A 107,065-nucleotide genomic window follows, 5' to 3' on the forward strand; every position below is an offset into this window, starting at 1 on the left:
AATAATCGTAATCGATTGACAGCCCTAATATATATATATATTTCAATGTGCATCTTCCATAGATTTGATATTGCACATGCTGAAATTCAATATGATCAACATCACTGGAGGAAGAACAGGGAAACACTGCATAATCACAGCTGGATAGCAGAATCTCAGATGGTATGGATCCTCCTGGCCTAAGTCCAGCAGTATATGGGTGTGATCACAACCCATCAGTGTGAAGATCACAAGTGATGTCAGTGACATCATATAAATCACAGAACATATGCATCTGCTGTGGGCACTTGCTGAGCAAACTCAAGCAGTCTTTTAGATAACATGCATTAACATTTCATGTTACACTTATGAACAGGTTACTTTCCGTCAATGACAGTAAAAGTTGGATTCAGCATTATATGTTGCATTTTAGCCTATATCTAAAATATGCATAGTCTTGCAATTTGCTATTTGCAAGTGGACACATCTTAAACTTAAGTGGATATCAAATGGCAATTAGAGGAAGACAATGAACAGTATTGGTCACCTTGTGTGGCATTGCTGACTTATAAAAAGGGCATATACCCCATCTAGTGGTCAGTCTGTATTTGACCCACAAGACCCTCTATGAAAACCAGCCAGTTTAAAGTCATACCCTACTTATTATTATTATTATTATTTTTTTTTTGCCAACTAGGCTTTATCATCCAACTTTACTCCAAAACAGATGCAGCTGCAAAATATCAAAAACAACCCCAATATATAACCTCATACACATAATTTTTACATGGGCACATACACTAATCAGCCACAACATTAAAACCACCTACCTAATATTGTGTAGGTCCCCAAAGTTACCACCAACAGTGCCAACCCACATCGCAGAATAGCATTCTGAAATACTATTCTTCTCACCACAAATGTACAGAGCAGTTATCTGAGTTACTGTAGACTTTGTCAGTTCAAACCAGTTTGGCCATTCTCTGTTGACCTCTCTCATCAAAAAGGTGTTTCCGTCTTCAGAACTGCCGCTCACTGGATGTTTTTTGTTTTTGGCACCATTTGGAGTAAATTTTAGAGATTGTTTTGTTTGAAAATTCCAGGAGATCAGCAGTTACAGAAATACTCAAACCAGCCCATCTGGCACCAACAATCATCCATGCAATTATCTAATCGGCCAATCGTGTGGCAACAGTGCAATGTATAAAATCACACAGATATGGGTCAGAAGCTTTGGTTAATGTTCAAATCAACCATCAAAATGGGGAAAAAAATGTGATCTCCGTGATTTGAACCGTGTCATGTTTGTTGGTGCCAGACAGGCTGGTTTGAGTATTTCTGTAACTACTGCTCTCCTGGGATTTTTACACACAGCAATTGGCCATTACTTTATAAAAACTAAAAACAAAATCAACTTAAGAATTATGTCACCCTAGGGCCCTTGGAGATAATTGGCCCCAGGGCTTTTGCAAGTCATAATCCGTCCATGCTGAAAACATTGGTTTATGAAAATTACTGGTTTATATTTACCTTGTAATTTAATTGGCCCTATGATGATTTTTACCTCTTACAGCCACTTAAATACACTCTCCATATAAACAGTCAGGAAGTACTCAGGAATCAATATCTGATATCTGCCTACACATCCATAATTTGTTACATAATAAATAAAACGTTGAAATTTATTAATTTTACAATAAACTGTTTGTGCAGGCCATTGTGCAGATGTTTGCTCAGGCTATTAGAGTAATATGTGAATAAGCCACAAAAAAAAAAAAAAAAAAAAAAAAAAATATATATATATATATATATATATATATATATATATATATATATATATATATATATATATATATATATATATATATATATATATATTTCTTAATGTGAAAATTCGATCAAATGGACAGATATGCTGTCCCACACCAAAGTCTTGAATGGGTTTTTAATCAATTATGCCACATGTAAATATGTCAGTCTTAGTCAAAAGGGAAAGACGAACCAAGCAGTTTAGGAAACAGTTCCTAAGTTTAGTAGAATACTAAATAATTGTATGTATTTTTTTTTAATAATGACTGTTGTTTTCACCTTTGGCAGTGTTTTTACAACTGTTCTAAGTAGGCTATACATGTTCCAAAGGATATGTGAGTCAATTATGAATAATATGCTCTATATGTAGAATGTTAAATTGATATGATGGTATAGGTTTCTTAAAAAAAATTAAAAAATCAAAGCCCTGACGTTGGGACAACACGCCCTCAAGTCCACAAGGGGGAAGTGTTCATACACAGTGTCTAAACTGTTATAGCACTTCGGACATTTTTAGTTCTGCAAGTACACACTGAAATACAAAGTATACACTTTATACTGTACACTCTGATTTGCAATTCTAACAATTGAAAAATCTTGAATGCATTCTTTATAAAAGAACTTCCTTTTTTATTAAGGAACTTATGGAAGATTATATGAAGGAATTTTAAGTTGCATAGGACAACCAAATGAAAATATTATTAAGTGATGAATTATTAAATAATTATTCAGCTAAAAATAAAAATGGTGTAGGCCTAATCATCGAGGACTGGTTGGGCACAACCGCTTTTGCAACAAAGTTCTCTTTCAATGATTGGCTGGTTGTATCTGGTGATAATGCCTCTATTGCGCGCAGAGAGGTTTAAATAGAAGCCATCACAACACACTGTAGTGCAAACGTTTTTTTGCTATTAATGCTGTTCTCGATCAATTCTATATACCTATACCTATGCTGTAGCATTTTGACCAATTCGAAGGGGCCTAAAAGCAGGCCTGAAACGGAGTTATACAATTCTTCACATTCTTGTGAAAACAATAGGCTACCGAAATGCTGACATCGGAAACAGATTTGATCTTGTTTTATAGGCTCATGTTTTCTTCCGTTTTTTTTATTATTTTTTTTTTTTTGCCAAGCCAAAAATAATTTACTCATATTCTTTCCCAAATATCTATAGGACTAAAGCCAATGTCCAAAAATAATAATTGTGAATCGCTTTTAATAAAATGTCTTAAAATGTTTATGGTCTATAAAACACATTTAAACGATGGGGATCCTTACGCATATAGAGATGTTTGAATACTGAATTGTACTATTCCAGCCTGTAGTAGCTTCTGTACATATTTTAGCGCTTTCTGCTTTTGTGTCCCCAACTCTCCTCGTGCAGATGGCAGGTTTAAATAACACTTTTTTTGTCTCTTATTTTATCAGGAGGGAAATGCATACGGATAAGCGAAGGTCAATGTTTTGAGCTTACTTATGCATTTGCCAGATGGCAGTCATGGCACCTTGCAAGGAAAAAAAGAATCGAATAATTCAACACAGATCTCTCTGGGGTCCAGGTAGCAGAGCGTCGCTGAGTGGGTCGGGCAATGCCCTGCGACCTGTCCGTGAACTCTCTTTAATGGGCTCAGAGTGACTTAAACAGATCGGACATTAAGGCAAAATCTTAAGAGTGTTTTAGTATAAAAATACTTAATCTGTCAATTTCATAGGCTACATGCCAACATAAATGGTACTTCTGTTGGCAGATGTTCTGTTGCCAATGTTTGTTGAAATCATGTTTTGACCTATTCATCTGCGAATCTCACTTTGATTTTGCCCATGTACTGCAATTTTATTTCACAATAAGGCCTAAACTAAAACACTATCAATTTGTAAGAACTGCGTTACAATTTGTAAGAATTTCTATTGAAAACTTTCTGAATACGTATTATGTTGTGTTATTATGTTTCTATTATATTTTATTATATAACCGCAGGTGGTTATTAGAGTACTCTTATAAATAAATAAATAAATACAGCATGCTTAAAGGAATATTCCGGGTTCAATATTAAGCTCGATCAACAGCATTTGTGGCATAATATTTATAACCACAAAAATCACTTTTGATTCGTCCCTCCTTTCTGTAAAAATATATAAATAAATAAATAAATAAAAAACAAAAATCGGGGTTGAGGCACTTATACTTTTCAAAAGTATAGCCACAAGTCATAAACAATATGTAAACATGATTTTAGTGTGATACAATCACTTACAAACCTTTTCTGTGTAAAGTTATAGACAATTTTACAACTTTGTTGCCATGATGATGTAGTCACCAAACCCTAAATCTCTAAATGACTGTAAAAATGACAATTTTAAAAACGTTACAGCTCAAAATTTACACAAGTTTTAACAGAGGAATTAATGTAAGTGCTTTTATAAAATTATACGCATCAAATTTATGCCTTTAAACCCTCCAAAAATTGGCCCCATTCACTTCCTTAGTGCCTTCATGTAGCCTTCAATTTAGTTTTTTGAGGGTTAGGGTCGAATTCACATTCACTTTATTGCATAACTTTCATTAATCTCTACGATGGAGCATCAGTACATCTGAAACTCCATCTTAATAAAGCCATAATTATTTCTTTAATTAAATTCTGTAATTGTTAATACATTTCGGCACCTCACAAGGTTACAAACCACTTTCATGTTTGTTAGTATTTCCACATTATTTTTATTTTGAGAAGACAAACTCCTTGACATATATTGGCCAGTGATCAGCATCAATTTGGTGTGGACAGCTTCCGTAAGGAAACACTTAAGTTCAAATTTATAACAAGCAATCTAATGTGCTGGTTTGGGAACAGGTGTTACTCCATTGTAAAATAATGAGCAACGTTAGTTAAGATGATCATAAAAGCTTAAATTGCAATGTTATCGGGGAACCCAGCCCTTGTCGATTGAGCTTAACTTGTATTGAACCTGGAATAATCCTTTAAGAAAAAAATAGACTACTAAAGAGTTCATTTGGACCACAGCTTACAACAGGGGAGTAAACTGGAGGTCTAGACTGGTGGCAGTCTGTTGACTTCGTAATACAAGCGCCAGTCCAGAGGAGGGCTTCTCTTGCTATCCGCCAGGTGCGAAGGCACTGTTGGATAAAGGCATGTGCAGACAGGATCGGAGCGTCAGTTTCTTGAGCAGGGAACAGAGAGGGCTCTGGAAAGGCAATAGGCCCATAGACAAAGACAGAGAGGAATTGTGGGCATACTCGAACCAGTTCAAATAAGAGCTCCAAGAAGATGGATTACAGGAAGCGACACAATGCAGCTGTAGGCAGAATTCTGCACAAAAAACAAACTGGGGTCCCCTGTCAGAAACCACATCAACCAGGAGGGCATGAATGTAGAAGACGTGATTAATGACTTCAACCGCTGTCTCCCTCACTGAAGGTAATTTGGGGAGGGGAACAATATGGGCCGCCTTTGAAAAATTGTCCACCACAGTCATGATGACCATGTCGCCATGGTATGGGGGAGACTTGTGACAAAGTCCATGGCAATGTGGGACCAGGGTCCCGAAGGGACTGACAGCAGTTGGAGGAGCCCAACCGGAGGCTGACAGGAAGTCATGTTAGAGGCACAGTGAGAGCAAGCGGACATGTAATGGCAAACATCCTGCGCTAGCCACAGCCACCAGTCTAATGAGCACCTGAGTACAAGCAGCCCCTGGATGACAAGCGACATTGGACGAGTGACCCCACCGGAGAATGTGTGTCCGGACTGACCGAGGGACAAATAATAGACCCATATGGCCTTTGGCGGGTGAAGTGGTGTGACGCAGCACAGAATGGACTTTAGTCTCCTCTTTCCAGGACACCATGCCCACCACCCGGGAGGCAGGGACGATGCTATCCAGAGGGGTGGTGGAGGTCCCAACTTCAAAACAACGGGATAGAGCATCGGGCTTGGTGTTTTTGGTGCCTGGACTGTATGATCAAATAAAATAAAAACAGGTGAAATAAAGTCTGTCTGGAGTTAAGATGTTTAGCTCTGCAGATATACTCCAAATTCTTGTGGTCAGTCCAGACCACGAAATGTACCTCTGAACCCTCTAACCAGTGATGCCACTCTCCCAAGTCCAACCTGACAGCCAACCAATCCCTATTACTGATGTTGTAATTCCATTCAGCTGGGGACAGGTGGTGCGGAAAAAAAAGCTACATGAATGCTTTTCCCATCCAAGGAAGAGTGCTATGATAGGACAGCACTGACCCCGACTTCTGACGCATCCACCTCCACCATGAACTGACGTGAAAGGAAAGGAGTACTAAGAATGGGAGCAGTAGTAAACTTCTCTTTCAATTTAGAAAACGCAGCCTCTGCCTGTGAGGACCAACACAATTTTGTATGGGTGGAGGTGAGTTCCATCAGGGGCGCAGTGAGCTGACTGAAGTTTCTAACGAAACGTCAGTAAAAATTAGCAAACGGTCTAAGCGAGCCGTCCATCTTCTCCACGAAAAGAACCCCGCCCCTGCAGGGGAAGAAGAAGAGTAGATGAGACCGGCTGCCAGAGAACCAGTGAAATACTCATTCATGGCCTCCCTCTCTGGAGCAGAGAGCGAATACAACCGACATTGCGCAATCATATGGGCGATGAGGAAGGGTTGTGGCACGGGACTGACTGAACAATGACCCCTAATCATGGTATGCCACAGGTATACCAGACAAATCTGCTGGTTCATCCTGAAAAGACACACAAGACTGGACAGGAGAGACAGCAGAGTTAAGACAATGGGAAAAACAATTAGGACTCCAGGCAAGAACAGAATTGGTTGACCAGTCAAAGTGTGGATTGTGTGTTACCAACCATAAATACCCTAGTACGACCGGTGCCGAGGGAGAGCGGACCAGCTCTAAAGAAAGTTTTTCAGAGTGGTTACCCATGATGAGGGTGAGCGGCTCCATAGAGTGGGAGATGATGGTCAGGTGTGAGCCGCTAAGAGAGTGCGCAGTAATGGGTTTGGCCAACTTTACCACCGGAATCTTCCACCAGCCGTGGCAGCATCATGGAAGTTTCCCACCACTCTGGAGTCCAACAGGGCAGAAACAGAATGACTGGTTGTTCCAAGCTGCAGCTGGACTGGGAGAACAGGTTGTTGTACTGGGTTTTTGCTCAGAGGAGTTGCTCTCGCCAGTAACCCCTAGTCTACCGCTGAGCGGGGGCTTTTACTGGGCAGTTGGCAATGGTGTGACCAGGACCAGCACAGTAGAGACAGAGACCCTTGGACATGCAGCACCGCCTCTCTTCTCATGATAAGCATGTCCTCCCAATCTACATGGGTTCCGGGTAGCAGCACTGAAACCCCAGCCACAGGTTGGTAATGGTCAGCCAGCTTGGGAGGTCAGGAGCGAAATCGGCTGCATAGGAGTGCAATGCGCTGGTCAAACCTAATGGTCAGAGCAACTAGGTCGTTAAAACGGGAAGGCAAATCCAGAGAGTAAACTTCATCGTGGATCGTGTCTGACCAGCCATCCAGGAACCGACTCCAATAGAAAATGGCGAGAGTGCAGAATTTGATACCATAGTCTGTAACAGAGTTGTTACCCTAAGTCAACCTGGACAGAATCCTTGAAGCTTCTTGTCCATGTACAGATCCATCTCTTGGAACGACAAGTTTTTGATCCAGTGGGTCCCTACATTTTGACTATGTTAAATAGATGTTTTGAAACTAATACTGTACCTGATGTGTTAAAACATGCTACAGTTTCTCCCTTGCTTAAGAGACCGAACTTAGACCCTACTGTTTTAGCAACTTTTTGACCTATTTCTAATCTGTCTTTTATTACAAAGATATTAGAGAAAATTGTTTTACAACAACTGCAGAGTTTTCTTGATGAAAATAAGATCTTTAAGGTTTTTCAAACACCACTTGACAGAGACTTTTGTAGATTTTAAATAATATTTTATAAACTGGCAATGCTGAGAACTTTGCTGTGCTTGTGCTCCTAGACTTGAGTGCTGCTTTCGATACAATGGACCATGCTGTCCTACTTGCTCCCTTGGAGCACTGTGCTGGTTTAAAAGGAAGTGCTCTTGAATCATATCTTTCTAATAGAAAGATTTTAAAGTTAACATTGGTGAACATTCATCTGAGGCAGCTCCTCTTTTTTGTAGTGTGCCCCAAAGTTCTATCTTAGGTCCCATTCTTTTTTAATAATATATGCTTCCATTGGGTTCTATCTTTAGGAAGCACTTGTGTCGCTCCATTGCTATACAGATGATACTCAAATCTATCTGCCCTTAAAAAAAGAGTTCTGATGGCTTGTAAGCACTTATGACATGTTTGTCTAATGTGAAGGCTCGGTTGTCTTTAAATTGTCTTAATTTGAATGAGAATATAACAGAAATAATAGTGTTTGGTCCATCATACTTTCAGTACGACCAAAATAAATCTTGGTGATTTATCATTTTCTGTGAAGCCTTGGGTTAAAAATCTGGGTGTGGTTTTTGACGATGGTTTGAAATTTGACAAACAGATAAATACAGTGGTCAAATCAAGTTTCTTTCAGCTTTGCCTACTAGCAAAACTTTTAACTAGTACAAAAAAACGAGATCACATTGCACCGGTTTTACGTTCTTTGCATTGGTTTCTTGTGCGATTTCGAGTAAATTTCAAAATTCTTCTTTTAGTGTTTAAATCTTTAAATGGTTTGGCTCCTCCTTATCTTTCAGATTTACTGACTGAACATCATCTAGTTTTGTCTCTCCGGTCATCCAACCAGAGATTGTTGTGCATCCCGAAGTCGAAGCTGAAATTTAGGGGTGACTGCGCCTTTTCGGTAGCTGCAACCAGATTGTGGAATGCTCTGCCCCTCTGTATTGATCTGCACCATCACTATCTGTTTTTAAATCTAAGCTAAAAACCTATCTCTTTGATTTGGCATATAATCAATGAGGAAGTTTTATTGCACTGTATTTTAGTAATGATACTGTATTGTCTAAGTGTTCTGAGTTTTTATTGTACAGCACATTGGTCAAACCTGGTTGTGTTTAATGGGGCTATATAAATACAATTGACATTGACATACAGCAGTTCCCCACTGGCCAGCCCTCCCGGTCAGGCGTGCCTCCATGGAGTATTTTGAGGGCTGCAGCGAGGAACAGAGTGAACACTGCATGAGGAATGTGTGACAGGACCCTGTCTCACCCGAATATGGAGGTGGAGGAATTACATGGGGCTCTGAGCGCGGTGCTCTGAGCGCGGTGCTCAGAACCTCTGAAGAAACCTCAGCAGCTGAGTCGGAGTCAGGAGACTGATGGAGTTGTGGGAGTCATTGAACCAGTGATGTGAGTTCCGTTGGCCACCATTTCAATGGCGACACCACCATTTCAATGGCGCGGTTGAAAGTGGAGATCTGGTCCTGCTGGTGACCCAAATCAAGTGTAACATAGATCCTTGAGGAATCCTCTGTAGAGAAGTATGTTCGTAGTCTTGTGTGCGTAATGATCGTATTCAGAGCAGATCCAGTGCAGTGCAGTATTGCTGAGGGGAACTCAGTAAAGGTGTCATGAGAGGCGAGGCAACAGACTTGAAGGTAACCACAATCCTGGCGCACAGCACAGACTGGCAACCAATACAGAGAACATAATACAGGATATACTAGTGCAGAGGGAGAAAGTGGTAAGTAACAGGACTCAAACAATAATTGAGCAATGAACACAAAACTGAGTGAGGTAGACATAACCAGGGCATTAATGGTGATTAAGTGCCGCTAGCAAGATGGAATGATCAGCCTTACCACAGAAACGATCAAGAATCCCATAGCAACACTGATTATGCGAGCCAGCGACACCTGAATCAATTGAGAGAACATGTAACCACAAACTGAAACAAACCAGCGGACTCACCCATGACAATGCCTGTATATTTTCAAAGTGGGATATCCAATATGAAGTGGAGTCGTCAGTAGGCCATACTCTGAAATGTAGAAGCAGAAATTAACCTTAAACAATTCAAAGACTTCTGAAATAAAATTACATTTATTAACATTTTAGCTCAAACTCAATATTTTTTTCCTGGTAGGAACTTTCTTTTGAATCACTTGGATCATATTAACTTTGCAGATTAACTGTTTTAAAGTACACATTTAGAACAGTTAAAACAATTGTCTGTTTGAACATAAAACCATGCAAATCAGATAGACAAAACATTATTGCACTCGTTTGCATTACCAGAATAACAAACTCCATTCTAATGTTATACAACACCAAAACTTTTTAATGAATGGCAAGGATTTCTTTTTTTCATTGAGCCCTTGTGGTCGTATTAATTGGATGAAACACAAACTGAAGAAAAAATCTATTGTTGTTCATTCAGATGACACCTGGCAAAGATTGAAAACATGAGCGGCACTGAAAGCATTAATCAGGGCATCAGGCGGTGCATCTGGCGGCTTAAGGACTAGAGAAGACGTGCTAATTAGGTAGAAATGGCCCTTTTCCCCCCGTGACCCAGAGGGACCCTTGGCAAGCTGGTTAACATTATTAGTTAAAAAACAATAAAATAGGGACCGCACACTGCTGATCATGCTCTCACAGAAGTTTAATAAGTACAACGTTTCGACCACTTAGGTCTTCATCAGGTAAACATTATTATGTAACATTATTAGTTAAGCAATTAAAACGTGTGAATGCAAATGCAGCTTTTCATAAAAGCTGTGACCGCAGCATGAAAAAAAAAAAGACATTTCGTGTTTATTATGATCCACATGATGCAAGCCACAAATGAGGTCACAGAATGACACCACAACAAAAATGTAAACAGGACAGTAACTACAGGACTTCATGGAACACAAAGCAACAAGTGGTTGAGCGTGAGCTGGATGAATTTTCATTCATGTCCGCGCTATAAATTGATAAAGATTGATAAAATATTAAAATTACTAGCCAGAGCTTTAGGAAAATGAAAGGAATCAAAATTTAGTGACAGCATAGCTTTGAGCTCAAAGAGGTTGAAATGAGAAATGGGAGAAACAAAATAGAAAGAAAATGGAACTGGGAGTGTCTGACCCACTGGCAGTCACATGTCTTTGACAATGTGGATGTTTCAAGCTCTAAAGCACTTGAAAAGACTGGACTCCTTTACAGGGCCCAGCGGACCCAAAAACAGACACAATGTGTATTTAAACAGGTTGTTTATATCCACAGCTTAGGACGGACATAAAGTTTCTCTTTGTTTGGTGACTGTCTCCATAGGCTTTTTATTTTTATATAATATTCTCTCTTATAGATGCAGTTGATAATGTAAAGCTGGAGATATGGGCTTGGTATGTCTATCACATTGGTTACTTTGGCAACCACTTTCGAGTTGTTCTAATGGGAGTGTCTATGGATGTGTCTTCTCCAACATGTAAGTGATTAAAACATTCTTAATCAAATGAAAGTAGATAGATTAAAGTAGCCTACCTCAAATGCTATTTTATAGATCATTATATCATTTTAAAACTCGATACATTATTAATTTAGCCTAATAAGTCACATGTTTCGTTGGAAATATTGTTAGGCTATAGATACATTTGCGTAATTGTATACCATAGGCTACATTCTCAAATGTTACCGACAATATAGATATATAAACAAACAACATACATAATGCATTGTATCGACGCCGTTTACGTAAGAAAGCATAAGACGAAAATAGCCTATGTAGAGTAAATATAGCCATTGGGAAAAGATTACATTTATACAGGTTGAAGTTGAGAGTGTGCAGACGTGCCGGCTGGTGGCGACAATAACATGCTGGCTTGCGCACATGAACAGCGAGTTGATCGCAATACATGAATATGATCAAGGATCTGCTTCATGTGATGTTCTTTGTAAATGCATTTGAAACGTATTTATGCCCAGAAAGCCATCATTTAATTTATAATTTGAAAATACAGAGCAGGTGTTTTTTTTTCCATTTGCGTGTCATTGGAGAACGTATCGCCTAGACTGGAGCCGAATGCGTTTTTGTGTTTATTTTCTTGCTGAAATGTTCTCTGTTTTGGGATGAGTTGTTGAAATGAGTTGAAATGTTCTCATTGTTTAGACCTACATGTGCATAATATCAATACTCGTTTCCGCAGTAAAATCGCACTGATTTGGCTCCACGCCTAAATATAGCCTCAGTTCGTCTTTCAGCAAGCAGATTTTATTGTGTCAGATATTATGTGTCTGCCCTGTCTGCGCGACAGGCCAAACGCTGGAAAAAGCCAATGAACGCGCTCTAGTCTGTGACGTAAGTCTGGGACTGGTGCCCTCTCGGTGACTTCCTGTCCTGGAGCGACTGACCTCCGCATGAACCTGAATCCATACTCGAGCAGAAGCGCGTGCCGCACAGTCACAGCTTTTAATCTGAAATCCGAAGAACCAGATTTTTGTACTCTACTCCATATTTGACCCATATAAACCGTATTCTCATTGCAATTAGACAGTAGCCTATGATTAAGCCATGATGTGAGATGAGACTTCTTAAATAATTAAATGTATAAGATATATGCTTCTGCATGTAAAAAAAATGAAAATCATTTCCTATTGCTTTGGAACAAGACGTTCTTTTCCGTTCCGAACACATAATTTGACGCAGAAAACGACCTTGTTTTAACCAACGAACATACTGCTAAACATAAGTTTAATTATACAATCAACGTGAATTAAATATGTGGATTTAAATACAAAAATATATATTCATAAAAACACAAATGAAAGAAAATTAAGAGGCACATTTCATATAAACAATAAACCTGATTTGGATATTGCATATCATTGTCCTGTCAGAAAGTAGTCTATACACAAAAACAAAGAATTGAGAAATATACGCCTATATAGGCTTTATATAGGCTAGGTATTGAATGCATATATAAATATTTGGTTAGTTCAAGAATACCAAATCTACACTTTAAACCCACCGTACGGGCCAAGTGCGCGAGAGCTCACTTCTGTTCTGACCGCTGCGTGACCCATGCATGCAATGTCGCGTGAATTCGTTTTGTCCGTCTCACAATAACCTATTTATTTGCAAAAATACGACTACTATAATGCAAATTTATATTTGTGCCCTCAGTATTCAGTGAGAGAGGCCTAAATATAACTCTGCATTACATTGGACGCATTTATTTATTTATTGTTAGAGGCAAAATGCTAAAAAAAAAATAAACGTCATGGTAGAACACTTTTGTCCACAGCGTTTGCCGATGAGTTCAGGATTCTCTATAGGCACTGTTGGAATTTAGTTTTGATCCTAACACAGCGATAAATTATTTCACAGATTTGATGTGTCTGAGCAGGTGTAACTTAGTCTCAATGAACATACAGTAAATAACAGCATTTATGGATTTAGTGAATGGATGAAAATCTGGATTATTATATCCTGCTGCATAGGTTTAAAAAGAGTCAGGAGTTCACGGCATATACCTCTGAGTGAGCAGGCTCACAAACCCAAATTCAATTATTTGTAAACAGGGAGAACACATGGACAGTAGAGAATGCAGAATAACAGAATAAGAAACTATACTAGAAACTATAGTTTGTTACTATCGTACAAGGAGCAAGGACAAGTTGAATTGCTGAAATATATTATATTCTTTATAACTAAAGAAATAATTTGGGCCTGTTTCTTACGTTTTTTAAACACTTAAATCAAAACATCAGCGTTACTTCACGTTAGACTAAAATAAATAAGTCTAATTAGTTTAATTAATAATAATGTACACAATTTGTACTATTGGAAAACAGGATAGGCTACATATAGGTTACTATGACATCATTATAAAGAGCCCACGCACCCTCGACAATGAACGGAAAGTATAGCCTAAGTAATAAATGTCATGTAGAATTTGTAGAATGCAAGATTAAAAATGTAAATTCATAAAGAAACCCAAAGAGAATATATGAAAATTAAATGTAATATTATACTACAAAATGTTATTTATTTTTTATAACAAATCACATAGGTTTCGCGAGGCTTTCCTGTTTAAAAAACAAAACAATGAATGGCTCTGTTGCAAGGGTTTTATTTACTTCGGTCGTCAAATGTTTTAATGTGTGTATTTAATAATCTAGTTCTTCAAGTGACTGAATTTAAAAAATAATAATAACCTAAAGCACAGTGACACATTTCAGCTACCTCTTAACTTGTGTGAAATATTGCACTAAACAAAATAGTACAAAACATTTAAATTAAATTGAAATTAACTTAACTCTGTTTACGTTATGCAATTTATATGCGCGGTGACAATTTACAAATAAAGGCTATTTAATGGCTTGTAACAAATAAATAAGCAAAACAACCTGGCTTTAATGCTGCAGAGCATATCACAAGAAATCCTCACATAAACTTCTTAAGACTCTGTTACATCAAAGTAAACCTTGGTTAACATTAAAGTGGAAACTGGCGAATTGGCATAGACCTCTTTATTGCATATAAAATTAACTACAAATTAAATAACTATATTGATATCGAAAAATTCTAGAACGTGGCAGAATAATTTATGTGGACTAATGCAATTGTTAATTTTGTGTGCGAATCAACACATTAATAGCCTACGAGTCTTAGTTTGTTAATGTTCTGCAGACAGCCGCAAGCGCGACAGAATCACCCTTTATTACGGTAGTATAAACATTTAATAATGATTTTAACAATATAAACACTTAACAATATAATAATAATAATAATAATAATAATAATAATAATAATAATAATAATAATAATAATGATGATGATGATTATATTTTTAAACAATAGTTAATGTATTTTTAATCTGCAGTCAGTCGTTTTCTTTACTAGCTAGGCTACATTTTTCTATCAGATCGAAAATTTTAATATATTGTATTTCACTCCCTTTGTAATTCCTAAATATAGCCTATATTTTTGCATTTCACAGTGTGTTTTAGTTCATTTATTGTTACCGATCAGTCTACCTTTGACAACATTTAAGAAGACAACAGGTTTTTAAATTGAACACATTGTCCCTGCAATAATCATTTCTAATGCTCATGTTATCGACATCCGACGTCACATGGGACGATAAATAATTCAATTCATCCTCCGTTTCAGTAATGATGACCTCTCAACAGATAGTCTGACAACCATGAGAAATATTTTGATTAGTACGCCTATGTTGAAGAAGGTTAGTCTATGTTTATTGTTTTTTTTTTAAATGCTCAAATGCCTAAATAAATACATACACAAAGAAACAATTTATAATGACGAATAGCCATATCTTATCTAACTTCCTCTTTGCGGTGTTTGATAGGGCATGTAGCCTAAAGATTTTTGATAAGCTATTTTATAATGCGTCATCATTAATTAAATAATTAAATAATTTAACCTAAATTAATTTAAGGCTTGTGGAGTTTAGGTAGCCTATTAGAGGCAAATATATTTATTGTAAAGAGTAAAGCTAGGCCTACTATTTAAGACAATATTTATATATTAGCATAATATTACATATAAGTCTTACCAAATATTATTAGGTATAGGCCTATATTTAACTTCAAGAGTTTCCACTTGAACGGAGACCACATTTGATTGTAAGAAATCTTTGCGCCAAACCTGTCATGGAACTTAAAATGAAATGTGTCGGCAACGCGAGAAATTACATCTCAAAATCTCGCGGTGTTACATTTGACGTTGCCATGCAACGACAGTTAATCAACAAAGCCTGCGAGGACGCGCGCATACTGTAAACGAATGAAAAACCGTCGCCCATCAAAGAGCTATGTTGTATAAAGGTTTCTTGAGCTGCAATAGCAGAGTTTCAAAAGAGTACCAGGAGTTTTAAGACTTAAAATACAAAGCCGCAGAGTTGTACAGGTCTAACGAGAACCGCAGAGGATCGAAGACGTCTTGAACGAAATGTTTCTTCAGAAGCCGGATGACATCTGGTTATCTGGGACCCGTAGACACACTTATGCACTATTACTTTTTAGAGTTCACACCAAGTTTAAAGTACCTACAAATCTTTTATTTATACATTTTATAATGCCAGACTGAAGTCAGCATTGAAGTTGTTCATAGCTTGATCAGATCCCCCTTTCACACCAACACAATGAACGGAAATCAATAACACTCATTGCTCTTTTTCAGGCAAACTGTTTTTCCCAGTTTTCTTATAATCCTGTAATAAGTAAGATCACTGGATGTGAGGTGTTTGATGGAAGACTGACAACAGTTCAAATAGACATGTATCATCAGAAATGAGGAAAAGATATTCTGACATCATAAAATATTTTTAAAATAAAAATTAACATTTCAGGTGACTATGTTTTTTTATCAATTTTCAGGGCAGCTACCACTTTGTCAGTTGGGCATCAAGTGTATTACATTGAGCAGGCCTAATATAATGAAATTAACTCCAATCAAATGTTTTGTTTTGTGGACAATATGGCGTATAAAAGATCTATGTGGGTCTGTTTTGTCAGTTATAAAGAACAAGTAGCTGGTTGGTCTGTGACCTTTCACCTTGTGCCATTCTCACCATGCTGTACAGTGAACAGGAGAAATGTATAATGACACAATGCTGAATTTAGGTCACAGTGAGCCCATTCACACATTCATGCACAGAGCAATTAAGGAGAGTGTGTGCATTTGTACTGTGATGCTACTTGCCTCTGTAACTAACTACTATGTGTGACCATCAGATCATTCTCTCTCTCTCTCTCTGTCTGTTTAGTTTCCTTTCTGTTTGTATTTGTGAAGTAAGCACTGTGCCTTCTGGCACGGTAGACATATTGCAGGGCAGTGGCTGTTTTGGCATGGTACATTTACAGCTTATGACAGTAATGCTGAAGGACAGGGAACAGCCCAGCTGTAGGCAGGAGTTAGGGGGAGGAAAGGAGAAGAGGAGTGGAGAGGTGGAAAAAAGGGGGGGGGGGGGGGCACACCACATAAAGAGTAGTGTGTGTAACGAAATGGGAAAACGAAGAGAGGGAGGAAAGAGAAAGAGTATATAATGATAGAGAAGGATAGGCATTCCTCTCCACTGCACACACTGCCTAAGATCAATTAGAATGTTCTGGGAGAGTTAGGAATGTGATGTCACACTTTTCTTCTCCCTCTCGTTTAAAAATAACTTTCCGACCTCTGGTCTTGGGTCACTATCTTTTGGATGAACTAACTCTTTAACATCAACTAAACACACTCATCTTTGGCTGACTGGGGCAGTGGACTTACCATTCCACAAAATGGGTACAGTCACTCAGTCAGAACCCATCATCTGTAAGATCATCTATAGCAGGGATGGGGCACCTCAAGCCTCAGGTCCGTATAAGGCATGTGAGACCAATATTTCTGGCCTGATGAGGCCATTTGAGAAATAATTTGAAAAGCAACAAATGGCCTTTATTCCTTTAACTGTAAACAATAAATACAATGTAAATATTACTTAAAATTATTTCAAATAATAACAAGGACCTTTTAAATTTTTCTTGGAACATGAGCATGTAGCGGAATGTGTACATCACTTTCAACCAAAGTCTTTCTAGCAAGTCAGTCCACTGTCGGCCATCTTTGTGTGTTCTAGCATCTGATTTCCAGTCATGCCAGTGCAGCTCCTATCTACTTGAATGGAGAAAGACCAAAATTTCAAAGACGGTAGGCCAAGATTACGATTAAAGAACATATTTCAAATCAGCAATACATTCTGACAATACTGGTATCATAAATTGTGATTCTTTACCTCATATTACGCTAAAAACATGATTTTCCCAGCTTGTATAGCTAATGCACATGCGCATTCTCAAGTTGATTGACAGATGACGTCTGTATCTAAAAGGTGATTTGCTCTTATCTATAAGGTGGGACTTCCTCTCTACATCTGTTGACCATTGGGGGCTCAGAGCTCCTTGGTTGAGCGTTCCAATTTCCACCATTCATTTTAATAGAAGTGGCCTATCTCTGCTAATAATTCCCGTTTCAACTCACAATCAGAAATGGCAAGCAATTATATGGCCAGCAAATAATTTTGTAAATACTCAAATTGTCCTTAATGGGAAAATGGTTCCTCACTCCTGATCTACATCTCTGTTTGCTATAGCTGGCAGTGAGTGTTATTAGGAATGAACCAGACATATCCATATCCCATCACCTATCCAAGTTCTGTATATTTGCTGCTGTTTATGGCAAGAAACACATTGCTTTCATTGACTGAAATAACATATTTTATTAAGGCCTGGAATGGATTTTACTGACTTTTTTTTTACTGTCTAAGGGCATTTTTTTCCTTTCACAAGGGCACATTTTGTCACCATTTTATGTCAAATATACCTACTTTAGTCAGTTTATTAAATATGAATAATTAGAATAATTATCTAGGCCTAAAAAAAATACATACATATATATACACTCACCTAAAGGATTATTAGGAACACCTGTTCAATTTCTCATTAATGCAATTATCTAATCAACCAATCACATGGCAGTTGCTTCAATGCATTTAGGGGTGTGGTCCTGGTCAAGACAATCTCCTGAACTCCAAACTGAATGTCAGAATGGGAAAGAAAGGTGATTTAAGCAATTTTGAGCGTGGCATGGTTGTTGGTGCCAGACGGGCCGGTCTGAGTATTTCACAATCTGCTCAGTTACTGGGATTTTCACGCACAACCATTTCTAGGGTTTACAAAGAATGGTGTGAAAAGGGAAAAACATCCAGTATGCGGCAGTCCTGTGGGTGAAAATGCCTTGTTGATGCTAGAGGTCAGAGGAGAATGGGCTGACTGATTCAAGCTGATAGAAGAGCAACTTTGCCTGAAATAACCACTCGTTACAACCGAGGTATGCAGCAAAGCATTTGTGAAGCCACAACACGCACAACCTTGAGGCGGATGGGCTACAACAGCAGAAGACCCCACCGGGTACCACTCATCTCCACTACAAATAGGAAAAAGAGGCTACAATTTGCAAGAGCTCACCAAAATTGGACAGTTGAAGATTGGAAAAATGTTGCCTGGTCTGATGAGTCTCGATTTCTGTTGAGACATTCAGATGGTAGAGTCAGAATTTGGCGTAAACAGAATGAGAACATGGATCCATCATGCCTTGTTACCACTGTGCAGGCTGGTGGTGTAATGGTGTGGGGGATGTTTTCTTGGCACACTTTAGGCCCCTTAGTGCCAATTGGGCATTGTTTAAATGCCACGGCCTACCTGAGCATTGTTTCTGACCATGTCCATCCCTTTATGGCCACCATGTACCCATCCTCTGATGGCTATTTCCAGCAGGATAATGCACCATGTCACAAAGCTCGAATCATTTCAAAATGGGTTTCTTGAACATGACAATAAGTTCACTGTACTAAAATGGCCCCCACAGTCACCAGATCTCAACCCAATAGAGCATCTTTGGGATGTGGTGGAACGGGAGCTTCGTGCCCTGGATGTGCATCCCACAAATCTCCATCAACTACAAGATGCTATCCTATCAATATGGGTCAACATTTCTAAAGAATGCTGTCAGCACCTTGTTGAATCAATGCCACGTAGAATTAAGACAGTTCTGAAGGCGAAAGGGGGTCAAACACAGTATTAGTATGTGTTCCTAATAATCCTTTAGGTGAGTGTATATATATATATATATATTACAAATAAAACACAAAAAACAGGCAAATTCATTACAGGGACATTTTGTGCCCTCACATTTATGGTTAAAAATGACTTAAATATTGATCTGTTTCACACCACACCTATTAAACTACTTCTGTAGATATGGATTTAACCACTGGGGTGGAATTTATTGCTTTTATGTTGCATTTATTAGTTTTTTGGCTCTTCCAAGCTCTGTAAACCATTCACTTGCATTGAATGGACTAACATAGAAGAGAAATGTGTGACAAAAAAAAAAACTGTATCTTCATTTGTGTTCAGCATAAGAAAAAAAAAGTCATACACATCTGGGATGGCATGAGGGTGAGTAAATTACATTTATTACATTTATGCATTTGGCAGACGCTTTTATTCAAAGCGACTTACAGTGCACTTATTACAGGGACAATCCCCCCAGAGCAACCTGGAGTTAAGTGCCTTGCTCAAGGGCCCAACAGTGGCATCTTGGTGGTGCTGGGGCTTGAAGCCCCAACCTTCTGGTCAGTAACCCTGAGCCTCAACCACTGAGCCACCACTGCCCCAGTAAATGACGAGAACATTTTCCTTTTTGGGTGAACTGTTCTGTGCAATGCAACCAAATGTCCTTTAACAGTACATTTGGTTGCATTGCACAGAACAGCTCTGATGCCACAGATTTTTTGAGTTCACAAAGTTAATATATTAGAATATGAGATGGATATCAGGGCCGTGATCTAGCGTTAATGAACATGCTCTGACACTGGGAGAGGTGGTGCTCATGTCCAGCTCGTTACATTTCCCCATTCCATTACCCCATCATTTCCTTTCATCTTTTGACTATCTGTACCATTTAAAATTATCAATAAGGCAAGAAAAAAAAAAAGAACAGTAGAGGGATCAAAGCCAGGTTAAAATTGTGTCTGGGGGGTTCAGAAGAAGACAACAAGCCTGACATATTGTTTTAGTGCAGTAGATCATGCCAGAGGGAATAAAAGACGAGAGGTTGAACAAGGGTCTAGCTAACCTCTAGCGCTCTGCTCTCATCTTACTTATTTGGGACCTGTTGTAAGAGTATTCCACATTGCTCTGTTTCAAAGAAACCCTACTGGGGCATGCTCCCAGCTACATTAGCAGATTGTACTGAAAAAGATAATCCCTGTGTATCCTTCCATCTGACAGCGGTGACTCTAGTTTAACCTTTCACAAATCCAACTTGTGCAGGTTTCTTGAAATCACAGACATTTCAGGATTTAAAGATTATATACAAGCTTAACCCTAAAAGAGTCAAGCATGTAAAGGTACTATACCTCTGAAAATTAATTAATTGCTATTTTACTACCCATTAGGGCCCACATTATATCTGTGTTTTCTTTTCTAAAATAATGCTTTTATTAAAAACTTTATAGCCTGCAGAAATCATGAAAATAACATTGAAAAGATATGTTTGCCATGAGGTCAGAGTGTTTGCCACGAGGTCAGCTGCCTTCTTAAAAAATGCTGCCTTTGTATATAAAGTCTGATGCCAGACTTTATATACAAAGTCACATGTTCTCAATATGTTTTCACAAAAAGTTGACCGACTCACTCATTGCTCTTCTCCCAAGCCTCTTAAAGGTTTGTATCCACCAGTATACAAACACCTTTTTTAGGGTTGATATGCAGAGTTTGTTTGTACAACCACTTAAAGATGGGTGAAATTGTCTGAAATCTGTTTGAAAACAGTGATTATTTTGTGATCAATTCAGTTTGATGATGCTAGTGCTGCAGAAATTACATACTTCATTTTTAAAGGTGCATGAAACTTTTTCAGCTGTTAAAATTGTGTTATCCCAAAAAAGGAAGTTTAAACTGATTAAAATGCAATGAAGGCTCTAGTCATATTTGTGACCTTGAAAAGGCTGTGTTATTCTACTTGGGGCAGGTTGCCTCCTCGTGGGGCCTGCCCTGATGAGATAACACGACCAGCCAAATACTTCTCAATTTATCTTGGGAACAAAGAACATTTAGATATAGTTCCAGTGTTCCACACTCACTTTTGTGTGATTTTGCATCCTCCCAGAAACGTGTCAGTAGTGAGTCATATCACCCAGTGAAACAAACAAAAAATACTTTGTTTCCCTTAAGATACGGGTGAATTAAGATCACAGAAGGGTGAACTCACTGCACTTCAAAATGCACATCCAAACAATTTCTCTTTCCCCTGCACTTTCTCTCGCTGTCACTATGTCTCGGCTCTCCTGGTAAAAAAGGAAACAGCATGGAGAAGCCCCTCCCTCCTGCAGAGCCCCCAGTGCCTAGGCTGCCAGGGGCCATAGCAGTGGATGTTGTTTCACTGGCTGTGGCTAAAACCGCTTCCAGACTTATAGAATTAGGCTTATACAGACATTTCACATCATTAAGAGACCATCAGGTAAACAAGCATCAATGAATGCACACAAACACACATAGATATCAAACAAACGTGTCCATGGTAAAACGTATTAAGATTGAGAAATAAAATCATTGTAAAGATAAATTTCATATGTGCCTGTGATAAAAATAGCATTTTATCCCAAATATCGGTCACATGCTGACACGGTGATGACCCCTACACACCATAGTACTGAAATGCATCCTGCACCATCAGGCAGACACAGATACACACAAACATGTGGATGTGTGAGATTACAGGGGTGTGTATTCGAGAAGCAAGCTGAACTGGGCATGTCCTGATATACACATTATACAGAAATGTGAAGCACATATACAAACTCAAAAGGTCACACAGAGATTAGTGCATTCAAAGACTGACCATCAGGAGGACAAGGATACTGATGTTAACCTTATCTCCTTTATGTTCTCTCCACTTTTTCTTTAGGCTCAGAATGAGATTCACTTGCCTGTACCCATGATGACAATACTAAGCTGTGAAAAAAAGTCAACCTACTGGAGGTCATCTTAATGGCAGATAAGTCAGATAAGTATGCCTTATACACCTTTTCACACCAAAACACAAACAAACACTCTCTATTATCAAAGTAGGACACAGTAATCCTAATTTTTTAAACAACATTTTACACAGTGTGTAATGCTGTGCTGAGTCTCTCGCTAGAGCTTGCAATGTCCATACTGCTCAAGTGTGTTTGTGTGTGTGTTGGCCTTGCAGATCTGCAGGTGAGCTGCGGTGTGAAATGTGAAAGGGTTCTGAATGGATCCACGTGTAAAGCCGGGGTATGGATGCTCTCATGGGGCTTGACTCTTTGACAAAAGCACATAATGCTTCATGCTCAGGCTCACACAAAAGCATCAAGCAGCACACACATTATGTGTGGATTTTTTGGATGCTTTGATGGGATAATTATCTGTACATCAACATCTGAATGAACTAAACAGGCCTCAATCACATGCTGGGCTGTTGAAAGCAGATTGAACCACTTAACAGCATGTCACACCATATATATATATTTATGTTTAGATGGGAGGCAATTATGGGTGCATTGTACATTGTGGCAACCTCACTACATTAATGCTATAGTTTCTATAGTCTCTAAAGACCTTCATAACATTATTGGGAATAGGGGTGCTGAAATGTTTGGAATAGAATACTACCCTACTAGTCTCATTATTTCTGCACTGTGCAACATGCAAATTTTCTGTATGCATGAAATACGTACAGTACAGTAAATTACACACTACATTTGCCAAAATGTGCAGTATACAACAAAGCAACTTTTTCACACCCATAATGGAATGTGCTCGACCTGACATTGCATTTCAATTGTGATGAATGACTTTAAGCAATTTTTGACATCTCCAACTTGACTCATTATTAAATTAAACAGCCAAGATTGAAGACAGTGATTTTTACAAAATTGGATTGCAACTTGATTGGATCCAAAATAACAGTTTTTAAATCCAACTCGCTGAAGTAATATGATGAGGTTATGTGACAATGGGTTAATGACGTCTTGTGTGGTGTAAAATTTTTTGAAAGATTCACCATTAAATTTACTGCTTTCAAGTGCAGCTGTGAAGCTCCAATACGTCTGAGTTGGGCATTTTATTTATCGACATGTCACGCATTGGAGTCACAAGCAAAATACGGAAGAAGCCAAACTAAAATAAATTAGTAAAACCAATATAAAAAAATAGAACGATGACAAAAGCTCTTTTCTGTTGTACAAGTGGATACGCATAAATGTATACTCCTGCAGCACTTTTACACAATCTATATGTTTTAGTAATGCTTGGCACATTAATTGATAATATACTGTATATAAGATCGGTCACCATCTTTCATGTTGACATGCCCTTTCCAACGTCACAATTGCGGAACGTTTGGAGCGGAACATGATGCTATGACAAAGCGCTACACAGATGCATTTAGCTGTTGCACACAGTCTACGTGTTTACATCGGCTTGATTGTTTTGCTTGCTAGGGCCCCTAGTGGCCTGGCCCCCTGGGAACATGCACATAAAACCCACTGGATGATCCAACCCTGGTGATAACGCAGAGTGAATGTGGGATTTTTATGAAAAGTTAGTCCTGTTGTTCATTTACAGGTACATTGTGTTTAACAACGTGCCATTTCACAATAAATTGATGCAGTTTTAAAAATGTCACATCGGTTGAAACTAGAGACTTTACTCTTTTGACTCAAACAGGTTTTAATATGAAATCTTAAACTGGTTTCCTACCAGAATAGTTTTGTTGCCGTTTCGCCGAAAGACAAACTCGGCTGAGATAGGAACCATATTGTTTTGTCACATGACTCGGTGTGCTGAAAGTTGACTGACAAGGTTACAGTATGGCATTTACAATGGAAGTGAATGGGGATGATTTTTGGAGGGTTTTAAAAAGGTAGAAATGTGAAACTTTTAATTTTATAAAAGCACTTGCATTAATTTTTCAGTTAAAACTCTATTATTATTATTATTATTATAGTGAATTAATCACACTCAAATCATGTTACCACGCATATTGTTTACATCTTGTGGCTATACTTTTGAAACCGAGTACTTTAACGTTTACGATTGGCCCCATTCACTTCCATTGCAAGTTCCACATTGGAACCCAGATTTTTACATTTTTTAAAAAAAGAAAAAGGAGGGAAAGACAACATTTTTTTTTTTTTTTGGCTATCAACACTATGCCACAAATGCTGTCGGTTGAGCTTAACTTGTATTTAACCCAGACTATTCCTTTAATGTGCTCATGAAATTTAAAAAAATACAAGTCTAAATATATTGAATAATAAGCACTTAACTCCTCTCTATTAATATGCACTGAGATACAGAGACGATGTTGGATGCAGGAAGTGGAGAAACTGGTGAATCATCAGTCGTTGACCTGGTGGGTTAATATTTCTTGATTTATTTTTGTATAGAAATGTTTGTATCTGGGTGGTATGTATATGCCTATACACTACCAAAAGTGTAGACACACCTACTTATCCTTTATTATTACTATTTTTCCATATTTTATGTGATTTGAATAAAAAAAGAAATAAAATCATGCAGTTTATAGATATGTGCGAATATACTAAACCAGTAAATCAATGATGTGGTTTATTTTCATGGAGTTCTCATAAAGGGGAATGTGTTGGTCAACAACCCAAATGTATGCATGTGATTGAAGGCTGTAGGGCTGGGCGTATTCATCAAACTGGGTGGGTTGAGAAGAGGGGAGCAAATGGACAAATACAATGTCTGATAGCAAGAGAGAAAGAACTGGAGCAAGAGGGGATTCTATGTACAGCTCTCTCTTTCACACATTCTCACACTCACAAATAATGGCAAAAGAGAACCACCAATGGAGCACAATTCAGCCTATATCTGGTGATTTTTAATGTGTGGTCGTTTTGTGTCCCCGCTGGTGCCAATAAAACTGCCTCTATTAAATGACATCAGTCCTGGTGAGACTTCATCTGCAGTTGGTGTAACATTATTCTAGTGGAATATGCCTGAGCTGCTTGTATGACATAAAAAAAATTACAATACTAATACCTTATTGATGGTTTATGGTTTTTACAAATTGAGAAAGTTGACTGGATTTTAAAATGATTATATAAAAAACCCACCCACACTATTGTTGAAATATTTTAATATTTTTCACAGTGTCACAGATTCAAATAGTTTAAGAGTAACTATATTACACCACATAATTATTGTTTGTACATGAAATGGGGTGATTTTGGCCATACACTTCATTAAAACATCAGCCAAATGTGTTAATATGTAAGATCACAATTTTCTTTCCTTCCACCTTTTCCAATCCTTGTGCTCCAGATTTCCCTACAAAATAAAAAATGACCAAAATTATTATATGCAAAATAATATTGTATAATTATATTCTGGGACACATTCTAATAATTCTCAGATTTTCATCACTAAATAATTTGTAAACACTATCCCTTTCCCACAAGTGAAATCTAACTTTAAACAATAACTATATAACTTATAGCACTTTGGATTAAAAAACTGAATTTATGCATTAAAATTAATAATTGTTTTAAAATATAATTATAAATAGTTTTATATAATGTTACTTATTACACATATTGGGTTTCTACTTTTACTAGTATAGCTTTTTTTTATTTTTATAAAATGTATTGGGTTTTAAAATAAATCTTCCTGTTTCCAACATACAACCACCTAGACAGGCTTTAGAGAATTCAAAGCTGTTCTTAAAATGAGGCATTAAACAACACATCACTTCTTTTTCCACATCCTCTGCTAGCTACACAGACACACACAGACAGACGGACGTGCACGCACACGCACACACACACACACACACACACACACACACACACACTGAATGAGGCCAATTATCCAGCCTGTTCAAAAGGGCAACAGTGTCCGCTTCATACAAGTGTTAGTGTGCATTTGAGTGTTGTGTGAGTGTTTGAAAGAGGGAATGGACTGTTTTGTAGTAACAGTGAGAAAAAACCCAAACTCACAGCTGTACTACCAAACTACAAACCACAAGTAGTTCCGCTACCAAAAAAATTAGCAACATGTTTGTTAAAACTGTGCTTTGTTTGATAACATCCAAGTTAACTGGTTTTATTCAATTAAAAAATATTACTTAATATGATTAACTCAACCTGACTGAATTAGGTAATAATAAGAAAAGAGTAAGGAGTCAGGACAAGTGTAAATAAAATGACGCAGAGCAAACTGCATTTTAATAGGTGAGATCTGTGAAAATAAAATTACTATTTCACTGCGGGTGTGTGTGGAGGTGCTAGGGGCATATAGACAGAGATTTGAGACCAGCAGTACAAGTTACTGTGACTCCCCACCAGCCAATCATTCTGCTTGAAAAATTAACAAACAGGCAAAAAAAAAAACAATCAAGTATTTATTAAGTATTTTACACACACAAGCTGTTATTTGTGTGGCAATTAAAACATGTTCTCAATGTGACAGCTTTTCTGAAAGCGTATCATTCTAATTTAATTGAATTAAAATCTATTGTAGCAATAACAAAGAGAGCAAAGCTACTCCTGGTCTTCTTATTTTGTGAACAGTTTGTCATACACAGCCTGGTTGGTTGTGCATATGCTCCGACACATTGCAAAATAAAACGCAATAATTCAAGTCATTTCCGGATGCCACCTCCACCTCTTCTTGTCTTTAAATGTCACCTCTCTACTGTCCTTTAGGAAAAGAAACCAATTCAAGGTTAAATCCAAATGTTCAAAAATTAATTCATCCTAGCATTCACTAAACTATCTCTGATTTTGTCTCTCTCTGTCTAACTTGTATAGGCAGTAGCAAAGTCTGTCCACTACAAAACTGATCATCAGGGTCATAATGTGAACATGCCAAGTTTAGGATCGCTACGAGATACGGTCTCTGACACCCACACATTGCGTCCCTAATTATGCATTCCAGAGCTTTGCAGAAGTACATTTCCGAAAATCAAAAACTATATATGATTTGCATTTACTGAAGTGTCAATTTAGTCACTTATTCTTAATATTAATGTATTTCTGGACTCTCTGAAATCCTAATAATAACATAACTGACTTTATGTGAATAAATAAATTCCTGCTTCGCTAGTGTTCGGACGCATCTGCATCTGCTACTGCTCCACGCTTTGCTCCCTTGCTTTCACATTTTAATCTCTAATTTTCATATCAGAAGTTCAGCACAGCGCTTGAAACAAAACTACTTGCAGTATTGCCAACCTTGAAGGAATACACAGGATAGTGTCACCGTGGACTCCCTCAGCCTACAGCCGGTGAGTCCTGTGAATCAAACGTTCCTCGGCAGGCTATACTTAAGAGCTTAACCCAGCAAAACAGATGGCAAAAGTGGGAGCAAAAACCAATGGCATAAATGGAGCTAGACCCAAAGGTACTCGACATATCAGTCACAATCATCTCATATTACAGCATTGGCATCTTCCACTCCAGTTATGACTCGACTAACCAATACTGGCATTCTTCCACCCCAAATACGTCTTGAAAATAGAATTGAACTATTAATGAATGAGGAGGAAACCCCAAACGTGATCTGGTTTAGATCACAACAGCCAGCAGCTAACACTACATCTGGCAGGTGCTCAAGGTTGAGCAGGCAGCAGCATTCAGCTGAGATAACAACCGAGCCCAAAACTCTGATAGTGGGGGACTCCATTATCAGAAACTTTGGTAGCAGGGCTACTATCACTTGGTGCATTTCTCGAGCAACCGATTCTGAGGTAAATAAAGAACTTATAAACATTCTGATGAACTATAAGACTGTGAATCTAGTTATTTTACATGTGAGGGAAAATGATATTAAGAAAGAGCAGTCAGAACTCTAAGTTCAATGAACTCTTTGAAACACTTTGGAGATTGAAAGTTCAGTCATTCATTAGTGGACCACTCCCAGCCAAGGAACAAATATGTGTTCTCAGTTGTTAAGTCTGAACACTTGGCTGCACAAAACCTGCAACATGAGAGGACAGAACTACATTGATAATTTCAATCTTTTCTGAGTCAAGAGAACTGTTTAAATCAGATTGCCTTCACCCAAACAAACATGGTGCAAAAGGACAATATCTACTTCTCCCTCCATCCATCTGCAACGTACACAAATCCACTCAATCTGGATGGCACACAAACACCACCGCAGTGTCTGGATGACCATAGGATCGACAAATCCCTCAATAACTTAGTGAAGACACAACTACATGGGGCTGAGCCCCAAACACAAAGCATACTAATGTCAGACTGTGCCGACATAAAACTGGGAGCCAAGATAACAACAACAACATACATCAGCCTCCAGAAACACCAGAGTAACAGTCTGTCACCACACATCTTCTCCCTCTCGTCAACATCCCCACTTCTGAGCTTCTCTGAGAAATTGGAGGAACTTGTGTATGCTGGTAGAAAGCTCTCCCATTCCATTGCTGCGAGCCCCCAGATACAAACCAAAAATGGCAGGCCCCTCTACCACCAAAGCCTGCAGGACAAGCTCACCCTCTGAGAGTTATCCAGTCACTGCCACAATGCAAGGGTACATCTCGTCATTCAGTCTGCTCTCGATGAACAACAAATAACTGATAACGGCTCTAATTGATGCGTATCGGGTCCACGCTACAGTAGCAATGTTTACAGGCCAAGTGGGAACCCACTGTACCAGTAGCTTTTTCAATATCTGTTATGTTAAGTGACAGGAAGTCTAAGGCTCTCTTAATACGCATGGCAAACCAATCTAATCTGTTGCATATTAGACATAAATCCAACATTACTGTGGGGCCAAAAACGGATACTGTCAAGCTAGCACTTTTAAACATCTGCTCACAAAAGAACAAGTCATTTCTAGTCAATGACCTCACCACCACAAACAACCTGGACTTTGTTTCTAAATGAGACTTGGTTAGATAATGGCTGCAATGAAACAGTCCTCAATGAATCAGCCCCTCCAAACTTTACTTTCATGAGTGTCTGCAGAGACGTTAGGAGAGGTGGAGATTTAGCAGCAACATATAAAGATGTCTTTCAATGCAAGCAAGTGTCACTTGGTGATTACTTGACATTTGAATATCTAAGTATTGTACTAAAAGGTGCTACACACATTCTAATTATAATTATTTATAGGTCTCCAAAATACTCTCCTGGCTTTGTTGATGATTTTACAGAACTGCCATCAACAACTTCCTCTGAATTTGACTTTTGTTATTGATTTCAACATTCATATGGATAATACTGAACACAACACTGCCAAAGAACTCCAAACAGATTTAACACTTTTGATCTGACTCAACATGTACAGTAGATGGACCCACACACAATCGCGGACACACTCTTGATCTGCTCATTAGCAAGGGTCTGAACATTTCGTCTAATATTTTTAAGGATTTTGTGCTATCTGACCATTTCTATATATTCTTTGAAATATTGATTTCTCCTGCCACTGAAATTAGACCTGTCTCTGTCAAAAAGAGGTACATAAATGAGAACACTAGTGTGCAATTTATCAAGGTTATATCTTTGAAACCGAGTATATCCCCAGACTGTGCTGATGATCTCCTCGATAACTTTTGAGTTAAAGTTAAATATGCTATTGATGGCATTGTACCTGTAAAGGTCTGGACGATCACTGGCAGACATAAAGCACCTTGAAAAAAACACAACAGCAGTGAAAAACATGGAAAGGAAATGCAGTAAAGCCGAACTAATGTGGTGGAAAACACAACTTGAAGTCCATTATAATATTTATAAAGACAGCCTTCATGCTTTCAGTTTGGAATTGGGCACAGCTAGGCAGACCTTCTTCTCAAACATTATTAACAGCAATATAAAAAAAACACCCACACTCTTTTTGCTACTGTAGAGAGACTAACAAACCCCCCAACACAGGTTGCCTGTGAAATGCTCTCTGACAGAAAATGCAACAAGTTTGCATTTTTTTTTTCCAAGAAGATAAATGATATTAGAATGCAGATCAGCTCATCCTCATGTTGCAGGTCAGACAGCACCCACCACAAAAACTTCAGAAATTAGTCACCATGTCTGGTGGAAAAGTACAATATCTTAAAACTTCAACCTGCTGTCTTGACACACTCCCCACAACATTTTTCAAAAACATGTTTAACTCTCTGGAAAAAGATCTGTTAGAAATAGTAAACGCATCACTCCTTTCAGGCACATTTCCGAAGTCCCTGAAAAATGCAGTTGTCAAACCCCTTCTTAAAAAGAACAATCTAGATAACTCAATATTGAACAACTAAGGACCAATTTCAAATCTTCCTTTCATTGGCAAAATCATTGAAAAGTTTGTTTTCAATCAGCTGAACAAATTCTTAATCTCGAATGGTTTCTTGGACGATTTACAGTCTGGTTTCCGACCACATCATAGCACAGAGACGGCGCTCATAAAGATCCTAAATTATATATCCTAAATACAAAATCTCAGTGCTGCTTTTGACACTGTTGACTACAACATTCTCCTAGACAGATTGGATAACTGGATAGGGCTCCCTGGGACAGTCCTCAGCTGGTTCAGGTCATATCTAGAAGGTAGGGGTTACTAATGTGAACATAGACAACTATGAATCTGAGTGGACATCCATGATGCGAAGAGTCCCACAAGGCTCAATTCTTGCACCCCTCCTGTTCAACCTGCATGCTCCCACTAATCCAAATTATGAAAAAGAACCAAACTGCATACCATATCTATGCAGACAATTCCCAGAACTATCTAGCCCTATCGCCCAATGACTACATCCCATAGACATAACCACATTTAAATCCAGACTGAAAACACATCTGTAAAGCGGTGCATTTTCTGACTGAGCATTGTGCTGCACTTATTGATTTCAATGAATCATTTTGCTTGTCTTTCATTTTAATTATTCTATTTTGATACAACTTCTTCCTCACTATGTGTGTGCAAACAATTTGTTTATCCTCTGTTTGATCAGGGAAGGTTAACAACAATTGAAGTGTGCATCAATGTTTGGTTATCCTCTGTTTAATCAGTGAATTTTATCAACAGTTATGGATGGTGTTAACAATTTATTATTCTTTCTCACTTTAATCATTTAAAAAAAATTTTTTATTTTAATCATGTATTTTTTTTTAAAAAATATTGAAAATAATGATTTATTTTTTGGCCTAGAAAATCTAGCTGATCCAGATTTTGATTTCGACCATTGCACATAAGTTAAATGAAAAAAAAATAAACAAATAAAATTCATATGGAACCACACTAAGAGACCCATATCTCTGGGATTTAACCACACAGGGCCTTACAAATGAAGATACCAGGAGGCGAGTTTATCCTGAACCAGAATCTAAAAGGATATTAAGATATATTTAATACTTCTGGAGTTACAGGCACTCTAACGTTGAAAAACAAACAAAACAAAAACAAATTTTGTTCTAGAAGTTTCAGAAATTTGGTTGATTTTACATGGAATTTCTTATCAGTGATCCTGCAACTCAACTGGTAGAGCATGGTGCAGCACCAAAGTCATGGGTTTGATTCACAGGGAATAAATACTGATAAGATGGTGTGCGGCTGTGGCTCAGGTGGTAGAGCATGTTAGTGGTTGGATTCCTGGCCCACACGACTCCACATGCCAAAGTGTCCTTGGGCAAGACACTCAACCTCAAGTTGCTCCCAATGGCAGGCTAGCGACTTGCATGGCAGCTCTGCCGTCATTGGTGCGTGAGTGTGTTTGTGAATGGTGAATGAGTCAGTGTAAAGCACTTAGAAAACCCCTATGTTTAAAAAAAGTGCTATGTAGGTGCAGACCATTTACCATAAGATGATAAGTTTGGACCAAAAAAATTAAATAAAATAATTTTTACAATGCCATGACTAATTTGAGTTGAACCAACATATAACATCCCCATGTTTTGTAATGAGTCCAAAAGACTTTAAATCTAAAATAGCACAACAACATCTCACAAAGCTCTTACAAAAATTCTAAAAGATGACCCACGCATTTTTAAAACCGTTCTTGAACTGGAGTGTCCAGTGTGTTATTCTCTGTTGCAGGCCAGGGTCAGAGTAGGAACAGAGTAAAAAGGAGAGAAATGTGAAGAGAGAGCGAACTAGAAACAGAAGGAGGGGGATAGAGTTTCATCTTGCATCCGGGAAGATTTAACCCCATGAAGAGCTCTAAGCAGCACTGGAAATTGTGCCCAAGTGTATGAAGGCGTCACTGAGCCCTGGCGCAGACGGATGGACGGACACACACACCTCCTGTTTCACAGCACAACACATCACAGCAGCTGCAGCTCACCAGAGGAAATGAAATCCTGTTGTGTAACAAAGCGTGACAAACATCACTCCATTGTGAAAATCTGATCTGGTGTGCAATTCTGGCAAAATGTAACACTTCCCAATAGAATGTACATGGATAATAACGATACAAAGTTTTAGAAATTCAATTCACAGTACTGTGAATTGGGCACTGTAAAACCTAGAAATTAAAGATGAGGTTTATCCAATACTGATGAAAAGACCAAAAATGAAAATTATATCATCATTTACTCAACCGCATGTGGTTCCAAACCTGTATGACTTTCTTCTGTGAAACACTCTGCCAAAATGTCTGCCATTTTGCCAAACATCTCCTTTTGTGTTCCACGGAAGATAGAAAATCAACTGGAAGATTTAACACTGACCTCAAACAAATAGCATGCCCTTGAGTCTGCAGAGATGCTTTAAATCTGTCTTGAATGATTTCACAACCTTGCAACCTGCTACTGTATAAGTTAGACAGCCTTTAGATCTCATCTTCTACTTTTATAGTACATTCATATCTACGGTTATATCTTTGTCTGCAAATTAAGAGATACCTTATATATTACATTTTTTTTGATTTGCAGATTTAGTGGCTAAAGCACAGGGCTGTTAATCAGAAGGTTGCAGGTTCTAACCCCACGGCCACCACCATTGTGTCCTTGAGCAAGGCACTTAACTCCAGGTTGCTCCGGGGGGATTGTCCCTGAAATAATTGCACTGTAAGTCGCTTTGGATAAAAGCGTCTGCCAAATGCATAAAAAAAAATAAATAAAATGCATTTGCCTTTAAAATGCACTCCAGTACTACTATATGAAAAAATAGTGAAAACACTTTTGAATGCGCCACCACTCGATTTAACAACACAAAACTCTAGAACTTCAAATGTAACATTGAAAAGGAAAATCAGAACTAGCTTCTTCTATTAACATTTAAAAAAAAAAAGTGCCTGGAAGTCAATGTGACAGCAGCAGGTATGTGCACAGCTCCAGAAAAGAGGTTCATTCCTACCTAAGCCAAGGAATTCTGCTGTATACATGCACCTCACGAAAGTCTAACCACCATTACTGAAGTATATAGGGTGGCACAGATATCAACCTGCTCTCACAATATCTCCTCATCACGTGATTCTGGCGCAATAGTGAAGGACTTTATTCTATTCAAAACAGTCTTATTGTCATGTTGGCATTTGAACAATTTTAGCAAAAGAATAATACATTTCATTACAGCTCAGTCAATAAATGTATACATTGTGTCAATTCATGGTCTATTATTTTACAAAATCTCTTCAATCTCTTCTAGTGGAATAAAAGTATTGCATGATTGCTGACACCAAATCATTTCTCTTTGTCATTGTCGCTGAAAACAACAATTTCTGACACAGAAAGACCAATGCAAAAAGTTTAAAAAAATAAATAAATCCTGGTTCGTGAAACTGTACAAAAATAGTTAAAAGGGGATAAGTTCACCCCAGCGCCTTGTAATTACTGAGTGGGACATTATGAAGTTAATACTGGTCTAGACAGGGCCATTCAAAAACACACTAGGTTGGCAAATGTTCAAGGGTAGTCACCAACGCCCCTCTAGAAACACGTCTCACACAAACAAAGCATTTGTCAATAACTTTAGATGGACTGTCCTCTCTGAACTACTTCAGAGTTCTCAAAGACTTCGGACAGAAGTATTTTGTTTCACTACTATTAAACTCCCAAAGACACTCAAAGAGAACAAGGTCCCTAAAAAACAAAAATATATAAATGAATCCCTAAATCAAACAACATACCAAAAATATATACATTTTAATATATATATATATATATATATATATATACACACACACACACACACACACACACACAAACACAATTTCATTGCTTAAAGTTACATCTCAGGAGACCTAAAGGAATCGTTCATCCAAAAATGAAAATTCTCTCATCATTTACTCAATCTCATGCCATCCCAGATGTGTAAGACTTTCTTTTTCCTGCTGAAAACAAATGCAGATTTTTAGAAGAATCTCTCAACTTAGTAGGTCCACACAATGCAAGCAAATGTTCATAAAAAATTTGGAGCTCCAAAAAGCACATAAAAGGCAGCATAAAGTAATCTATAAGACTCCAGTCGTTTAATCAATTGCCGGTTAGATCCCCACAGCCACCATTGTGTCCTTGAGCAAGACACTTAACTCCAGGTTGGTCCGGGGGGTTACCCCTGTAATAAATGCACTGCAATTCGCTTTGGATAAACGTGTCTGCCAAATGCATCAATGTATATGTAAATCTAAACAGATTGCTTCAGAAGACATGGATTATACCACTGGAGTCTTATAAACTAATTTTATGCTGCCTTAATGTGCTTTATAGAGCTTTCTTGGAGCAAGTTTTGGTCACCATTCACATGCATTGCATGCACCTACAAAATTTAGATATTTTCTAAAAATCTATGTTTCAGTCCTGCAGAAGAAAGAAAGTCATACATATCTGGGATGGCTTGAGGGTGTGTAAATGAGAGAACTTTCATTTTTGGTGAACTATTCATTTAATTGAGTTCTCTTTACATTTACTTCATTTAAAGTGTCAATCTCTGACTTTTGTTAGCAGATGTTAGTATCTTGGCAAATCTGAGCACAGTTTGAGTAATGGTTGGGATCTCCTGAATCTCTATAAAAGATACATGTGAGATTACTTTTCAGATAAAAAGCAGTAGATTTAAGCAAAAGTCACATATTACTCTCCATTTAATCTCATATAAAAGTGATTTTAATCTCCTTAAATCATGATTCAGGAAGACACATTTTATTGGTCTGTTAATCTGTAGTTGAGATACTCACAACTAATGTTCTCCTTTGTGGTTTTGGGTTGGTCAGTGCGAATTGTGGTTGTTGAGCTGTATGTCCTGGTCCCTTGTGCTTTGGCCTGTTTCTGGCAGAGTCTGATTTATCTGGGTCACATCCAGAACACTACTGGGAGTCGCTGAAAGGGAAAGGAAGACAAGTTAAACAGATCTGCTGGCTCAAGTGGCCAAGAATGAGTTGTCATGTGTTTGAGGGTGTTTAACTGACTGTTATTCTGCGTAGTCTTCAACGCTTGTCTCCGTCTGTGCAGGGCTTTCTCTAGCTCGGACTTTGGCGATGCTGACGGAGGGCCTGTCCCAGATGAGGGGGAGGGGCCGGGACGCTTTACGGAGTTCTAAATAGAAATATTCCGTTACCATATCAACAGCAAACAGTTTCTTCACACACACTGGAATTTTATTTTTCATAATGTTTATTGCATTATTTGATTGAAATAATGTATAATAAATAATTCCTAATTAAAAATATATGCATTTATTTATTTATTTATTTATAGATATCTAAAGGTAAAGTGTGTAATTTTTTGGATGTTTAAATGCTTTCTCCTTTCCAAGCTTAATATGCAGACTCTATTAGAATACTAAGTACATTATAAGTAACTATAAGAAGGTTTATTCCCCCAAAAAGTGTAAACACTGTTGCTTTTTGGCAATATCGAAACATTTTTGTCAGTCAACATTGATCAGCCAATGGTGTGAGTTGGGGTGGGACTATCAATTTTGAGGAGTGTTCTGAAAACTTGTGAAAATAATAAGTAATACAATAAAAGCATAGATAATTCAAAATTAGAGAATATAAATAAATAAATAAAAAGCAACCCTGACCAAGATTCCCTGAAGCTCCTGTATGGCAGAATTGGATGGTGTCCGTTCTTTCTGCAGGAAAATCCATCCGAGAAATGTTTAAGTAGCATGTCATGAAATAAAAGAAAATATTTCTCAATCTTTAATGACAGGTTGCAATGGCTGAAGTAACAGAGAGGTAAAGATGTTTGTATGAGGTAGGCCTAAATGTGTACCGGTCCTGGTCTTGCTCTGTTGGTTGTCTGGGAAACAGGGCGGAGTTGAACCCCTTTTTTGATTCGCTGCATCATCTCATCAACAGCCTGCTGCCTTACGTCCTTCTCTGTTAAACACACAGACATGGGCAAATGAAATTTCTATTAAAAAACATTTATACACAGATTTACACAAATTCATTGCCTGAATATTACTGCAGTTATAGAATCCATGATGACCATTTTAATTACAGATTTCTCTTATGAGAAGTAGTATTTAAGCAGATGAACACACTTCTGCTGTTAAAAGGCTGCTTTTCATCAACAGTCATTTCAGATACAGAATAATATCAGACATGTGCAAACACATCTGAGCAGAAGCTTATTAGGGTGTCAAGAATGCACAAACATCAAAACCAAATTGAAAGAAAGTTGTGTGATGTCTTCTTTGTTTAGTGGCCTTGGCAAACACTGTGAATATTATTTGCTTACCAGAATCTGATGTTTTTCAGACATGATAAAAATGTCAATCTCATTTTTTTTATGTGTGCATTTCAAATTTAGACCGATGCATTTCAGAACTACAGTAATGTGCAATGACAACCAATTCATAGGAGTTCATCAAAATGTTGTTCTACTTTTATAAGAAGTCTGACTAGCAGTTCTAATTATTATAACGTGTGAAAGAATTTGAGTCAACGCATTTGAAAGAGCAACATTCCTTCAGAATGTTCAAACCCTGTGAAAAAGGTGAAAGTTCACCAGCCAAATTGTATAAAATAATCGTGCCGATAATTGAAGAATTGTCACATTTCTGTTAACATAAATGGGTAATGACTTATCCAAACTCTGTACAAGAGCGTTTGTCCTTCAGCTAAATACTGCAAGTCGTTTTCTATTATTTTTTTTCCTTCATTTTTACTTTAGGGCTGAAAGAAATAGCTCAGGACAAACTTGAACTTGACCCAAGTCTTTCATTTGTAACGGCTGCTGCGTAATGAGGAACTGAACTTTACAATATACAAAACTGTGTACATTAATTACATTCCCTCTTATGAATACAATGCAGCATTTTAATTGACACTTAACACTGATAGAAATGGTCAACATAAATGCTTGTAATCTTTTTGCTTTCATACAGCTCAACGAGGACCTGCAGGGCAGCCCTGCTAATGAAACTATACAATAGCAAAACCTTGAAACATCAGTCACCACTGGATACTATAATTTTAAATATTTATTTATTTATTTTCTCCCCAATTTTGGAATGCCCATTTTCCACTACTTACTAGGTCCTCGTGGTGGCGCACTCAGCTCAATCTGGGTGGCGGAGGACAAGTCTCAGTTGCCTCTGCTTCAGAGACCGCCAATCCGCACATCATATTAGGTGGCTTGCTGTGCATGACATCACGGAAACTCTGCATGTGGAGGCTCATGCTACGCTCCGTGATGCACGCAAACTTACCACACGCCCCATTGAGAGCAAGATCCACTAATCACGAACAAGAGGAGGTTACCCCATGTGACTCTACCCTCCTTAGCAACCGGGACAATTTGGTTGCTTAGGAGACCTCGCTGGAGTCACTCAGCATACTCTGGATTCAAACTCATGACTCCAGGGGTGGTAGTCAGCATCAATACTCGTTGAGCTACCCTGGCCCCCTCCCTATGCACACTTTAAAAAAGCTGAACTTTTGAACAGTGCAGGTTTACAGCAGATGGGAAATTATCTCTAATAATTCTGTGCAGGATCTTTGTTCTTCACCTGGGCTTTTCTCAGAGGAGTCCTTCTCTACTAACAGAATTTCAGTGCTGACATCTTTTTTCTTCCGGAGCATAGCCAATAATGAGCTGAAAGAGCAAATAGAGAAATATATACATTGACATAGACAGAGTTTCACCCTGTTGGGCAGCAAGCCATGCTTCACTCTTGAAGAACATGGTGAAAATCATACTTCATTATGTTTTTTCTGGACACTGAAGCGGAGGTTGCTGATTGGCTTAAAGACAGAGGTTTCTGTACAATCATTACTGCAATTCAAACACTTGAAATACACAAACAGATATTCACCTGAGTGGGTTGCTTGAGAAAGCAGGGGCTGGAGGAGGGGGGGGTGGGGGAGGCGGAGGAGGGGGCGCTGGGGCAGCAGGTGGTGGGTTTGAGGCCTGTTGGTGCTTCTTCTTAAGTTCCTCCACTGTAAAACACACACACCAACACACAAAGAGTCCTCAGTGCTACAAACACCTGGATGGATTTGACTTCTGTTACAGATGAACAGGTGTAGCACATCTGCCAGAGTTTTAGATCAGAAGTGGTGTGATCCAGGCATCTGACTTGCAACACATCTGACAAGGCCACTCACTGCCATGAAACACAATGAAATGAACTGTGTGGTTGTGTACTTGTGGATGTGCATGTACCTGTAAATCGGAGGTCTTTGGCCTCAGTTTCAGCTTTAGTGTATTTGTGCTGCCACTCTTTTCTCTCCTCCTCTAGCAGTTCGGTTTGTTTATGTAATGTTATCAGCTGCTTCTTTAATTCACTGGCATTTATCTGCTCTTCCAGAGCCTTCACCTGGTGCACAGAACACACAATAAATAAAAACCATCTAAGTAAACAACAGAAATACACAAAGTAGACGTGACCTAGGACCTTACAACAGCACAATGTTCATCAAGATATTCTCTTGCGTCAAAAATCGCAAGATGTGTAGATCTATTAATTCCATACACTATTGTTGATATAAATACTGCTTAACCCACCCCATATTCACCATTGTTTTAAACATACATTGACATCCACCGTGAGTCATAAATGTAACTATTTTTAACTTGACACATTGTCTTAAAAATTTGGCGCTCATGGAACAGCTGGATATGCCATACCAACCAAAAGCGTTTTTCTAGTGTATGTTTTCATAGGCACTTAACAATGAAAAAATAGCACAGGCAAAATACAAGAACACGTCCTGTGTGAACGGTCCCACATTAAACTGACTATTCAATACCTCACAGCCTAATTTTCACAAGATAGTCTATAGTGGTGACATCAACTTGACCCACTTTGTGGGTATTTGTCCAAGTAGGTCTGGACTCTTTCTGAATGTATGGATGTGATGTGTGTGATTGTTGATGAGTAACTCTGGACTGTGCGTGTGTGTATGTTGTGCAATTGCTTATAAGTGGGTCTAAACGGAGCGTGAGAGAGCATGAGTAATTGGTGATAAGTAAGTGTGGACTGGCGCCAGTCCTTTTCCTCGATCCTTTAATGATATGTTAATGATTGTTTAAATACAGATTACGGACACCTTTTCCTCTTTTACACAAAAGCAAAGACCTGTGTGTGTGTGTGTGTGTTCGAAACAGCTTGTGTGTGACACTGGAAGGAGTCGATGTGGTCAGGCACTGTAATAGCACTTTTCCACTGCACGTTAGCTTGCTTTTCCACTGCTGTTTAGTGTCGCCTCAACGTAGGTGGTATTATAGGCTGATCGTCATAGTTGCACCGCCTCTAATGCCATGATATCATCTTAAATGCGACACAAAACAATAAAACGACCACTAGCTACTATCTCATTCTGCTGCATAAAGCAGTTGTTGCATGGTGATTTTACACAAGTGTAACAGTTAAATTGGCCTGGTTGTTTTAGAAGCTATCATTCCAGTAGCTGGTCAACTAAATAAAGTGAAGCTTTCAAGCGGAGTATAGAGTTAACGTACCATCCTCCATCGTGGACTCCAGCCGTGTCCGAGTCCAGGGCACTCTCCCTCCCAATGCTCGCCGGTCTAGATAGCGTCCATTTGGTCGAACCACTTCCACTTTTTCTTGATGGTTCTGTAGTCAATTTTAAGTTGTTTTTTTTTTTACTTTTCCCTACACTGTTGGTAGGACCGGTGGTAGCCATGTGTGGCCAACAGCTGAGACACTTCCTGAAAGGCTTTTTCGTTTATCGCTAATGAGAGGAACGTCTGCACCATGTTTGGAACCTCGAACTTAAAAAAAAATTAAAAAGTACCAGGTACAATCCACATTGGAAAACCCCCCAAAAGCGAGCAGTGTAGAGTTGTACCGTGCAGTGGAAAAGCCCCTTAAGGCTTGATTTAATTGGTTTGTTGGTTTTTATGCTGTTATTATTTTAATGACAGTCTATCCTTTCCCAGGACACTGTGACCTAAGGGACATGAATGGGATTAATCACTAAGTATAAAAACCTAATGAGTTGCCTCCCTTTGCATCATATAAAAGGCATCATAGGTGCGCTTCAGATGCAAAGCCTGTTCCAAAGATACTTTCTATGGTATTTGTAGTAAACCATACTGTAGTAAGTTACTATGGCATCATAAAACCATAACCATACAATGTACTAATGTGGGAAAACCAAAACTGTATATTGAAATCAAAATCTTTAAAAAAAAATAAAAATAAAAATTATTTGTTTTGGTTAAGTAAAATCATTATTCTTTTGTCATTTGTGGTACATGTACCATAGTTTTTAAAAAATCTGTTTGTGTGTGTTTCACCTGCTGTTGATGCTCAAGTCTCTGGGCCTCTAGAGTGTGTGTCAGTGTGTTGATCTCTGCTAGAGCTTTCTGCAGAGCTTCGGCTGGACACACACTCTGGACCAACATCTGGCTCTGTCTTTTCAGCTTCTTCTGTTCTACAAGCATCTTCACACACCCACACAAGGAGATAGTGAAAGCATGCATAAAACACAAATTCCACTTATTTCACACATTCCAGAAATCCATAAATATTTACATTTCCTAGAATGTCTGATACATTTAGATGAAATCCTTAATAAATAAATCAAGCCAAACCGTGCTTTCACCTCACGTGCAAACTTCTCTGCTTCAGAACGCAGTTCCCTTTCAAGCTTTAGATCCTCCTGCAAGGACTCAAACTCCTCCAGAGCATACTGTGACACTACACACACACACACACACACACACACACACACACGTTGGTGTGGCTATCCATATAAGGACTCTCCATAGACATAATTATTTATATACTGTATGGACTATAGATTCTACCCCCCAACCATAACAAAAAACGTTCTGCATTTTTACATTTTCAAAAAACCTTATAGTTTAGAATGTTTAAGCAATTTGAATGATGGGGCACTAGAAATGTCCTCATAAACAACATTTATAGCATAACACCCTTGTAATTACCAGTTTGCAACCTAAAAATGTTTTTGTCGTAAACCACTGAAACTCGCCCACCCGCCTACACACACACACGCACGCACGCATTACTTTCGTTCATTGTGTGGAAAAGCCCACACAAGTTGCTGGTGTCATTATTACAATGAAAAAGCACCAGTGTGTGTGTAGTCTCAAGAGCACAGAGTATAGGATCAATATGTGTTAATGAATGGGAAAGCAGTGATAAGTAAGAGAGAGAGAGAGAGAAATGGATCGAATGATGTAAGGGAATATAGTAAAGAACAGGAGCACAACTGACCTCTCTTGTATTTTCCCAAGAGCTTCTTTTGTTGGAACGTTTCAGCTATCAAAACAGTATTATCATGTTTCTCTTTCAGGAGCTGGGGAAGAGTAAGAGAAGCTGAGTGAGAGAGCCTTCATTTATTTGGCTAATAAAATGGTTAATTTGAAACACTGAAGAACAGCTCATGGCATGATAAAACATTGTTTCAATACACTTCTCAAATTGAAAATTGTTCTTAGGTATTGCTGACCTTCTGAATTAAAAATGAAAACTAATGGTTTATAACCACCATACTTACATTTATGAATACTAAACTTTGCCACAAAAGCTGCAAATTAATCAAATAATATTCCCTATGAAGAGACATATAGCTAAATAAAAGGAATAAAACATTTTCAAAACAAAGTTGAAAGCTGGGAATATTACCTCTAACAATAGTGCAGAAATCAGACCAAAAACAAGTCGAGTAGGGGTAATAAATGCCTCTTGTAAAAGTGAAAGTCATAATAGTACAAGTTGGCTCGTCCAAAAACATTTATATTACATTAACATTTATGCATTTGGCAGACGCTTTTATCCAAAGCGACTTACAGTGCAATTATTACAGGGACAATCCCCCTGGAGTTAAGTGCCTTGCTCAAGGACACAATGGTGGAGGCTGTGGGGATCGAACCAGCGACCTTCTGATTAACAGTTATGTGCTTTAACACACTACACCACCACTCCATCAAAAAACAACTTTTACTGTCATAGAGAAAAATATATGAAACAACAATGTTATTATGAAGTATGAATTTTCTTAAGTTTAACCTAAACCCCAAACTGAACCATGATATGAATAGGAAAATAACTTTTGATTTGGAATGAGAAAAGGGAAGTCCGTTCCAGGTTATTGACATCAGGGTCCGTGTACTTTTGCGTCCATTTATTTTTTATTTTTTAACTCAAAAATTAAATGTTAAAATTGTTTTCTTTTTTTTCCTATATTGGGTTTAATATTGATAAATAAAATATGCAGATACAAATTCATTTCCTGTTGACCAATTCCTTTTCTATATAAAATAAAAAACTATTTTTGTTTTCCACATCAGTCATATGCATTACATAATTGAAAATAGAATGAGAAATGTTTTTTTGATGCCAGAATTAGATCAATTAGAAAATCGATTTGAACTTCAGTTTGTTTATTGGTTGGCCTCTATGGAAATAAAAGCTGTAATTTTTTGCACAAACAAAGTAGTAAGATATCTTAAGATTTCACCATCTCCAATAAATTATTATGAGTTGTCACGAGACTATTGGACTGTGTGAGTCAGTGTAGTAAAATCCAAGATTAAGTGCCTTTCTCACATACTTCCTGTCTAATCTGGCAGAGCTGCTCTCTTGTCATCTCCAGATCAGTTGCAATCTGCTTCTTTTCTGCCAGGTTCACTTCTAGTTTATCCCTCAGCTCTATAACAATCAAATAAACAACTATTAATTTGCCTCCAAATTAAACCTAGTATACATTGAAAAAGAAAATACAATTCAAATTCCTTCACATTAAATCAATCAAGATTAACATAAAAGTGAAGTGCCTAATTTATGTACCACTAAGGACACCAAACAGTATTGCAACATTCTTAAACAAGTTTCAAATCATTTCATTTGTTTTCCTTTGTTCAGACAACCAAGTAGTCCTGCCATCAATTTACACCATTGATTGAGCCAATGTTGTTTAATTTGTCCCAAAGATTGCAATTCCATTTGGTGCCACTGGTGGCACAGAATTTATGCACTAGAAAATATGAGGGGACACACCTGAGATGATGAGCTGACAGTTGGAGGAGCTACAGACACCTAACTCCTCCTGTGGATCCTCATCTACTTCGTCGCCAAGGTTGATCTCAGCAACGACGTTGGCGTTAAGACGAGATATATAGAGCATACTCTTCCTCTTCAGAGAGCGGTTCTGTCTGTTTAACTGAGAGAACGCATGAGAGAAAGAGATAATATTGTAATACACTGAAGAATTACTGAAACGTTGATTTGCAGAGTTTTGGCTTGACCTCAAGAGAGCAATTTACACACTTTTTCCAATAATGTGTGCTTAATGAAGACATTAAAACATATAGCCATTTGCGTGTTATTTATTTAAATGCGTAGTTCACTTAAAATGTGTCATTATTTACTCACCCTCATGTTGTTCTAACCTCTGAGGGTTTTTCCCAATTCGTGGAACACAAAAGGAGATTTTAGGCAAAATGTTAACCCTTCACTTTCATTTTATATAAATATGCAATGAAAGTATATGCTGACTGAAGTGAACATCTTGCCTAACATTATCTGCTGTTTTCCACAAAATACAGTTATAGAGGTTTAGAACAACATGAGACATTAAATGACAGAATTTTATTTGGGGTGAACTATCCCTTTAAGCAAACCATGTTTGTCTAATTTTGAGACTTAGTTGAAGATTAGATCACATTTTTATGACCAACTAATTGAGAAAACCAGGTAAATCCAAGGGTTCCCATGTTTTCCTTGCAACTGTATGCTCACCCTGTTCTGACACTAGTGTGACCATTTTCCCCATTGCTTGGACAGTGCAATAAATGTGTACACAACCAGCATATGTTAATCTACAAAGGGCAATGTCGTCCTATTTATAGAAATAATCCGCCATAAAACATGACACCTGTAACACCTCATATGATATAAAAGCCAAGCCGGCAATTTTCTGTGTTTGCCACAGAGAAAAAAGATATGAGAAATCAAATCAGCAGCATGTAGACAGACCTGCCCCCTGGAACCCCTGCAGGCACCCATGCAATTCCCCTCAATCACACACTGAAAACACACAGCACGACTGCTCTCAAAAAGAGCAATAATCAACGGCAAAATAATAGACAAGGGCAAAAACACTCCTGTTATCATAAATAATTACAGCATTCTATCAGGGATGGCCACATACATATCTGCATCTCAGAAATGTTCCCTTTTGGAACATCCAATTAAAGTAATTTAAGATTGGTCACTCACACCTCAATTAGGGATGCCACTTAATGGAAAATTTAAGAGCCAATGGGGGATGGTATGTAAATTAGCCCCGGATGACATTCCGGTCAGAGAAAGAAAAAGAGCGAGGCAGGAATAAAATGCCCCCTCTTTAACAAGCCTTTATTAATGACATCCAAGTGAGGACACACAGCACGTGAATCAATTTCCTGATGGCGTCCTTCCTGCTGAATTCATCTTTTAAAAATGCAATTAACAACATATAATAAAGGGATAAACACACAGACACACATACATACACACTCGATTTATGATAATCATCCAGCATTGATGAGAGTGCAGCGGCAAAATTACACAGCGGCAGAAATCAGACATGCATCCCGAGGTGGCCATGCCCCTCATCTCCTCTGATCACACATCAAAACAAAATGTCATATGTTTGGATTGCACTTTGATTTGACTGCCACCACCCGCAAACCCTCATCCATTACTGCTTTTTAATTCAAAATGTTCCAGAGTTTAAGAAATTGATTATGATTTTCGCTTATTTTTCCTTTCTTTTTTTTTTTTCCAGGACTGCCAGCTTTTGGGTCTCTTGGCAGACAAAATTACAGCCATCATAGACAATAAATCAAACAGCTGAAATATAGAGACAATTCCATTCCCCATCCTCCAAACACACCTACCCAAATTTTGTGACTAATTTAAATGTAAATTTGGGATGAGTCAATACTGTAATTTTCACAATGTATCTTTCACTTTTTCAAAAAGAGTTGAGATGTTATTTTTTTTTACCCAACCTGTGGGCTGCAATGCAAATCAAAAACAAGTAAAAGTCATGCAGTGTGGCAAACACATAGAAGATTTGATTTCAATGCATTTCATCGAACGCTTTATCATACTTTTTTTAACAAATATACAACATTCACAAGTTTAGTTTGTATAAATAAAAGGCAAAATGTCCAAATTAAAATAAGTGCATTGTTATGACAAGAAGCACAGGAAGCCTTCAGGGATAGCCTGTATCAGGATGAAGGGAACAGACAATCTGAACATCTGTCTTACACAATGAGAAGATAGCACAGTACTAATTATATCATGGCTCTCTACAATACTTAATTCTGATTCTTGTCAATCACTGAATGATGACATAAACCCTGCAATCCTGCAAAACCAATGATTTAAACAACTTAAAGCTCAAATAAGTTTAAAAAGGGAGTGTTTTTATAAAATTATAAAGCTTCACATGTCTGGCTTTAAACCCTCCAAAAATTGGCCCCCTTCGCTTACATTCCAAGTTCCTTATTGTTACCTTCATTTCTGCCATTTCTTTTTTTAAGGGACGTGTTGAAATGAATTTTCATGGAGCAACCGGGACAAAGGGCATCTGCACCAGTTTTCATGCACAGAGAACACCAGCAAACACAAAACAAGCTGGGCTGTGCATTTAAGAATGTCAGGAAACCATTGATTGGTTAAATCACGCTTTTATCCAACAGATAATACTGAGGCACAAAACGGCCCAGCTGCAGGTCCATTTCCTCTGTACAAATGAAATACTCTGCAGTCTTCCTCAACTGTAGCTTTCAGAAACATCTGTGGTGGCTTCACATGTATGCTCGAAGGCAAAAAAATACATTTCTCAAAAGATTACACTAGAAATCTCGCAAACAATTTTCAAGAAATTACGCTTTCCTGAATGGGAGAAAAATTTTTTGTAAAAATCCTGTCTGAATAGTCAGGTTAAATAACCAAAAGTCCACAGGGTTTTGACACCTCAGTGCATTCAGATGAATATAGAAGTGAATGTCAATGTAAAATACGTTGTATTTGCATAGAAAATGTCTTTCTTGCACAGATAGGCTATAGAAAGACATCACATAATACAGCAGAACTGTGTCCTGTTTCAATCTAAAGACTATTTTCTCCCCATCTTTAACTCTTTTATCCGAGTCTTTATTTTCTTCACAGCTACTGTTCTCTCATTTCTCTCTCTGTATGTGGTGATCAGCACTCATCACCAACAGACAGCAGAAGAAAGTTGATTCATCCATTAGAGAGACGGCAATGAGCCGGTAAATGTCCAAGCTAATCTGCCTCACACCTGGGCTTTTAGAGATCCATTTACCTGCTGAGCTTTCAGCGTAGATGCCATTTTACTTTCCAGAGCTGACCGAGCTTGAACGCTGGAACCAAAACCCAAATAAATGCGCTGAGCTGGGACTGATAGCAAATTGAATACTTCTGTAATGAATGGTTCTAGTGAGGTGGACAAGCAGTAAACATGAAGATGCAGGTAAACAGCAGGGAGATTTAAAATTGACTCCTGCATGAATCTAATGGAGTGATTGTCCATGTGAAGTACAATTGTGTGTACTTTGCTCAGGATGGAGGCAGAAATAACTGGATATATAATGGATCTCAACCCATTTACCATGAAAGCATTAGAGTAAATACAAGAATGATTCTGAAGGAATAGTTTTTATAAATAGTAGAGCACAACTAAAGGAAACAGAACAAAACAGAGGAAATTAGAACAGAACAGATATGATGGAGAAGAGAACAGAATCCAAAATAATTGAATAAAATAGATCTGAACAAAATGGCACAGAATGATCTGATTAGAACAGAAAAGAATGGAAATTATAGGAACAGAACACAACCAAATGAAACGTATCACGATAGAATAGAACACAATTAAATTAAGTAGAATAGATTTGACATGTAAAGAATAAAATTAAAAAGAACGATACGAAATTCAGCAGAACAGAATAGAAGGGAACTGAATGGAATATTACAGAACACAATTAAATAAAGTAGAATAGAATAAACCTGATGGGAACACAACCAAATGCTATAGAACAGAAAACAAAAGAACAAAATGCTACAGAACAGAAGGGATCTGATAGGAGCAGAATAGAATCAAATGAAAATAGACAATCAAATAAAGCACAATAAAACTAAATCAAATGGATCAGATAGGAACAGAATAGAATAAAACTGAACGGAATAGAATAGAACAAAATCAAAACAGAATGGATCTGACAGGAACAGAATTCAAATGAACAAACAATCGTATTGTAGACACTCACCTTGGAGGCCAAAGCCTCTACACTCTGTCTACATGTCTTTTCAATATCTAGATTCTCCTGAATGTTGTTCACCTCCTCGATTACCCTGTGAGACACTAAGGACAAACACCACATCAAAACATGTTTTCCGCAATGCAAAACATAGAAAACCACACAACAAACACAGATTCTCCCACACACACATATCAAATTCTGCAGTCAGTGCAATAAAACATCATTCAGGTCACAGACAAGGTCACATCATCATACAATTTCTCTGACCATGAACCTTTGGATGGCTCTTTATTAGCGTTCATGCTCCGGGCACTTTTAAACAGAATTAATGGAAATATTTAGTGTTTAAAACTGTTGTAACTGTTTGTAGTGGACAAAACATTTGCCAACACAAGGTTAGCAAGTATTTGTATTGTGCTTGACATATTTCTAATTCTTTATTAAAATTATAGATGAACTAATGATTATGAACTAATATTAAGAGACTGATGGAAACAGCAATGTACACATTCTCTTATACATACTGAAGTGAAAAGTGAAGTGCTGTTACTTTGCATATTTCTAATCAAATACATTTCTCCACTAAAAATGTTATCACCAGCATAGCAATTTGAGTGAATAGTTAAATATAAAAATGTACATTGATATTTGTATTTGGCTTTTTGGCTTATTACAGCTGGCATGAACTACATAAGTTTGTGTAAAACCTGATGATCCATTTTTTCACAGCATGACTGAAGAACATTCCAAAGAGCATTTTGTGTGCTTCAATCACAAATATGTTTACATTTGATTAGTGACCTTGAAATAATGCAGCATCATTAAAATTTGATAACTTTTCTTTGTTTCAAAACGTTTCAAAAGTTTTATAATAATAATAAAAAAAGGTTAGTTGCAATCCCAGATGGACTTTTAATACCTACTGTATACAGTAAATGCATTTTAAACTGAAAATCTTGAGGTTGAAAAAAAAAGTCCATATCAATGTATTTGTCAACTTGCTTGCTTCTCTCTGGCTCCCTCCTGGTAGATGACCTCACTAACTTAACCTTCATTCTGCTAGAGGCAGTGTTGCCTATTGTATAGGTCTGTTCAATCAGTGCTGCCCCTCCTACTGATCCGATAGGGATGTGCGAGTGAGATTAGGACTGTAGGAGGCAGGCCTGTCTAGGTGAGCCCATTGTTTGGGTTAATCGAATATCTTTCTCTTTGCTTTCACTGACGAATGCAAAAACCTTTAAAAGGTACACCGTTTCCGTCTCGCTAAAGTTTTTCCTCCTTTTGTCATTTTTTTTGTCATTTTTTTAACTGTCACCAAATCACAGAGGCAAAACTTTGTTTGTTATCTGAAAAATGTGCATAAGCTTCTTCTAGCATTCTCAATGCAGTCAGTCGGATGAGGAGATGCAATCTATCAAGTTTAAAAGCAGCAAAAGGAGATGTAGGCAGATACAACTCTGACAGACGCTCTTAATGCCTGGAGCTCTTGCCTTATTTGTGTCCGTAATCACCAGAGACTGGCCGCAGACCAGCTCACAGCCTCTTAACTAATTACATATTGTGGTTGAGAGGCAAAAACAGGAATTACCGCCATCACGGCCAGCGGCTGCCTCCCAATGACATCTAATTAAAACTTGATGAACGCCTATGTCTGTGATATCCAAGTCTCTGCTGTAAGCCTTTCCCTGTCACTCATTAAACAGTATTTAGCTACCAGTTGTTCCCCCTCTACCCCATCTTTTTTGTCTCTCTCTCTCTCACTGGTAGTACTAGCACTAAGTGACAGGTTAATTGTAATAGCTGCTACACATAAACTGGGCTAAGTGTGAGTTGGTTGTGGAGCGGGGGGTGGTGGTTCACACGTCAGGGTTGGCAGCTTTAATTGTAAGTTTTGGCCTCCCCATCAACGTTCCATCTTCAAAGCTCTTTCTTCTTCCACAGTTCCTCCTATTTTTCTCGGCTCCTTGTGTGTCCTCTTAGAGACAGACAGTGATTACGCGTGCAAAGACGTGGAGTATAATGCTATCAGGGCTGCGTGATGGAGAAGTGAATTAGAGCCTCCAATGCTGTTTCTACAGCGTGGAGCTTGATGAGGGGGCAGATGCCTTTGTGGTCTTAACCATAGAACACAATGGTCATGTTGTCATTAACCTTGCCATCTCCAATTGAAAAGACATGATTGTGTGTTGGGGGCTTCTCTCTCTCTCTCTCTACCCAACACTCCCCCTCAGTCGCTTTGCACTGAATAGAAGCAATTTTCAGAGAGCTATGAAATCACGTAATAGCTCCTAATATGCAGCTGCTCTGCTAGAAGCTGCAGCCACTATTTAAGTGGAAGTCATACACAATATGTGTTTATGGCAGAGGAAACATGAGCAAAGGCCAAGATTTTTCACAAAAACGCACGCTCTTCTCTATCAAATAATTACTTATTTCATGCATTAAAATGAGAATGTAATGGATTTTTTTCCCTGCAACACTGGCAGATATTTTATGTGCTTTTTAAAATTTCTGCAATTTAATTCATGTATTTGAATTCCATGTTTTGCCAGAAGAAAAATAGTGACATTTGTATAGATGTGTCAGAGAGGTGAAGTGCAGTGATTTGATGGGTCGTGCCCATTCAGGAGGGACCGCATAAAAATCTCTGAGATCGAAACATGTCGCCTCCCTTCTCTCTCCCCCTCTCTCGTGTGTGCGTGTGATTCATATAAACCCAAACTTTACTTCCTAACAGCCAAACATGTTGAGAGCTCCACCATGTCTGCATTAGCATTAAGAGATAGCTAAAATATCTACTGCATTCATAGACTGCCAACATCACATACCATGCGAAAAAACAAAGCTTTGTTTAAAGAAAGAAAATGTGATACAGAATTATTTTGATCATTAATGTCTCAGAGGTCTTATTTGAAAACAAGGAAAAGAATACTTAAGGAAGAGTAAGTGTGTGTCTATACAGTATGCAATTGCATCACATGTCTTAACAATGCTCACAAGTTTCTGGGTTACAAAGTCCAAAACAACAGAACTCACTGCTAGTATATCCAAGAGAAATGAAAGCTGTATTTATTTGGTTTCTGACAGAAGCAGACAGCATCATGGAATTCTACCTGCTCAACACCAGTTTTGTGTACAACAGTAAAGAGAAGACTCAGGGGTGCAGATCTTATGGGAAGAATTGCAAAGTAAAAGCCACTTTTGAAACAGAAAAACAAAAAGAAAACATTAGAGTGGGCAAAGAAACACAGACATTGGACAACAGATATTTGAGTGTTATGAATCTTTAACTCATTGAGCTTTTGTGGGATCAGCATGACTTTAAGGTTTGTGAGAAGTGCCCGACAAGACAGCCACATTTATGGTAAGTGCTACAGGAAGCGTGGGGTGAAATGTCACCTGAGTATCAGGACAAACTGACAGCTAGAATGCCTGCAAAGAATGGATCTGCAAAGCTGTCATTACTGCACATGGACGATTTTTTTTGATGAGAGCTCTTTAAAATAGTTTAAGAAGTTATGAAAATTTCTGTTCAAATTGTAATAGTAATTTTTCACGTTATTAATGTCCTGACTATACATTGTGATCAGTCGAATGCCACTTTGGTGAATTACAGTTCCAATTTCTTCCATAAGATCAAAATCTGTAAATTTTTCCAAATATTTGGCCGTCAGTGTAGGTGCATTTTGGATCTTCAAAATATTGGTATCCATAACTTGCATTGTATGGAACTACAGAGCTGATACTAAAAATCTTTGTTTGTGTTCAGCAGAAGAATGAAAATCATACACGTCTCAGATGGCATGAAGGTGAGAAAATTAGAGAATTCAAAATTTTGGGTGAACTATCCCTTTAACTACAGTCACACTACAGAAAAATGTAGTTAAAATAGTTTGGTTGCTACGTTCTACTCCCCAACACTGATGCACAGTGTCTGACATAGCCTATGCTGAGGCAAACCGGAGAAATTAATGAGATAAATCAAAATACAAATTTTAAACCCAACCTTGTTCAAATTCCTTTAGCTTCCGTAAGGCCTCATCTCTTTCCTCTTGCATTTGTTTACACTGAAACATAAAAAATACATTAGTATACATTAACAAGTGTGGCTCAATGTTACAATGCCAGAGTACTGGCAAAGTATAGTCAAAGTAGCCTTTTGATATAACACATTTTTTATGTGAAAAAAAAAAAAAACATTAGTTATGTTATGAAGCAAAAAACATCCCAACCTTAACGCTACACATAGAAGTACAATGAACAAGAAATAAATTGACAAAAGAAAAAACTTTTCTTACCTCCTTTTTGACTTTCTCGTGTTCTTTTTTGAGGCTCTCATATTGAAGTACTGCAGAAACACATGGACGCCAGTTAAACATGTCTTTCCAAAGAATGAACTACACAATCAGTTAAAATTAAAACCTCTTAGAGGTCGAAAACAAGAGGCAACTCATGTCCAGCATGAGGATTGCTCATGGAATCTAACACTAATTTCCACCCTGAAAATCAACACAAAGGTATTTTTAACAAGAGTGCAATAACATACAATTTCAAATCGAGGAAAAATGTGATCATTCTAAATATAAATGTGATAAATCTAAATATAGCCTTTAGAATGAATCAACATCACCTCTAATGGTCTGACATGATCTGACATCATGTCTTACTAACCACACTGTGTCTGGGTTATAACCACAATGAGTCTGGGTTACCCAGGAAAATGTACAAAACAAAGTTTTGTTTGGTCTTGTTGCCCCTTCCGGAATACAACATAATGTGAATAATAATTGGGGTCTGCAGTGTGCTTCCTACAAGGGATAATGTGTACATTGCCTTAAAGATACCTTTAAGAGAGTTGTTTACTCACCTAATTCTAGAATGATTCTAAAATTACAACGCAGTGAGGAACATTAATATGTGTATCTGTTAAGATAGACTGGCATTTCATGCACTTTCATGCTGGAATAAAAAAACACAAAAGAAGCTCAGCTTTTAACCAGGATGTTCACCTAAATCTTGCACGTCCACACAAGTCACCTAAAGTAAACGTAACCAGAACTAAAGGGCTTTATGAAGACTTCTTCTCTGCATGCAAGCAAGAGGGATCAAAGTACAAGGAAAGAGCAACAATATAATCTTTGTTCCACTTTAGAGTTTGTTGGTTGGTTTATTTGCTTTCCAAACACTTGTAAGAAGTAATATGGATTTTTCTTTATGAAATTATGTTACATGACCAAATCGATACCGAGACGAGTATTGGAACACGAATGTTCAGTTTTTTTTTTTTGTTTTTTTTTTATCTGTATGTTCAGTTAGCCTACAGTAGTTAGCTATTTCCTAGATGCACTACGGCACTGAGATTCCAGCGCATACCAAACGCACACAAAGACGGACGCTGTTTTTGGCGCACCTGCACTCTTCTTGCATTTGAGAGACTTACCTTGGTTGGACATATCTGAAACCATCTTTACTTCTTTTTTCCCTTCTGTAGACGCCATTGAAAGTTCCTGTGGTCACCGATTCAAAACTCCGGTAAACCACAGCGCGAGCGATTACAGGAAATGACACCTGGACAGTGGGCACACCCTAACACTCCGGTAAAGCCTCAATCACAACACGCGTCATTTTGTCCGTTAGTCGTTTTTTAAACTATGCAGTTGTTTGTCACAGAGGTTGATGATTTATTTTTTTTTTTGTAACTAATGTAACTTTTTTTTTATCTTGGAAACGGGTTGACCATGACTTTCTACTATTAAATTTTTTTGGTAGCACACTTTTCAAATGTTTTTTATGTAAGCCTATATATTTTAATGTTTTATCTTTGTCACAGACCCAATAATAAAAATAATAAAAAGTATTAAATGCATTATACGTTTTCAAATTAGGTTAGAATACAACGGTGCACACCTTAAAGAATGTTTCGAGTTAAAAATAAGTTTAGCTCAATCGACAGCATTTGTGGCATAATGTTGATTACCACAAAAAATCATTCTGACTTGCACCTCCTTTTCTTAATAAAAAAGAAAGAAAAAAATCGAGGTCACATTGAGGCACTCACAATGGAAGTACATGGGGGCCAATTTTTGAACGTTAAAGTACTATTTCAAAAGTATTCACAAGACATTTAACATTATTTTAGTGTGATAAAATCACTTATTAACCTTTTCGGTGTTAAGTTATAGCCAACGATGTAATATCAACAAACCCTAAAATTCAACTTTACATCTCAAAGAATATATGAGTTTCAAGAGTAGAATTAATGTAAGTGCTTTTATAAAATTATAAGCTTCACATATCTGCCTTTAAACCCTCCAAAAATTGGCTCCATACACTTCCATTGTAAGTGCCTTACCCTCACTGTAACCTCGATTTTTGCTTCTTTTTTTGAGAGGGATGAGTTGAATTAAATTTGTGTGGTAATCAACATAATGCCACAAATGCTGTCGATTGAGCTTAACTTGTATTGAACCTGGAATATACCTTTAAGAAAAAACAATTCTGGTCAAAAAGTGTATCAAGATTGAAAATAATATAATTTTTTTTAATAGCCTACTGATGGAGCAACATAATTTGTGTGAAACGAAATAATAACAAAAGGTTGTTTTGATTAAAATTTCTCTAAATAAGTACTGTGGGATGCCACTCGAGTATCGGAAGTGTGAATGGCGAGCTCTGCGCACTTTGCTAGTTTTAATACTTTTTATGATATAAACCGGTGAGATTCATAAATGTTCTAGGAGGACAATATGTCAAAGAATTCAAATTCCTCACGCTCTGGAGACATTAAAAGCTGATGCCCACTGGGAGTCGACTTGGTCGGGGAGGAGTGTGAAATGCTGCTTGGGATGAACATGCCATCAATGCTGACGAAGTTCGTTGCTGACTTGTAGGATCTTGCTGAGATACGTCGATTGATCACAGACATGGAGGCGACGTTCACTGATGTGGTTACAAGAGTGGAGGATGTTCAGAATCAGATTGATTACCTGTCATCGGAAAGGGATTTATCTGCTAATCTGCTAGCAACCAAGGTGGATTTTGAGTGTGTCTGGGAGAAGTTGGAGGACATGGGAAACCATAGCCGGCGGAATAACTTCTATATTGTAGGATTCCCAGAGGGAGTAGAGGGACAGGATATGGGGAAATTCGTGGATGGGCTCTTTCCGAATCTACTCGACATAGCAGGCCATAAGCTGGAAGCTCACAGAGTTCCTGCTTGGCAATCCGCAGAGGGAGACGGGACCTGATCAATTCTGGCTACATTTCTGAGATCATGATCTTGTGTTACACGAGGTGAGGAGTAAAGGAAGGCTTTCTTAGAAGAACTACAGCATTTTCTTGTTCGCAGACTTTGCGAACTCGACAAGAGAGAAATGTGAAAGATTCAAGGAATGCAAGAAATATTTACATCAACGGAAGGTCGCTTTTGCACTGATAATCCTGGCCAAATTGAGAATAGATGCTAAGGATGGCTGTAAAACATTCACATGCCCACAGCAAGTGTTGTCCTTTATAAAGTCAATGTAGTCGAGTGGACTGGCTCACTGAACATTCGCTTGACTGTTTGAGGAATCATGCACGCTTGTTTTGTGCTGGGTCCGCCTAGTGGCTGGAGTTTATTTTGTAGAGAAACACACATTCAGGACAGTTTTATGGATGAATCTACACACTCTTTGTGCTTAGTCCGCCTACTGGCTGGAGTTTGTTTTGTTAAGTATTTCTTGCAAAGTCATTGGAGTGAGTCATTTGCTTGCACTCATGTGCAACCGGGTGGACCGGCTCACTAAACATCCACTTGACTGTTTGAGGAATCGGTTTGCTTTTTTTAGAGTGTCACACCTTGAGGACAGTTTTATCGATATATCTACACGTTCTTTGTGTTTATTCCAGTGTAAAAAGATTAATGGAAAGGAGGCGAAAACCGGCTTGACAATATAAATAATAGTTTAATGTAAAACTGAAACAAGAAGACAAACACACACAGGTGTCAGACAGCTGCCCGTAAATCTCTCTCTCTGTCGCACTGCAGCTTCCAGTCGGCCTTTATCCCTCTCTGAGGCTTGATTAGCCTGATTAGGGACTGAATGTGTGGAATCACGACCCGGCCCGGCCTCCATCCTGCCACATCCATCTATTGGTTGGAGAGATTATCTTGTGTAATTCGGTCTCACAGAATTTGTTCAGAAACACCGGATTTGAACAATCCGATGACAAGGCAGTCACAGGGACTCTCATAGGCGTGCATGGACTGTTTGAGTTTGGCGGGATTTGGAGTCATTTGGCACTGTCGCGCACGGGGTTAATGTGCATGTTTTTCTTTTTTCTGTTTGTTTTGTGGGATGTTCGGGTTTTGATGGTTGTACTAATGTTGAAATATGGTGTTTATAATCTTTTTTTGACACACAATATATTTTTTCTTATATGTCAAAGTGTCAAATAATTTTTCATAGATCTTGAAGGCAAGCCGCTGGCACCCCGCATGATATAATATTGGGAGGAGACTTACATTATTTTTATTCATAATTTTGGAAGTGGTGGCACGGTCACTCACCTCAATCCGGGTGGCAGAGGACACTAAAAAAATTTGCCACTAATCTCATGTGATACATTTGCATACACTGCTGGACATTGTTAGTAGACAAATGAAATAAACCAGTGATATTGTGAAGAATGAAGCAGTTTGTCAAACAGTGATACTAATATAATTTAATTATATCTGACACGACAGCAGTCAACACAGGTAAAACACACGTTTATGCATACAGAAGAGTTGGGATGTTTAATCATTATTGTATCGCAGCACATATATATTTAAAGCACTGCCGTGGTAAACATCCTCTATCCTCCTCTAAAGGTAAATAACACTGTCAGTGACAGCCACACACTAAATGACCATTCAACACCTATAATTACCAGTCTGTCATCTAACCAGAAACCAAGTTCGGTGTACATGCTTTCATTAGCTTGTTTTGAACATTTAAAATAAAACATAGTGTATCTTCAGCCAATGGCCAATATTACTTTGTTCTAAGGTACAGCAATTAGTTTCAGTTATTACATTGGAATGTTTGAAAAATATGGTACGTTGCATGTTTATGTTGTGTGTGCATGATGTTCCAGTGATAGTTGAAGAGAACATGTGTGTGTGGAAATGAGCCCTGAATTTTTTCCTTTGAGCTCAATGGTTTACAAAGTCTGTTTAGGTTGGGGACAGTGAGATATATATATATATATATAAATATAAATATAAATAAAAGAAATTAACACCAAGGGAGCTTGCGTCTTTGGAAACGAAACAGTAAACCAAAACAAAAGCAAATGTAAGATATACAACCATCACATCTACACATCCTATCCACATGCTGAAATACATACAAACATGTATAACACAACAATAGGGGACACTGGAATAATCTCTGGGGGTTATGCCCAAATAATCTAAACATCACTGTATTATGTATCGTGGTAAAGGTACAGGGGTCTGAGATGATTGACCAAGGCCTTCTGAAGGTCTTAGGAGGTGCCGTGGCGGGCAGCGGACTCTCTCGGGTAGAACTCGGCCAGTGTGCTCTGAGGAATTCTCTTCAGCATTTCTTTGGGGAAGATTCGGAGCAGCTGCCAACCAATGTCCAGTGTCTCGAACACAGTCCTGTTGTCATAGGAACCTAGAGAAATTGAAAAACAAAAATAAAAAAAAAGGAAACAAAACACCCTTTAGATCAGTCTGATGACATCAAACCTATTCGTATCACGGACCTCATTGCCTCACAAAAAAAAAAAAAGTTCAGAAAGTTTATTCAAAATGCATTAGGCTAATAGGCTTGCAAGCATAGAGAACAAACATCCAGGTATAAAAGACTTGTTCAAAAAATAAACAGGAAATACTAAATGCACTGGAATGCACTACTTCCAAATCTGCTCTATAGCCAAGTATTTGGCTTCATTTTGTAAAGAAATACCACATAAAACCACAGCCCGACACAACATAAATCATCATTTCATGTTTTATTTAAACAGTTGAAAAGTGCTTTACATGAAAGAAACATTGTATTGTTCCACAAAAAAACGTTGAGTGAATGCATGTTTTGTTCTCTGTAAATCGAAGCAATAACAGATTTTTTGAGTCCAACATGTGTCGGTGGAACTTAGACAACTGGTAATGACAGTGATTGTATGAGCACACAAAGGCAGTGGAGAGATTTCTTACCAAAATAGGGCTACGATCAATATGAATAATGTTCATGTGGCTTTTTTTTTTTTTTTTTTAAAGTCAAGTGAAGGGTTTGTTGGAGTCAGAGAGACTTGCTCCTTGTGCCTCATTGAAGAGCAGCAGCATTGAAAAGAACATTCACTGGGGTGAAATGCCTTGCTGCAGAGCAAGAGAAGTGGCGGATATGCATACAGTACTAATATAGAGTACTGAAACTGAACACAGCAAAATAGCACATGCACACACAGTAAGTAGCCTAATTCTGGAATTTGGTAAGGCTGGTGGCATAGTTTGATTAAATACAAATTCTCTAGCACTACACTGGTAAATTATTATTTTATTTTTTTTCAAGGAAAAGCAGATTTTGAAATAATTGCCTCACTGCAGGTTTAATTTCTGGAAAAGACAAGATACTACAGACAGCAAGAAAGCCTCAATCAGTTGAATTGTCATGAAGTTAAACAACAGGGCTAGAATCCTTTGCCAATTTCAGACTATAGCAAACAAGGGGGCATGACGCTATGCGAGGGTTAATCGTTTGAAGGTGAGCTCTGCTAAAACTTTGCTACAATTATCCTTTTAAGCAATTAATAAAATGGTAATAGTTTTGCTTGTTAAACTGTGCTGGGTGTGCAGGATGTTGAAAAATTTGAAATCGTCGGCCTGTGGGGACATTAAAAAGCACTTACATTGTCACACTGTGGAAGTCTCGCAGGATCAAGATGCAGCAGTCCAGTCGATAATGACAGCAGTGAGCTTAATGACGTAGGTTGGGATATCTCCAACATTTATGCAGCACTAATGAAAATCTCAACCGACATGGAGGGTCTCGCAGAAATATATAGAACGATCACGTCTATGGAGGCAAAACTTTCCTCCTTGATCTCAAGAATGGACATGGTTGAGAAGCATGTCGAGTCTCTGAAGTCGACTGAAAGAGAGCTGCAGGCTAACCAAAGCTGATGTTGAACGGGTGTGGCAAAAACTAGAGGATATGGAAAATCGGAGCAGACGTAATAATGTTTGTTAAGTTGGAATCCCAGAGGGGAAAGAAGGTCAAGATATGGTGAAGTTTTTGGACAGATTCATTCCGAATTTGATCGACACAGCGGACTGCCAGCTTGAAATTTTGTGGGGCCACAGAGTTTTCGGTCAGCTTTCCGGGTCAGGTGAAAGACACAAATCTATCCTGGCAAGATTCTTGTGGACAGCTGTCAGAGACTTTGTTCTACAGGCTCCAAGGTATAAAAGGCAACATCATGGACTTTCCCGGAGATTTTTCCGAACTTACACGGAGATTCAAGGAGTGTAGGAAATTATTGCACCATCAGAAGGTAAGCTTCACATTGTTGTATCCTGGTAAGCTAAGAATTGACACCAAGAATGGACGCAAGGCTTTTGCATGCCCACGACAAGCTATGGCTTTCATTAGTGACAGAGTGAGTGGGTAACTTTGCCTGCACTAAATCAACAATACAGGCTACACATTGTACATTTAACTTGCTGTTGAGCTCATTTGCTCATGTTGTGGGTTCGATGTTTTAGGGGGCTTATTTTATTGAACATATTAATGTACAATTTAATGACATGGTTTATGTTAATATTTTTTTTTAATAATATACAGTATATGTAAAAATCACCAGACTTGAGCAATCTGGTAGCAATAGTGTCATGGAAAGTCTCGTGAGCATGCATGGACAGTCGGATTTCCGATCAATGGACACCAGTTGAGACTGTTATATGTGAGGTTGAAGCGCATTTCTGTTCTGTGGGTTATTAAAGATGTTGGAATTTTGGATAGCGGTCTATATAATTTAGCATTGGGTACACAATTTTTCTTTGCATGTCAATAGGTCACATTTTAATATATGTAAAATGCCTCTCTCCATGTGAAAGGCTGGGGCACCCTATAAAAATGAGGAAGGTTGTATCTTTTCTTAAGTGTAACAATTTGATATAGTGTTCCTTCAAGAGAAGCACCTTTCTTCACAGGAAGCTGTAAAACCTGGCAAGGAGTGGGCATGTGTTTTGTAGTTCTGGTTCAGGTAAGAGCAAGGGAGTCATCACATTGATAAATAAGCATTTACAATTTAAATGTCTCAAACAGATTAAAGATAATTTAAGAAGAATCATTATTGTTTGGGCTAAAATACAGGGGCAAAAACTGATTTTGGCTAATATGTATGCACCCAATGCTGATGATCAGAACTTTTTTTTTATAGATCTTAAGGGAAAGCTACAAGCAGCTGGGATCCTTCATGATATGGTTTTGGGTGGAGACTTCAATCTTTTAATGAATCTGGTCCTTGATCATAGTAAATGGTCCTCAAATTTATAACGCTATTTAACCTTAGTGGTTTTCAAAGCACTTTACACTGTGACTCACTCACACACACACACGCGCACAGCTGCCATAGGCACAGCTGCCATGCAAGGCACTAGCCTGCCATTGGGAGCAACTTGTGGTTCAGTGTCTTGCCCAAGGACACTTCGCCATGTGGAGTCATGTGGGCCAGGAATCAAACCGCCAACCCGCTATTTTTTTTTTTTTTATATATATCCAAGTCACTTATTCCATCTGCCACTGATCAATTGGGAAAAAAAGACATTCTTGACTCAGATATTACTTTGGAGGAGCTTGTTGAGGTAATTAAAGCCTTGCCAACAGGTAAGGCATCGGGGCCAGTTGGTTTTGCCACAGACTTTTTTAGATCTTGTCACAGAACTGGCTCCAATACTGCTAGAAGTTTACACAGAGTCTTTAAAGAAAGATGGACTACCGCAAACCACGGCGCAAGCCCTGATCAGTCTCATTCATAAAAAAGATAAAGATCCAAATGAATGTATAGTTATCATCCAATTTCCCTGATCCAGTTAAATAGTCTAAAATTGTGGTCATAATTCTTGTGAAAATATTCAAAGTTTTATAAATATTATGTGGTCAGTAGCGAATGATCAGACCCAGATCACTGCTTTCTCACTTGAGGCTGAGAAGGCGTTTGATAGGGTGTAATGTGATAAAAAAAAAAAAACTTTATAAACAACCGGTAGGGGCAGTGCAAACTAAAGGATTAATTAGTTTTTTTTCTCTTGGTAGGGTAAACTGGCAAGGCTGTCCTCTCTCCCCTTTATTGTTCTGTCTTGCCCTGGAACCATTAGCAGCCACAATAAGAGGATCATTTTCCTGGTATTGTAGCAGGAGGTGTGGGGCACAAACTTCTACTCTACACAGATGATATATTCTTACTTGTCTCTGACCCTAGTCTCTAGTCTATGCCTAGCCTCACTAGAATTATTTATTCTTTCTCCAAATTTTCAGTATATAGTGTGAATTGGTCTAAATCGGATGCTCTTGCTCTGACAGCATATTGCCCTGCCATGGCTTTCCAACCTGGTACCAAGCAAGGCATTATGTGTTTAAGCATTTTATTTTCAGCAAATTTGGGTGATTCAGTTAGAGTTAATTTGGAACCATTAATGAAAAATTACTTGTGTGATGCTGATAGGTGGGCTTCACTACATTTGTCTATGGCTGGGAAGGTCAATGTTATAAAAATGAATTGTATCCCCAAATCCAATTATCTACTACAATCTCTCCCTCTAGAAGTTACTCTTTTTTATTTTAAACAATTTGATAGAATATCAAAGTGTTTTATTTGGAATGGTAAACAACCTTGGTTGCATTTCAGTAAGCTACATAGACCAATTGTCAAAGGAGATTTAGGCCTCCCCAAAATGTTGTTTTATTACTATGCTTTTAAACTCAGACACCTGGCCCATTGTTCTCTTCCAACTGAGAAAGCCCCACCCACCCTCAAATTGCCCAGATAAGTAAAAAGGCATCCCATTATTTCACACTTGCATGCAGTATGGACAAAGATTTCCGGTATGTTCAACTTTGATACTTACCTAAATGTTTCCTGAAGCATATGGCTGAACCCCAAATTACATATTAACAAGTCCCTATTTTTCTGGAAAGAATGGACTGAGAGGTGAGTTGCTACACTTGGTGACCTTTATGAAAATGGAGCTTTGAGATCATTTGAAAATATAGCACAACAATTTGGGATTTCTAGGTCTCAATTTTGCACTTTTTTCGGTGGTGGTACAGTACCAGTAGTCCCCTAAAGTAGCCCCCCCTAAAGCTGCAGACACCCTTTGAAACATTACTGCTCTTAAGAGTTTATGGGAAGGAGATTTGAACTTGGTATTGGAGGATGGGGAGTGGGAAAGAATATATATATATATATATATTTTTTTTTTAACTACGTCTAGGGATGCAAGAGTATGCCTTATTCAGTTTAAGATTTTGCATAGTTTCTACTGGACTCTCTCTAGATTGTTTAGGCTTGGTTTTCAAGACACACCTACCTGCTGGCGATGTCAGTTGGAGGATGGAGACATAGTCCATGCTCTATGGTTCTGCGCTAAGATTCAAGAATTCTAGGTAAGAGTCCAGAATTTTACCTTTGAGCCCCAGACTATGTATATTGAGTGATGGGGCGGTCATTAAAGTAGGTGACAAATATACAAAAAGCTGGATCCAAACAAGTGCAATGATTGGCAGACAGATAATTTTCAGAGGATGGAAGTTAATTGGTCACCCCCTCATTTCAAGAACGGTTCACCGAATTGGGCAGGGTGGCAGCATTTGAAAAGATGTCATAAAAACAGCTTTGCAAAAAGATGCATATGTAAGAAATGGGATGGTATTTGGCCTTTCTGGAGGGCTCTCTGTGAGGAACATGTGGAGAGAAACAGAATTGTGGTGGTAATTGTAAATTCCATTCTTTGTGGAATTATTTTCTCTTTTTTTTTTGATTGTTATATTTTTATTTTCTCAAATATTTTCTTCTGTTTGTTTGCTTACATGCCTGCATGGTGTAATTTAGGCTTTGATAGGGATATTTTTTGAGGGACAGGGAGGTGTTGAGGGTAATGGGAGTTAAGTTGATTCTGTGTGTATGTATTTAGTTTATTCCATATTTCACATAAGAATCATTAATAGAAAAAAAACAAAAAAAACAAGAAAAAACAAAAATAAACAAGCAGGGGTTTGCACCTTGAGCAATGAAGTTCTTCTCAAATTTCTGCAGGAACTCCAGGTACAACAGATCATCAGGAGTCAAAGCTTCCTCACCAACCACAGCTTTCATGGCCTGAACATCTTTGCCAATGGCATAACATGCATACTGTGAGAGAAGATACATAAGAGACAAACAGTCAACAAAATCATGATTACCAAACAAATTTATCTGAAAGTAAACCATAAGCATAGCACAACATGTTTACCAGTTGGTTTGAGACATCAGCATGATCCTTGCGAGTCATTCCCTCTCCAATAGCAGATTTCATCAAACGAGAGAGAGACGGCAGGACGTTGATAGGAGGATAGATCTTTAAAAATAGTTTAGAATAAAAAAAAAACCTCAAAGCACTGTATTTTAACTTTAATACTGTATAACATTAAAAACTAAATTCCTTAATCCATATGTTAGGTGCAAATGGGTCACAGCATGCCTTTGCAGAGTATTTAATTCCCCCCACCAGTTTGCTATCATACAAATTCATAATAGTATGAGTCTATAAACTTCTCACCTGTCTGTTGTGCAGTTGTCTGTCTACATAAACCTGTCCCTCTGTGATATATCCAGTCAAATCAGGGATTGGATGGGTAATATCTGTATTGACAAAAAGAGAGAAATACATTTTTAAACCACATTGTTATGAGGGAAAAACTCAAAAGTCCAGTGGTAATTTTTGTCAAGTTATATTTAAAAAAGGTTTTGCAAAAAACATGTCAGTTGCTGTCTTTGAGTTACTCTGAAGACAATAACCGGTATAGCAATTTTGTGTGTTGGACAGTGAAGAGATACCGTTTTTTTCGTCACAGAAGGGCCAACAATGACAAAAAGACAGTTAGAAAAAAAAGGAGGTTTCCTGGTGCTGCTATAATGGGGAATACTCATTCAGAAACACACACAAGTCCTTCACAAGGATGTTTCTATAGTAACCAAAGCCATCAAGAGTGCTAGTTACTGGGTGCAGTTGCTGTGTCCGGCCAGAACACAAAAAAAGATGTGTATATTTTATATCTCTACGGTCCACAATATGCTTGATTCTGGCTCATTCTTACAATATGTATAATTTTACATGAGAATACAGTGTGTGAGAAGAGTGAGCAAGTGTAATGGAATGCAAGTATGGGGCGATTCTCACAAAACCTGTGACATTAAAATGCCTGGTCCTATTTTATCCCATAATCAAAAGATACATAACATTTTGCATATTGAAGCCCATTCATATTTTTTTGACATTGTGACCACTTTCTTGTCAGGCACATTTTACCCCATCATTATTGCAATGCAAAAAGATGGTCATTATGAGATTCTCATTACCATTTAAATATTTTTTTTAAAATGCTGCAAACTATTTATGCATCATGGTAGTACTCCCCCTGGTACTTTATAATATAAAACAATATTGTATATCAACATCTATTTTTTTTTTTTTTACTGTAATACAGAAAACAATGGGAAAGTACAACATAAGGATGTTTTACGGTAATAAGAACTGCGTGGTAAAATGTGCTAAAGAGTCCTGAAAAAAATGTAGGCTTAATTTTCTTAATGAAAAATATTATTTCATATCGATTTGGACAGATATGTTCAGGGCATTTTCTTGACAGGTTTCGTGTGCATCACCCTATGTGTGAATGAGTGCGATTGTGTGTGTGCCCACCATCATTAGGCATGGTCAGGATGGGGATCTGTGTGATTGATCCATTTCTGCCCTCCACTCTTCCAGCACGCTCGTAGATTGTAGCAAGATCAGTGTACATGTAACCTGGGAAACCACGACGACCCGGCACCTCTTCACGGGCAGCAGACACCTACAACACAAAAACCAGGACAAAATGGTGTTTTACATCATGACTTGGAAAGTTGTGCGATGTATGTGCAAAACAGATTAACAGGAGAAGCTTGGATCAAACTTTAATTGACAGTGTTAATGTTACTGTGTAATACATGTTATTACTGTGTAATTATTTTGTAAAGCTGCATATTCACATAGTTATTGTTAATAGTGTAGTAATTAATAATAGTTGTGTAACCTGGACACTAAAATAAAGTGTCACTGACATTTGCATAAATTCCACATGGACTCAATACAAGTTAAGCTCAATCGACAGCATTTGTGGTATAATGTTGATTACCACAAAAATTACTTTTGAATCATCCCTCAATAACGGACTGAAGACGAGTCCGTCATTAAAGTTTTTGTCTTCAAATACATTCCTTAAATGTTGATTGATGCTTTATGCACAAAATGGGTTTCAGATTATGTCAAAGTAACCCATTTGATTATCCCTTGAACAAACACTTAAACCAATTCTAAAAACACTGGATTAAGAATGGAATAATGCATGATGCATAATGCATACAGGAAGATAAAAACATAATCCATTAGATGAGCTATGGCCAAGCCTGAAGGTGACAGTTACCTTCAAAGAATTAAAAGGTAAATTATGTAATTTTGTAAATACTGTAAAATACTTTGTGTGCATAGACAGCTATAGGTAACCAATGGAAGGTTGGTTCCCCCAAAAAGCCTCAACACTGTGGCTCAACATTCCTCTGTTTATTTTATTTTCCCAACTTGCATTGCATGGTAGCAATTACTCAACCAATAGTGTATGACAAGGACTATTTAGGAGAGTGACATATGTCTTCCCTCAATACCAAATGATCAATGGAAACCTGCCCTCTACTTACAATATCCACTGATGCTATATCCACTGATATATCACGTTGAGTATAAAATACACCCAGATCTTTTCCCAAGGTTAAAGAGTTTCTAATAATCCTAAACCACAGTTTCTGTTCTTAGCTAACCTTTACCAGGCTGAATAGGAGAGGATGTAAAATGTTAATGCTCCTGGTGCTCTTTAGAAGTGTCTGACTACCAAAGAAACCAAAGCAGGCAGCTCTGACTGAATGTATTCCAAGGTTAAAGCTTCACAAAGGCAGGAGGGAACGGTCCTTTTACATGCACGCAAACTATTTAGACGGAGTATTATGCGTTTGACACATTTAGACCTCAAAACATATTCTGTTGCACAAAAACGATAATCAATGGTATGAGGGAGGAAAAAGGAGATGGCGCCAGAAAAAGGAAGCCAAACAAAAAAAAAAACTTCTTTCTCTCTCATACTGAGCATCTGAGAATAATTAACTTAAGGCATCTCTGTGGCTCTGAGGCTGAGGAACATAGTAGAATGTAGCTTTTCCACGCTTTCTTTTTCAAAACTGATGTTATGATTGCTGCATAAATGCTATTTTGTGCTTGTCCCATTATCCACTGGTTTGGTTTAAAATAGTGTCTTAGGGTACGTTCAGAATGGTATATTACCAAAACGTGCAGTATACAACCAAAGCACACTGCATAAATACTGTGCGCACAAGATGCAATGCATTTGACCTTCTAATTTCAGTGTGAGAAATTAATATGGAAGCGGTATATACTTGGTCATCTCTTTCTAGACTCATTATTTGATTAGACTTCAAAAAGTTAAAATATTTCACACAATTTTATAAAAAAACAAAAATGCCACTCTAAATTGAATATGCAGCTCACATTTTTTTACAACATGAATGTAGCATACTACAATCTGAAATTATTAGTGTTGCATACGGTTTATTAACAATAAAAAAAATGCAGTACATTTGGCATGGTAAGCTAGCATTCCATTTCAAATATAGCCATAGTCTTGGTTTATGCACAAAGATGAGTGGGCTATGTGGGTTCTTTTTAAAGAGTTTAAATGCTTCTTACACTTTAGCAGATGGTACTGAAATCCATTCATTATGATTGGACACGGTGGCTCTTCAACATAAACCACATAGGAAACACAATACTAACCGTGAAACTGGCCTTTGCTTCAACAATGTTCCAAATGTCAAGAGCAGGTTAATGTGTTTTTGTTACGGGAGGCTGTGCTCTTCCGTGGCTGTTCACACAGTTTTTTATTTGATCACTGCCATACAATTGAAATATGATATCAGAGGAAGAGGCCCTGTGCATACACAACTACCTCTATTGGTAATCAGAGCTGAGAGATACTAAAAAAGGTTATGTAGGATACACAATGATGACTCTATATAAATGTGCTTTTTGTGCATCTAGCAGAAAAAGTGCATGTTACAATTGTTGGGAAATCATAAAATAATAAAGGATCAGATAGAAAGAGACTTATTTACATCACAAGGTCAATTATGTTTCAGCCATCCACAAATTCAAATACCAAATAACTTGATACAACAAGAAACAGGCACAGAAAAAAAAATAATAAATAAAAAACTACCTATAAAGCAGAAAATTGTGTTGCAGATTTGCTTGCCCTTGCATCTAATAGAAAAAGAACCTACTTATCTATTGAATGCTTTTCATAGCAATACATTGTCAAGAGGAATTGTTTATATGAGGGTGCAAGTGCATGTCTTTGTAAAGGAGACCTTCGACCAATTTGGATGAAATGGCTGAATTCTCCAATTGCAAGATTTTTTTAAAAAGTGTTCATAGTTAAGAAAATATTGGTTAAACTGTGAAAGTAAAATTAACTGAGGCTTGATAGCTTGACCGTTTGCCAATAAAACCCACTGTAATTGCAATCGAAACCAATTTGTATCAGTTTATTTGTTTGCGGCCTCAAAAAAAGGAAATTTTTGTATACTGGGACACTATTTGTTATGGGAAATAATTATTTGACATCATATCCTTCTCACCTCTCTCAGAGCTTCAGCATAAGAGCTCATGTCCGTAAGGATGACCAGCACGTGTTTCTCACACTGATAGGCAAGATACTCCGCCGTGGTCAATGCCAGACGCGGGGTGATGATGCGTTCAATGCTACGTAAAGAAATTCAGAAGGTATAATAGGCAGCACAAAATACAAATGACACTGTATAAAAAAAACAAAGCTGTTCGGTCATGATGTCATTTTGTAGGCCAACCTAGAAGGATAATTCGTGATTGGTTAACTCTGGAATTTTTATGGGTTTTTAGAAAAGAGTTTAAAAATAAATAAAATAAGATCTGTGGTTAACACTATTTGAAAGAGACTTTCCCAACAATGGTGAATGATATTAAATGAATGTGACAAATGTTGTAGTTGTAAGCAACTTGTTAGGAGCTAGCACACAACAGTCTGAAAATCCACACAAAAGAAGTCTTTAATATGGTGATCCATCTTTTCAATACAATGGCTATGAATTTGCCTCACTTTAAATCTTAAAACTAAAAGCCAAAAATATCATGCTTGCTAAAGTGTTGTTTGGCACTAAAACAATGCAAGTTCTTGCATGAACACGTGTGCTAGTGGGAATGAGCTTCTCTCATGCACATGCAACAGACATCATGATTTCCACTGAAAATCAACATAATTTAAATATGTCTTCAGAAAACATAGTATTTGATGCACAATTCGCATGGACAACTTTTATGATAATTTTGGGTCATTTTAAGCTTTAATGTGAGGCACTATCAACTGCCATTGTATTGAAAAGACAGACATGAATGTTCAATACATTTCTTCCTTTTGTGTTTCACGTAAGAAATAAAGTCTGATGGGTTTGGAATGTTGAATGAGTAAATTAAAACCTATTCCTTAAAATCAATTAGAAATTACACAAAATGGCAATTAATAATCAGGTTTCAGGACTACAAACTGATCAGCTCTATTAACATCTCACTTAAATGGTCGTGAAACCCCACAACACATTTTATGAGACATTAACAATTATGTACACATTGCACATCATTGAAAAAAATTATAGCACTCATTAAGATGGACTCATAAGGGGAAAGTGGTTAATTTGAAGAAACGTCAAAAAATCTGGGGTATGCCTTATAAATAATCGCATTACAGTAGAGGCAGCTACTCTCGCTCCAAACATGAAGCAGCTATTTGTTCAGATGTACATATTCCATTGTGTCTACTCTGTACATGAACAGGATAACACAATGTCTTGTTGGAAAAACAGAAGACATTTATGAAAATCAAAAAACACAGACATGTCAACTTTTTTTTTGGTATCCTTTACATCACACAGAAGTTACCAGGATTTAGGTCTACAGGGTTTACTGGCATTACGTAATCATGACCATGAAGTCGGAATATTAGGACATTTAACATAGACGAGGTTAGATTAGATTATATGCACTTATTAAATGCAACTTTTTTCATTAGAAAAAGGGCAGAGAGTCCAAATTAATTTCTGTGGCAATCAACATAATTTGTCATCAAATTATGTCAATAAAGTTTAACTTGTACAATTAGTTCACCCAAAAATGAAAATTCTCTTATCATTTACTCACTCTTATGTCATCTCAGAGGTCTATGACTATCTTTCCTCTGCAGAACACAAACGAAGATTTTTTTTTAAGAATGTCTAAGCTCACAATGCAAGTAAATGGGTGCAAAATTCTCAAACTCCAAAATCCACTTAAGGGCAAAATAAAGGAACTCTAGACAACTCTGGTGGTTAAATCCATATCTTCTGAAGTAATATGATAGGTAAGGGTGAGAAACAAAACAATATTTTATTCCTTTTTAGAATAAATTCTCCTCCCTGGTAAGTCAACCTCCAATTAATTTTCACTCTTACATACTTCTGTTTTTGGTGATTCACATCCTTTGTGAATATTGCCCCCTACTGAGCAGGGAGGAGAATTTATGATAAAAAAAAAATTACTTCAATATTAGAGCTGTCTATTTAACGCGTTAATTCAGTGCGATTCATTTATTTTTAAATAACGAGTTAAAAAAATGAATGCGACTAATCGCAATGCCCCCGTATAAGGAAGATTCCTGAGAAATGCTCATGTATTATGAAATAAAAATGCTTGTAGTACCACCGGTTTACTCCAGAGGTCAGTAAGTGAAACTTCAGCAGTGTGGCAATGCATAGTTTAAACAGTGAAGAAAACAACCTTCAGCAGGAATAACACAAATATGCGTTACGTTCTTGCATTCAAAACACTTGTAGTGCAAATCTGAACTAAGGGATCTCAAGATGTGTTCTAAGTATTAAACTATATTTAACTTGACACAGTGACCTAAAAATGTTATGTTTATGACGCAACGCACCCGAGATGCTACACAAGCATGTCTGACGCAGGTGAACATCGAAGGGTTCTTAAACAAGTCCTCATAATGAATCTCTTGATTGACAAATTCACTTGTGTAATGGATTGCTGTGAACTGTATGCCAACGATTGACTTATTATCAATAATATGGTAGTAAACAATACATTGTATTATAAAACCACTTTTTGTATTGTTAAATATTTAAAGATAACTATGTATAATTAATTCATCATTATATATTGAATTATTGTTATATGAGGGGCTTTCTCAGCAAATATTTGTATATGCGATAAATTAATCGGGACACCAGGTAATTAATTAGATTAAAAATTTGAATCGATTGACAGCCCTATTAAATATTGATCTGTTTCTCACCCACACCCATCATATCGTGTCTGAACACATGGATTTAACCACTGGAGTAGTATGGATTACCTTTATGTGGATTTTTAAGCTTAAAATCTTTGGCACCCATTCACTTGCATTGCGAGGACCTACAGAGCTGAGATATTCTTAAAATTGTTTAATTTATGTTCTGCAGAAGAAAGAAAGTCATACACAGGAGGATGAGTAAATCATGAGATCATAAATCATGTATTAACTCAATTCTTAATTTAAATATAATATCCAAATATTTTAATTGCAAACTGTTCTTGTTAATTGTTTTCACAAGTTCATACTTTTGTCCCATGATTAATATACAGAAGTGCCTCAAAACTCTTTTGCTTTTGTCTCCACACATTTTGATGTTCAAGCATCTCTGTCAGGGGTGAGTTGTGGAAATGAGTTATGAAAATTAAATTCAATTAAAAATGAACTGTTGCAGAAGTCTGAGGTGTGAATGACTGGTACTGAATTAGGGGGGGTTTCATGACACTTTAACAACCAATCAGGTGCTATATTGCCAAGAAGATAATTAAGATAATTTAAAATGAGTTCTCACGTAGGATCGTTGGCCAGGTTCAAGAATAAGCACACATTGTCCATAGATCCATTTTCCTCAAAGTCCGACTTAAAGAAACGGGCAGTCTCCATGTTGACCTGGGATTTAAACAAACAGATAAAGTTAAACAGTGAACTAACCAAGATTAAGACTTCAAAAGTCTAAATTAAAGATTAAGACTTCTAGTTTCAGCAGATTCTAATGTCCGTGTAGCACAATGACCAAAAATGTAAATTATGTAAGGTACTGTCTGTTCATTGAACAGATTTCTCTCTTATTCAGTTCAAAATTACCTCTTGAAGCACACTTCCTACAAGAGGAACATCCTCTTCTCTTTATAACGGATTTAACATTTTGACTACCCCGTTTATGAAATCAAGATATAGTGTTACACAAAGTCAACAGCGAATGCATTAGCCATGAGTCCGGACCAGGTCCCAACAGCCAGAGGACAAAAGGCTGGGTCAGAGGTATTTCAAGCACATGTTAATGGAAGCCCTCTACACTTGAATACACAGGTGAACCTGACACCTGACACAGGTAATACCTGTCTGAGAGGACAGACTGCAGCCACTCAGGTGACAATAACAAAGGTTTGGGGAGGAAGCAGACAGGTGAGGGCAGAAGGTTGAGGTGGTGTTGAAGAGCAGGATTAAGCCACCTATGAGGACCAACATTCACTTGATCACTCAAAATGTAAACAATTTCACATTCTATCCACTTAGAGGATCATTTTACACAAGCAAGCATCCTGAAATTCATGCAAGTAGTAGGCTAACATACAAACCCTTGTGGAGGCAATGGTCTGCATGTATACAGACCTTTGTGTATAAAAAGTTTTAATATTAGAATCAAAAAGAGAAGCCGGTTACAAGAGGAACCAAAACTTAACACTTTACCACTGTTATGGGGAAACTAAAACACATAGGCCCTACTTGGATACATAGAATGGTACAAAAACAAAAACAGAAAAAAATGAAAAAGGCAACCACTCACCCCCATAGCAGCAAAGACAATGGCAAAGTTTTCTGCACTGTAGTCCATAACATCTTTTGATTTCTGCACCAAACCAGCCTGACGACAGATCTGAGCAGCAATCTTCCAGTTGAAAAAAAAAAAGTCAACAAAAAAAGTTAGAGATGTAACTTTTGGAAAGGAATAAAGTAGTTATACTTTTAAAGTATAAAAAAAGTCTTTAAAAAGTCAAAATAAGTTAACATTTCAATAAAATAAAAACTGAAACACCATCTACGTACTTTCAAATGCAATGCAATTTCAAATCAATTGAAAAAAAATCTTAAAGCACTATTAGTTTCAAGGTTTCCATTTTTGACCAAAGAATTTCCATTACTTTTGCATTTTCTTTTTTTTAGATAACTGGATAATGATTTTTATTTTTTAAATAGTTTTATGGTGATTGCACTCATAAAGAGACATTTCTAGTCGAGGTAATAGTTTGGAAATGAGCATAACTTGAGCATAACTATGATTTATCAATGACCAAAGATTTACAGTAATTACCATTCCATTACTAACTTCCTGGATTTTTCTCAGCCCGGGAAGCACATTTTCAACTTTGTCTAATATCCCTATGTTCCATCTCAATATCTCCACATCTGAGACCATCAACCCGCGCATCTTATCACGTGGTTTGAGCGCGTTGCAACGTGTGGAGGCTTCACGCCATCCACGCTCAACTCACCACGCGCCTCACCGAGAACTAACCACATTATAGCAACCACAAGGAGGTTACCCCATGTGACTACCCTTCCTAGCAAATAGGCCAATTTGGTTACTTAGGAGACCTGGCTGGAGTCACTCAGCATGTCCTGGGATTAGCGAACTCCAGGGGTGGGGAACAGCATTTTAATAAGTACATGCCATTAAAAAGTTGTTGACTCCTATATGTAAAGGATAAACATTCACTTTTGTGTGATAGCGCTAGAATAATCTATTTTTTGCCATTATTGCAGATATACAAATATTTCAGAAAATGTTGATCCTAAAGATTAAATCACATTTACATTCCTACACAAAGAATGTGTGTTAGATTCTGTTAGATGCATCAAGCATTCTGAATATAACAAACTGTTTGATTAAAATGAACACTTTTTTTTGTGAGAAGCCCGTTTATATAATACATTGTGTGTGTGTTTGCAACAGAGAGATTAAGACTACAAGCATGAGGAATTTCACGCTTATCACTTAATGTAATGGCGCTCGACGTCTAATCCGGCCTGACCCCTGCCTGAACTCTGACCCTGAACACCTGTTTCTCTGAGGGGATAAAGCCGGCTGTGACCCTACAACTCCTGTTTAATGAAACGAGAAACTTTTTATATCACTCAAACGGCAAGAGCGCAGCACCTTCATTAGAGAGACACTGAAACCCACTTTACACTTCAGTTGTTGGATCACACCATTCAACCTTGTCTTTTGATCATATATTTTCATAACATAACAATCACTAGAGCTTTATTCTCATCGCAGCCTATATACTAAAAACAACACACTTTTTCTGAATTTAATATGACTCATTAACTGTTCATCTCAGTGCCTGGAAAGAATATTCTTACTTCTACACTCATCTTGCATGCATTCCTTTAGACCTGGATACCGAGTGGTGTAGGTTTTATTATTATTGTTTGTTTGTGTGTGCGTGTGTGTGTGTCTAAGGGTGTTAATGGGAACTTGCTGGTTGATAATTTGGAGAGGGCAGATCTCTCAAGTGTTAAAATCTCACCCTTGGTGAACTAGTCAGTGCTACCATTCACACAAGCTAATAATAGTCCAATTGACTATTGCCTGATTAATTTAATCACCAAGCTGAGTGATTACCAAGTGCCACTGCAAATATAAAACCTCAGAACTGTTTTTCACATTGTTTCTGTATCTTTGTCCATAGTTATAGCCAAAACAGAAATAATTATAATAAAGAGACATCTTATGGACTACACCAGTATGAATGATCTTTTGGGGGAGTCTGGGAATTCATTTATTGGGTTATGTTAATAAAATATCCAGAAGGCCTTAGGTAATTTAGCAATAACAAATTATGCAATGAAAAAAGTGGCAAATCTAGTAATGGTTTGGGCTCTGTAGCACATATGACAAAGATAAAATATTGCTAAAATAAACTTGTCATTTAACTAAAACATTTTATATGTTTTATACAATTGACCTACATAGTAGTGTCATTCTCATTCATTTGTGTTTCATCTGTTCAATAACTGTCAGGACACAACAGTCACTAAGAAATGTCACGCTAAAGAAGAAAATTAATTGAAAAGGGAAATATTGTTTTTGATATCTACTAGGTATAATTTTATATATATATATATATATATATATATATATATATATATATATATATATATATATATATATATATATATATATATATATATAAAAAAAAACGTTGATATAAACACTCATATGCCCTTTGAAAGCAACCCGTAAAATAGTTGTGAAGAAAGCATCATAAAATATAACTCAAAAGAAAACATACACACACAAAGGCTACGTTCACACAGTCAGTGTTTGGGATTGACAACTGCATTACTTACAGGTGTGAGTCTTGAAATGTCTCGTTCATACAGCAGCTTACAGTTGCAGTTCAAATGCTGTCTGTATGAATGAACAGCCAAAGTCACAACCGTATACTTACAGCTGTAGTCATAGTGACAGTAACTAAAAGATGGCAACGTCCAAAACACCAGCATGTCTAATTACAATTGCTGACACGTTATTAAATAATTTTGTCAAATCGAGGCGAAAGTTCATCCATCAAATCATAATTAACCGATAGCAGCTTTGCATGATTTTATTCCGCGTGCAGAGCTCAGCTTTTGTGTCGCGCATATCCCGCCTGTAAGCAGCCGGTGGAAAACAGTGGCTGACTCTTTGGATGACAAGCAGCTAATTTCTCCATCTCCGTGAGTTAACGAAACACCACATTAAACACGTGTGAGACACACACACACGTACAGTGCAGCATTGCTCTCACTGTACATGACGTAACTAACAGCTGGTTGTCCAATAAGGTTGTTCACACAGCACGGGTTTGCAGAGAATGCGGTTGTGAGACCTGAAAATCTGCAGGTGTCAGTTTGGTAATAGAATGCAGTTGTCGCTCTCGTAAATAACCGAACAGTGTTTGAACATAACCGTATGAAGCACTCAAATACAGGACTGACAACCGCAATCTGCTGCTTTTTGAACGTGTCCAGTAGACATGACTCAATTGTTTTCACAATAACAGATATACTCATATTGTGCCTGAGAGTTGAAAATTGAGGTGACATGATTCTTACCGATTGCAGATCACTTACATTTTAGGCACTTTTGATATATTATGTTTGAGGACAGAAGCTGGGTAAAGCAATTGTTTCATTTAAATAATATCCTGGATTTCTAAGATGGCACCAAAATGTACAATGATGGCGCCAAGACTTAGAAATTATATGACCTTGAATTACTAGGAACTATTTTCCAAAACTACTTCATACAAAATGTATTGTACCTATGACAGTAAACTGGACTCTAGGGGCAATCAAATAAGCTTTAAGCATTTTTAACCACTCTTAAAAATACAATCTTCTTATTTCCTCATGCTGTAGGTTATTGCATTAATTTTCCAGTCTGAACGCAGTAAATTATAGCTGATTCTGAGTCATATATAGTCATAAATGGTGGGCAAAACCATTCAAGTCTCAGCAGTATATTTAAAGGTAAAGTGTGTAATTTTTATGCAACCATTCATCAATTCATCCATCAGTCTATTTAGATTCTCTGTAAAAGAATGGCTTAAAATTCCAAGTAAGCTGTTCCTAAAAAGGAACCCCATGTGTTGTATACACCCTGAAACCCTTAAGAAATGGCCTTGTAAGGTATACGAAGACTACATTCTCATATATATATATATATATATGTGTATGTATATAAGTGTATGTATACACATATATGTATGTATGTATGTATGTGTGTGTGTGTATATATATATATATATATATATAAAATGTGTGTACACACACACACACACACACTATCTCACAAAAGTGAGTACACCCCTCACATTTTTGTAAATATTTGATTATATCTTTTCATGTGACAACACTGAAGAAACGACACTTTGCTACAATGTTAAATAGTGAGTGTACAGCTTGTATAACAGTGTAAATTTGCTGTCCCCTCAAAATAACTCAACACACAGCCATTAATGTCTAAACCTCTGGCAACAAAATTGAGTACACCCCTAAGTGAAAATGTCCATATTGGGTCCAAAGTGTCAATATTTTGTGTGGCCACCATTATTTTCCAGCACTGCTTTAACCCTCTTGTGCATGGAGTTCACCAGAGCTTCACAGGTTGCCACTGGAGTCCTCTTCCACTCCTCCATGATGACATCACAGAGCTGGTGGATGTTAGAGACCTTGTGCTCCTCCACCTTCCATTTGAGGATGCCACAGAGATGCTCAATAGGGTTTAGGTCTGGAGACATGCTTGGCCAGTCCATCACCTTCACCCTCAGCTTCTTTAGCAAGGCAGTGGTTGTCTTGGTGTATTTGGGGTCGTTATCATGCTGGAATACTGCCCTGCGGCCCAGTCTCCGAAGGGAGGGGATCATGCTCTGCTTCAGTATGTCACAGTACATGTTGGCATTCATGGTTCCCTCAAAGAACTGTAGCTCCCCAGTGCCGGCAGCACTCATGCAGCCCCAGACTATGACACTCCCACCACCATGCTTGACTGTAGGCAAGACACACTTGTCTTTGTACTCCTCACCTGGTTTCCGCCACACACACTTGACACCATCTGAACCAAATAAGTTTACCTTGGTCTCATCAGACCACAGGACATGGTTCCAGTAATCCATGTTCTTAGTCTGCTTGTCTTCAGCAAACTGTTTGCGGGCTTTCTTGTGCATCATCTTTAGAAGAGGTTTCCTTCTAGGATGACAGCCATGCAGACCAATTTGATGCAGTGTGCGGCGTATGGTCTGAGCACTGACGTGCTGACCCCCCCACCCCTTCAACCTCTGCAGCAATGCTGGCAGCACTCATATGTCTATTTCCCAAAGACAAACTCTGGTTGACGCTGAGCATGTGCACTCAACTTCTTTGGTCAACCATGGCGAGGCCTGTTCTGAGTGGAACCTGTCCTGTTAAACCGCTGTATGGTCTTGGCCACCATGCTGCAGCTCAGTGTCAGGGTCTTGGCAATCTTCTTAAAGCCTAGGCCATCTTTATGTAGAGCAACAATTATTTTTTTCAGATCCTCAGAGAGTTCTTTGCCATGAGGTGCAATGTTGAACTTCCAGTGACCAGTTTGAGGAAGTGTGAGAGCGATGACACCAAATGTAACACACCTGCTCCCCATTCACACCTTGTAACACTAATGAGTCACATGACACTGGGGAGGAAAAATGGCTAATTGGGTCCAATATGGACATTTTCACTTAGGGGTGTACTCAATTTTGTTGCCAGAGGTTTAGACATTAATGGCTGTGTGCTGAGTTATTTTGAGGGGACAGCAAATTTACACTGTTATACAAGCTGTACACTCACTACTTTACATTGTAGCAAAGTGTCATTTCTTCAGTGTTGTCACATGAAAAGATATAATCAAATATTTACAAATATTTGAGGGGTGTACTCACTTTTGTGAGATACTGTGTGTATATATATATATATATATATATATATATATATATATATATATATATATATATATATATATATATATATATATATATATATATATATATATACATACACACACACACACACACACACACACACACTTTTCTCTCCACACTGCATAATATGCTAGTAATGAAGGAATCAATTGTGACCTCTGCTTCTGTTCTTCGAAAGTTTTAGGAGCCAGTTTACGGTTCAAGAATCATTTGTGGATCACCATTCAATACAGCAAAAACATACTCACTGTGGCACCAAACAAACCAACTGACCAATAACATGTACTGCATGTACTGATCAGTGCTAAGTGGTTGGTTTTGTTAGCTTACTCTCAAGCTCTTGAAATCATGCCAGTTCCTCCTGCATTCAGACAAGGTGAGAATGTAACGCAACAAACCCTGACTCACCTCACTGTTTCCACAGAAACACCACAGGGTGAAATCAATTACACATCCTTCTCAAATTAACGATAATCACATAGCCTTTTCTTAGTCACAGCCATTATACATCAAAAAGCCACTATACAACTGCCTCAATGCTGCACAAAAAGGAGTCTAATTTGATCGCAACACTTCAAATGGGAGAATTTAAATAAATCGCTCTATCCTGAATTGGACTCTGAATAAAGATGGACACATTCTTGCTGTGCATTTCAAAGAAAGTTACCTCAGCTCAAAATCTGGCAAGCTGAATGTAAAAACAATGTAAATGTTTAATAAGACTATGAGCAAAAGTCATGCTGTGAACTGAAAACCAAAATCATACAGTTGAGAGTGGTGCACACCCATGCAAAACTCTGTCACGGTATGATTTGATTTAGTTTGTCTAAATGTATAGCTATCATTCAATTGCACTCTATATATTGGTTAAATTTTGGCTATTGGCCACCCTGCTTTTATCATCATCAGCCACCTGTGAAACCCATACCAGTCGACCTCTTGTAATTAAGAACCTGTGCTGATCAACCTACCTCATTATGTGGCAGTCCAGCAGCACTAAAGATGGGGATCTTCTGTCCACGAGCAATGCTGTTCATGCCGTCAATAGCAGAGATGCCAGTCTGGATCATCTCCTCCGGGTAGATACGACACTGAGGGTTAATGGGCTGTCCTACAAGGGGTCAAAGGTAAAAGAATGTACAGAATGCTCAACTAAGCAAGAAAATGTCTCTAGTACTTTGCAAGATAAAAATTATATTTGCTAAGAAAAAAACATGCTAAGGAAATAAATATTTTCTTAATGCTAAACTATTAATTGCCCACTCAAGCCAAATGGCAATGTTTTATATGTTTTATAGCGGTCTCTCTTACCCATGATGTCCAAATAGTCCTCAGCCATAACACTAGGACCACGGTCAATTGGTTTACCAGATCCGTTGAAGACGCGTCCTAAAATAAAAAGGAACCAGTACTGTTTATTTAGAAGAAAAAACATTTTAAAAACCTGTTAAGATGAGTAACGTTCTTATATCATTAAATAATTTCTGTGTGCATGTGTATCTGTATGCTTACCAAGCATGTCTTCAGACACTGGTGTGCGCAAGATGTCACCAGTAAACTCACATGCGGTCTTCTTGGCATCGATACCTGAGGTTCCTTCAAATACCTGACGAACACATAATGGAGATATTTTTCAGATGTGCGGTTCTGCAATCGTATGCTCTCAACCTGATATATTATAAGAACTTTTTTACAGCAGAAATCCAAAATTCTGAGAATGAATTTGACAATTTTCATACAACAAATTCTGATCCATGTGTTCATAATGATCCAATGAAATGGGCCACAGCTTACTGCATTTGATTTATAATGTAAAACTGTCACCTACCTGGACAACAGCCTTGGTGCCAATCACTTCAAGCACCTGACCGCTCCTCTTGGTCCCATCAGGTAAAGTCAGGTGCACAATCTCTGCATAACGTGGAAACTATAAGAGAAAGAATGAGAACAATATATGGCCCCCCTTAAACAGAAATTAAAATATAATCCAAAATATTATGTTTAAAATTTCATCTAAAAATGCCTTTAACTTTAGAAACAAAAACTAAATTAAAATGTAGAACTATTTCTCATTTTAATCTCATGACCAAGTGCGAGTCATTAGTGAGTAAAGTATTTGACCAATAGGGAGTCATTTAGGACTGTTCTACTGACTCTTTGCTGCTTGGTCACTTGAGAAAAAAAGAGGAAGGAAGTCTTACTTTGACATTGTCCAGGATAACCAACGGCCCATTAACACCTGACACAGTGGAGTAAGCTGAGGAGGACAAAAACAGAACAACATGTAAAAAATACACAACACATTTTTTTACACAGTATGTGCTGGTTTTTTAGCAGCAAAGGATGCTGCATCTACATGCATACATTAACAGTATATAATAAACATTACATTTCCAATTTTTACTTAAACATACTCTAATATAACTAAATGTCCCTGAATACTAAACGGATAAGGAAAATGTATTGATTCTAGGTTGCTGTATGTCTTCTTGGCAGGCACAAGTGCTTGGGCACGCACGCACACACACACACACACACACACGCCGCATGCGCGCACACACACAAACCTTGACAACAAGCACTAGCCATGACCAATAAAGTGCATGAAATTTGCCACAAAAGCCCACAATCACATGGAAATGAAGACCCTTTCTCTTGACACCTGTGCATCTAATTGTACAAAGTGACCTTTACTGGAGAATTCTAAATGGCTTTCATACATTTCCATGTCCAAATGTCAGCTAGAGGAACATGGTTAGTGCATTCGAGGCGCTCTTTCGGCAGATGTCACGATGGGGGAAAGACATCTTCAATCTGCTGATGGAACAGTCTATGTTCCTTGAGCGACATTTTCTCTACTCAGACTATGGTAATTTATGATCCAGATTCAGGTGCCCAAAAAGTCTGATAACATACCAGGCAGATTTGTTATTCTGCAAAGATGCAGATATGTAAGTGGGGCACAGTGCCTTTGGGACGCCACTTCTTACATCTTGATCGGAGAGCACGTGACTAGTAAATCATGCTTGGACTGTCTGTCCATTATCCAGCAATTTTTCCAAGTTAAGACTCCGATGATTAGAGATCAAATAAGTATAATTATACAATAAATATAAGAACAGACAGATAACGTCTGTTTAAGTGAAGAAAAAATTGCTGATGTGGTGTAGAGGTAATTGAGTCATTGTGCTCATATGGTTGATATGGCTGTTTGAGTCTGACCAGCAACATGTTCTAATCCAGTTCCACCTCTCTCTGCCCAACTCTCCACTCTATACATTTAATAAAGCAAAAGCCAATAAAAATAAAAATACTGTTAATCTTCATGGCAATGAGGTTTCTGGTCAAAGTAAAAAAGCTTTAAGCAAAACAATATTTTGTAATTTTTTTTTGGAGTTTAACATTAACAGTTCCATAATTTTTCAACACACATTTTTTTTTGCATTGAACTACTATATACAGACGCACATACACAGAGCGTGTTTTTGGACCAGGCTGCAGGTGCATACCCAGGGTGGGCCATCATTAGTTGCGGAGGATGTGGTCTCATACTTCAGCCTTTTACTTTAAATAGGAAAACATTAGCCATCCTGTCACGGGAGCCAATTTGGTGTGAGTCATTTCACTTTGTTTCACTGCGTGTGTGTGTGTGTATGTGCGTGAAAGGCAGAGACACAGATAGAGCACGCCAGATGGAGAAGAGTCAGCTTTGTCTGTTCTGGGTCGTCCATCATGCCTCAGTGTTTCGGTTTTGTGTGCACCGTCAGACTGTGGTCTAATATCAAAGGCAGTAGGAAATGAGAATGGACTGGTTCTAATGCTCAGCGCAACAGCCCCACGGGGAGCAAACACTATGCCACTAATTAGGCTTCAGACTGCACAATCATGTCAGTGCACTATTGCTGTTCCCACACACACACACACGCATGCATGCACACCTGCACATCACAACTTTCCTGGCTGGTTGTGAAGAAAAGAATGGATAAAAAAAATAAAAGAGAAACATGGTTCAATCTTTTTGTTTCAGAAAAACACTTTCATGTGTCATATCAACAATGTGTGTTTTGTAATTAAAAAAAATAAAAAATAAAATTCAGGAACAAAGGAAGAACTTTGCGAAAGAAGTCTTGCGAGGCCCCGTTGCGCTCATGAATGAATGTTGTATAAAAACTGATTTAAATGTCTTGTGACAGTCTATTATTGAGCTTAGAAGTATCACAGTAACTGAACGACTGAGAAGTCTGTTGCATTTTCCCCTCTCCGGCTGCCCTGTGGCTCTGCCAAAGAATGGAGATAAATGTGTCTACCATTAACTAATAGTAATTAATTAATACTGCCCAATAGACTAAACCAGACTTACCAGCTTCATAGCTACTACTCTGCAAATGTGGGCCACCAAACTTGAAAATAAAAGCACCATGAAAATGTCATGGAAATGGCAGATTTGTGAAATTAATATTATTGAATTAGAAGCACCTTGAAACATTTCAAGAAAAATTACATTACTATTTCGCTTTTATATATTGTATATTGTCTTCGAAAAAGTGTAATTAAACTAGTTCACCCCCAATCAATCTGTTGCCTGCTGCTTTGCTTTATTTAATTACGATACATTTTTATTCTAACAGTGTTATACCAAATAATATTCTACCATCAGTCTTCTTGATTACTGACAGTACTAGTTTAGAATGCTTGTGTAGGGGCATTTTAAAGATTGCAAAAAATCCTTAAGACATCATGTCAGAAGTAATCATTTATTTAGGGAAAACATGTTACTGAATTCTTTCATCTTAGCAGCTAATATAAGCTTTGTGAAATGTCTTTATTTTTTAGTAGTCGTACAAGGGAATTTTCCCTTGTACGACTACTAAAAAATAAAGACATTTCACAAAGCTTATATTAGCTGCTAAGATGAAAGAATTCAGTAACATGTTTTCCCTAAATAAATGATTACTTCAGTAATTGCCATTATTACATTGAAAAAAAAAACGGTAGTCAAATCAACCCCACACTGAATACTCTCTCAAAACACAGAAAAACAGATGATTTCTACAAATGCGCAAGCACACTAAAATGCCCGCTTTCTGAAAATTCCATCATTTTTCAAGACATTAAGGCTTTTCCTTCCCTCTGTCCTTTTTGCCACAGCCCAGACAAATTGCAGTATGTGCTTCACAGGGAGGTGCTTATAAAATGGATTTAATAGCTACACTTACCCTACAAATTGCCCATATGTTTCAAAAGAGATACATATGTCTATTTACTGAGAGGTGATCATAATTATGAGGCTGGAAAATTGCAGCCATATAATTGTACATCAACCCCTTAAAAGTCTCTCAAACGCAAAACAAACTGCTAATGGAAAACAGTGAGGAGCTGAAATCTTTACTCAAACAAAGCTCGTGATATGCCCCAATATTGTGCACAACATTAGACAAACGCTAAATGAAGGCAAGCAGGTGTTAATCCACTCATCCAAAGCAGGACGGTGAGAAGGCATGATGGTGATTTTTACTCAAATGTCGAATGTAAATTTTTGCTTCCATTGCACCCAAATGCAATGGAATTAATGAAAATAATGAGAGTTCTGCAAACCTGCAAAAATACTTCATGAGAAAAAATCTGATGATAAATATGATAAATTAAATACAAAAAAAACATGAAAAAAAAATGCCCGATAAAACAACCCTGCCGAACCATGTGCTAATTACTTCAAAGTTCACTGACACAGAAAAATCGGATCAAAAATAAGCTAAAAGAATTCAAGAAGAAAAAAGGGGGCAATGAAAAAACCCTCCCAAACCATGAGCCAATCACCTTCCAGCTCTGAGATGAAGATGGCGGCCTACTTCAACTCCACACACACAGAGGACTCAGTGCCTCATAAGAGGCCATGTAAAATAAAGATTAAAAAATGGCTATACATTCACATGGTGTGAAGTAGCAACATTTCTCATTAGGCTTGAAAAACTTTCCCCACCCCTCCTGGGACACTTGAGTTTGAGTGCGCCGGTCCGAGGGCTAGGCATGCAACACCGGCACAGGTCAATGCGAGGCCTGTGGAGCTGCCAGGCCCTATTGTGTGCTGAGATGTTAATTGGTTCTAATCCGGCGGTAGAAGCTGTTTTGGTAGCCTGACCCCGCGCCTTGAAGGACACCTTGGTGTGAAATACTAAAGGGCCCATTCAAGTGGTGGTGAAAGGAGGCATGGAGCATTCCAACACATTTCCATTTCAGCTGTGAAAGAAAAGAGCTAGCGGGGAGGGGGTAAACTGTGGGACAGGCGTTTTTGGGTCAGCCGGTTGCATTGCGTGGAGGAACTAAACAACGATACAAAGCGCAGGCAAAGGTGCCAGGCTTCTCTCATTCATGTACATCCTCTGTGTTTCTTTTTTTATTTTAGCATGCAGCCACACAGTGGTTTCCCATAAGACACTATAAAAGAGAGTGCTAATTGCCTCATGTTTGGGATCGGATGGTGACAAATGCAACTGTCATTAAACAGACAAACAAGACACAAACAATTTAGCCATGACACCCACTCTAACTCTGCAAGGAAAATAAAGTCAGAGATATTGGATATCTAAGTGTATACCGTAACTGAAAAAGAGGTTCACACTCAAATCCAAAAGCAGTGTAAAAATACAGAAACCATTGGAGGGGATAGTTTCCCTACGTCCAATGACGATTCATAACTCCCATAAGGACAAGAAATGAAATCTCATTTGAACTAGATTAGTCATCAACAGTCAAAGCATCTTTTAAAATGTAGACTCACCCAAGGCTGGACCAATTTCTCAAACTATTTTCTCTCCAACTTAACATGAGACATGGCAAGAAAAAGATTTTCATTCATGCGTTTATAGGATAAAGTGGATCAAAACGATAAATCAGAGGCTATAAGAAATGGATTTTGCTGCCAAGGCAGAAGGTGGCAAGATTATCTAATAACTTGACCTGTTGTAAATGTTTAATATTTTGTATTAAAATTTCAATGACTCTAAAATGACAATGGTTTGACAACTTTATTTTTGTAGGAATAATAAATGGACTGCTTTAGGCATACAAGTGAGAAAATGCTTGGAAGAAAAAAACAACAAAAACAAACTACGCCGCTATTCCGCAAGCATGGACAATGTACAATTAGAATCTTTTACATTCTGTGCTATTGATTAAACACACATTAGCACAATTCTGTGAAAATAAATAAAATTACTTTCATGAAAATAATAATGGTTTCAGTAAATACATGTAATAGCAGCTAGATTCTAAAATCAGAATTAAGCCTATTCAGAAATGCGGAAGACTGCACAAGTGTGAAAATTCTAAAATGGAACAAGATAAAATGCATGGAGGAGAAAACAAAAAAAGAGGATGGATGACCAAAAGACAGGCATATGAAAGACAGTGAATCAGAGCTCACAGGGGGACCTTGATGGTATTCTGTTGGACTTCAATGCTAACAGAGGGAATCCAATTATGGCATTGACAGCACAATGTGCTACACACTCAAAAGGGCAGTTGTTAGATTTAAAAGTGGAGTATGTATCAAAATTAATTTAACAAAATCTGAGAGCTGAGGTACATTACTTCAATAAATAACAATATACGTAACATTACATATACTGTATATAATAATACATATAATATAATAATACAAAACATACAGTATATTGCTTAAAGGGCCATCATAACCTCACTTGAACTCAACTCAAAAAGTGCTAGCTAATTAAATATAAACTATTGTCCCACACACTAGAACATGTTAGATGTAATAACACAATCTACCACTATGAACTGAAAGGTTACTTACTGAAAAACAAATGAAGTGGGGGGGAAAAAATGGAAAAACTGTGTTATAACAAACACAGCCTATATAATTATAACATTAAAAGGAATATTACGGGTTCAATACAAGTTAAGCTCAATGGACAAATGATTTAAGAAGCAAATATCAGTGTATTTTGTATACAAGTATTTTTTTTTTCAATTGATTATACTTCTGCGAGTGCAGTAAAGACAAAATATGCTTATATTCAAGATCTATTCTCTAAAACAGTTCTAAATATTTTACATGCTGGTTCTCAGGTGAATGCATCTTTTTTAATAGGATTTTTAGAGATTTTAAAATATTTGCATTTTTAATATTATATTCAACATTCTCAGATAAAAAAAAATTATTCTGCAGTATAGCTGCTAAAGTAAATGCATGTTGTTTTAAAGGAGTTTTAAATATTTATATTGGAAAACAAAATCAAAAACATTTTGTTGCAGTGTATAACGGGGCGAAGACTTCCCTCTCTCACCTTTCTGTTCACATCAATCCATCTTTAACTCACAAAAACAAAAACTCTTATATTGGCAATTTTCTTCACGTTAGGAAATGCAGTGACACATATACTATATTATGATACAATAAGTTACAAGCCATCATGTTATAATCTAGCTGCAGCAAGCATGCGTGCTCGAGGGATGAGAATCCCCATGCCAGAGAATGACTCAGCCGGAAGCCGTTTCAATCTCTCCCCCTTAGATCGGGACACTTCACGCAACTCTGAGGCGGCGCTGATCGCACAGAAAAATGCCAGTATCGGAGTTTCATGTTATTTACATGACCTGCTTCCTTATTATTTGAAACGTAATTAGGCTACAACGCATTAGAAATAACTGTATTAAAGATGTAATGCTGGGGTGTTTCCTTGAGACGCTTGACGTGCAAGTTTTGCTTCAGCGGATTGGCAGCACATTATTCCACAATGAGAGTGTTTCTGTATTTACTTATTTGGTATGTTTGTATGATTCCCTCATACATTAAACTTTTACAGCTTAAGGTGATGTAGATTTCAGAGTGCATCTGGACTGCGAGTGGTTTTCTTCCTCTCCTCAGTCAGGCACGAGCTGCAGTGCATGAATTTTATCACACTAAAATCATGTAGAACAGACATTTTAAAATCGCACTAAAATCAACAGTGTGTCATTTAACAATTTGGACAAGCCCCCATTCACTCTCATAGTTAGTGAGAACTGCATTTTTTGCTTTAAATTAATGAGGGACAAGTTTAAATTATTTTCTGTGGTAATCAACATTACGCTACAAATGCTGTCAATTGAGCTTAACTTGTATTGAACCCAAACATTTTTTTGAATTAGTAAAATACATTTTAAAAACATTAATATTTGACACATTATTCTAAAAAGGTTCACAATGTTTGCATTTCATGTTTACAGGTAACGTCCTTTTCAAGAGATATTTCAGAGTCCATCTGAAGCTATGATGTTTGGAATAACAAGGCATCAGGGTTAAATGGCAAAATAAAAAACTAAAATAAATATAAAAGCCATCAAAATCTCCCGCACAAACCAAAAACGTGATGACACCTTAAAAATAAATCAAGACCCCGGACGGTCTGATAAAGACAGATGCGCATGACACACAACTGTGACTGTTCATCTGTCCTAACAAAGACCTCCACAGTGATGACACCCCCCATCAAACAGGAATGCTTTTAACCCCACAGGTAGAAGCAGAGACTGCAACGGAGGTCTCCCCACACGCATGCACTGATTGGGTCATGTGTAATCAGACGACTGCGCGCGAGTGTGTGTGTGTGTGTATACGAGGGGGTTTGGCGGGAAGAGCTTTAATCTCTGTGTGTTTCCTGGTGGGATGCAGACTGAAGGGGTGACGGCTAAACTGAGACAGCTGGTTAACCCCACTCCCTCTCGAGGAGAGGTGGCAAAGTGGTGCAGTTACAATAGATCGAAACAGCAGTAATGTTACTGCAACAGTTTTAGAATGATTTGCAAGGATAGGAGCATTTTCACCCTTATGCTGCCTAGCAACAGATCTATAACAATGGTCCAAAGTGGGACCCCTCTGACAGGCAAAGTTTATGCTGTTTACCGTATCTCATTTATTTGAGTAGAGGTGGCTGACATATTTAAGTTACTTTGAAAATATTTAGGCCCGTTTTTTCATCTTCAATCTAGCAACTTTCTTGTATCTCAATGGATATTTTGACACCTAATTCAATAAAACTTTAAATTGAAATTCATAGGTTAATAGCACATTCAGCACCATGCACAGACGTCCATAGAACAAGGTACAGTTTGTGTATGCATCATTTATTTAGCAATAAAATGGGCAAAATAATCGCTTTGCATGGAAACAAAATGTGATATATTAAAATGTACGCAGCTTTAGAAAACTTTATATGAAGTGAATATTATAATGCAAGCGCAAGGCAAACAAAGTTTGCACTAAAAGTTATACACAATAGGCTTTGATACCATAATTTCTGCTTCGGTATGATACCAGCCCAGGTACCAATACTAAATCGATAGTACTATAAATCAACAAATAAAAAGCCTCAGATATTTAATGAAATTACACAGAAAACAACTTGATTAAAATAACTACATAAAGTTTTACAGATACAAATTATGTATTTTCCGTTTACATTTTTTTGGATTCCATGTTAAATGTTTGAATTAAATATTATGATCAAGTGGTGTTTAATCAAATTTTACACACAAAAAAAGCAAAAAACAGAGCTTCACAGTATTAATGAAAAAATATATATATATATTTTGATTACCTGGGGCACAAGGCTGCTATGGCTGAATCACAACATGCTGATAAAACACTTGCATTTGTTATAGCGTTGAAGAAGAAGAAGATGATTAAAACATCCATTTAATATTATAGAATTGTATTATTGCTACTTTTTGAATATAATTTTTTTAGACAGCAGTTATATACATGTCTTTTATTTCACGCATCCAGTTGAATAGAGCTAAAAGTGGGACATTAATTTTGACAGACCTTTGAGTTCTTCCTGCTTTGACAGGTTAGTTATATCAGGCTTCCCAATAATCCTAATCCCGTTGCAACTCTCAAGATGAAATATTCAAGCTTAAAGTGTTAACAGACATTTATATTCTAAAACAGGGGTCATCTGGTATGGAATGATATTCCGGACATTATTCAAAAGGAATTGCAAATCGCGCATTACGGTTTGCATTTTCGTTTAAGCGAACGCACAGTGACTGCCAAATTTCAAATGGAAAAGCAAAGTCCGTTTGCAACTGTGTTTCCCATATCTTACGAGTTTTGGCCCTGTCATATTTAAATAGCAATTTCAATTACCACGTCTGCTTTTTCACTTTCTCAGCGTCGCGTATGTAGCCAGCCAAAACTCAAATGGAATACTATTTTTTTTTTATTGCAATATTAACAAACAGAACAAGACGATACATACAAGAAATATAAACAATCTTTCAAAACAAAAGAGAAATTATGGTTCAGAAAGGAAAAGTTAAGAGAGGAAATGTGAAAGAAATTTAAATATATTCAACAATAGTCTAAAAAGAAAAGAGAGTAAGAGAAGAAAGAAAAAAAAAGAAGAAGAGGGCACAAAAGAAAAAAACATTAAGAGAGAATATTAAACATGGCACTAATTCTGGATGTTTTCATTGCTTTCTTGTTAACAGAAGTTGAAATTGTATTTAAATACATCTTCAATTCTTCTTTGAAAAAGCTAAAGTGGGGTTTACTTTTTATATATTTACATTTATGGATATGAAACTTTCCAATATATAAAAGAAGGTTTATACAAAAACATGCATTAATTAGATTCTTGTCTTTAACATAAAATCCAAAAAGAATGTGTCTATATGATAAAGAAAAGTTACATAAAACCTTTTGGACAATCAGAGCATCAATATTGTTCCAGAAAGACCGAGTAAAAAGACATTCCCAAAACAAATGATCAACAGTTTCAGAGGAGGCTTCACAAAAAGAGCAGGAAGTATCAATATCATTTCTAAATTTCTTTAAAAAAGTATTTAACTGGATAAAATCTATGAATAATTTTATAGGATATTTCTTTAACTTTATTAGTTAGAAAGAATTTCTGAGGAAGTGACCAAACATATGACCATTTAATATCATCAAAAAGGTTATTCCAATAAGAAATGGAGGAAGGAATTGAAGTAACAGGGTCCAAAAATAATGACCTAATTTTATAATTGGATTTATGTATTGAAAAACAAATAGAACCAACCACAGTAGATTCAGGGCTAGGGGAGAAACAGAAGTCACTGTAGCACTATTATTGTTTCTAAACAGCATACAGATTTCCAAAGAGATGGCCTTGAAATCTATATTAAATTCTTTACTAGATACTGGGAATTGGTATCCTGAAACAAAATCGGAATAATTAAATAAATTACCTTCACTATCAAATAGCTGGTTTACTAATATCACCCCATTATTGAACCAGTTTTCAAGAAATAAAGATTTCTTCTTATGAAGAATATTACAGTTGTTCTGTGGTATCCTACATTTCTGAAGATACTACATGTTCCAAATTAAAAAATTGTGTGGCGAGAAATTATGCTTGTAAATAAGTTTCCAAGCCATAAGCATCTGCTGATGATAATTGGAAAGTTTGACAGGAAGTTTACTAATTGAATAATTGCACATTAAAAGAAAATGTATACCTCCTAATTGAGAAAAAATATATCTTGGGATTATACTCCAAATAGAAGATTGATTGTGAAGGAAACGTTTAAGCCAATTAATTTTTAAGGTATTGTTAAGAGAATCAAAATCAATGAAATTTAAGCCACCTTTATTATAAGAATTCAAAATAACTGATTTTCTAATACTCAAATGGAATACTAATTCCCTTAGTATTTCCATTTCCAATGCCTTACACAGAAACCTGTCAATCAGGGTCAAGGGTGGGATTATGCTATGGGGCGTGTTTGTCTTGGGAAGTGACGTCACTCACAGTCGACGGTCAAGAGGTGATGCCCTGAACAGATGCCGGTTTATCAAATCAAATCACTTTATTGTCACACTACCATGTACACAAGTGCAACAGTAGGTGAAATTCTTGTGTGCAGTTCCGAGCAACATAGCAGTCATGACAGTGACGAGACATATACCAATTACAGTAAACAACATACTTACACAACACAATAATTATATACAATGTACAGTAAACAATACACACAATATACAATACAATAAGTAGGAGTATATGAAATATATATCTATGAAGTAGTATATTGAGGAGAATATGTGAGATTATAGATGAATAAAGTGCAGTGCTAATTATTGATCCTGATAGACTGTGAGTGATGTCACTTCCCAAGACAAACACGCCCCATAGCATAATCCCACCCTTGACCCTGATTGACAGGTTTCTGTGTAAGGCATCGGAAATGGAAATACTAAGGGAATTAGTATTCCATTTGAGTTTTGGCTGGCTACATACGCGACGCTGAGAAAGTGAAAAAGCAGACGTGGTAATTGAAATTGCTATTTAAATATGACAGGGCCAAAACTTGTAAGATATGGGAAACACAGTTGCAAACGGACTTTGCTTTTCCATTTGAAATCTGGCAGTCACTGTGCGTTCGCTTAAACGAAAATGCAAACCGTAATGCGCGATTTGCAATTGCGTTTGGATTATGTCACATTTTATGCGTCCACAAATTCCATTCCATAATCTGGGGTGCTGGGAGGGGTAATCACTGGCACGCCAGAAATAGCGAGAGAGGATTATTTTATTTATATAAATTACGCAACTGCATTCCAACCAACATCTTGATGTAATCCTTCCTCATGATCACACAGCATGTTTTCATTAGCTGAATGGGAGGTTAAACAAAAAGTTAAAATGTGACTAGACTGCAGTGTACCCAACAGACTTGTGCAGCACGTGCAAGCCATTCGCCCATCACAAGCCAGCAGTGCTTCGCTTTCAGTTAATCATGCGAGTAAACGCACCTGCTTTGCTTCCGTCAGGCTGCGCGGATAACAGAGTTTCAATTTTTCTTTTTGCTTTCAGAACACGTGATATAATAAGGAAAACACCACTATTAATCCTTGGGGTTTCCAACCGAGCACACAGGTACACTGTCCTTAAACCATGGTCACACTCAATTCAATTTAACAATTAAAAGAGAAAACATAAATCCGCATTGTGGGGTTAAAAAATCTCTTCAAGTCCATTCAAAATATGAATTAAAACTAAAAATAAAGTTTTAGGATTTTGCAGGTGCGATTCACCGAAAAGGGCTAAATAGTTGATCGGCTTGTGATGGGCGAATGGCTTGCATGCGCAATGTGAGTCTCGTCACATTTTAATAGTGTTTAGCCTCCCATTCAGCTATTGAAATCATGCTGCGTGATCATGGGGAATGATTATATCAAGATGTAGACTGGAATGCAGGTGCGAAAAATGACAGACATAAAACAGCCTGCTCCTCTCTCGCTGTTGCTTGCGTGCTAGCGATTACATTATTACAATGACATAATATAAGAAATATTCAAGATTAAAGATTGTCAGCACAGTCATTGACCAGGAAAATAAAAAATGCCACTCCATGTCTGCACAATAGTAAGCATAACCAACATGGGACCATGCAGCCATCATACCTCTCAGAAAGGAGACACATTCTGTCTCCTAGAGATGAAGTTAGTTTGGTGCAAAAAGTGCAAATCAATCCAAGAACAACAGCAAAGGTTCTTGTGAAGATGCTGGAGGAAACAGGTAGACAAGTATCTATATCCACAGTACAACGAGTCCTATATCATCATAACCTGAAAGGCTGCTCAACAAGGAAGAAGCCAAAGCTCCAAAACTGCCATAAAAATGCCAGACAACAGATTGCAAGTGCACATGGGGACAAATATGTTACTTTTAGGAGAAATTTCCTCTGGTCTGACGAAACTAAAATGTAATTTTTGGCCATAATTACCATCGTTATGTTTGGAGGAAAAAGGGTGAGGCTTGCAAGATGAAGAACATCATCCCAACCGTGAAGCATGGGGGTAGCAGTATCATGTTGTGGGGGTGCTTTGCTACAAAATTATGTGGATATATGGAAGCAACATCTCAAGACATCAGCCAGGAAGTTAAAGCTTGGTCGCAAATGGGTCTTCCAAATGGACACAGACCCCAAGCATACCTCCAAAGTTGCGGCAAAATGGCTTAAGGACAACGAAGTCAAGGTACTGAATTGGCCATCACAAAAACCTAACCTCAATCTGATGTCAAAAAGCCTGTGCGAGCAAGGAAGCCTACAAACCTGCCTCAGTTACACCAGTTCTGTCTGGAGAAATGGGCCAAAATTCCAGCAACTTATTGTGAGAAGCTTGTGGAAGTCTACCCAAAAGGTTTGACCCAAGTAAAACAATTTAAAAGGCAATGCTACCAAATACTAACAAATTGTATGTAAACTTCTGACCCACTGTCAATGTTGATGACAGAAATAAAAGATGAAATAAATCACTCTCTCTACTATTATTATTATGACATTTCAAATTCTTAAAATAAAGTAGTGATCCTCACTGACCTAAGACAGGGAATGTTTTCTACAATTAAATGTCAGGAATTGTGAAAAACTGAGTTTAAATATATTTGGCTAAGGTGTATGTAAACTTCTGACTTCAGCTTTATATATTCTTTTGAGAAATTCTATTATTATTAAGGTATGTTGCTTAAAAGCCATTTAATCGTTCTCAATTGCTATGTGTGGGGCTAGCCCTGCATCCTTGGTGTTGATCCACAGAGATCTGGAGAGTGTCATGCGCATGTGCAATGAGCATTCAATGATGCCCCAAGGGGCTATTTTGCCTTAGCCCCTGAGCCAATCAAAAGCTTTTATCATATTTATGTCAGCTGTTGACATGAGCATCAGAAGTTACTGCCCTTGACTGCAGACCTGCGTAGTGAACTTAGTTTTGTTATGCTGTTTATTCTAGTTAGTGTTTTTATGCAGTTTGAGCTTTTTAATTTTTTTATTTTCATACATTAACACGTGATGTATGCAGTCATAAAATCAGATACCCTCTACTCAAAATCTAAATACAAAAGAGATGCATAATACCAGGTGTAAACGACGATGGTGCCAGTTAATACGCATCCAATAGGACATTAATAACAGGAAATAAATGGGGCACATGCACAGCGGGAATGTCAGGGACAAAGAGTGAAGTCAAAAATGATGCACTAGGTTCAAATGTTTTTCTTGTTTTTTTTTGTGAAAATGACAGACAGAATTTGGAATTATTCATCAATGTTTCAAAGATTAGTCAAATAATTAAGTGATCGTTTGTGCCCCACACTAAATAATAACTGTGAGAGACGCCACTGAGGGTGTGCTGTGTTTGTGTGAGTGTGTGAGCATGCGTGCGCTTGTGTAGCAGATGACAGAGCAGAGCAGCACCTCTTGTTCATTCTGTAGCGTGCAGAACACGTGACTGTATAAAAACCCTTCTGCTATTTTAAGATCACACTAGGCCATATCCAGAGGTTTTTTATTTTATTTTCAAAATGTCATTGATTTCATCTCAAAAACTGTCACATCTCATATAATTTTGCTAATGACAGCATACTGTAATATGGTACCGAAATTAGCAACAAAAGGATATTGTACCATTTAAAAAATAAAATTGCCATCACGATACTTCGGTAGTACCAGTAAACAGTGCAACCCAATACACAATAACAAAGAAATGTTTGTCAATATACTACACGTATTTAAATTGTGTAGAATCAAAGATTCAAAAGCCATAAAGCAGTGCATGATGGGCAAGGATTTTTATTTTTTTTAATCTAAGCAGTGCATAATTTTATATTCTTTGATACTATTTTTGAGAGCCAACTGTTCTATACTCATCTTTACTTTGATGGCAAGATGAAGTTGAACGCCCACCGAGGGCTTTCTCTTTCACTGTCACGACAATTGATTAATTGCAGGCGTACAAAAGGATTAGCAACAGGAAACAGTGGATAAAATAAAGGAGAGATGTGACATCTGAAAGATTTGTTTATAACCATGCCATTACGCGTAATTGTTTCCTCATAGAAATACCATTACCATGCTGAATGTCTTTTCAGCACATTTAAAAGTCTATTCAGCATTAAAACAAAAGGAATAGACAGTCTGGGTTAATTGCTTTTGTTGCAAATGACATGATTAAGACAAAAAGGCCTCTGCTTTCACAGAAAAGATGAATGCACTGTACGTTTACTTTGTTTGTTTGTTTCTTCAGGCATGTTCGAAATTCGACTGGGCACAAACGCGTAATCAAAATTACTTAAACAGATCAGCAAACGTCAAGGCATTGGAAACTTTGAGAGAGAGATTAAAAAAAATTGTAACAAAAATAACATAACAGATTTACAAATATTTGCATTTTCTTCATACCAAACGTTTAGTTACAAAACGCTGAAATGTATACAGCAGCTTGAATAATTTACGGTGGCCTCAATACTAAAGTTTATTTTTTATTTTTTGAGAATTAAATGTTTTAAAAACAAGGTACAAAAGGACTTTTCACAGTGTTTTTGAGGACAAATCAGGACCAATCAGACCTGCGCTAACAGACTTGTCCTCTCGACTGTGATGGCATAGGGATTCATGGGTACAGATCTGTCTGTTTGCTTCCCATCAGTCTTCATTGCCTTCAATCACAGCCCACTATCCACAAGCACTCAGCCAGTGATGAGGCACAAAATGGTGCTGCTATCTGGCATGCCTACATTAGAAGGGCTTTTTTCCAACAGCATATGGGGGGGGGCTTCTTTGGCTTTCAGAAAGGAAGGCTTCAATTCTTCTATTAAGTCATTTATTTTCTTCCTGGTTTGCTAAAAGGCTTTTAGCCTGAGCTTTCCTTTGACACTTTTAAGGAAGAAAAGGCAACAAGCTACCTGGCCTTCTCAATGGGACAGTGTATTTGAGGACTAAATTAATGAGATTTACAGTGAATAACATCAATAATACACATGAAGAAAAAAGGCGATAGAAAGATCCCATACGAGTGGTAATTTTAGCAAGGTTCTCCATTAAAGGGTAAACAAAATTAACCACTCAAATTCTGAAGCATCAGACACAAGAGTCAAATTATGTTATCGAAGGGATGCCGGTAACACATAATGGCTGGGAGTCATCGTTAGATGTAAAAACATTAAAAAAACTCATACACATAAAAGAGGGGGAAAAAATCAGGGTGAAAATATAGATAGCAAACTAGTTATCTTGCAGAATGTTTGGATCAAGGGACGTCTACTTTACCGTAATTAAAATGTACACTTCCTTTACAATTTCACCAAAACTCACCACGAGACTGCAAAAATTCCTAATCCACACATTACCTCCCTTTTATATCTGGATAAGTGAAACCACTGAAATAAGAGGAAAATACTAAATTTGGCAATTGTGTTGCAAAATAATGTTTGAATCAGCACTATTTCCAGTGCCTTTTTCCTCCACTTGGACATTCATTGCATCTCAATGGCTTTCCCTTATTGCAATTGCATTGTAGAAATCAATCTATGTTCACTACAATTTAAAAAGCTGATAAAATGCTGAAGAGACCAGCATAAATTAGACATTTACTTATCCAAGCAATAGTTTGAAAGACTGAAATGATGGTTACATCTTTAAAACAGCTGGTTGTGCTAGTATAGTAAAATGGTAGAAAGGCTGCAATGATTTACCCCTTTTATAACAGGTCACAGAAGTCTGAGTAATGACACAGATTGCAAGGTACAAAGCCATAATCATATAACATGTAATTGTATGCATTGTGTCCATTCTCTCTCAATACACTAATACTGAAATTATCATTATGTGCTGCACATGTCTAAATATATATATATTTTTAAATCTACTATAGTAGGGGCTATAGTCATTTCTTATATTCCAACCCAAGCAGATTTTTACAGCATGATGACAATCAAAAAGGAGTGGATGGTTTAAGATCTGGTGGGCATCTGAACCTGTTGAAACATGCATTTGAAAGTCAAACCATTGGACATAATGAAAAAGGATGACCCAGCTATGAGCAGCTTCAAAGATTGGGGCTGTAGTGGTGATACTTCCACATGCTCATATAAAATTCTTGGAGAAAAAAAATACAGTTTGACTTTTCAGTGTATGCCTGTTAATTTACCTTTAAATTGAATCATTATGAAAAACACTATTCTGCAATATGGCAGATGGAATCAACTGCCAGCAGAAAAGAAAACTCTTACTAAGTCAGTGTCCTTAAAATATAAAGACAATTTTCAAATAAAAGATCTAACTTTAGTAATAAGGGGTTTCATTTAGTTGAATACACAATCATAGAAGAACTGTGTACTTTGGTTATGGATATATGACTTTTTCTAGTTAAAAATGTCATATGATAGTAGTGTGAAGCAGAAGGTTCCTTATGCACATTATTCACCAGCTCAGTTGGCTGTCATGTGATCATGTCACATGAGAGGGATCATCACTCCATCAGTCTATTGCTGTGTTATTACCATTGAGGGTGAATCGAAAGACAGAATTATAAAACCAATAATTCAGTTCACTAAATGAACACCTCACCTCAGTATTTAATGCAAGGACATGTTGGTACTATAGGCTGCAATACAGCTAAACGTCATAAATATTATAATGAAATTAACCCTTAGACATCAAACACACATACTTGGTTTTGTTGCCATTGTTAAACACCTACCTTGTGCAGTCTATAACAGATAAGTAGGGGTTACTGTGCTTACGATTCAAGATTACAAAAAAATAGGTCAATTCAGCCTTTAAAATTTCAGATTTAGACATGTTTGGCTAGCTAGCTAGCGTGTTTACATGCGGCGACCGTCAAAGACAACACATGTCTTTCACTTCCTTACTAAAATAAACTTACAGTATGCATCTGTGCCTTTAATGTGCACAGTGGCCTTTCCAGAAATGAATAATGCACACACTAAAGTGTTGATTGAATTCCTAAAAACAGCACGGCTAGCGTTAGAATGAAAGATGTGCGACATTTACTCACATCTGATACTAAACGGGACTGACAGTCCTTCAGACCTGTCCCAATGTTATTTAATTTAGTGAATAAACAGTAAATGCAGATTGAATCGCAGTGTATAAAATGCCACAGAAATGACATATATTGCTGCGGTTAGCTCACTCACTCAGTCTGGGCTGGGATATGTAGTTTCTGACCACTGCTTGCGCATGCTGCCGGGCCGCTGCTTCAGGGCCGTTCAGGTCCACGGGCCGATTCGCCACTAATGTAGACATTGTTATTATTTCTAGTAATTAAAGCGTCTGTGTGTAAACAGTTGTGAGCTAAGAGCACATGAACAGACGGAGTCATATGACACTGCGTTCAGGAAGTAACAGTCGTGCACGCTCACGGGAAAAGACGTGCGCGTGCTCACGTGCCTGAGCGTGTGTGCGTCCATATTTTGTGTATTATTTTAGTGAGGTAAGGAGTTTTCTTTATGAAACAGCAGCGTAGGTTAGTTAAGGCATGAAAATTGAAAAAGAAAGGCACAACTTTAAAATAAATATATACAAATCAATGTAAATAGCTTTGAGATGTTCTTAAAGTTTCGTAGTCATTACCGTTAATTTACATATTTTAAGTTAATTGTTAAGTTAAGTGACTCTAAATGTATGTAAATGTGTAATATTTTCTCAAATAACCTTTTATTTCTTTCTTTTTTTGCCCAGTGACTTGGTACATAATTTCTTGAGAAATGCTTTCATATATTTAATACTAGGAACACAGACTGACATGACACTACATATCTGGCACAAACCTGGTGACAATTAAAGGTCTCTGTACACATCAGTGCTTAATTTTCGCCCCATGATGAGACCCAAAAATTAATCGCAGGTCTGTTCGTATAGGGTCAGAGATGGCAGAGCTAAAAGCAAATAATGAAATTCAACTAACCATATATTTTCCCTATATTTTGGTGTAACATCTTCTGTCACTTGGTAAGCCTAATCAGCTGTCAAAGTGAAAGGTTGCTTCACATCCCCTCATCCTCGAAAACCATTAACAAAACTACACAGTGTAAATGCACCAGCAACCTAGTTTTCCTTAAATTCATCCCAAAACAAAAGTCTTTCCTATTCTGTAACGTAGATTACTAAGTACCAATATTGAATACAGGGCTTGGATCCCATACCAGGAATGAAGTTTCTGGCTTTATTTTTTGGAGAATGCACCATAGCACTTATATACAGAACACTCATAAAATATCTACCTCTCGTATTGTGACTCACAGGTGCACGGCCTTGATGGTAAATTTGACATGTGTGCTATTATGAGGCTTTTACATAGGCTATACTCTCATTTATGACAAGCTGTCTCAATTTTTGGAAGCACTTAAAAAAAAACCTTCAGCAGCTAGTAAAACCAAATGTCATCCAGGTGATAAAATAAAATCCCATTACTTTTTTAAAAGAAGTTCTCCATAACAACAGTTATTATCCTTTGCAATCAGTTTTTCAAGATCGTGTGTGTGATTCTTTTTAAATAATGTAAAATTATCCTCCTTTCCCAATGTGCGGATACAAAAATAAGTAAGCCATTAGAAGGCTTATTTTCCCAAAAGTGTAAACCCCGTGGCTCTATCAAAACATGCACTCTAAACCTGCTTTGTGTGAACATCCCTACCAGCCCGACATAGCAACATTGGCTTAAACATTGGTAAGAGTTTTGGCCAGGAATATTTGTTTTTCAGACCATTGGCAGTGAGTTCTGGAAACCTGCATCTTTATCCTTCTTCCACCAGCCCTTATACTTTGAGCACATTGGGTCACATGGTCTGTGGCTATACACTCTTTAAAAAGATGAAACCTCACTCACACCTGGAAACTATCATCTCATTATGATAAAAGCCTACTCAGAAGAGTTGATCAAGGTTACAAGTTACTCAGAATGGTAGATTTTCTCTTAAGAACGTTGTCTACATGTATCTCTTTAAAAGGATAACATACAAAAAATAGATTTTCTCTTGGGTGATATTAGTGTCAGTTTCAGGGACATTGAGGGATCCAGCTGCCAAAGCTTTCTCACTCTCGCTCTCTCTGTCTCTATTAAGGGTTCACAGTTTTAAACTACTTGAAAGTGCTTCAGATAGAATCCTACCAAAGAGCAATAAAAGACCTCAATGAGGTGACTTTTTTCCAGCAGTATGACAGGGAAGCTAAAAATCTGCAGAGCTCTATATGGGTTCAAGAGCTTTCCTCTCTCTATGTTTTCTCTACATCCAACATGTAAGAACAGCAATGCAGATTTAATGCAGAGCTACTTTAACTGGATACTATAAAAGTCCATTTGAATTTTGGTTAGAACCCAAATTTATTTTTCATCCCTAAAACAGCGGTAGCACTGTCTAAGTTTTCGTTTTCTTTGTATGCCCATTAATAGTGATCATAAATTGAACAGTAATACATCTAGTAGTCCAATAACTTCTTTTAAGAACGTTTTCTATTTCTAAACAATAATTAGGGAATGTTACACGTGTTCAACTCATGCTCTCAATTTATGGTTTTATGAAGAAAAGAATTAGACCGAGTGTTACCACTACACTGTTAAAAATGTCCGTAATATTATGGATTAACAAGTAGTTACCTTAAAATGTACGTTGAAAAATGTTATATATTTAAAAGACAATACATGTAGTTTTATGGTAAAATGTTGTACAAATAAATGTTTTAGATGTAAAAAGTACTATATTCCTGTATAATTAATGGTTCAAATGTATATTATTTTTAACAAGAGAGTACAGTAAAAAAGAGTAATCGGCATTCCCTGCAAGACCCATTACATTTATTGATATTTTATGGGAGTAGTTATGTTTCTTCTTATTTTTAATATCAGTTATTTACTTTGGGGTGTTCTGTGTTATATTTGATGTAGTTTATATAATGTTTATGACATTATTTTAATTACACATGTGTTACCCTGATGGTGTTAAGTGTGTGTGTGTGTGTTACACTGTGCATTGTCTCTACATGTTTATTGATCACTGCTCCTGGAAGGCCTCTATTGATGATCTTCATGTCATCATGTGCCCTTCAGTAATTACTACAGTGATTAACATTACATTATAAAGTGAAAAGCAGATTTTTACAGTTTCAGTTTAAAGTTTATCATTTAATAATATGAACAGTACTGTAAAATATACCGTATAAACAACAGTTTCAAACTGTAAAATTTACAGGTTGTTCTATAAAGTTGTTTACATTTTTACTGTATTTTTTACATAATTATTTTGCTAACCACAGCTGTCAGTTTGTTTTTGTAAAAACAAAATTTTCTTTTTACAGTGTATTTATGTCTTGCTCCAAACTTACATCTTCAATCTAAAAGTCCTTGGAAGATGACATCACTAACATTATACAACGTTATTGGAATTTCAATTTAACGAACACAAGTAAACAGTAAGAACTATTAAAATATTATATATTACACTTTATAATCAATTATTAAATCCACATCTATATAAAGTGATAAATATATATTTGTATTTGTATTTTAATAATTTGTGACTCCTACAATCCCTAAAGCTCAATCCATCCATAAAAACATTGTAGACCCTGCATATGCATATCCTTTCAATTATTAGATTATTAAAGAATTTGTTGCGAGTTCAATACAAGTTAAAGGGGATAGTTCACCCAAAAATGAAAATTTTATCATTATTTACTCACCCTCATGCAATCCCCGATGTGTATGGCTTTCTTTCTTCTTCAAAACACAAATTAAGATATTTAGAAGAATATGTCAGCTTTTTAGGTCCATACAATACAAGTGAATGTGTGCCAAAATTTTGAAGCTCCAAAAATCAGAAGTCAGCATAAAAGTAATCCATGTGACTCCAGTGGTTAAATCAATGTCTTCAGAAGTGATATGATAGGTGTGTGTGAGAAGTGTGTGTTTCCATGATATGCACATATGTTATTTTTTAAAGTTAGAGAAGCTGAAGTTTATAGTAATGGAAATATTTTGTGCTGAATATGTATTTATAATCTAAAAAAACAATAATAAATGTGCCAAGACAACCCAGAAATACAATGTTCTCAAAGCCACAAGTCTAAAGAAGTTACGTTTCAAATCTAAAGATGATCTAACAAAACATTAGGTTCCTGCCCGCATTTTTCTCTGTAAAATCGCTGGAAGCGTACTGAGTAAAATTAAGGCTCCGCCTTTCAAGACGACACAAAATCTGACTGCTTTGCTATTATGAATAAAACTATGCTGCAATTTTAAAAATAGACTTTGGAGACAGGCTCATTTTATTTACGAAACTCTAATATAAAAGATAATATACAGTTTTACAACATGAATGCTGCTCAGATTGCATAGTTTGTTGAAGAACGATGACGAATGGTAATTCTTTCAGGCGAGATCTCATGTAAACAATGGAGAATATATCAATATTTCTCAGATTTATCACTTTAATGGACAAAAAGTGCTATTGGATGTTTTTCAATGAACGCTTGTCATGGACAATTGACCCAAGTGAGGCGAAATGGATTCATCTGTCGATCACGTTTTCATAACAAAGAATGAAAATATGAAGTCCCATTTTGATATTGCATGTTTTCATGTGTATTCCTGGAACAAATAACTAAATTGCTGTTTCTGGAGGATTGCTATCGTGAAACAGAGATTGAATATCAATGTTATACCCTTAGACCTTTAAAAAGATGTATAATTTGTTAACATTAATTACATTTAAATGTAAGCAGAGTGACGTCACCACCGCATGTGGGGAAATGCGTATCAACAGGTTAATATATATATATATATATATATATATATATATATATATATATATATATTTGTATTTTATTTTATTTTTTTCTCTGTGTAGCGTCTGGAGGAATCAATGAAGGATAATCATGGACTCAGCTATTTTGGGACAAAGGACCCCTGTAAGATCACGGAAATGGTCTGTGATAGTACAAAAGAACTGTTGACAGAGAACCCTCGTGGTGCTCCCTCGTGGTGCCCCCCTCCCCGGCACGGGACACCCGCGTGCTTACCATGAGAAAAACCATGTGGAACTTTGAACGTAAAAATGTGTGTGCCTTTCCCATAAAGCCTAAAAGGGCTTATTTTTTAATGAAAAATGTTTTAATCCCTGTGTGCTGTGTATGTTTGGTGTTAGATCAAAATTAGTAGAATTGTTTCATTTGTGTAGAAAACTCTGAGGCTTTATATGTAATAGCCTGAGAGTGTTTAACCATTTTTTAAGTGTCACAAATACATTTTTCTTGATATCAAATTAAACCTTACAACTTGCCCTAGCCGAATATAAATATGAGGTCACCTTAGAATTGTATCCTGCTAGGTTTTCACCATCTTTTGAGTCATTCAGCCCAAAATCTCTTACCGTCATAAACCCAGCCAGAAACATGCAAATGAGCTGTGACGGAACAAAGGAATAATTCTCCTGCCCAAAGAAAGGGGACTTTTACGACCCCCCAAAGGAATGCTCAGACTGCTGAAGCTCACTCAATCCTTACTGAGAAGGAGAAATGAACCCCTTTTAATCCTATATATCCTATATATATCCCTGTGATAAATGTATTAACATGTATCTAATGTTCCATCTCATAATTTTCCTAAATGTTGTTTGGTCTATGTTCTCTTACAAACTCTAATGGGTTAATGTTTCAGACTTTGCATACTATGGTTAACCGAAATCATATGTGTGGCATATTTGGTCTCTATAACTTGGAATTTTGAAGATCAAAATGACTGTGTACATGATATGTCGATAACAACAACATATTAGTATTACAAGAATATTTCCTAGTTTCTTCATTGGCTACCACCCCTCTTAGAACAAAGAGCCATAAACCAAATTCCCGCCTGGAACTCAAACCCTTCTTATTGGTCGAGCCAATGAGAGGTGGGACATGTTTCCTAAGGTTATATAAATTGCTTCTCTCTCTCTTGGTTCACGCTCTTCTTGCTCTCTTAGCCTCTCTTGCTTCCTGCCTCTCTTGCTTTCTGGTTCTCTGAGCCTTGTGCTCTCTTACTCTCTTGGGCCTTCCTGAGAAATCCTAATGAAGATGATGCTGAACTAGAAGGCCCCAAAGGTCTCCCAAGCGTGCGCCAGGCTACGGCCTTGTCTTTCCATTCACCAAGATCCTCTGACTCTCACTGGTTCTCTCTCATCAAGACAACATAATCAAAGATCAACTGGAGCCTCAACAAATTGCATCAGGACAGTTTAATTCAAATGGGACATGCAAGTATCAAACTTATTCTCATTATTTGATACATTAAGTATCCTTACCCCTTTCTAAAAAGGGCGTGTCAGAACTAATATGATGGTTTGCTCAGGCTGTTGATCTGCTGAACTTCAAACAATGCTATAACTTCTTGCCTTCCTGTATTCTGCTTCAGCCCTCTTTCCCTTGGTAAACTGTATGCATGTATGTATCTGTATGTTAGAGTAGTTTAAATGTTTAGTCTAGTTAATAAAGTCTTGTTCATGTCACACGTAAAGTTGTCTGTGTCTCAAGCTCATATCTAAAGTCACTAATCATAGATTTTGACTACTTGCGCTTAATACTTAGTAAGAAAGACATTTCCCATGCCCCGGAAATGTTAATTTCTATTAATTAATGAATTAATAACCAATATTGAGTGTTCACGGGATGAACCGAGTATTTGGTTGTAATGTTAATGTAGCTACATCAAGTTAACCCGATTAACTGATCCAAATATTCATAATCGATTATAACAAGTTATGATTGATTATTAATATTTCATAGAGCTGATTCGCTACACTGGTATTCAACATTATGCCACAATCGCTGTCAAATTAGTTCAAATTGTTTTGAACCCAGAAAATCCTCTAAAATACATAAGCTTTTTTTTTCTCGTAACAGCCAATTCAAGTCACATTCAAATTCAGGAAATCTACACAGTCAGAAACCTGAATTTGGGAAAATCTGTTTGTATCTGTGTGTAGCTTTCCACTCAACCGTTATCACTCTTCCTAAATGACAGATATTACATATTAAAACACTCTTTCACACTTGACTGTGGTTTCTCACTCTCTTTCTGGATTTGTCTCTATATGCAGCAGCCTGCACAATAGATCTATAATGTTAAATAAATCAAATGTTTGAGATTTGAACCTCTGCCTCAGTGCACGTCTGCATGCACACATGCAATACACACACAACAGTTTGAAAAATGTTAGGAAAAAGCACTAGATTTTGGAGTGGGTGGGTGTTGCAGTGGTGATGCTTCCATTTGCAAAGTCTCTTGAGAGTCAATCCAAATGTTTCAGACAGAATGCAAAAAATAGCAAATTAATGCTCCTGAAGAGTACCCACCCACTGAAGTCTTGCCCTCGCTTAAAATACATCATCCATATCACAGTCTGTCCACAAAAACATTGGTGCTATGCAGTGTGATTTGGTCCAGGCAGAGAAAGGTTGGAGTGTTGATGTATTTATTATTATTCTGTTAAAACGACCTTGCCTGCTGAAAATGTAAATTGAATCAAAAAGCAGGGTGACGCAGCTTGTCAGAGTTTCAAACACTGTGGGAAATGAATCCTTTTCTAGAATGGAATTACACAATTGTTAAAAAATGAGTGATCGTTAATATTGTAAAATATTACTCAACAAAATCAAAATGTTATGAAATGGGCTATTTTGGTGTAGTGCCACACTCATGGGCTGACAAAAGCTTTTCAGCTCTCAATGACAACAAAGAGATGCTTGCAGCTTTTAATGTGGTAATTACACCTGTATAATTAGTGTTTAAAATCCGCAAAATTGGCTTTCAACATCTGTATATCATCTGACACAGAAGTGGAACATAACTGGCATCAGGTGATTATTGTTTTGAAACGTCTGCTGTGTCGAATATATAATAGGCTTAATGCTTTGCCACCTTGTCAGCAGGTTTCCCTCATAAACTGTCATACACATCACATCTCTGGCAGTTAATAATCTCAGAAGTACTATTAGCCTATTATGTCTCTCAAATGTCTCAAGTCACTGATGTTTTTATTTTAGTGGCAGGTTTCATTTATTTTCAGTACATCATTGTCATCATCATTACTAATCATTTATGTAATAATTTAAATTATTTTCATTATATAACATAAAATGATCTATTTTGCCTTTTTCTGGCCAAACACATTATTAATATGGCATCTTTTAAAGCTGCACTAACAGTGTTGTGAGAATTACTTATTGATAATTACTAATCAACTACACATTACTAATCATTTCTAAAATGATCATCTATAAAATTATAATTGGATTACTTTACTAATTACTTCAATGAACAGTAATCACATTACTAATTACTTTATTTTTTAAGTTACTTTTTTATGGTTGCACGCAAGTTATATAATCAGCATCACGTTTCTCCCTTGCAGTGATTCATTAGGGGGCATACGCCCTACAGCTGTCACAAAAATGCAAACAGAAGTAATTCACGTTGTAAATTCAACGTAAATACTATTTTTGAAATCTGCAACCCTATTAATGTACTTAATTGTAAACTTAAACTTAACTGAAAGTCAGTAACTGTAATCTGATTACTAGAATTATATTATCATGCGTAACACTACTTTTTGAATTACAAAGAAATTTTATCACAGTAACTAAATACTTTGTAATCAGATTACACCAACACTGATGCTAAGTAACTATTTTCCACTGTAAAATTACATTTAAAGGAATAGTTCACTCAACAATGAAAATGTTCTGATAATTTACTCACCCTCAGGCCATCAAATATGTATCTGAGTTTCTTTCTACATCAAAACCAAATTTTATATTTTTAGGATTTCATTTCAGACCTCCCCCTTTAAACAATACAAGTGAATGTACTCAATTTTTGATGGTCCAAAATGCATGTTTAGGGTCCATAAAAATAATCCACATGTCACTCCAGTCAACAAATATAATTCTTCAGAACCAAAACGATTGATTATTTTAAGAAACAAAACAATACTTCTATACTTTTTAACTACAAATGTTCGCTTCCGTAAATCTCTGTGACATACGCTCATGTGAGGGATGATGTAAGCTCGTTGGTAAAGTCACGCGTCAAGTGGAGGAGGCAGGCAGCGCATCATTGTTTACAAGAGAAACTTGCACAGACCACAGACCAAGTGCCGTTCACAAACCAAAACAGTCCAAAACAAACAATATAAAATTATTAAAAAAAATTATTTCCAAATAATAATAAAAAAACATAACAGCAGT

The 107,065-nt window shown here is 37.2% G+C and overlaps 2 protein-coding genes across 3 annotated transcripts; both read right to left on the minus strand.

Annotated features, from left to right (window-relative positions):
* Positions 1 to 8,798: 8,798 nt before the first annotated feature.
* LOC127662083 (shootin-1-like) lies at positions 8,799 to 53,713 on the minus strand. 2 transcript variants are annotated; one of them, XM_052153053.1, is made up of 17 exons: positions 53,435 to 53,713; positions 52,293 to 52,342; positions 52,001 to 52,061; positions 48,001 to 48,095; positions 43,712 to 43,874; positions 43,266 to 43,363; positions 41,927 to 42,008; positions 41,289 to 41,383; positions 40,981 to 41,127; positions 38,881 to 39,034; positions 38,531 to 38,654; positions 38,225 to 38,310; positions 36,481 to 36,587; positions 36,287 to 36,337; positions 35,670 to 35,796; positions 35,439 to 35,580; positions 8,799 to 9,752 (listed from the first exon to the last, which is right to left on the minus strand). In XM_052153053.1, the coding sequence occupies exons 1-16, from the start codon at positions 53,490 to 53,492 to the stop codon at positions 35,471 to 35,473; spliced, it is 1,608 nt and encodes a 535-aa protein (XP_052009013.1). In that variant the 5' UTR covers positions 53,493 to 53,713; the 3' UTR covers positions 8,799 to 9,752; positions 35,439 to 35,470. The 2 variants fall into 2 exon arrangements, with proteins under 2 accessions (XP_052009013.1, XP_052009011.1); XM_052153051.1 differs by lacking the exon at positions 8,799 to 9,752 and adding an exon at positions 25,448 to 25,645 and having other exon boundaries at positions 53,435 to 53,705.
* Positions 53,714 to 56,688: 2,975 nt separating this feature from the next.
* Positions 56,689 to 98,190, minus strand: LOC127662465 (V-type proton ATPase subunit B, brain isoform-like). The gene is made up of 14 exons (XM_052153641.1): positions 97,981 to 98,190; positions 80,194 to 80,249; positions 79,821 to 79,919; positions 79,505 to 79,598; positions 79,304 to 79,381; positions 78,964 to 79,103; positions 72,292 to 72,393; positions 71,296 to 71,393; positions 67,990 to 68,113; positions 64,946 to 65,096; positions 63,803 to 63,885; positions 63,497 to 63,601; positions 63,267 to 63,396; positions 56,689 to 57,659 (listed from the first exon to the last, which is right to left on the minus strand). Exons 1-14 carry the CDS (start codon positions 98,087 to 98,089, stop codon positions 57,508 to 57,510), a joined length of 1,521 nt encoding a protein of 506 aa, XP_052009601.1. The 5' UTR covers positions 98,090 to 98,190; the 3' UTR covers positions 56,689 to 57,507.
* Between the last annotated feature and the right edge of the window lie 8,875 nt (positions 98,191 to 107,065).

This window comes from Xyrauchen texanus, chromosome 22 (genome assembly GCF_025860055.1).
Source record: "Xyrauchen texanus isolate HMW12.3.18 chromosome 22, RBS_HiC_50CHRs, whole genome shotgun sequence".
NCBI lineage: Eukaryota > Metazoa > Chordata > Actinopteri > Cypriniformes > Catostomidae > Xyrauchen > Xyrauchen texanus.

Bases quoted from the DNA above. Each gene is read 5' to 3' on its own strand.
- LOC127662083 (XM_052153053.1), bottom strand. From the start codon at position 53,492: ATGGCGTCTACAGAAGGGAAAAAAGAAGTAAAGATGGTTTCAGATATG. The intron at 39,035-40,980 runs GTGAAACACACA...TCTGTGCACCAG, and splicing joins GACTTGAGCATCAACAGCAG to GTGAAGGCTCTGGAAGAGCA. The intron at 35,797-36,286 runs GTCAGGGTTGCT...ATTTCTATTTAG, and splicing joins AGGAGCTTCAGGGAATCTTG to AACTCCGTAAAGCGTCCCGG.
- LOC127662465 (XM_052153641.1), bottom strand. From the start codon at position 98,089: ATGTCTACATTAGTGGCGAATCGGCCCGTGGACCTGAACGGCCCTGAA. The intron at 80,250-97,980 runs GTGAGTGAGCTA...TGTCCTCCTCAG, and splicing joins CATATCCCAGCCCAGACTGA to CTTACTCCACTGTGTCAGGT. The intron at 71,394-72,291 runs GTGAGTGGTTGC...TTTAAATCCCAG, and splicing joins TTGTCTTTGCTGCTATGGGG to GTCAACATGGAGACTGCCCG.